The sequence below is a fragment of the Xyrauchen texanus genome, chromosome 38 (genome assembly GCF_025860055.1).
Source record: "Xyrauchen texanus isolate HMW12.3.18 chromosome 38, RBS_HiC_50CHRs, whole genome shotgun sequence".
Classification (NCBI taxonomy): Eukaryota; Metazoa; Chordata; class Actinopteri; order Cypriniformes; family Catostomidae; genus Xyrauchen; species Xyrauchen texanus.
This window is the reverse complement of record NC_068313.1, coordinates 18913152-19057330: the sequence shown is the minus strand read 5'-3', so window position 1 is coordinate 19057330 and position 144179 is coordinate 18913152. Positions and strand designations below refer to the sequence as shown.

General features: G+C 41.9%; 4 protein-coding genes across 7 annotated transcripts in view; 3 read left to right on the top strand and 1 right to left on the bottom strand.

The window, feature by feature from the left end:
* LOC127631724 (upstream stimulatory factor 1-like) overlaps positions 1 to 1873 on the bottom strand; it is a 7540-nt gene extending 5667 nt beyond the window's left edge. The window contains exons 1-2 of one of the 4 annotated variants that reach the window (XM_052109978.1): positions 1811 to 1873; positions 1325 to 1401 (exon numbers count right to left, since the gene is read on the bottom strand). In XM_052109978.1, the coding sequence (XP_051965938.1) occupies positions 1325 to 1332 (8 nt within the window). In that variant the 5' untranslated portion in view covers positions 1333 to 1401; positions 1811 to 1873. The remainder of the gene's footprint in view (positions 1 to 1324; positions 1402 to 1810) is intronic. The other 3 variants (XM_052109981.1, XM_052109980.1, XM_052109979.1) reach the window with 3 other exon arrangements.
* A 38785-nt stretch (positions 1874 to 40658) lies between these two features.
* LOC127632129 (alpha-2-macroglobulin-like) lies at positions 40659 to 68564 on the top strand. The gene is made up of 34 exons (XM_052110648.1): positions 40659 to 40816; positions 41181 to 41361; positions 41490 to 41646; positions 45210 to 45262; positions 45444 to 45464; positions 45628 to 45793; positions 45897 to 45981; positions 46184 to 46298; positions 46397 to 46517; positions 46629 to 46738; positions 46825 to 46995; positions 47091 to 47324; positions 47452 to 47664; positions 48191 to 48340; positions 48485 to 48607; positions 49131 to 49224; positions 49652 to 49772; positions 59228 to 59453; positions 59530 to 59656; positions 59784 to 59905; positions 59993 to 60044; positions 60172 to 60255; positions 60362 to 60538; positions 60672 to 60747; positions 60934 to 61090; positions 66021 to 66095; positions 66177 to 66339; positions 66450 to 66643; positions 66778 to 66990; positions 67084 to 67205; positions 67494 to 67575; positions 67965 to 68048; positions 68172 to 68277; positions 68366 to 68564. The coding sequence occupies exons 1-34, from the start codon at positions 40731 to 40733 to the stop codon at positions 68401 to 68403; spliced, it is 4299 nt and encodes a 1432-aa protein (XP_051966608.1). The 5' UTR covers positions 40659 to 40730; the 3' UTR covers positions 68404 to 68564.
* A 10142-nt stretch (positions 68565 to 78706) lies between these two features.
* LOC127632128 (alpha-2-macroglobulin-like) lies at positions 78707 to 97875 on the top strand. The gene is made up of 34 exons (XM_052110647.1): positions 78707 to 78812; positions 79305 to 79485; positions 79594 to 79750; positions 85628 to 85680; positions 85794 to 85814; positions 85969 to 86134; positions 86213 to 86297; positions 86529 to 86643; positions 86727 to 86847; positions 87128 to 87237; positions 87324 to 87497; positions 87598 to 87831; positions 87975 to 88187; positions 88286 to 88435; positions 88638 to 88763; positions 88933 to 89026; positions 89350 to 89476; positions 89710 to 89935; positions 90012 to 90138; positions 90266 to 90387; positions 90480 to 90531; positions 92631 to 92714; positions 92814 to 92990; positions 93345 to 93420; positions 93585 to 93741; positions 94053 to 94127; positions 94210 to 94372; positions 94482 to 94675; positions 94810 to 95022; positions 95331 to 95452; positions 95694 to 95775; positions 96083 to 96169; positions 96263 to 96368; positions 97751 to 97875. Exons 1-34 carry the CDS (start codon positions 78727 to 78729, stop codon positions 97789 to 97791), a joined length of 4317 nt encoding a protein of 1438 aa, XP_051966607.1. The 5' UTR covers positions 78707 to 78726; the 3' UTR covers positions 97792 to 97875.
* Positions 97876 to 103483: 5608 nt separating this feature from the next.
* Positions 103484 to 143971, top strand: LOC127632127 (alpha-2-macroglobulin-like). Its single transcript, XM_052110646.1, has 34 exons — positions 103484 to 104169; positions 104435 to 104615; positions 104724 to 104880; positions 109630 to 109682; positions 109866 to 109886; positions 110065 to 110230; positions 110338 to 110422; positions 110508 to 110622; positions 110732 to 110852; positions 111052 to 111161; positions 111241 to 111411; positions 111502 to 111735; positions 111860 to 112072; positions 112172 to 112321; positions 126380 to 126505; positions 126657 to 126750; positions 127124 to 127259; positions 135077 to 135302; positions 135380 to 135506; positions 135629 to 135750; positions 135844 to 135895; positions 136021 to 136104; positions 139830 to 140006; positions 140151 to 140226; positions 140392 to 140548; positions 140854 to 140928; positions 141011 to 141173; positions 141283 to 141476; positions 141611 to 141823; positions 142132 to 142253; positions 142495 to 142576; positions 142902 to 142988; positions 143082 to 143187; positions 143655 to 143971. The coding sequence occupies exons 1-34, from the start codon at positions 104087 to 104089 to the stop codon at positions 143693 to 143695; spliced, it is 4320 nt and encodes a 1439-aa protein (XP_051966606.1). The 5' UTR covers positions 103484 to 104086; the 3' UTR covers positions 143696 to 143971.
* The last annotated feature ends 208 nt before the right edge of the window (positions 143972 to 144179 follow it).

Genomic DNA, 144179 nt, shown 5'->3' with positions numbered 1-144179 from the left:
TTGATAAAAAATTACTATTTTCAAATAGTGATGGTCCATTTTGGATCAGTTGAATGCAACATTGGTGAAATAAAGTACCAATTTCCTTCCGAAACAACAAATGTACATTATTCCACAGAGAGAGATGTTTGATTTTCATTTATATACTGTAGACCAAGGAGAGGAAGTTGCCATGTCCAAACTCCCAAACATTTGATCTCTTTGAAAAGGCCAGGGTGTCCTCTTGAGAAACAAGATTTGCTAGTGTGGCAAGTATGGGATAAAATAAACTTCAATCTGTATAATAAGGATAAGGATAATGATCTTTAAGCCTGATGTGTCAAATATGACAAAAAAAAAAAAAAAAAAAAGGATTTTATTTTTATTTTGTTATAGGTTCAAAAATATGGGTCCATGTAAAAAAAGAAGATCATTCTGACTTTTATTTCATATGTCTGGGCAGGCTTTATAGGTTTAAACAATATTTTGCTAATTCCTTGTATGTGGCTTGATTCATGCGTCCTTCACAAAGAAAAATCTGCCTGATTCCAGCCATGCTGAAGCACCCCCAGATCATCACTGATCCTCCACCTGGTCATCTAATGGTTTGACAGAAACCTGGAGCGGCCTTCAAGTCACAGTGTTTCAAACCTGCTGTAAAATTTGGTGGAGGATCAGTGATGATCTGGGGGTGCTTCAGCAAGGCTGGAATCGAGCAGATTCGTCTTTGTGAAGGACGCATGAATCAAGTCACACGTACAAGGTCATCCTGGAAGAAAACTTGATTCCTTCTGCTCTGTCAATGTTCCCCAACTATGAGGATTGTTTTTTCCAGCAGGACAATAATCCATGGCACACAGCCAGGTCAATTCAAGGTGTGGATGGAGGACCACCGGATCAAGACCCTGTCATGGCCAGCCCAATTTCCAGACCTGAATCCCATTGAAAACCTCTGCAATGTGATCAAGAGGAAGATGGATGGCCACAAGCCATCAAACAAAGCCGAGCTGCTTGAATTTTTGCACCAGGAGTGGCATAAAGTCACCCAACAGCAATGTGAAAGACTGGTGGAGAGCATGCCAAGATGCATGAAAGCTGGGATTGAAAATCAGGGTTATTCCACCAAATATTGATTTCTGAACTCTTCCGAAGTTAAAACATTAGTATTGTGTTGTTTAAAAATGAATATAAACTTTTATTTGCATATATATATATATATATATATATATATATATATATATATATATATATATATATGAGAAAGAGAGAGAGAGAGAGATAGATATTTCACAAAGTTGACATGTTATTATATAAATACTGTATGATACATATATATCCTACCGACCCTTTCATGTCCACAGTCAGTGTGTAACAGGGTAAAATGCTCACTCCCAGTTGATTGATCAAACCTCCTTGGATCAACTAAAAGGAAAAACGGCAATATGAACATTGGCACCAAAAGAAAACATCAAACAATAGCAAAATATTCAAATCTATCAATAATTTACAGTTATTATTTAGTCACTCCTTAGTCCCCTGGCTGTGCAATGCATGGTAAAGGTTTATAAATCTAACATTGTTTTTAGAGGCACTTAGCCAACTAAAAGCCTCATATATGAAGATGTATAATCCATTTAAAAAGAGATTTTATTTGATCGTCTCAATCGAAGTAATAGCTAGCTAGCTAGCTATAGTTGCTATCTAGCAAGCATTTAAAAGCCAACTAAGCACATTTAAAACAAACCACGTATTCAGTCTGCATCTACCTATAATCTTCATAAAATTACACCAGCAAGAAGCAAAAGAAACAACGGATTAATTAATGTCTCACCGTTTACTGTTCTTGTTTACAACCCGGAGAAAACCCCAGTCCTGATGAGTTGTACGCATGCGCAAAGGATCTTCCGCGTTACATGACGACATCACCATGTTCTCCCAATTATACTTATAATAATAGCGGTAGATTGGTGGTTCGTATGAAACAGGGAGTGTGCTGCAAAGGCTGGCTGGATTTTTTGTGACATTTTATATGATATTGTTTATCAGTTTGTTTGTGCTATATTTTAACTATTTTTTCTTTGTTTTATAAAGACATTTTATTTGGTTTCCACAGTTTTGATAACTTAAAAAGTTAGTATTTTCTGATTGATCTATTTATTTTTCTTGCAAAGTTTTTTAATACATAAGTGTAAATTTAGGTCTATAAAACCCTATAAGACTTGAAATATTATTTAAATACTCTTTGTACCTCCAACAACTCCAAATCATTGAAAACCATTGCACTATTTAATGAATATAATGTCTTTGCATTATTGTAAAATATATCTGTAGTATTGTGTGCTATGTATACTGCTAGCTTGTTTCTAATAAAATAAATAAAAAATGATGTTGTTTATCATATTATTAACTGTAACATTAACTGTATATATGAACTTAAACTTTAGTAAGACCACTCATCCAGACCACTGCTGTGTTCCTTTTTTTATTATTAATTCAGCTTCAAACAAAGTCAATGTACAGTTATAACTGCAATAACACACACACACACACACATATATATATATATAGAGAGAGAGAGAGAGAGAGAGAGATTCAGGGGGTAGGCTAAACATTATGTAAATATATTAAAAGACTCACATATAGAAACATATTTTAATTGCTTTCATATTATGTGAATGAAAAATTGTTTTGATATATATTTGAATTTATTTTCCAAGAACCAAAAATAAAGGTTGGGTTTTACTGTACTTACATTTCTATGAAATTTAGCAACAAAAAAAAATTATAATCTTGTACTCTTTCCTTTTATTTGAGGGAATAGTAGTAAAACCAAATATAACGTTTTCTAAACGCATTTTGGTATTGTGCTCATGTAAGGAAATTTTGGAAAGATTTGACTAGATTTATAATTGATAACATTGACCCCACTTTTCTTTCCAAAATGTCCTTACATGAGCACAGTGCCAAAATAAATGAAACAAGGTTTCAAACAGTTCAAATCAATATCCTTTTTAAATTTAACAAGACAATTATTTACTGGGTAGTATCTGTGTATGATTTTGAAGTTATTTCCTTAACTTCATTTAAAAATATATATTTGTTTGGTAAAGTCCAGATGGCCTTTCATAAATAATTCCACCAGGCTATTCCAATAAACAATACAGTTTGGCAGGGCCGGCCCAAGCCTTTATGAGGCCCTAAGCAGAATTTGATTTGGGGGTCCCTCTATGCTGCCAATATGACTGACTATTGTCAATGCTTGATTATTCGCACACTATAAATCTAATATTGCGTTTTTGTATAATTACCATTGTCCATTGACACAATGTACCACAAAAATGTGCACTTGGGGGCCCCTTGGTGGCCACGGGGCCCTAAGCAGCTGCTTAGCTCACTTATGCCTTGGGCCAGCTCTGCAGTTTGGCATGGTGACCAGGGCTGGACTGGTAATCTGGCATACCGGACATTTTCCCGGTGGGCCGACGCACTATTGGTCTGATCAGGGGCGAAATGGCCTTCAGGAGAACCGAGCGGACTGATGGTTTGGCTGCGAAACATGCCGAATGGGCCGCGATAAGCAACAATGAGCTGCCGCATTATGCAGAATGGACCACAAAACGGCATCGCGATATGCAGAAAAGGACAGCGAACACCCGTTATTACAACATTTGCTGGCCAATTTATTGGTTATGTCTAGAAACTTCATGACAAAATGTCCGTGCTTGCGCTTTCATGTTGATGCTTCCGCCTTGTCTGTCAACTTATCAATGATGGAGAGCATTTAATATTTTAAGTCACGCTGAGTTGATGAACTCATGTGTATCAAGTTGTTCTTTTTGTTTTGTTGTTTATGCAACTGGTTATGTTAATCCTGTTCAATTGCAGTAATGTCAGATTGTTATAGCCTGTGTCTTAGTTACTGTTATGGTCTTTGTTACTCTTACTGTCTTTGTTACCTGTTTCAAACTGGGTTTTTTTTCCTGATGATGATAAAAATCTTATATGCATGTTTCTAGGGTAAAGTAATGTTTTGACAGAAGGTCATGTTAAGGCACATATGACTTGGGTGGTTCGGATGGATGGTATTTTCTCAATCGTGGGCAGAGGGGTTTGGGAACATTTCCAGTTCTTGAGCAGGAGTTTCCATTTCTTTCGTGTGTGTTCAGATAATTGGCTAACCGGTGCTATAATGTGTTATTTGGGATGTTTCGAGTGCTCATTGGCTGTTGAGTGACAGCTGTAACACAATGTACTTTCGTGCACACAGACACGTGCTTTTCTCACTACTTTCCAGTCGAATCGCAAATAAATATACATCCACAGATGTACGGATGCAGTCTTGGTTTATTAAATTATAAAGTAGTTCAAAGGCATATTTGAACCCGTCACCTTCCTCTATCATGTTAACAATATAACCGCTAGACTAACCTGTGAGCTTATAATAACCCTTGTGCGTCAACTTAAAAGAGTTACTCAGAGGTCCGTAGAGGACAAAAATGTCCACGTCAAAAAACTGCCATTTTCCACTTTTACTGACTTCAGTCCTGATAATAACTACCAAATATTAATAAATTTTCAGGATTTGAACCCTTTAAATGTCAGTTTGTTTATATAATGCTGTTTTTCACACACACACACACACACACACACACACACACACACACACACACACACACACAAAATAGGAAAAAAGCATTTAATTGCTCCATAGGCTAAACGTGAGAAAAATGGCACCATCTGGTGGAAAATATAAAAAATTCTCTGGGTTCCGGAATTAAAGCATAATATCATAGAAGTGGTTTCAATGGGGACATTTCAGTCCTGAGTGTAACTATTTTGTGTTCACAGTGTATTATAGATGTATTAAAGGAACTGAGGTTGAAATATCAAAATTGCCCCCAAAAATACACACCTCTGGCAAAATTTATGCCGTTGGCATTACAGCCAAAATGATCGAAAAAACTAAAATGAAAAAGACAAAAATGTACCGAAGTTCGCACAGTGGGGAGACAATTGATATATTTTACCACAAGCTAACAATATCCCACTGCAGATAGTAGCAGATTTAGAGATGAAGTTATCGTTTTAATTGTGTGAAATATTTATTTGAGCACTTGAATTTGTCATCAGGAATGACTATTTATCAAACAGGCAATTTAAAACAATCTTCTATAGTGCATAACCTAATTAATATGCATCACCGTGACGCGGCGAAAGCATCAAGAATGTGCATGCTCGAGAATCTTGACATACGAGGGTGACCTTTTAAATACGACCCAATTTATTGTGTTCCAGACACTAACACGAGGATGAAAACTCAAACTCTTCAAGGTAGACGTACACATTTTCTATGGAGTCGTTTTTGTAATAAGAAAATATAATAAGAGTCTTTTAATGTGGCCTTACCTTGTTAAGATGTGTACTATGCAAATCTAGTTCAGGTTTATAAATTGGAAATATACAAATTAATCGATTTCAAGTTTGTGTTAATATGTTTCTTTCTATATATATCAAATATATTCAGCTCTGATGAAAACGCTGGATTGGGCCCGGATCCCATGACAGGAGAACAAGATTATGCAATTTTGTGTAGGAAGTAACTCTTGAGCTATTCCAATAAGAAAATTGAACAGAATAAAAGCTGCATTTTAATGACATGGGAGTGTTGTATGCATATTTTAGATAATATTATTAGTGTATGATAGGTTTAATTTTGTTTTTACTAAAAAAAAAAAATCTAAAATCTAAAGTCTAATCAGTTTTACTGTGTCAATCTGACTAAACAATTATTGATAGTGTACTGTAAAAACACAGGAAGGTTCACCAGATCATGCTGAAGATGTGTTATTCTGTATGTGGGTTAATGTAATTTTTTTACATTTATTTTTATCTTCAATTTCACAGTGCTTAATATATATATATATATATATATATATATATATATATATATATATATATATATATATATATATATATATATATATATACACATAGCACTCATCATTTGGTTTTAAACAGAGAAAGATTTTGGTTTTAGAAGTAAATCTCTTGGAGGATAAGAAATAAAATTGACGACAGCAATCTTGAGACACCATGTGGGAACAATCCAGCTTTGGAGCAAGTGTTTGGTATATCTGGAATAAAACAATGCTTAATCTGTTATAGGGTGGGGATAATGCACAGTGTAAAATACACATTTTCTAACTGGCTGCATGCAAATAAGTTGTAATCAGAACAGTTAAATGATAAACAGAGTAATTAGAAACATTTAATTAACTAAATCTGCTTGGATAACCATTTTTTAGAAAATGTTTCACGTTCAAAGTGTTTGTTTAATGTAGTATTGAAATACAGTATTCAAGAGATAACAAATCTACTCGTTGTCAAGAACAAAGAAATGAAAAGTTAGCTATCATTTAATCACAAAAGAAAGAAAGTCATACTTGTTCCTGAGGGAGATGTTGGGCAGAATTACAGCCTCAGACAGCATTCAATTTATGGAAAAATTATGCACTGAATACTGGCTAACATCTCCCTTTTTGTGTTCCACTGAAGAAAGAAAGTTATAAAGATTTGATGCAAAATGAGGGCAAAGTAGATAATGATGTAAATGATGACAGATTTTTCATTTTGGGCTCAACTACCCTTTAATGAAAAAGGAAAATTCTGTCATGAATTACATCTCCCTTATGACATCCCAGATGTGTAAAACTTTCTTTACTCTGCTGAACACAAATTAAGATTTTTAGAAGAATATCTTGGCTCTGTAGATCCATTCTATACAAGTGAATGTTGATCAGATATTTGCAGCTCCAAAATCCACATAAGGGCAACATAAAAGTACTCCAGACGACAGGTGGTTAAATCCATATCTTCAGAAGTGATATAATAGGTGTGGGTGAGAAAAAGGTACATATTTAATTCATTTGTACTATAAATTCTCCTCCCTGCTCAGTCAATCTCCCCTTTCACTTTTATATTCTTCTTCTGTTTTTGGTGATTCACATGCATATCGCCCCCTACTGCGCAGGGAGGATACTTGATTTTAAAAATGACTTAAATATTGATCTGTTTCTCACCAACACCAATCATATTGTGTCTGAGCACATGGATGTAACTACTGGCGTCATATGGATTACTTTTATGCTCCCTTTATTTGAATTTTGAAGCAAAATTTTTTTTGGAACCCATTCACTTATGGACCTATGAGCTGAAATATTCTTTCCTCTTCTGTCACTCAGTATACGTTGTGTCGATGAAGTGACTCTAGGTGTCGCTCTTGGGAGCGCCATTCATCTCCGATCTTTTGAGAAAAGGCCCATTTTTGGAAATTGGCAAGTAGAATTTGCATGCCACTCCCCCGGACATACAGGAATAAAAGGAGGGATGCGGTACCACCTTATCAAGAAAAGAGCAGTTTCCGTACTTTCTGGGCCCTACACTCAGTTCGCATGGCCGTTGTTTTCACAACCACAGGGCACCGTTTCTTTTTGGCAGGTTTGTTCCCCGGGTGCAGGTCCCATGCCCCGTACGCCCAGCTGTGACACAATTCCATCCCCGATGTAGTTGCCTCCACGGGGTACAGTCACAAGTGGCACCTCAGGCTCCACCCTGTCATAAGGTCCTGCCTGCCGGTACGTCCGACACAATTGTTCCCTTGGTCCCACTCACACGGAGCTTGGGGCCGTGGCTCATGCTCCCCAACCCGTCGCGGTGGCTGATCAAGACTGTCCGACTCGGCTATGTGATTCAGTTTGCCAGGCACCCGCCCAGATTCAACGGCATTCAAGTCAAGTCAAGTCAAGTGGTTTTTATTGTCATTTCAACCATATACAGTTAGTACAGTACACAGCAAAACGAGACAACGTTCCTCCAGGACCATGGTGCTACATAAAAACAACAAAGGACCAACACAGGACCACATGAGACAACACAACGAAATAAAATACCTATATAAAATACCTATATATACCTATATAAAGTGCACGTGCAAACATGTGCAAAGTACGGGACAGTACAACAAATTACTGACAATGAACAGGACAATAGACACAGTGCAGTGCCGACCAGTACTCAGTAGTGCAAAAAGAAAATGTAAACATAACATACTATGAGATAGTGTTCTATGCACATAGCAGTTATTGAGGTAGCAGACAGTTATAATTATATATTCGCGTACGGAGAGCCTGTCCCTAAAGCCGAGATGAAGAAGGGTACCAAACATCGTACCCATAAAAGGCGGCGGGTTGTGTCCAATCTTGGACCTGTGAGTTCTGAACCGGACTTTGCACAGACTCCTGTTAAAGATGCTGACACAAAGGTTCATTTTAGCTAGTGCCGGTCTCCTGCTGGCAGGAGTTCCCCTAGGCCAGGTCTCCAGGTATGTTGTGATTTCGACAGATGCCTCCAAGCGTGGCTGGGGTGCCATGTGCAACAGGCATGCAGCCGCTGGTTCATAGTCTGACACGCACCTGCATTGGCACATCAGCTGCCACGAGTTGCTGGCAGTATTACTTACCCTGCGGAGGCTTTTTGCATTGATTTGGGGCAAGCATGTGTTGGCCAAGGCGGTTTATGCTCTCGTCGAACGCTGCAACTCGCCCGCCCAATCCGCCCACTGTCCGCTCTAGTATGCCCTGACCGAGGCTCCACCCGGCACAGATGCGTTCCCCCAGTGAGCCTACTTGCACAGACGTTGTGCAAGGTCAGGGAGGACAATGAGCAGGTCATCATATTGGTCCCTTCTTGGCCCACCAGAACTTGGTTCTCTGACCTCATGCTCCTCGTGACAGCCCCTCCCTGGCAAATTCCCCTGAGGAAGGACCTTCTTTCTCAGGGACGGATCTGCAGTGGTAGACACGATCACTCAGGCCAGGGCCCCCTCAATGAGGCACCTGTATGACCTGAAGTGGCGTCTGTTCGCTAAGTGTTGTTCTTCCCGACACGAAGATCCCCAGAGATGCACAGCCGGAACAGTGCTTTCCTTCTTGCAGGAGAGGTTGGAGGAGCGGATGTCCCCCTCCACCTTGAAGGTGTATGTGGCCGCTATATCGGCACATTACGCTGCAGTGGACAGTAATTATTTGGGGAAGCACGACTTGATCCTCAGGTTCCTGAGAGGGGCTATGAGGTTAAACCCCCCCCGGCCATGCCTCGTTCCCTTGTTGGACCTCTCTGAGGTCCTTCTAGGCCCACGGGGAGCTCAATTTGAGCCCCTAGAGTCAGCTGAGTTAAATGTGCTCTCTTTGAAGACTGCCCTCCTGACGGCACTCACCTCCATCAAGAGGGTAGGCGTTCTCTGTCAGCGAACCGTGCCTACAGTTTGGTCCAGATTACTCTCATTTCGTCTTGAGACCCCAATTGGGTCCCAAGGTTCCCACGACTCCATCCAGGGATCAGGTGGTGAACCTGCAAGCACTGCCCCAGGAGGAGGCAGACCCAGCCTTAGCGTTGCCGTTTCTGGTGTGTGCTTTTCGCATCTATTTGGATCGCAAACAGAGCTTGAGAAGCTCCGAGCAGCTCTTGGTCTGCTTTGGTAGACAGCGGAAGGGAAGCACTGTCTACCAAACAGAGGATCGCTCACTAGGTTGTTGATGCCATCGATATGGCATATCATGCCCAGCACGTGCCGCCCCCTGCTGGACTGCATGCCCATTTTACCAGGGGCGTAGCGGCTTGGGCTTTGACCAACGGTGCCTCTTTAGCAGACATCTGTTTAGCAGCGGGCTGGACAACACCTAACACCTTTGCAAGGTTTTACATCCTCACGGTTGAGCCAGTTTCATCCCATGTGTTATTAGGAGACACAAACAGGTAAGTTCGGGACAGCTGGCCCTTTGTGCATATCACCTTTCCCCTCCTTTGAGGTGAAGACGTACGCTTCTTTCCCAGTCGTGTTTGCAAAAAAGTGTGAACCCTGGAAGGTCTTCCTCCTCAGCCCAGTGGCTGGTGAGTCTTCGGAGAAGCTCACCGCCAGCCCAGTACATGCGTCAACAAGGCCCTGTACTGAGGTAGGTGCTCCATATGTGCTGGTTATCCTGTTGATAACCCCGTGTGATGTATTTTCCGCAAAAGGTTTCCCTGTTGGTAAACGGTGTCTCCCTTTTCAGAGGCTCCTCTGCTCCGGTCACTGTGTCTTGTAGTAACTCCTCCCCCCTTGGATAGGATCTACCTCGGGACCCTTGCTTCTGACCTGAGAGGTACTCGGTAAGACCTTGTGTTACATTTCCACTTTAAAGCCCCCCCTCTTTCTGGGTGGGACGTGATCTCTGCAGTGTTCTCCTCTTTGGAGGGACACCCCCTGACGTGGACCTTATATAGCCCCCATCTGAACGATTTTGTTCCTATCATGGGGAGAACAAAAGAGAGAAGGCCGTGGCTGGGTCAGCTGGTCCTTAATTTTTGAGCATCAATTTTTCCCCAAGGTGCAGAGGACCATCTTGACACCTACCAGTGCATTGGGGGTAGTTAATTGACGGCCTGGTGTGCTTCTCAAGCTCTGTTTGCGATCCAAATAGATGCAAAAAGCACACACCAGACACAGCAACGCTATGTGGCACCAGAGCATGTGAGCGAAGCGGAGCGGTGTGACGCTCAGCTCAATATTCCACTCTATGCGCGTGCGCTCCACTCAGTCGCTCGCGTCCCAAGCGAACGCTCCACTGATGAATCGCTCACGCTCACCGGTAAAACAAATCCTGCTCAGATCCCGCTCAGACATAAAATGTCTCTGTAGGCTACTTGCTTTCTGTTTGTAATTTGTAATGAATATCTGGAATACATGTATAAATTACAGTAGCTAGGATTGTCAATAGAAGTTATTTCGGGGTGATTCTGAATAAAAGTCTGTTCTTTTTATTCATTTAAATGCATTAAATTAACTTAATTAAAAATTATGTCTAGCCCTTTGGCAAACTTGCCTATTAAATGCAATAACTGAAAAGGTATATTTGATTTTCGTTATTTTGTTTCCGTAAACATAACTGCAGTTGCAAAACAGGCATATTAAAACGCGCGCGCGCACGCACGCACACGCACACACAAACAAGATGAAATGCATGTAGAACTTCAAAAAACACATCTGGACCATCATGCTCATAAAAGCACACACAGGTGAAATGCACTTAACAACATCTTATCAAAGCACACCTGGATGATTTACTGGCATTAGTAAAAGAAACGCACGTTCTAAAGTTTAAATAGACCAAAACTGCGGGTAATTGCGGTCTATTTAAAAACGTCTCAATCTTTATATCACTTTAGAATTTACTTTTAGAAACATTAGCTTGGACAAAGTATTAGGTTTCAGGCTCATGCGGTGTGCCCGGGACAGTAATTCAGTGGCGGAAAACACGCGCTCAGCACTGGAAGAACCACTGGGGATGCTGAAGATTTTGCGGGCGACCCTGGCTAGTCGAGGGATTGATCCAGCATTGGTTTTCCAAAATCCTAGGACGTCTTCATGTGGACCTTTTCTCATTGAGCCCAGGTACTCCTCCATCTCACCTCTGGCACTGTCAGCTACACTCGAGTTGCTCTCATATGAGCCGAAAATGCGGGCCTTCTTGGGAGCACTTCTAGCCTCAGTCACTGTGTCCACCGCAGTCTCCACACCACTGCATTCTGCCTCCTTTACCAATATTTCACGAATCTCTACGAGTTGATTGCTCACTGTACCATCTCTAATGATTCATTCAGTTTTAAAACGTGGATTCAATACAGCCGCCAACACAAGGTGCTTGTCAGAGTAAAATCTGTTAAAACGAGTAGAGACATTATCTGACAGTGTCTCCACAAATGCACGAATGTTGACGGAGCGGTTGTCAGGGTCAGGGACACTGGACAAAAGCTGTTTGATTTCCATTACAGCTGGAAGAATCATGCCAAGGTTTCCGAGCTCTTTTTGCATAGAAGTTGTAAGCTCTGCCAGAGGCAATAGCACCTCAGTCAGGGCTTGGAGATGAAGTACGTCATTCATGGTCAGCTTACTGTGCTCGGGAATTTTCAGCTTGTTTTGGAATTGCGGGTCTCTTTCAAACATTTTCAGTACTGATTCGATCATGCGCAGCTGACTGCTCCACCTGGTGACACATGCTGGGGTGGGACGCACACCTAGTTTATCAGCCTCCTCAGTGTTTAAGGTGCTTTTTCTAATACTCTTTACAAGTTTTGCCGTTCGTGTGATCATTTTGTCTACATCAGCATGACCGTTTATTGCATCTTTATGGCGAGTTGCAGTAAATGGATGGGGCATCACATATGCGGATTAGATTCAGTGATGTATGTGGCGCTCATGTTTTCTATGATCTGCTCAAAATCTGGCTGGAATGGTGAAAGTGGACCTTCCTCTGTGCCACTGCCATCTTCCTCAAGGACCTCTTGCTCGCCCTCCTCTTCAGTTGAACTTTCATCAAACCCTGGGAGGTCGAAAGCCTTTACCATGTTACTTGCGCTGTCAGTCACCACCCTGACAACTCGCCGTTGTAAATTCCAGTGTTGCAAGATACTTTCATATTTATGAAAAATATTCTCAGCAGTGTGGTGTCCTTTAAGATGTTCACAGGACAGCAGCACAGTGTGACTGTTAAACATTTCATCAATGAAACTTGCCACAACACCCAGAAAGCTGTGTCCTCTTCTGTTTGTCCAAATGTCTAAAGTAAGCGCAAAGCCATCTCCTAACTGCAACAGCTCTCTAAGTCTGCCTTCCATCTCGCTAAGAGCATTCGGCATCAGAGTGTCACGTACTGTACTGTAGCACGGTGTGGTATAGCCGGGCTGGGCAACGCTGACAAAATGACGCATACCCTCACGTTCACCTTTTGTGAGAGGTTCATAATCCATGTAAACCATCTTAAAAAATGCGTCATCTAATTCATTCTTCCGTGCATTAGACACAGAGAACTGGGGAGTCTGGGGACGCAGGAGAGGAAAAAAATTATTTATCTCCCTTTGATTGGTAGCAGTTTTTTCTGTAAAAACAAAGTTGCGTACATTATAATAGCGTACAGTAAATTTTCTGTTGCCTAGATCTAAATTATAGGCCTACCTAATTATTCAGGTCAGTTTTTTTTTAATTTAAATTTAACAAGTGGTTCAATAACTTCTGTCTAATTTCAACTTAAAAATAGGCTACATCAACTACAATTATGTAGGCTAATTCATATTGTGAGTTGGCTATAGGTTATTTTTAGTTGCACTGATATGATGATTGCATAACGAATTAACAATTCGTTCCAACCTGACGTCAGCATTTTATTTAAATCGTACAAAATTAACAATATAATATTTTTCGATTCATGGTTTAGTAAATCGTGACCACGTTGTAATAATTTGTTTCCTTGTTTTAATAAAACGAGAGTAGCCTACGAATTAGTTCAACATGGCCACGATTTACTAAACCAAGGAACGATTAAGAATTTGTAGAAACGAATTTAATTTGTGGCCACCCTAAATGAGAGAACGAATTCTTAATTCATGGGAAGTTGGGAACGAAATGTTAATTTGTATATTACAATATATTTTTGTCTGCATGTCATGAGAGGGGCTCAGTACAACAGCCTACTTTACCCATTTATCTATTAATTTATTTTCGAATGGTATAGGCTATAGCTCACCTTTTGCTGCACTACCATGTTTGCGTAGCACATCCTCGTGCTTTCTGGCAATGTGACGCTTTAGATTCCAATATGAATCTTTGCTAACTCTCACAGTCTCTCCACACTCCCTTGCAATTTCTCCTCCCTGCTCGTTCTTAACTGTGATTTTTACTGTGCATTTATGCATAAGGCTCGCAACTTCCTTAAAACAATATTTGAACTCCATAACCAACCCACTATTGCTTTAGCTAATTCACCGATTCTCGAACTAGCAAATCACAATAGGGCATTCCGGGTAGAGCGAGCGGCGCTGAGCGGACGGAGCGAGCGGAGCGGAATCTTCAGAAAGGCGCTCTCCGCTCAGGAGGAAGTATTACCGCTCCCCTCCCCGCTACGCTCACACTCCGCTACGCTCACATGCTCTGTGTGGCACACAGAGCTCTGCTCGTCTCGCACCGCCAATCCACGTAACACAGTTCAGAAGTTGTGGGGTTTTCCATAGGGACCCCTAGTATCACTTCATTGACACAACATCGACTGACAGAAGGGGAACGTCTTGGTTACTAATGTAACCTCCATTCCCTGATGGAGGGAACGAGACACTGTGTCCCTCCTGCCACAACTCTGAACTACCTGCTGAAATGGCTGGGACTTTGTCATCGACATAACGTCTCATTACCTCCATCAGGGAACGGAGGTTATGTTAATAACTGAGACATTAAAACATGTTAATTTGTGTTCTGTAGCGTCACGTGGAGGAGGAGGCAGGAAGCGTGTCATTGTTTACAAGAGCAACGTGATTCCTGCCTCCTCCTCCACGTGACACATGACCTTACCAACGAGCTTACGTCATCCCTCTCATGAGCGTGAGTCACAGAGATGTACGGAAGTGAGCATTTGTAGTTAAGAAGTATATAAGTATTGTTTTGTTTCCAAAAACCATTAATCGTTATATAAATCATATTTGTTGGCTGGAGTCATGTGGATTATTTTGATGCACCTTAAATATGCATTTTGGACTGTCAAATAATGGAGTACATTCATTTGCATTGTTTAAAGGAGGAGGCCTGAAATTAAATCCTAAACATCTTAAATTCTGTTTTGATGAAGAAAGAAACTCAGATGCAACTTGGATGGCCTGAGGGTGAATGTATTATCAGCAAAAGTAATTTTTTGGGTGAACTATTCCTTTAAGTTAGTTTCATTTATTTGAAATGAGTTAATTTATTTGAGATTTAAGTTGTAAATGACACTAACCTTTTCTATTTCCAGTGTAGTTCACAATGATTTTCTTTTCTTCTTGACTCTTTTTCCGTGACAGACTGCATGTGTAAATCTTGGTTGTGTTTCTATAAATCAGGGCGTGAGCATTGATATTTAGTTGGCATGCTCCAGATGAAGAATTTAAGTAGGAAACAAGGCTGTTTATCATTGCTTTTTTTGAGGTGCCAATTAGAGTTTTCAAGTCCCCATCAACGTCATACAGGTCGCAATCAAAGGGTGTGTAGCCACAAAGTGGGTAGAAACATTTAACTATTAGGCTTTGCTGTGAGACACATGCTGTTAGATGTCCAAAATCATGTTTCTTTGTAGAATTCACAGCTAAGAAAGAAAACAAGCATGTCTTCAATAATAAGTATTGACAGTTAATCACATTTCACTTTTATGCAACTACTTATAAATTTGCTTATCAATCGTGATGCAAATCTGTGATGATAATTCCAGTCAGACTATTCCCACTAAGTGAGCATATTGCAAATGATCTCTAGAAAAATTTAGGAAGAAAGTGTTGCTTTGTTACTCATGGGCAAATTATCACACTTGATGTAAAGGAGTCCATAAAGATGCTTTGTTTTATGTAAACATTTTTAAATTTGCTGTGAAATTTGTGCTCTGTGCGAATAGGCCTTTAGCATCAAATTATCTATAAAAGTTTGAATGGAGTCAGTACATTGAGTTGTTGGAGGCGAAGTAGTTGCAGAAAATGTTAGAATTATTTGCTAAATCTTCTTCCTCATTCAGTTAAAATAGCATGAAGGAATGTTGTGATGGCTTAGTAAAGACAGTAAGAGATGGAGAGGGAAGCTTGAGGGGTCAATTTTGCTTTAGGGATTCTTACCCGAGATCATGTAGAGAGCAATGATCATTTCAAACTTCCAATGGCTCTCTGTGCAAGAAAGAAAGAAAGAAAATAAATAAAAAAAAAAAACAGATTTTCTTCCACAGCTATACAGTATATGACTGAAAATATAAATTCTTTGGTCTTCAAAATCCCAAATGATACCCAACCAAGAAATAACCATAAATTGTGGTGAGTCTACGAACACAGTGAGTTTACATCAGATTCTTATACTCATTTTCTTTTATTGTAAATAAAGAATGAGGATCAATTTTTATGCATTACAGATTGTTTGAGTTACTTTAAATCGTCAACAAACTTGAAGTTCAACAGGTTAAAGACTGAAAACAATCAAATCAGCAAAAGCTCTTACCTTTGAACATTGTTACTTCAATGTAAATCCAATGTAATGTTTTGTTTAAATTTATATATCAGATATTTTTAAAAGAATGCAATGTTGTGGGCAAGCTCAAATGAGACAAATCGATAGGAAAGTGATTTTATACGGGTGGGGGGTGGGGTGGGTTGTCGGAGTTACATTAAACAGCTACTGCTCTACAGCCCTGAAAGCATTTGTATTTGCTGTCAATTAAAACATGTTACAGACAGTTTAACAAAGGCAAATATTACTCAGAAAAGGTGTGGCAGAGCACAAGACACACCAATCTTTCTAATTTCTCCCTTTATGATTATCACTTTTTTTTTCCCTTTCCCTATGTATGAAGCAACTTAAACAGAACCACTCATTATCAATGTAATGTGACTATGATATTCCATCAGCGTGCTTTTTATGTGTGCTACAACATCATGAATTAAAAATGTAATGGACCTTTAGAGATATGAATTTCCGGAGAGCCACAGAGAGCAATTTTAGGTGTTATCACTGCTTCCATAAATTATGTGAGTAAACCATATTATCTAGGGCTATCTGTCTGTCTGTTTGCCTATGTATTTAATATGGGTGATTTGGGAGAACTAGTAAATTTACTATTGACATGTGTTTGTCACAGGGAAAAAGTACAAGATGTTTTATTTACTAATTTATTTTTTGGCTGCCATATTCCTAAACTCAAATCAAATCCCTTTATTTTCACTCAGCCATATACACAAGTGCCACAGTGGGTGAAAGTCTTGAGTGCAGTTCCGAGCATCATAGTCATGACAGTGATGAGACATATAACAACTTACAATAAACATCAGATTTACACAACACAATTTACAAAACTAATATGCACATAATTACACACAACACAATATACAAATAATAATATACAATGTACAGTATACGATACACATAATATAGAACACACATACACAATAAAAATAGAATAGTATATATACAATAAAAATAGCATATATAAAATATACAGTAGGTTGTATAGTGCTGTATTGACATTCAGGCTGTCGGTGGATAGTCAGTTGCCAGTGTGTGGTTAAGAGAGAATATAATTTATGACAGTCCAGTGTAAGATTAATAAAGGGTAGAGCTGATGTATTTTGGTAGTGAGAGATCAAGTGTTTATAAGTCTGATTGCTTTGGAGAAGAAGCTGTCATGGAGTCGGCTGGTGTGGGTCCTGATGCTGCGATACCGCCTGCCTGATGGTAGCAGTGAGAGCAACCTATGGCTGGAGTGGCTGGAGTCTCTGAGGATCCTCCGAGCTTTTTTCACACAACGCATGGAATATATGTCCTGGAGGGAGGGAAGCTCACTTAATGGACAACCGATTTTTATAGTTTTACTTAATAAATTGTCACTTCCAAATAATGCTAATAATATATTTTTCAATAAACCAAGCTTGCATTATTATTAGTAGTATAAAGCAGAAAGACCATATCATGATGTCATAGTTGAAATGTAAAATTATTATACATTACGCAACATAAATTAATACACTGCCTCCAAACCTAACAAGTTCAGCTCTTTCGCTTTACAAATTAGACATATTAGGTGTTCATGTATAATGTAATTTTTAAGCAACTCTAGTTTATCAGATACTAATGAAACATGTTTAACAAGAAAAAATAACATTCTTATCAAAATGATAAAATTCCATGTTGCAAAAAATGATTACACCCCCCTGAAAGTTACCACATAAAACTTCACAAAAATGTTTTCTGGTGCTAGTTGAGGGACGTTGATCAGTAGATTATTCTTTTCAACTGTCATACTCAAATAGACATAATTTGTTAAAGTTTATAGTGTAAAGTGTTAATTAATCCAATCAGTCCCTCTCAAACTAAATGCTGACAACAAATTCGTCAAGTGAATTAAGAAAGAAAATAATTGAATTACACTTAAGGGGCAATAGTACAAGAGTCAAATCACTGTGACTGAGTCAAAACACAGTAGCAGAAGTAACACAGAAATTAAAAAATGATTGACTTGTCACAAGATTCCTAAATTTTCAGACCAATGCTTTCACCTCATGGTGAGTGATTTTTTGCTAACAATCGGCAAGCACGTCCCTCAGAGCTGGCAAAAGCTGTGAGAAGTCAAACTGGAGTGACTGTTTCATCTCACACTGTAAGACACTGTGCAAAGAAGTGAAATGCATGGTTGTCATCCACACATGAAGGGACTGCTGAAGTCAAAGCATAAATGCTGCCTTCAAGTGCTGTATGAATTGTCGTAAAAACGAGTTTCCCACTCAGAAGATAATTTTGATACCCAAGTTTTCGAGATGGGTGGATCCTAAACTTTAGACATGGTGGTTGGAGAGTACAGTTTCTGTACTGAGTGACAGGTTTTATTAATTTTTCAAAATGCAGCTAATTGGTAGCACTTGCTACCAATTACCTTTAGTCATATTCATTTATGTATATCAGCAACCATTCTATGCATGTTTTTAACACCATGAAAATAGCTTCTATTTGACCAAAATTCCATTATCGTCAGCAAGCTAACAGAGTAATATGTGTTATGGTGTCAAAATAAAAGTTCCTCAAGAAATATGTATGAATGAACCTGGCATCGTCCATGTTTCCTGTTCTTTCTGACAACAAAGCACTTGAACATACTTGTATTTACCACTTCAGAAGTGGGAAGTAGGATAATGACGATAGCACATGAAGGCTTGTTTAGCCTTAGCCAAGGCCCATACTGATTAATATGCAGACCTGTGAGAATCTATAAGCTGGTCTCATGAACCCAAAGTCTTTTTTTTGGGTGGGATCTGATGGAATACACAATGCATGGTGTCACACAGGGAGGAGAACAGTAGGAATGGTACTCACAGTGATGTACTGTGGGGGTAATGTTCTTAAATGGGGATTCATGAGAGCTGAAGGTGTGGGGGAATTGTACTTCATCAATGTCATCATGAATTCGAAGATGTTCAGCAAAATGTTCAGAAGATGTGATCCTCTCTCCCCACCCTGGGATGGTGGGCACTTTTTTCACCATGACAATGACCCTAAATATTATTCCAAAGCAACTGCTGCAATTCTATGGAGAAACAAGATAGTATGTCACACAACCTCAACCTCATTTGAGCACCTGTGGGGTGAAAGTTGAGCATCACACAAGGAATTGCGTTTAAATACACAGCTGTAATCTTCAGAGTGAATCATCTCGCCATTGGCAATGACCTGTTGAAAATACTTTAATCTGCCTTTCTACACCTCATAATGACTCAATGCTATATAGTCATCTCTCCCAAGTAATCGCACTTTAGGACGATTGAGTGCTGTGACATCACATGTGTGAGTCACATGCTTCAACTGTTGTGGTCTTGTCAGAATTTCAAAGATCTCCTTGCATTCATTAGAGGCATCTGTCATGATAGGCTGACCATAAAGAGGTCTTAGTTCAAACTGTGTGTTTATATGAAATCATTTGTGGAAGCTCACTCATTGTGATCCTTCCAACATCAGCCTGTAATGCACACCACAAAACTGCCTGGCAGATGCTGTCGATGGTACGAAGCTGACAAAAATCTAAAACAAAATGGAGGATTAATCATAAAACATAAGTGGTAGGGGGAGTCACGGGAGCAGAGGAGCAGACGTATAAGTGGTGAGCTCTGCGGACTTTGCTAATTATTTTTGTGTCAAAATCTGGTGAGATTCGATAAATCCTGCTACATACCAGTGCATCCGGAAAGTATTCACACTTTTTCCACATTTTATTATGTTACAGCCTTATTCCAAAATTGATAAAATTCATTATTTTCCTCAAAATTCTACAAACAATACCCCATAATGACGACGTGAAAGAAGTTTGTTTGAGATCTTTGAGAATAGATACTAAGAATGGCCGCAAAGTATTTACATATCCCAAGCAAACCTTGTCTTTCATAGAAGCAATGGGTAATTAAACCATTTGGTGTTTGACCAGCCGGCTCACTGAAAATAAATTTGTCTGTCTGAGGAAACTGTAAGGCTTTGTATATATATATATATAAAAATTACGCTGGTTCCATTAAGACTAGAGCTTGTTTTATGGAGGAACACACCTTCGAGACTGTGAATGAATCTACATGTTCTTAGTGTTTATTCTGCCTATTGGCTAGAGTTTGTTTTATAGATTATATTCTGTATAAACTAATGGGGAATGTGGTCTCTATAATCTTTTTTTGACACACAATCTTTTTTTTCTAAATATGTAAATATGAGTGGATTGTCTCTCTCCATGTGGAATGTGAATGGGTTGGGGCACCATAAAAACCATAAAAACCACTTCACTTCACACCATAAAAAGACGGAAGGTTATTTATTTTCTTAAGTGTATGGTTGATTTTGGCTAATATTGATGATTGGGGCTTTTTTATAGTTTTTGAAGGGATGTTGCAAGCCGTTGGCATCCCTCATGATATAATATTTGGATATTAGATTTTTATATCTAAATCCCTCATTTCATCTGTTGTGGATTGCTCAATTGGAAACATTTTAGTCTCAGATCACACCCTGGTGAGTTTAGAGGTGTTGCCACAAATGGAGGAATCATATAGTTGGTGCTTTAATGTATCCCTTTTGCAAAATCCTGAATTCCATCAAATGTTAAAGGCTGAAATCAATGTTTATATGGAGACCAACTGGTCCTCAGTATCTTCTGTGGGCGTGGTTTGTGAGGCACTTAAGGTGGTTCTTAGGGGCCGGATCATACAGTATGCCTTATTCATCAAAAAATCCAGGGCACGAGAACTCGTGGAGTTGGAAGGGAGTATTAAAAGTGCCGAGGCAGAACTGAAGTGCCGAATGTTGTCCAAAGGTCTCAGAGAATTGACCCGATTGAAATACGGAGGTGGAGTTTTGGCTATTCAGGGCAAGGCAGTCATATTTTGAGTCAGGGGACAAAGAAGGGAAGCTTTTGGCTAGATATATAAAACAGAGAGTGTCTTTTCCTACCATTCCCTCATTGAAATCTGATGGTGGTGAAATATTTAACTCAGCCATTGATATTAATAATGCTTTTAATGTCAGACTCGCGTGGGTGACGCAAGGTCAAGGGAACTGAGCTTGGAGAAAATGGGGAATGTGGACCCAGTTGCAGAAATGAGAGCTCAGTCAGGGAATGCACTCAATGTCTTTTAATTAGACCAGTTGTTTGATCTACCAACAGAAGATCCCAAATGTTCCAAAGGTCTTGCAAAAATCAAAACAAAGTTTAGAAACCTCCAAGGGTAACAAAGTGTCCTCAAAACAACAGAAGCCTAGAGGTGTTGGTCTCAACATAACAAACACTGAGCAAAGAACAGAGAAACAGAGCCACTTAAATACACTCACAAAAAATGAGGCACAGGTGAAAACAATGACACATGATACAAAGGCGGAAAACTGAAATAAAATGCAATGAGGGCCTCTAGTGGCCAAAACTAGTCCATAAACCTAACAGGACCCCCCAGGATGATCAGGGCAACGGGCATGAAATTCCCTGATCAACTCGGTGTCTAGAATGTCCCGGGAAGGGACCCAGGAGCGCTCCTCTGGACCTTAGCCTTCCCAGTCCACCAGATACTGAAGAGACCTCTGTACTCGTCGAGAATCCAGTATCCGATGGACCGTGTATGCTGGCTGGCCTCCAATAATGCGAGGCGGGGGGAGGTTTGACTGCGGGAACAAAAGGAGAAGATACAACAGGTTTTAATGAGGAAACATGGAAAGTGGGATGAATTCTTAGAGACCTGGGTAAGTATAGACGATAAGTAACAGGGTTTACTTTCCTTGCAATACGGAATGGGCCAATGTAACGCTGGGCCAGTTTGCGGGACTCTACTCGCAAAGGTAGGTGCTGGTCGGCGGTGACGATTGGCCTGGCGCTGATACTGTTGAGACACCTGGAGAAGTTTTTGCCGAGCCTTCCTCCAGGTTAGTTGGCAGCGTCAAACAAAGAATCGTGCTGAAGGCACCCCGACCTCCTGCTCTTGATCTGGGAACAGAGGGGGAATGAACCCAAACTGGCACTCAAATGGCGACATCCCAGTGGCAGATGAACACAGAGTGTTATGAGCATACTCGGCCCACATGATAAAGGATGCCCAGGTGCTGGGATTATTCACAGCCATACATCTCAGAGTAGTCTCTAGATCCTGGTTCAACCTCTCAGTTTGGCCATTGGACTGCGGATGGTAGCCAGAAGACAAACTTGCCGTCGTCTCTAGCAGTTGGCAGAAGGCACGCCAGAAACGAGAGGAGAACTGCGGACCTCTATCCGTGACAATGTCCTGTGGAATCCCAAAGACTCTGAACACATGGGTTATAACTATCTCTGCAGTCTCCTTGGCAGAGGGTAGTTTAGGCAAGGGGATAAATCTGCACGCCTTAGAGAACCTATCAACAATAACAAGGATAGTGGTGTTACCTTGGAAGGCCAGTAACAAAGTCCATAGAGAGGTGAGACCAGGGCCATCGAGGGATGGAGAGCGGATGGAGTAATCCTTGAGTTGATTGATGAGGCACCTTCCCTTGGTTACATGTTGGGCATGCAGCCACAAATGCCCGGACATCCTCCTTGATGGTAGGCCACCAAAACTTTCTACGGAGGAACTCAAGGGTCCGTGCAGAGCCAGGATGGCAGGTAAGGCGGGAGCTGTGACCCCACTGGAGGACCTGAGAACGAACAGATCTTGGGACAAACAAACAGTTAGCGCCCCGGGTCATGTTCTTGAGCTTGGGCCCTTCTTACTATGGTTTCAATCTCCCACCTGACTGGAGCCACAACCTTAGAGCTAGCGATGATGGGCCTCACGGAATCTTCACAATTAGTGGGTGCGTAGACTCGAGACAGAGTGTCAGGTTTCAGATTCTTGGAGCCTGGGCGGTAAGACAGAGTAAACTGAAACCTGTTGAAAAACAGAGACCACCAAGCTTGGCGAGGATTAAGCCGTTTAACATGTTGGATATACTCCAAGTTCTTGTGATCAGTGAGGACTAAGAATGGGTGTTGAGCTCCCTCAAGCCAATGTCTCCATTCTTCAAGTGCTAGCTTAACGGCCAGCAGTTCCCGGTCTCCTACATCATAGTTTCTCTCAGCAGGTGTTAGACGGTGTGACAGGAAAGCACAGGGGTGCAGCTTGTTGTCCTCCCCTCGCTGAGAGAGAATAGCTCCCACCCCCATATTTGAGGCATCCACCTCTATCTCAAAAGGCTTTTCTGGGTCAGGAAGAGTCAGAATGGGAGCAGAGATGAAACGATGTTTGAGGTCATGGAATGCATCCTCGGCTTCAGAAGTCCAAATGAATTTGGAACTTTTACCCTTAGTTAGAGATGTAAGAGGAGCTGCTACAGCACTAAAGTTGCGCACAAACTTGCGGTAAAAATGAGCAAATCCTAGGAACCGTTGAATGTCCTTCACTGAGGTGGGGGTGGGCCAATCAGTAACGGCCTGGACTTTCTTAGGATCCATTTGAATATTGCCCGGGCTGATGATGAATCCTAGGAACTGCACTTTGGACACATGAAACTCACACTTCTCTGGTTTTATGAACAAGTGATTATCCAAGAGGCAATTGAGCACCTTCTGAACATGCCCAATGTGTTCGTGCAAGGACCCAGAGTAGATGAGAATATCATCTAAGTAAACAAACACAAACTTGTTGAGCATGTCCTGAAGGACGTCATTGATCAATGCCTGAAACACAGCGGGGGCATTAGTGAAGCCAAAGGGCATAACTTGGTATTCATAATGCCCTGTGGGGGTGTTAAATGCCGTCTTCCATTCGTCTCCTTGCCTTATGCACACTAGGTGGTATGCGTTGCGCAAGTCGAGTTTAGTGAAGATTGCGGCTCCTTGAAGCAATTCAAAAGCAGTAGACATGAGAGGTAATAGGTAGCGGTTCCGAACAGTAATCTTATTGAGGCCCCTGTAATCGATACATGGGCGAAGACCACCATCCTTCTTGCCACAAAGAAAAAACCTGCACCTGCAGGAGCGGTAGAAGCCCGGATTAATCCTGCAGCAAGGGATTCTTTTATGTAGCTGTCCATGGCTGTCCGCTCAGGAGAAGAAAGCGAGAAGATCCGGCCTATAGGGGGTATAGTGCCTGGGAGCAGGTCAATAGCACAATCGTAGGGACGGTGGGGGGGGGTAATGTGGTGGCCCTACTTTTACTAAAGACCTCTTGGAGATTATGATAAACACAGGGAACTCGAGAGAGATCAGAGCATTCTTGGGACTTGGGAGTGGTGTCTGGGGAACTCGAAAAAAGGCAGGTGGCGTGACAGGTGAGACCCCATTCTAGGACTGTGTTGGTGGACCAGTCGATATGGGGATTATGCTGCAGAAGCCAGGGGTGCCCAAGGACTACAGGGAAGTTGGGAGACTGAATGAGATGGAAAACCATTTCCTCCTGGTGTTGAAAAATGGAAAGACGAAGAGGGGACATCTGATGTGTTATCTCTCCACGGCCCAAAGGCCATCCATCCAGAGCGGTAACAGACAGAGGAAAGGGTAAGGATTCACAGGGAATACAGAGCTTCTTAGCCAGGGAAAAGTCCATAAAATTTCCAGCAGCACCAGAATCCACCCAAGCCTGCATGGAATGGTTATGGTCATACCAGGAAAGTGTGACTGGGAGGAAGAAACCTGAATTGGTGAGAGGAGCGGTTAGGGAAGCTCCCGTCACAGACCTCCCCTGTCTGCACGGGATGGGGCTTTTCCCGAAAGCTCGGGACAGGCAGCTCGAAAGTGCCCTGGTAGGCCACAGTAAAGGCAGCACCGCTCCCTCATAAGATGGTCACGTTCAGCTAGGGAAATCCTGGTACTTCCCAGCTGCATAGGTTTGGGGGGTTCTTGGAAAACTTGGGCCAAAGGGTGTACAGGGGCTGATTGGACAAGCTGACGGCTATACACTCTCTCTCTGAGCCGGTTGTCCAAGCGGATGGCCATATCTATGAGGACCTCGAGACTGTCAGGTGGGTCTTTGGTGGCAAGCTCATCCTGGATGGCCTCTGAAAGACCATTCTGGAAGCAAACGATAAGGGCCTCCTTGCCCCAACCACTAGTTTCTGCGATGGTGCGGAACTGAATGCATACTCCGCCATGCTACGATTGCCTTGCTTGATGGACAGGAGCTCCTTCGAGGCTTCTCGGCCCTGGAGAGTATGGTTGAATACTCGTCTAAATTCCTCAACAAATGAGGCATAACTGGAACAGAATGGGCTGCGTGCCTCCCAGACGGCTGTGGCCCAGGACAGGGCTCTTCCAGAGAGGAGGGTGATAATATAAGCAATCTTGGCTCTGTCAGAGGGAAAGGATGATGGCTGCAACTCAAAAGTAAGAGCACACTGATTGAGAAAGCCATTACAAGCACTAGGGTCTCCTGAGAAGTGCTGAGGTGGAGGTAATCTGGGTTCAGCCAAAGGACTGGGGCCAAGTGACCCTGACTGATGCACAGGAACTGAGGCTGGAGTGATTCTGTCAGACTCGCATGGGTGACGCAAGGTCAAGGGAACTGAGCTCGGGGAAAATGGGGAATGTGGACCCAGTTGCAGAAATGAGAGCTCAGTCAGGGAATGCACTCAATGTCTTTTAATTAGACCAGAAAGTAATTTCACAAAAAATACAAAAAGTTAATCCAAACTGAAAACTCCAAAAATGTCCCAAAAGGTCAATAGGGGAAAAAATATAAAATAGTTACCAACAGAAGATCCCAAATGTTCCAAAGGTCTTGCAAAAATCAAAACAAAGTTTAGAAACCTCCAAGGGTAACAAAGTGTCCTCAAAACAACAGAAGCCTAGAGGTGTTGGTCTCAACATAACAAACACTGAGCAAAGAACAGAGAAACAGAGCCACTTAAAATTTACTCTCACTCACAAAAAATGAGGCACAGGTGAAAACAATGACACATGATACAAAGGCGGGAAACTGAAATAAAACGCAACGAGGGCCTCTAGTGGCCAAAACTAGTCCATAAACCTAACATTTAAAGAATTCTATCTTTAACTCTATAGTTCCACGTCTTTGTATACTGATGAAGATATTAGAAACTTTGTGGAACCATTAGATCTCCCTAAACTGACGAAAAATTCTCTTGATTCTGAGAAAACCTTGGAGGAGCTTGAAGAGTTAATTAAGGCCCTGCCTACAGGCAAGGCTCTGGGGCCCGATGGCTTTGCCACCGAGTTCTTTAGATTTTATGTTACAGAACTGGCTCCACTTTTGTAAGAAATTTTTACAGAATCATTAAAGAATAAGAAGCTTCCACCAACCATGACACAAGCCCGGATCAGTCTGATGCTTAAAAAAGACAAAGATCCAAGTGAGTGTAAGAGTAACCCTCCGATTTCCCTGATCCAACTAGACGTTAAAATAGTGTAAAACATTTTGGCTAACCGATTAAGAAAAGTTATGACATCTCTTATACATATAGATCAGGTGGGGTTTATTCGGGGCTGCTGCTCTTCTGAGTTGTGGCATGCGACTCAGACATAAGCAGCCTTGGCGGTTTTATATACGCCACCATCACTATGTTGTCCAGCCAGACCAACACGTGCTTGTCCTGGATCAATGGCAAAAGCCTCCGCAGGGCGAGTAGTTCCGCCAACAACATGAGGCTGTTGATATGCCAACACAGTTGCACATGGCACCCTAGCCTAGCTTGGAGGCATCTGTTGTAACCACGATGCGCATGGACGCTTGCTGTAAATGCTGAAGAAGTGGCGGCAGATCGGTGTGATGGCCACACGATATGTGCCGATGACGTCATATGCCCCAGGAGCCTCTGAAACCATTTCAATGGGACTGCCGTACTCTACCTGAATGACTTCAGGCGGTTCAGCACCGACTGCATGCACTCACTAATGAGACACGCTATCATGGAGACTGAGTCTAACTCCTTCCCGAGAAAAGAGATCCTCTGAACCGGGGAGAGCTTGCTCTTTTCCCAGTTGACCCGAAGCCCTAAATGGGGCAATGGGAAGCTCCAAAATGGGAGCTGCCTCTGCGAACTTTGTGAAGACAGGGATAGGCCGAAGGGGAGGACCTTGTACTGATATGCCCGGCCATCGAAAGCATACTGTAGGAAGGGTCTGTGACGAGGTAAAACCGAGTCGTAAAACTACGTATCCTTCAGGTCTACTGCCGCAAACCAATCTTGATGCCGCACTGAGGTGAAGCGGATGCCGCCAAACTGGGGCGGACGCCTGGCGAACTGAATCACATAGTCGAATTGGATGGTCCTGGCCAGCCACCACGATGGGTTGGAAGCATTAGCCATGGAAGCCCTTGCCGAGCAGACCAACACGTGGTGTACAGAATCTTGAGCCATGCTTCTTCGCCGCCAATAACTGCTAGGCAAAGTCCTCGATGGTGTCGCCGAATAGTCCGATCTGGGAGATGGGCACGTTGAGAAAGCGAACCATGTCAGCATCCCTCATGTCGACCAGATCCAGCCTTAGCTGGTGCTCCTGGACCACCAAGGTGGACATTGCCTGCCCAAGTGCTCGCGCTTTAACCTTCGTGAGGGCGAGGCCGGTCACCGAGCGCAGCTCCTGCATCCCATCGGGATCAGGACTACCTATGTGCAGCGGAGGTGGGCTCTCCAGCCGCCATCGGGGATAAAAAGAGTAGACGAACTGGGAAGTCGGGTTGGGGCAGAAAAAGCTGTGAGCAGCGCCACAAACCCAGCAACCAATCATCTAGCTGGAGGGCTCGGGGAGGGTGGAGGATTCCAGTCCAACATGACACTCGCAGTGGCCCGGGAAATCATGGCGCTCAGCTCTGCGTTGGCCTCAGACTGGGCAGCCCAGTCGAGTCCTCGGCGTGCGACATCACCAACGAGTTCTCCGATGCAGCGATTGAGGACTCATCTTGCTTGCAGGCTCCGAAAGAGACGTTAAGCAAGCTGGTCTCATCTCGGAGCTCGACGGGGGCAAACAAGCATGCTGGGGAACGGGAGGTCCACGGGGGTTTAAATGGCTCAGGGGGGTGGCAGGAGCAGCTTTCCCTTGGATGAAGAAAAAGCCGTGACTGCAACGCTGCCATTGTCATGTTCTTGCAATTACATTTTCAAGAAAAGGAGTAAAACTTCAATGAAATTATAAGACCTGTCTGGTTCTCCTAAAGTAAGTATTTTTTGCATTCGCCTCTCAGGTGTTCATGGTGTAGTTGCAGTAGTGTTAGTGCTATGTTACTTATGAATAAATTGTGTAAAGATTTTTAACTGTTACAGCTGTCTCCATCATGTTTTTCCTAAACTGAAGTTTTGAATATTCCTTTCCAAGGATGAAGCACCACACAAAGAGAATGATGCATTTATTAAAGGATTGGCATCAGGTTAGATACTTTACACGTGTACTTGTTCTTGTTAAAATGTCTCGATACCTTGCATCATACAACTGAGCTGCTGTTTTGCAAGTGGCTGAGAGAATTTATTGAGTGTGTACAGACACGCGAACCGAACATACTCTTCCAGAATGTCCTCTGTAGCACTAGGAGTTATAATTAATTGGTTAATTCTCATATTTTGTTGAAAGAGAAATTATTTGCAGGCTTCCCAGCGGCATTTAACTTAGGACACTGTAGGAGAGTGCTTATTACACATGCACATCTGTGAGTTTGCACATGCATGTCTGTCACGGTTCCCTGTTGTCTGCTCTGTGTTTCTCCCTTGCCATTTCTCCCGGACTACACTTCCCACAATTCCCTGCCCTCATCACTGCCAGCTTGATTGTTCTCACAATCATTATCCCTGTGTATTTAAGCCCTGTTTTTTGTTCAGTCTTTGTCAGTTGTTAAATGTAATGTATGTCCTTGACTGTGTTCCTGCCCATGCCCTCCGTGGATGTTTCTCGTGTTTATATTTTGGTTTTCCCCTTGTGGATGTTTTATTTGTTCGCTGTGTTGTTTTGTTATTTTGAGTTATCCTGTTCACCTTTTGTTCTTTCATTAAAAACTGCGTGTAGATCCTCACTCCTCGTCTGACCTTCGTTACAATGTCTACAAAATAAAATTAGGTGTAACCGTTTTGATCTAATTAAAATCATATTTGTAACAAGGAACAGAACAGAAGCTATAATTGCTTTAATTGCTATAAAGAGTTTTTTCGAGTAATTCCTTGCAACAAATCATGAAGTGATAAAATGAAATCTGATTCTGTGTATTGTGATGGGTCACACCCAACACTCAGTAGCAGCTCTATATGTGCTTTGCAGTGCCACTGAATGGACGTCAAATAATATGTTAGTATACTCATTTAAAATGTAAATAAGTATAATATTTTGTATAAGATGCATCACTGTTCCATTATAAGTGTTAATTGTGAGTGAAATACCCTATATTTTATTTAAATGTAGGGCATACACAAGTATATCATAGAGCACAAATTATGATTAAAACTTTCAAAATATTAAGCGTACAATATAAAGATTATGTATAGTGGCAATCTAGTAGCTTCTTGCCCCTTTTTAATTTATTACAGCGATGCAACCTGTGGCACCTTATTTTATTCTGCATTTGGCCCCCTACTGAAAAGATTGGACACCCCTGCACAAAGGTGTATCAATTTAGGGACTGGCCAAACTTGAATGCAATTAATGTCTTTCAAATCCAATTTACCTGTCAGAGCCATATAGAAGCAGTGCTCCAACATATGGCTTGTTAGCGTTAAGGATGACCTGCTAGAGGTCCTTTCCCAGTCCCATTCCCCCTCTCCTCCATCATAGCTTCACTGAACTATCCATTAAAAGCAAATGTGCCCCTAAAATATCTTTAAAATCAGGGATGCATTTTGTTGATCTCTTGCAGTGGCAGTGAAGAAGAGATTCCCAAATGTGTCTAGGGAGCTTTGGGCATTGCAATCAATTAAAAACTTGGGGAATTGAGACTGCTTGAAAGGGGAAAAAAATGAACTATGTTTAAGCTATGTCTTGGCTGTTTAAAGAACTATTCAAAACTGTTGAATGTTATATAGACAATCTGTAAAATAAAGTATTCCTTCATGTTTTATGTGTCATGTTTTTTTAGGCTTGAAAATATGGAGAGCAAAATGTATTTTTAAAATGTATTTTGGACAATCTATATTTAGACTGAAAATTTATAAAAATGGCTAAAACATACTGTATGTGAGGAGCTAAAACTATATTTTAAAATACATTAATTATATATTTTTTGTTTTGGCCAAATTATTTGAATATTTTGAAATATATTAAATATATTTATTTTTGCTGTTTGGGCCATTAAATGTCAGAGTACTCAAGGAGGTAATCCTCCAGTAGTGGAACAGGATAGACCTGACAATATGTCATGAACTTGTACACTTGATGTCAACACGAGTCAGAGCAGTATTTAAATGTTATGGAGGACTTTATTCAAGGTTTTACTCATTTTTGCAAACCTTTACAGCAAAGCTGCCTAATTTAATAATTTTACAGAAATTGACATTATATTTAAATATTCCTTATTTAAACCATGTATCATTTCAAATAACGAACTGTAAGATATAAAATATTAATGTCTAATCATTTTCTGTGTGTGTGTGTGCAACCTTTTTAGCTGAACACTCTGTTTCGTTTAGGTCAATGCTCAGTTCCCTTGTGCAGACATACTGATGTGGACTGACTTTTGTAACTGACGACTCATCTGTCTTCTATTTCTTTGTTTTAAGATCACATAATTTCTCTTATCTTTTCATTGACATAGGCACTGACTATACTGACCTACTTAGACTGTATATAAACCCTAGACTTAACAGAATAAAGAAAGAGAATGAAATGCACTTTCATTCCTCTTCCCTCAAGGCTTAGAGACGCAAGGAAACGACTCGGTTACTAACGTAACCTCGGTTCCCTGAGAGGAGGGAACGAGTATTGCGTAAGTAGCTTACGCTATGGGAAAACTCAGTTTCTCGAGAAATATTGAAATCTTTATGTAAAACGCATTGCAGCTGCACAGTAGACAGTAATGAGCGAGGCAGCTCGGTCATTGGCTGTGCTGCGGCAACTGCTCGAACCAATGACGCGCCGACTCTGAACGCGCGACCAATGGGCGCGCGCCTCGCGTTCGCGCGCTCAGAGCCCACCGAAATTAGCATAGCCAGGCTATATAATGGGCACCCCGTCATACGAGTTCCTTTAGGTTCAATCGACTGAAGCGAACTGACCAAGCACAAGCTCGGCAGCTTACGCAATACTCGTTCCCTCCTCTCAGGGAACCGAGGTTACGTTAGTAACCGAGTCGTTCCCTATCGAGAGGTCTCTCCTATTGCGTAAGTAGCTTATGCTATGGGAACACCATGTAAAACGCCGTGCGTGCTGACTTCGCTCTATAAAGCCAGAGGCAGATGCCTGAGCCTTAAAGCAAAGTGATTATTCCACGAGCCGGCCAACGGCGAGCTACATAATGGGATAGTATAGAGCGCCCTTCCAAGGTGGTACATGGTGGGACGCTCATAGTACAAACACAAGCACATATCTTATGTACTGAGTTTTCTATGTGCTGATATGCATAAAAAATCCTTTAAGTCAGTCAGAGACGGACCTTGTAAGGGAGGAGATAATGCTCAGCATATACATACTCCAGTCCATTCTACAGTCAGGCTGATAGAATGTTGGAATGCATTTTTCTATGTACTGGCATGCATAAAAAATCCTCTGAGTCGGTCAGAGATGGACCTTATAAGGGAGGAGATAATGCTCAGCATATACATACTCCAGTCCATTCTACAGTCAGGCTGATAGAATGTTGGAATGCATTTTTCAATGTACTGATATGCATAAAAAATCCTCTAAGTCGGACAGAGACGGACCTTATAAGGGAGGAGATAATGCTCAGCATATACATACTCCAGTCCATTCTACAGTCAGGCTGATAGAATGTTGGAATGCAATGAGGGGACCTGTAGGTTATAAAACCTGATAAATGTCGAAGGCGAGGCCCAGCCCGCTGCCGCACAAATATCTTAAATGGGTATCCCACTCGACCAAGCCCATGAGGAGGCCATGCTCCTCGTAGAGTGAGCTCTGACGCCTAAGGGGCATTGAAGGCCCTTGGCTTCATAAGCTAAGCTATAGCATCCACTATCCAGCCGATATTCTTTGCTTTGAGACTGCGAGACCTTTAGTGCGGCCGCCAAAGCATACGAATAATTGTTCCGTCTGTCTGAACAGGGCAGAACGTTCCAAATATACTCCGAGCGCCCTGACGGGGCAGAGTAAATTAGCGTCGCTTTCGTCTGCTGGGGACGATAGCGCTGCCAGAGATATCACCTGTGCTCTGAATGGTGTGGAGAGCACTTTAGGAATATACCCGTGCTTTGGCCTAAGGACAACTCTGCAGTCGTTAGGTCCAAATTCCAGGCAAGCAGCTTGATGACAGCGCGTGCAGGTCGCCCACTCTCTTGACTGAAGCGACGCCAGCAAGAGCGCAGTTTTGCTGTTTAAGGTGCACGGTTCGGAGAGGTTCTAACGGGGCACTCTTGAGTGCGTCCAGGACCGTGGCCAGGTCCCAGATCGGCACCGAGGGGGCGAGGAGGGTTCATCCTCCTAAGCCTCTTAGGAAACTAATGATTAGATCTTTTTTCCCTAATGAATGTCCTTTATCAGGATTGTGCGACGCCGCTATGGCAGCCACATAGACTTTGAGCGTGGAGGGTGTGCGGCCCGCCTCCAGCAGCTCTTGCAAAAAGGCGAGTACACTTGGTATCTCACACGATTTGGGGTTCAAGCTCTTGGTATCACACCAGTCACTGAACACTTTCCACTCTTGGGCATATAAGCGCCTCGTAGAGGGTGCTCGCGCCTCAGTGATGGTTCTCAAAACTCCACTGGGGAGGTTCTCGGGAACCCGTTGAGGGGCCATGCATGGAGGGCCCTCCATAGAGTGCAGGGAGCTCAACCTAAGTCCACCCTGGCGATTTCTATACAAAACTACCGTCATGTTGTCTGTTCGGTCCAGGACGTGTTCGTTTCTCAGGTACGGAAGCAGGGCTCTGAGAGCCAAGGCGACCGCCTTCATTTCCAGACAGTTTATATGTAGGCACTTTTCCGGGTTTGACCAAAAGCCGGAGACAGGCCTGCCCTCGTAAAAGGCCCCCATCCTATTTTGGAGGCATCTGTCGTGATCATTCTTCTCCACGTGTTCACGCCCAGACTCACGCCGGTTTGATACCAGTTGATGGCTTTCCAGGGCGTCAGGGCTTTTATACAGCCGTGATTCGCTCTGATCAAAAAGTGGTCCGAGCGCCACGCGTGAGTGGGGACACTGCTCTTGAGCCAGTGCTGGAGAGGATGCATGTGCAACAATCCTAGCTGGAGTACAGCTGATGCCGAGGCCATGAGACCTAGCATTCTTTGAAATTGTTTGACGGGGGCGCGCGCGCCCTTTCTGAATGATGTTGCAAGGCGTCGAATAGAGAGCGCGCGCTCTGATGAGAGGCGCGCTGTCATCTGCACTGAGTCTAGCACTATTCCCAGAAGAGATATTCTGGCTGGGGATAGCACGCTCTTTGCAAAATTGATTCTCAGACCCAGGCATTCTAGATGGCTGATAATCCAAGATCTGTGCGTCGTTAACTGACCCTCTGATTGTGCTATGATTAGCCAATCGTCGAGGTAATTCAGTATTCGCACTCCCTGCTGTCTCAGGGGAAAGTGCGGCGTCCATACATTTCGTGAATGTACGGGGGCCAATGATAGGCCGAATGGTAGTACTGTGTACTGGTATGACTGTCCCTCGAAAGCGAATCTCAGAAAAGGCCTGTGATGAGGCGTTATCGGAATGTGAAAGTAAGCGTCTTTCAAATCCACTGATAGAAACCAACCCCCGGGGCGAACTTGCGCGAGGATATGTTTGGTTGTTAACATTCTGAACGAGCGAATCATAAAAGATGTCTGAGATCTAGGATGGGGCGGAGGCCACCGTCCTTTTTCGGGACGAGAGAATAGCAGCTGTAAAAACCCGCCTCGCTCATAGAGGGAGGAACAGTTTCTATAGCGCCCTTCTCTATCAGTTCGAGCACCTCGGTGCGTAGAACATGTGACACATCTTTCCTCACTTTCGTCTCGACCACCGCTGAAAAGCGGGGTGGTCTCGTGAGCGAATTGAAGTGAGTAACCGTGTTTTATTATGTTCAAAACCCATTTTGGCATGTCGGGATTTTTTCCCAGGCTTTTGCTCGCACAGATATGGGCTGAATGTTGGCTGGGGGCGTGTCGCAGTGACGTATGGGCCCCACCGGCAAATTGCCTTGTGCTAACACTGAGTTTACAGCTCCCAGAGGCGCAAGTGCGCGCTGAGCAGCCGTGTTGAGTGCCGAGTGCAGGGGTGCGTGTGAGCTTACAGGCACGCACGCTATCTCCGTAATGCTCGCATCGTGAGCTGGAGAAATGTTTGAAACTGTATAGATAGTGTTTACAGGTGGGGGTGCATACATTGTAATAGGCACGCGCGCCACTTTCATAAAGCTTCCCGCTCTTAGCGGGGAGTTTCTTGCCTTGCGCGTCGCATCTGTGATGCTTGCTGCATGAGACAGAGAACTGTTTGAAACTGTATGTGCAGCACTTATGGGTGGGGGTGCATCTACTGTAGTAGGCACGCGTGCCACTTTCATAAAGCCTCCCGCTCGTGGCGGGGTGTTTTTGGCCATGCATACAGTGTTTGTAACTGTGGGAATGCGCACTTTATTGTGGACACGTGACCCCTTAGTAACACAGGCAGAAAATGTGCTAACACTGAGCTTACAGCTCTCAGAGCGCTGGCGCAGCTGAGCAGCTGTGTTGAGTGCCGAGTGCAGGGGTGCGTGTGAGATTACAGGCACGCGCGCTATCTCCGTAATGCTCGCAGCCGGAGAAATGTTTGAAACTGTATAGACAGTGTTTACAGGTGGGGGTGCATACATTGTAATAGGCACGCGCGCCACTTTCATAAAGCTTCCCGCTCTTAGCGGGAGTTTCTGGCTCGCAGCGTCACATCTGTGATGCTCGCGACATGAGCCAGAGAATTGTTTGAAACTGTATGGGCAGCGCTTATGGGTGGGGGTGCATATACTGTAGTAGGCACGGCGCCACTTACATAAAGCCTCCGGCTCGCGGCGGGTGTTTTTGGTCATGCATACAGTGTTTGTAACTGTGGGAGTGCACACTTTAGTGTGGACATGTGACCCCTTAGTGACACAGGCAGAAAATGTGCTAACACTGAGCTTACAGCTCTCAGAGGCGTGGCGCGCTGAGCAGCTTTGTTGAGTGCAGGGGTGCGTGTGAGATTACAGGCACGCCGCTATCTCCGTAATGCTCGCAGCAAGAGCCGGAGAAATGTTTGAAACGACAGTGTTTACGGGTGGGGGTGCATACATTGTAATAGGCACGCGCCACTTCCATAAAGCTTCCCGCTCTTAGCGGGAGTTTCTTGGCTCATGCGTCGCATCTGTGATGCTCGCGGCATGAGCCAGAGATCTGTTTGGAACTGTATGGGCAGCTTATGGGTGGGGGTGCATCTACTGTGGTAGGCACGCGCCACTTTCATAAAGCCTCCCGCTAGCGGCGGGTTTTTGGCCATGCATACAGTGTTTGTGTGTAGGGGTGCGTGCAGGACAGCAGGCACGCGGCTACATTTATAGTATTTCCGCTTTTACTGGGGAAGTGTTTATAACTGTGGGAACAGTGCTTGTGTGTAGTGGTGCATACATGACAATAGGCACACGATCTACATTTATGGGGCGTCCAGCTCGAGCTGGGAAAGTATTCGGCACTGTTTGGACAGTACTGATATGTGGGAGTGCGCACTTTAGTGTGGACACGTGACCCCTTAGTGACATAGGCAGAAAATGACTCTTGTGATTTCTGTGTGTTGCCGTTAAAACGGCGTTTGATTGCAGGTGAGCGAGTTCTGTGACTGGCCCATTGACTGCTGTACAGACATTTCCAGCCGCCTGTAAGGGGACTGGGTAATGTTTTACACGTTTTGCTCACTGCAGTGAAGCGTTCAGCGAACTTTCTTACCGTGCTGGTGCCCGTGCTCGTGTCCGCTAATGTCGACGGCCGAGCCCGGCCAGTCCTCGGATGCAGCGCCAATTGGAAAGGCTGTCATCCTTTTCACCGTCGTCCCCTGGCGCACCGAACGAGATGAGACCCACCGCTCTGTTGGAGGGGTGCTGGTCCGTCTGCGTGAATTGGACTCCTGGGAGTTCTCGGGTGGTGGTGAAGCATGCGGGGACTGGCCCGGCGTGACGTCACTGAAGTCCACGTGCTCTGGCGGCCTCTGTGAGCGGCGCTTTTTCTTGCGCGGCTCTAACAGAGGGGACGGCAGCACGGTGATAGCAGGCTCGTTCGCGGCGAAGGCGGCGAAGCGAGCGCGCGGCTCGTTGAGGCCCAGGGAGTCACATTCGGGGCATCCGCCTCGAGTGAAAGCAGCTTCTGCGTGGTCAGGTCCCAGGCAGCGAGTGCAGATAATGTGACGGTCCCTGTCAGGAAGAAGGCCTCTGCACGAGGCGCATTTGGAACAACGCCTCGAATTTGCTCTTTTACTAAATACAAAAAGTGTCGCAAAGGCGAACACTTAGCTTAGTAAAAAGGATATAGTGATGCGCGCCGGATCGCGTAGCAGAAGGCTTCAAAGGCGGCTGAAGGCGCCGGCGTCCTCTTAGCAGTCCTGCTGTAGGCTTGTCAACGCCGGGCGAAAGACTCCAACAATCCGGAGGATCCAGCGAAGAGGAGGTCTTCGCTGAAGGAGATTAAAATCTAAAGGAACTCGTATGACGGGGTGCCCATTATATAGCCTGGCTATGCTAATTTCGGCGGGCTCTGAGCGCGTGAACGCGAGGCACGCGCCCATTGGTCACGCGTTCAGAGTTGCCCCGTCATTGGTTCGAGCAGTTGCTGCAGCACAGCCAATGACCGAGCTGCCTCGCTCATTACTGTCTGCTGTGCAGCTGCAATGCGTTTTACATAAAGACTTCAATATTTCTCGAGAAACGGAGTTTTCCCATAGCGTAAGCTACTTACGCAATAGGAGAGACCTCGCGATAGGGAACTCATGCAGACTGAAGCAAACAACTAATTAGGGGACCAGAAAAAACTTAATTCAAAACAGAATCAAAGTTTTCTAACAAGAGCATATATTTATAATTTTTGATTAGTTATTATAACTATGTCAGATTGTTTACATTGTTTCAGCAGGGTTCGTACAAGGTTCATACTTGAATTTGGCTCCTGGAAAACCCTTGAAAATAGCTATTTTTACCAAAAGGTGCTTAAAAAGTGCTGAAATCATAGAAAAACGTAAAATACGTTCCTTAAATAATTTAATAAATTGTATTTTTTTTTTCGGAAAACGACAAACCACTGCTGAAGCTGGCAGCGCATAGACAGCGCTGTCACGTGGCACCTGTTACTTTTGGCAGAGCTGTTCAGAATGGGCCAATCACAATAAATTGTTAATGAAGGATTTTGAAGATATATATTTTATAGATACTTCTATTGTGGTTTTAACAATTATACATTCCTAAAACTATCAATTTTAATTAAATATTTATCTCCAGAGTGAAAAAATTAGATGAGATGTAAAACGATCTGAGATTTGAATGCAGATCAATGGAGTATTCAGTTTTGTGTGCAGTCTGGCGCCCCCTGGTGTAAAGACAGCTTTGTCTCACAAAATAGGTTATTTCTGACAGCATTTGGGTCAATATCAAAATATGTTGACAAACATGTCCCTTGACTTTATTTGTCATGTAATAGCTTTCTAATAGCGAAAAAATTTAATAAAAAGGTATCATTCTATAACCTAAACTTTAATGATAGGAAATGGCTTGACTTTGTTTTGAATATAAAAAAAACTCTTACACAACTTCTATTACATTTAAAATTATTTATGTATAAATTTTGTACTTATTTAATAGATGCATTAGTGGAAGGCCGAAAAAGTGTGTAAATAATAAAACAAAATTATTATTAATCATTTGAATAATTCAAACTTTGCACATGATTGCACGTGCACTTTATATAGGTATATATAGGTAGTTTATATAGGTATTTTATTTTGTTGTGTAGTCTCATGTGGTCCTGTGTTGGTCCTTTGTTGTTTTTATGTAGCACCATGGTCCTGGAGGACCGTTTGTAGCGTGGCCACATAAGGGGATGTTTTATATTTGGTTCAATGACTTTAAACTAATTATGTTTGTCATTAATGCCTATTTGTTATATTGCTTTCCCCTGTAATCTGTCATTCCCCTCAGCTGTTGTGTGTTGTTCCCCGATCTCTGTTCACGCCAGATCTTCGCGTGAATTCGTCTTACGTGTTTTCCTGCCACGTATTCAGTTGTCTCGTTTTGCTGTGTACTGTACTAACTGTATATGGTTGAAACGACAATAAAAACCACTTGACTTGACTTGAAACAAGAATGTTTGTCCCTTAATTTCATGGCATTGGTGGTGAATATTTTCACACACAAAAATGTGGTGTTGTACCCCACTGAACCCTCAAAATGTAACCCTCATTGGTGTTAATTTAGTTTTAACTTGCTTCATTCGTGAAACAAATTTAAATGAAAGAAAGAACAACAGCCAAGTTGTTCTTAATGATAAAAATAATGTCAACATGTTACAAAATGTTTACCCTCAGTGTTTATGGGCAAATGCTGGACTGAACGGGAAATTTCAATATTTTGTAATTTGGAAAGTCCAAATCTTTGGAGAATGACCCATTTGCAATTTGGGTCAGTTTCTCACATAAATCTGCTGTGTGACTTTAGCAAACATGGAACACAGCACATGAGTCATATGACTTACTGTTTATGGACACAGTTATTCACTTTTGTAGGAAAGCAAATTGCGTTTTAAGGGAGCACACTGCAATTGCACATCAATTTCATCATGAATGAACCAAGAATTGTTACTGAAAATGTGTAGTTATGAATGCACATTGAAGTATATTCTTGTACTTGTAATAAGTGGTGTTTTATAAAAATGTATTAATAGAATAAATAAAAGATTTGTATAATAAATAAAAGATTTGTATAATCCTCTAACAAGGTTGTCTTCAATTGAGTCCTGTTTCTAAACCTGACTGAACGAATCAGCCAGTTCGGACTCAGCAGACAGCTAGCCCTTCAAGATGGGTCTCTCTTTCTCTTATCTCTGCCCTGCCCCTGTTCAGCACAGCTCCACAGCCCTCAAGATGTCCCAGGTCATCTGGCTCCTCTCTCTTCGCCAGGGTGGTCTGTCCATAGAAGAGTATACTAATGAATTTCTCATCATGGCTGATGGACTGGGCTATGGAGAGAATGCCTTAAGGACCTCTCAAGGCCAATGAGCTTTTGGGAGCTTGTGAGGCTGGAGGCATAAAGCTTTTGGAAGTTTGTCCACCAAGCTTGTTATCTGAGGGCTTGTGACACCCTGATCAGGGGATTCTATCTGTCATCCCATGCCCAGTTCTCCCGCTGGTTTGCCTGGTTACCGAAGTCCTAAGTTCTCAGATGGTCTTGTCCTGGCAGCTGCTCCACTTGCTTTCTGTTTGGCAGTTTTTGAGTTTGGTATTTTGGCATTTTTTTCTCTCCTGTTGGGCTGGTTTCCATTTTGTCCAGTCTGTCAATGGACCAACACTGGGTGTTACTGCATTTTGTTCTTGTTTAGAGCCTGGTTTTTGTTCTGTACTTTTACCAACCCAACAAATCTTCCGATTAGAAGGCTGTCTGCATTTGAGTCCTGCTCCTAAACATAATAGTGTTGGATTCAGCCAGATGTGAGCAACCAAGTGCAACTATGTTTCCTTTGCCATTCAATACAATCCAGGATTTTCTACTGTAACTGTAACTGTAACTGTAATTGAAATATAGCTTCATGTAAAATCAACATTGTAGCCACCATAAATGGGGACTACTGGCTTAATGTATATTAAAACAGCTTTTTAAAGCCACTGATAAGAGTCTTCATCTTATAAGATTTTATTTGTCAAAAACAATTAATTTCCTTAGATGTAAAACGTGAAGCAAATAACTGACATTTTATTAACTTTTTTAGGTGATTCTAAACTAAATTGTTGAGAAACACTCATCTGATTGTTGTCAAATAGACTGCAATGTCCCTCTCACACAGATAAGTGTGTGTAAGTAAGCAACAGTGTAAACAAGGCCAACAGGTCAGTGACCTGATTTTTTCTTTGCTTATTGCATGATCATTGGCGAGGAAATAATATAATGAAAAAATACACAGGGATGTTCTGCAGTATTTGATTTATATTTGTACTATTTGTTAAATTTTTTGTGAAGTCTTGATGCTGTTAAGATATGACATGATGAACAAATAGGTATCACATTTTTATCCGAGTCATTAAACAGTCAAGGATGACAAGGGTTAGAAATTGTGTTTTCTTATTTTCCATCTTATAGGATTCTGATAATTCATACTGCGTATGGTTTCAGAGAGGAGGAGCTAAGAAATCACTTAAAAAGAACCTTTTGGCAATTTTCCCAAAGGAATGACACATTGACAAATGATTTGACTCTACCATACTAGGAACAAGCAAACTGGAGGGACCTCAAAAGATTAATCATTAATTAATTAATTTGATGATGAATGCAAATCTTATCTCAGTGCCTATTTTAGGAGGAGCATCCTTTTAAAAGTCACAGTCAAAAGTTGTGTTCTGCATGATCAGCCTTCATCATGGCTTTCAATGAGCTTTGCAATTGGAAAGGGTTGCTTTTAGTCTCCTTCCTCTTCCTTTCTGTCCATGGACAAACCTCAGGGCCGTAAGTAACATTCAGTGTTATCTCCTAGTGAATAGTCTTGTGCATAATATGCATATGACTGTACAAAACAACATGTGGAACACCTCAGAATATATTGAAACCTAAAAACATCTAAATGTAATACTTATGTAATGCTACTGTACCGTCTCCTTAAGATGAATCACTTATGTTGCATTCTTCCAATTTTTGTAAGTCCCTTTGGGTGAAAGCAACTGCCAAATTAATAAATGTAAATCTAATGTAAATGTATTAAGAGTCCTGAAGATATAAAGGGAATTTATTGAGCCACAACACTCACATTTTTGTGTCCTAATTGTGACCGACACTTGGGTAAACCTCTATATACTTTTACATCTCTTAACAGTTTTTTCATGGTAACATTTCCTGCTGTGATCCAGTCAGGATCTGAGGCCAAACTGTGTGCAAGTGTTCTCAAGCCTAACGAGAGCCTTGTAATGAACATTTATCTTGTGAATAACAACCTAACAACATTGCTGCTACAGGAGAAAGTTGTGGAAGAGTTTCACCGCTGCTTCAACTTCCAGGTCTGGCATCAAACATTAACATAATAATGGACATAATCAAATATGTTTGCATCATCAACAATACCATTTCATCTTTGTTATTGGCATGTTTGTAGAGGTTGTGAATGCAGAATATTATTTCTCATCAGGCTCCACTGACAGAGGAAAAATCAATGCAGAAAATGAAGGTAGAAATTGTGGGGGACTCTTTCAAGTTGACTAAGGAGAGGAAAGTCATGTTCAGACATTACCATCCTTTGACCTTTATCCAGACTGATAAGCCCATCTATATTCCAGGACAAACAGGTGAGGTGTTAGGGTTTTGAAGGACTAGAAGTTCATTGAATAAATAAGGTTGTTAAACTGGTTATTTATTGAATTCCAAACTGTTCATGACATTTTGTAGGACATCAATGATGAACACGTAAACATAAGGCTACCACAATTGTTCGAAACTTGTGATTTGGTTGGGTTTTGCACCAAAAACTGTTGCAATTTAGTTTTAGTAACTTAGCAGCATATTTGCAAAACTTGCATTACACTGTGACAGACTGATAAAACAATCCATGCTGCAATGTGTTGCATAATGGTTAAGATCAGAGTGAAATGATCAGGAACCTTTTTTTAAATAAACTTCAGCCACTCTTTACTAACACTGGGATCTTTCAGAAGGATATGCAGGTGTAGCAGGTGCTACACATAAAAAGGGAAAGGGCGAGGTTTGGCAAACTTTCACACATTTTACTCTTACACGGTTTGTACTTTTGGTGTGTAGGAATCAGAGTATGTGAGTGGAGTGGAGCGGCAACAATTTCTCCTCCGTGCTCAAAGCATTCTTTAATCATTCCGCTCCAGCTCCACTCCGGGTTGTCCATTTCCCGCTCCTCGCTCACTCCGAGCTCCTGGGTTAGAGAAACCCCACTTCGTGTTCGTACCATGGCAAAATTAGCGCCTAACTACCTAATTATATATATATATAATTATTACTAATTATTGCCAATTATTTTCCATTATTGCACTTCTTTTAAGTAACTTTGCCCTATAATTCTGTGAATGAAAAAAAAAAAAAACATTCTCAGAATGTTCTACACTTTTTTTTTAATCAAAACTAGATAAGACTGTCAAAACTATATGTTTAATGAAGAGTTCACTTTTAGAAATACAAGCATTTTTAAATCTTCCTCTATTTGTATTTGCTGAGCTAAATTTAAAATTAATTTAGATGGCAATCGATTAAAATCAAACCACGCAATATTAACATGTTAATTATTTCAGTTGGTGTTTTGCATCGTTAAAAGTTCAATTCTATTTAATGCGGGACATAACAACCTAAAGTTAAGATTGTGATGCATTAAATTAGAATGATTATATGATTATTTAAAATATTTAATAGGGGATGTATGTATTACTGACCTTTAGATTTTCTCTCCACATGTGAACGAATTATCATCATGTTTTTTGGGACACGTCTTTTAGGATTTCACAATCACTACAAACATTTGATCATGGCAGTCACCTCCCCACTCGTGTTCTCTTTCGCCATCCTGTCATTAATTGTCACTATATGCCAGTTGACATAAGAATAAAGAGACGAGACACAAGCATGTAGTTGTTGTCTGGTTATATCAGAAATTCCATCTTTCCTTCATGCCAATAATGTTTAACACTTCTTAACACGTGGTGAATTATTGCATTAAGGTCCGTTAACAGGCAAAATCATGCCGCTCAACTCCTCGCTCCGCTCCCACTCTGCTCACATAATCTGGTAGGAATATACTCTCTCTGGCCGTCTCCTTATTATCCAAAAATAAACAATTTCTGATCACACAATGTACAAGCATCACTTAAGTGTAAATGTGGACAATTCTCTCGAAGGGGACTTGATTAGCGGAAGAGGGTGCAGTGGCGCTTTTGGGGTGGCCGGTGGGTTCACTAGCTGACATTTGCGGCACGCCGCACACCACCTGCAGACATCACCGCCAATGCCTGGCCAATAAAAACAGGCTATTAAGCTGCGTTCACACTGCCAGCGAATTTGTCGCTGCAGGCCGCCAGTGGCTGGAGGTTAGGTCGCTAGTGGGCGTTCCCACTACTGGTTGCCTAGTAACGTTTATAAATGACATTCACGGATGCCATTCCATTGCTGTTGACAGCGAATCAGATTTCTTGCTGCTAAAAACAAACATTTGGGAGGGAAAAGACTAAATATAAATGGAATCAGAACATAAAATGCTTTATATCAAAGATGAACGAGAAACAAGGCATGCTCTTTGCCATAGCGGCTGTTTATCTGCAGCAAAAACGCAAACGTCGGTCTGTCTGAGTCCACAAAAACATTCAATCTCGGAGTAAGCACGGTGAGTACCACCGGCTGATGCAGGAGCTGCGGCTGGATGAAGTCCGGTTCCAGCAGTACTTCAGGCTTGACAGGACCCAGTTTGATGAGCTGCTGCAGAGGGTGGGTCCCCTGATCTTTCTATTACTGCAGGAGCTGAGAGAGAGAGAGAAGGATCATGTGAGCTCTACCGTCTTCTCTTGTATTGGCTGTCACTCCCGTAAGTCGTTCTTCATTTGAATAAAGTTAAACTTGTCTCAAATTTGTCGCGTCGCTGAATGTGTTTATCCACATCTGCTCACCAACGGTCGCGACAGCTCTTGCCGCTGGAAGTCGCCAGCTCTCATTGAAAATGAATGGGATGGTGTTGCTGTCTCGCGCGATGTCGCTGGCAGTGTATACACAGCATTAAAGGTGCGTACACACTGCCAGTGACTTTGTCGCTGCAGGTCGCCAGTGGCTGGCGGTGAAGTCGCTAGTGGGTGTTCCCACTACTGGTTGCCTAGTAACGTTTATAAATGACATTCACGGATGTCATTCCAATGCTGTTGACAGCGAATCTCTTTTCTTGCCACTAAAAACAAACATTTTGGAGGGAAAAGAATAAATATAAATGGAATCAGTACATAAAATGCTTTATATCAAAGATGAATGAGAAACCAGGCGTGCTGTTTGCCAGAGTGGCTGTTTATCTGCGGCGAAAATGCAAATGCCGGTCTGTCTGGGTCCATAAAATCCCCGCGATCTCAGATACACCTTTCCACGCAGTATTTTTCTTAAAAATGTCCTTGTACGTGGGAAGAGACATATCATAGAGCACTGGAACATTTCTAACAGCAAGAATTAGCCTTTCATCCATCTTTCCGTTACTGCAGGAGCTGAGAGAGAGAGAGAGAAGGATCACGTGAGCTCTCTCGTCTTCTCTCCTATTGGCTGTCGCTCCAAAGTTGAACTTTTTCTCAACTTTGTCGCGTCGCTGGACACGCCCACATCTAGCGCCAACGGTCGCAACAGCTTGTGTCGCCGGAAGTCGCTGTGCTCGCATTGAAAATGAATGGTATTGAGTCGCTGTCGCGCGCGATGTCGCTGGCAGTGTGTCTCACAAGTTCTTATCTTTCCCAGGAGTGATGCAGACAATTTTGTGCATGTCTCACAAGCAAACAGACTATTATTTATTTAATTAAATCACAGCCCTTTGCAGTTCAATAAAAGGACATATTGTGAGTTTGATTTTATTTCGATTAACCATGCATCCCTATTGTTGATGTACTCATCTGTCTGACATCAGAAAGTTGTGAAAGCTTCAATAAATGCTCTTTTTGGACTAGAGAAAGAGGTTTTGTAATCAAAGATACTGTGTTTTCATAGTACATCCAGCTCTTCTGTGCATCCTTTTCACAGTCTATTTAATATTACTCTCACGTTTACCTATGTAAATCAGTGTTACCTTAAAAATAAATCCCTCAAATGTTGCATTGTAGCTCAGAGATGAGATAACGAAATGAGTAATCACCACACTTCTCTCATTTTACAGTGAATATTAGAGTTGTCACCGTGAATACAAATTTTGTACCCTTTGATCAGAAGGTTCGTACTCAACAGACTGGTATAACTCCACTATGTGCACCCCCACCCCAAATGCATACATGCATACACACAATTTTAACAAAGTGCAATGAATATAAAATATATTTATTTTGTTCACAATGGATTTATATGAAATGTATTTTGCAAATGTTGTATTATGTTTTTCTCTCTATTGTTTTAGTACAATACAGTTGTGCTTGAGGTAAGTACATGAAAACCATTTTCTGTGCAGGCATTTATTGCTCAACAAATGTTTAATCTTGTAATTTAATCTTCAAATTTATGGTATAAAAAATTGCTTACACAATGTTCTGTAGATGACTATAATGAAATATTTGCACTGTGTCTTCTTTGGAATCAAACAGGACAGTCATCTCAACAGGATTGGTCAGTGGACAAATATTACTTCAACAAAGTGGATTTTACAGCTTTCTCATGAGTTGAACCCAGAGGCCCGTCAAGGCATGTATAAACTGAAGGCTTCTATTGGTGACAGGGTGATCACACATGATTTTGAAGTGAAAAAGTATGGTAAGTGACAATATCAAAGAATGTCACAGAACATGTTTTGTAATGTTACAGCAAGAATCTTTATTGCTACCATATTTAATTGTTGCTCTTTTTTTACTTCTAGTTTTACCTAAGTTTGAAGTAACCATAAAAGCCCCAAAATTAATGAGTTTTGGTGAGAGTGAACTGAATATAGAGGTTTGTGGAAAGTGAGTGAATGTTTTTGTTTTTCTATTTATTTAATAATAATAATAATAATAATAATAATAATAATAAAATATTTTCTGTTCCATATTTTTACATTTTTGTGCATGCAGCTTGCATTGATATTATTATTATCAGTCTAATGTAAATACTGTATGTCCTAAAGCTGTTTGACAAATGTATAACTCAAAGCATACTTTCTCACAGATACACATTTGGGCAACCTGTGGCTGGCAAAGCAAGGGTGGACGTATGTCGGGATCGTTTGGCATTTCTTACTGAACCTCAGTTCACTTCACCATGTTTTGTTGAAACCACTGAGGTGTGTGACTATTGTACAGATATATTTTTGTATGTTTAAAAACAAATGTCTGTTTTCAACTAATACTGTTAATTGATGTACTTGTGTTCTACCATTAGATAAATAAGACAGGCTGTGCCTCCTTTTCCATTGACTCATCTGTCTTTTATAACACTGCAAATGAGAGGTTTCTGAAAGAATCTCTTAAAGTAACAGCAAATGTAACGTTAGAGGGAACAGGTGAGCAACTGGCTTGATAATTCAAAAATAAAACGTGCACTCCTTGGTTAAACCAACCTTTTAACAAACTTTTGAACTGGACAATAATCAGCTAATCATATGTTTACCTAGAAAACACCATGGGGACATCTGCAGATATAATTCTGACTTATGAAAGTGGTAAAGCTACATTTACTGAGCTACCTAAAATGTTTGAACACGGGTCAGTTATAGAAGGACAGGTATATCTTGTTTCTGTTTAAATAAATTTAGCAAAAAAAAATATTTTTTTATATTTATTCTGTTTTTGCATATTTCTTTTGAACAGATCAAACTTGCAAATGTCAAAGGAGCACCTGTTCAAAACAAGGAAGTATATGTTTTGGATGGAAGTATGTGGCGCTCAAAACTGCTACTAAATCTTACTACAGACAACAACGGACTTGCCAACTTCTCACTTAATTCATCTAGTCTGCCAAAAAGTGATGTTAATCTGATGGTATGATCATCTGTGCTCATCCACCCAGTGTTTGTACAATTTATGTCTTTGTTTTATGATAAAAAAGATAATCTCTCATTCTCTGTGTTATCCAGGCAAGTGCTTATCCATATTATCATTATACATCCTTTAGCAAATTGTACATCTTTACAGATAAAAAATTAGTTAAACTTCTCCAGCCAACCATTCCACATGCCCCAACATTAAGTGAATTGACAATAGAGGATCTTGAGGAACCATTAAAGTGTGATACTGAATTTCTAGTCACCATTAAGTATTATTTTGTTGGGATGAATCTAGATAACCTCATCACTGACATCGTCTTTATGGTGAGTACAAAAATACTACATCAGCCAAAAATTTGTTATAGTAATAAATGTCCATTGTAATTAGTTTAACAGTATTAATGGTCTGCATTGGTCAGTTTGTTAGCAGTGTGTCATCTTTTTTTCTTAGGTCTTGTCCAGAGGAGTGATAATTCATCATGGATTTGAGAAGGTTGAAGTGAACGCTTCAAATGGAATATCAAGTGGCTCAGTGTCATTCAAACTCTATGTTGGTGCAGATATTGCTCCAGAAGTGCAGATTCTGGCATACTGTGCACTGCCCAGTAAGAATGTAGTTGCTGGTAGCACAAATTTCAAGACTGAAAAGTGTTTGAAAAACAAGGTATGAAGCTTTGGATAGTTTAAACATTGCTGCCTTTCAATCTATTGTTTTGAATTTTGATTGGATTACTTGTATTCAAAGCCATTATAACTCAACAGCAAATGCACACCTGTGAGGGCACTATCCTGTATTAATGTACTAAGTTGCCCAGTTGCTTAGCTACAGCAAGCAGCCAGCAGTAATGCTAATGCACTATATTACTTTATGGAATAATTGTTTAATCTGATTTTTATAAAAAAAAATGTAACTGTTTATTGAACATTGTTGTATTTCATAATGTTGTTGCCATCAATTTATAAAAAGCAATAAGTCACTGGTGTCTATAATTCCTTTGCATTACAGTCATTTTACCTCAGGTTTTAAGCGCTTTGAGTCGTGCCTAAGAACAAGGTAAAATCATTGTAATGCATGCCATTTCGTGGCTTGTTGCTTTTTATTTTAACTAAATGTCTCCATTTAACTGTCAGAATTCCATGTCAGGAATACATCATCCACTGTGTGTTCTTACAAGCTGTTGTTGTTCCAGGTGTCCCTGCAGTTTTCTCCAGCTAAAGCAGTTCCAGGGGAAGAAAATACTCTACAGCTCTCAGCTGAACCTGGTTCACTGTGTGGCCTCAGTGCTATAGATCAGAGTGTATTGATCCTGGAGTCAGGAAAACGGCTGAATACTGACAAGGTGTACATGTGTAGTTTACATAACAGCAATCATGATGTTAAATCATTTTGTAATCCATCTACAATACACTGAGACTAGTTTGGCCTATTGTTAATGAGAAGTCTTTAGAATGTAATGTTTAATCAGTGATACATGTTATTACAGGTCTTCAGCCTGCTCCCAGTGCAGTCAGCAAGGGGTTATCCTGATGGCACTGAGGATGCACAGAATTGCCTTGAAGTTAGACCACGCCGAGCTCTAACAGACCATGCTTATGAAAGCTTGAAGGTAACAAACTGCTCGTATATTTGTAGATAAAGGGTTAGTTCATCCAAAAATTATTTCATTATTTACTCACTGTCATGACATTCCAAACCTATGTGACTTTCTTTCTTCAACAATACACAAAAGAAGTTCTAAAGAACGCTTCTCTTTTTGGAACACACATTCATTTTTACATCTCTTTCACCTAGAGTCTTTTGAAAACTCTCTCCAAACTGTTGAAAACTATGGTGTTAGGAGACTGTCTGAAAATTGAGATTTCAAACTTTAGTGTGGAAAGTAGTGTTTAGGGTGGATTAGTGTGAACATTCTGTCTAATATCTCTTGTGTTCCATGGAAGAATGTCATATGGGCTTGGGACAACATGAGAGTGAGAAAATTATTCCATATTTTTATTTTTGGGCAAACGATCCATTTAAGTTTACAATAGGTAGACATAAATAATTAAAAGAAATCAGGGTTTTATAACATTTTAAAACTTGAAGGCCTTGTGTTACATTTCATGTGATTTATTATTGCTGTTTGACAGACAGTAGGACTGAAGATGGCAACAAATCTGATTTTGAGACGACCTCACTGTCTGACGTACGAAGGCGTGATTTATAACAGAGGCTTTCATTTTGGTATACCTTCTTTAACTATGTGATGCATGCATTATTTTTTACAGATAATTATAGAGTAATTACATTGTCAAGGTTACTTGGTGACCAGTCATTTAATGTGATTAGAAATTCACTTTGTACTGTTGCTGTCAATGTGTTGTCACTGTGTTAATAGCTGACAGGTAAAATTGACTTCACAACAAAGTAACAAAAATGTTTTGAACCCAAAGGGTTATTGGATGGCAAATAGACATGTAAATACATAAAGTGAATACACTTTAACATTTGAACATACTCTAGTCTAGATGTTACTAAATGTAGTTACTGCATAAAGTTTGTTTGCATTTTCAATGTGTTCTTCAATCTTTTTTTTACATTTTTATGATGTATTAAAGTTTGTTACATTAAGCAATGATCATCTCATTTTGTTGTTGTTTGTTGTTTGTAGGTAATTCAGGATTTGCAGGTATGCAACCAAATCGTGCGCTAGGCGATTCAATGCCTCCACCTGTGAAAACAGTTCGTACCCTTTTCCCAGAAACATGGATCTGGCAACTCAATGAAGTAGGGTATGCACAAGTACTGTATATTAAATGGTACAATTTATACTAAATGGACTTGCCCTGCACTGCCATGAAAGTGTTTCTGACAAATCCAATCCTAGTAACTGTTGCCGTCCGACATTTCTCTGACAAGCGGTTGCTTTTTCCAATGTGAGTCTACATGGGTAATGCCTGTTTGAGTTTTTTATAAAAATCATTCAAAACATTAAATAAAAAAGTAAGTAGATAGGTAGGTAGGTAGATAAGTAGGTAAGTAAGTAAGTAAGTAAGTAAGTAGATAGGTAGGTAGGTAAGTATGTAAGTAAGTAGGTAAGTAGGTAAGTAAGTAGTTGCTGGCCATGGGTCACTTGTAATAGTGACGCGAGGCACCCAGAAAGGATACATGCAGTGTTTTTATTTTTTGCAAACCTTTAAATAAATATTGAGAAGAGCATGATCTGTATTAAACTATGTGCGAGCCAGGCCTCACTCCAAAATAAAAATAAGTAACATCAGCAATACACCTACATTTGCTCCAAGCGATAAATATCAAACAGTCAACATATTAAACATTCATTAATACAACTGCTTGCTTACAGTATTGCAGTCATGGACAATGATGTTTTAACTTCCTGTAATCTTTAAGTAATAGTGCCTTTGCAAAGCCTGCTGTACTGTGCTGTGCACATACAGTATGTAATCCATGCTGTAATGAGCAGAACACACATATTTAATCCTGCAGTGACAATTTGTTAAACTTCAGGTGCTCTTTCCTGATGTTGGGATGCAAAAGTAGAGACGCTGGTCTTCTCAGCTGTGACATTTTGCATCTTCCATCGTCTGTTTAAACGCGAAAATTACAAGACTTGTTTTTAGAAGTTGACATTTCTTTGCTCTTAAAACGAGTTTCACATCACCGGAAACGCATCATCGGAAACGCAATTTTTACATAGACCAACAATTAAAAATAGTGTAGATGGGCTTATGAATGCATACAGGATGCATTTATACTTAAAACAGAAAGATGCCACGCAGCAAACTGAAACAGATTAGGGATCTCTATTTAAAAGTTATAACATGCATTTTAAAAGTGGTTCTCTTTAGCCGAAAAAGCACCAGCGGCGGATCCAATGGTGTGATTATATAAAAGTAGTTCCCTCTCGAGAGGTCTCTCCTATTGCGTAAGTAGCTTACGCTATGGGAAAACTCCGTTTCTCGAGAAATATTGAAGTCTTTATGTAAAACGCATTGCAGCTGCACAGCAGACAGCAATGAGCGAGGCAGCTCGGTCATTGGCTGTGCTGCGGCAACTTGCTCGAACCAATGACGGGCGACTCTGAACGCAGCGACCAATGAGCGCTTCACGCTCGCGTGCTCAGAGCCCGCCAAGATTGGCGTGGCTAAGGCTATATATTAGGCGCCCCGTCATGAGAGTTCTTTAGATTTAATCTCCTTCAGCAAAGACCTTCTCTTCGCTGGATCCTCCGGATTATTGGAGTCTTTTCGCCCGCCGTCGACAAGCCTACAGCAGGACTGCTACGAGGACGCCGGCGCCTTCAGCCGCCTTCAAAGCCTTCTGCTACGCCATCCGGCACGCATCACCTTGATATCCTTTTACTAAGCTACTTTGCAAGTGTTCGCCTCTGTGACGCTTTTTTGTCATTTAATAAAAGAGCAAATTCGAGGCGTTGTTTCAAATGCCTTCGACCTGCGCCTCGTGCAGAGGCCCTCTTCCTGACGGGGACCGTCACATTTTCTGCGCTCGCTGCCTGTGACCTGACCACGCAGAAGCTGCTCTCACTCGAGGCGGATGCCCCGAATGTGACTCCCTGGGCCTCACCGAGCTGCACGCTCGCTTTGCCGCCTTCGCCGCAAACGAGCCTGCTACCACCGTGCTGCCATCCCCTCTGTTCGAGCCGCACAAGAAAAAGCGCCGCTCACGGAGGCCGCCAGAGCATGCAGACTTCAGTGACGTCACGCCGGGCCAGTCCCCGCGTGCTTCACCACCACCCGAGGAATCCCTGCCGCCAGTTCAGTTCACGCAGGCAGACCAGCACCCCTCTGGAGTGGTGGGTCTCGTCTCGTTCGGCGTTTCAGGGGACGACGGTGAAAAGGATGACAGCATTTCCATTGACGCTGCATCCGACGACTGGCCGGGCTCGGCCTTCGACCCCGCGCCGTCGACATTAGCGGACATGAGCACGGGCACCAGCATGGACTCAGAGATCGTCCGCATCCTGTCCAAAGCCGTGGAAGACCTCGGGCTCGACTGGTCTTCTCCGGAAGAACCCGCCCGCAGCCGGCTGGATGAGTGGTTCCTGCAAGGCATTACCCAGTCCCCTTACAGGCGGCTGGAAATGTCTGTACAGCAGTCAATGGGCCAGTCACAGAACTCGCTCACCTGCAATCAAACGCCGTTTTAACGGCAACACACAGAAATCACAAAAAGAGTCATTTTCTGCCTGTGTCACTAAGGGGTCACGTGTCCACACTAAAGTGCGCATTCCCACATATCAATACTGTCCAAACAGTGCCGAATACTTCCCCAGCTCAAGCTGGACGCCCCATAAATGTGGATCGTGTGCCTATTGTCATGTATGCACCACTACACACAAGCACTGTTCCCACAGTTATAAACACTTCCCCAGTAAAAGCGGGAAATACTATAAAGGTAGCGCGCGTGCCTGCTGTCATGCATGCACCCCTACACACAAACACTGTATGCATGCCCAAAAAAACCCCGCCGCGAGCGGGAGGCTTTATGAAAATGGCGCGCGTGCCTACTACGGTATATGCACCCCCACCCATAAGCGCTGCCCATACAGTTTCAAACAGTTCTCTGGCTCATGCCGCGAGCATTACGGAGATAGCGCGCGTGCCTGTAATCTCACACGCACCCCTGCACTCGGCACTCAACAAAGCTGCTCAGTGCGCTCCGCGCCTCTGAGAGCTGTAAGCTCAGTGTTAGCACAAGGCAATTCGCCGGCAGGGCCCATACGTCACTGCGACACGCCCCCAGCCAGCATTCAGCCCATATCTGTGCGAGCAAAAGCCTGGGAAAAAATCCCTGACATGCCGAAATGGGTTTTGAACATAATAAAACATGGTTACCCGCTTCAATTCGCTCGCAGACCACCCCGCTTTTCAGCGGTGGTCGAGACGAAAGTGAGGAAAGATGTTTCACATGTTCTATGCACCGAGGTGCTCAAACTGATAGAGAAGGGCGCTATAGAAACTGTTCCTCCCTCTATGAGCGAGGCGGGTTTTTACAGCCGCTACTTTCTCGTCCCGAAAAAGGACGGTGGCCTCTTCCCCATCCTAGATCTCAGACATCTGAACACAGCTTTAATGATTCGCTCGTTCAGAATGTTAACGACCAAACATATCCTCGTGCAAGTTCGCCCTGGGGATTGGTTTCTATCAGTGGATTTGAAAGACGCTTACTTTCACATTCCGATAGCGCCTCATCACAGGCCATTTCTGAGATTTGCTTTCGAGGGACAGTCATACCAGTACACAGTACTACCATTCGGCCTATCATTGGCCCCCCGTACATTCACGAAATGTATGGACGCAGCACTTTCCCCCCTGAGACAGCGGGGAGTGCGAATACTGAATTACCTCGACGATTGTCTAATCCTAGCACAATCAGAGAGTCAGTTAACGACACACAGATCTTGGATTATCAGCCATCTAGAATGCCTGGGTCTGAGAATCAATTTTGCAAAGAGCGTGCTATCCCCCAGCCAGAATATCTCCTTTCTGGGAATAGTGCTAGACTCAGTGCAGATGACGGCGCGCCTCTCATCAGAGCGCGCGCTCGCTATTCGGCGCCTTGCAACATCATTCAGACAATTACAAAAGATGCTCGGTCTCATGGCCTCGGCATCAGCTGTACTCCAGCTAGGATTGTTGCACATGCGTCCTCTCCAACGCTGGCTCAAGAGCCGTGTCCCCACTTACGCGTGGCGCTCGGGCCACTTTTTAATCAGAGCGAATCACGGCTGTATAAAAGCCCTGACGCCCTGGAAGGCCATCGACTGGTATCAAACCGGCGTGAGTCTAGGCGTGAACACACGGAGAAAAATGATACGACAGATGCCTCCAAAATAGGATGGGGGGCCCTTTACGAGGGCAGGCCTGTCTCCGGTTTTTGGTCAAACCCGGAAAAGCGCCTACATATAAACTGTCTGGAAATGAAAGCGGTCGCCTTGGCTCTCAGAGCCCTGCTTCCGTACCTGAAAAATGAACACGTCCTGGTCCGAACGGACAACATGACGGTAGTCCATCCATCCATCCATCCATCTTCAACCGCTTATCCGAAGTCGGGTCGCGGGGGCAACATGACGGTAGTATCATATATAAATCGCCAGGGTGGACTCAGGTTGAGCTCCCTGCACTCTATGGCCAGGGAGCTCATCTTATGGTCACAGCACAACCTTCGCTCGCTGAGAGCAGCGCATGTGCCAGGCGTCCTGAACCAGGGAGCGGGCATGCTGTCCAGAGACAAAGTTCTCCCAGGAGAATGGTCTCTCCACCCCCTGACGGTTCAGTGGTTATGGCAAACCTTTGGCGAGGCAGAGGTCGACCTCTTCGCCTCCAGGGAAAATGCGCACTGCCCTCTTTTCTTCTCAAAGAGCACGGACGCGCTCGCCCAAGTCTGGCCGAGCCGCCTCTTGTATGCTTTTCCCCCGATCGCGATGCTACCTCAGGTCATCAGTCGGATCAGGGAGTTGAAATGTGCAGTGCTCCTGGTAGCCCCACTCTGGAAGAACCAGACGTGGTTTCCAGAACTAATGCAGATGATGCAATCTGCCCCATGGCCGATTCCGTTGAGGCTGGACCTCCTCAGGCAGGCCAACGGGATGATTCTTCATCCCCGCCCCGATCTGTGGGCCCTTCATGCATGGCCCCTCAACGGGTTCCAGAGAACCTCCCCAGCGGAGTGTTGAGAACCATCACTGAGCCGCGAGCACCCTCTACGAGGCGCTTATATGCCCAAAAGTGGAAAGTGTTCAGTGACTGGTGTGATACCAAGAGCTTGAACCCCAAATCGAGCGAGATACCAAGTGTACTCGCCTTTTTGCAAGAGCAGCTGGAGGCGGGCCGCACACCCTCCACGCTCAAAGTCTATGTGGCTGCCATAGCAGTGTCACACAATCCTGATAAAGAACGCTCATTAGGGAAAAACGACCTAATCATTCGTCTCTCAGTCAAGAGAGTGGGCGACCTGCACGCGTTGTCATCAAGCGCTGCTTGCTTGGAATTTGGACCTAACGACTGCAGAGTTGTCCTTAGGCCAAAGCACGGGTATATTCCTAAAGTGCTCTCCACACCCTTCAGAGTACAGGTGATATCTCTGGCAGCGCTATCGTCTCCAGCAGACGAAAGTGACGCTAATTTACTCTGCCCGGTCAGGGCGCTCAGAGTATACTTGGAACGTTCTGCCTCGTTCAGACAGACGGAACAATTATTCGTATGCTTTGGCGGCCGCACTAAAGGTCTCGCAGTTTCAAAGCAAAGAATATCGTGCTGGATAGTAGATGCTATAGCGCTGGCTTATGAAGCCAAGGGCCTTCAATGCCCCTTAGGCGTCAGAGCTCACTCTACGAGGAGCATGGCCTCCTCGTGGGCGTGGTCGAGTGGGATACCCATTGAGGATATTTGTGCGGAGGCAGGCTGGGCCTCGCCTTCGACATTTATCAGGTTTTATAACCTACAGGTCCCCTCATTGCATTCCAACATTCTATCAGCCTGACTGTAGTATGGACTGGAGTATGTATATGCTGAGCATTATCTCCTCCCTTATAAGGTCCGTCTCTGACTGACTTAGAGGGTTTTTTATGCATATCAGTAAATAGAAAAATCAGTACATAAGATATGTGCTTGTGTTTTTACAATGAGCGCCCCACCATGGGCCACCTTGGGGCAAAGGCGCTCTGTATTATCCCATTATATAGCTCGCCGTTGGCCGGCTCGTTGAATAATCACGTTGCTTTAAGGCTCAGGCATCTGCCTCTGGCTTTATAGAGCGAAGTCAGCATGCACAGCGTTTTGCATGGTGCTCCCATAGCATAAGCTACTTACGCAATAGGAGAGACCTCTCGAGAGGGAACGACTCGGTTACTAACGTAACCTCGGTTCCCTGAGAGGAGGGAACGAGTATTGCGTAAGCTGCCGTGCTTGTGCTTGGTCAGTCGCTTCAGTCGATTGAACCTAAAGAACTCTCATGACGGGGCGCCTAATATATAGCCTTAGCCACGCCAATCTTGGCGGGCTCTGAGCGCGCGGGCGTGAAGCGCGCTCATTGGTCGCGCGTTCAGAGTCGCCCCGTCATTGGTTCGAGCAAGTTGCCGCAACACAGCCAATGACCGAGCTGCCTCGCTCATTGCTGTCTGCTGTGCAGCTGCAATGCGTTTTACATAAAGACTTCAATATTTCTTGAGAAACGGAGTTTTCCCATAGCGTAAGCCACTTACGCAATGCTCGTTCCCTCCTCTCAGGGAACCGAGGTTACGTTAGTAACCGAGTCGTTATGCTGTCTTGCATATGCTAATGGATTCATCCGTGTGATGTCACACATTTTTTTGTGACTCTTTTTGTATTGAGGAAGTTTTGAGTTCTGAAACTTTTACTTTTTTTATAGTAAAATTACCTCTTATATGTCAAAAGATCAGGGAATTTACATTTATATTTAGTCATTTAGCAGAAACATTTTTCCTCAAGTCATGACCCCTTTAACGGTAATTAATCTATGGACTGATTCAGGTCACAATAAATGCGATAGTAAATAAAACATTCACATAATCATAGAAGCAGTGAGTGTGTTATGGGACGTTATGAGCAGTTCTGTTCACACTAATGCTATAAGGTGTGTGATTACTAAAAATAACTTTTTTCTCTTTTTGGGTGACTGTGATGCCTTGATTCTGATTCACATTCTCCACAGATTTAAGTCTAATCACTTTGTAATTTTATATATATATATATATATATATATATATATATATATATATATATATATATTTTTTTTTTACAAAATACATCGTATAAATGTGCCTTGCATTGATTTCAGCTATAAGGGCCACCCCATTAGTCCATTAGTATCTAGCAGAATGGTGATGTTTTCTGCACGTTTGTCTTTTTGGGTCGTGGTGGGCCGCGATAGCAGCTACATACACCTTCAAGGTGGAGGGGGACAGCCTCCCCTCCAACCTCTCCTGCAGGAATGAAAGCACTGACCTGACTGTGCACCTCTGTGGGTCTTCAGCCCAGGAAGAACACCAATTTGCGAACAAGCGCAACTTCAGGGCATAAAGTTGCCTGGTAGAAGGAACTCTGGCTTGGTTGATCATATCTATGACAGCAGGTGTTAGATCAGCTAGATCAAGCGTTGTCATGATAGCACTTCCGCTACTACATTGAGGTTGCCCGGGAGGTGACTGGCATGCAGTGACTTGAGTTGCTGCTGGCTCCAAAGGAGGAGACGACTGGCGAGTTGTAACATGTAACAGGAGCGTACGCCGCCATGGTGATTTATTTACGCTACCGTGGTGGTGGTGTCTGATCAGATCAAGACATGTTTGCCCTAAATTAGTGGGAGAAACCTCCGCAGGACAAAAAGTACAGCCAACAACTCTAGGCAGTTGATGTGCCAGCGCAGCTGGGCCCCGTCCCACGGCTGCGTGCCCGTTGCACATGGTGCCCCAACCCAATTTGGAGGCGTCTGTGGTGACCAGGACGTGTCGGGACACCTGCTGCAAGGGGACTCCTGTCCGTAGAAAGCAGAGGTCTGTCCAGGGTTTGAAAGTTTGGCGGGAGGCGGGGGTAATGAACACACGGTGCGTGCCGTGGCGCCATGCTCGTCTCGGGACTCGGTGTGATCTCTGCCCAGACACACGAGACAGCACCTGTGGTCGTCAGGAGTGGAGAGCACTCTACCGCATCCAGGAACTACACAGGGGTGGAAGGGCATCTTTATAAAGATGCGTCCTGAAAAGGACGTTCAACGCCAGCTGTGTATATGCTCTTATAGAGAAAATAACTCTTTTAGAGAAATAACTCTTTTACTGAGCTGTCGAAGCGCCCAGGGGCAAAACTGCACTGCCGTGCAGAGAAGGGAAAAAGCCGCTGATATGCACCATAGATCCAACAGCAATCGTACTCAGAGATGGGAGGAACAGTGTGTGACTCGCAGCTCGCTGCATACACAACCAGTCAGCTCTGAAGAAAATTTCTGCATGAAACAGATGCATTTCCCTCCCTTTATACCCGTATGTCCGGGGGCGGGACATGCAAATTCTGTCTGCCAATTTCTCATAGATCAGAGATGCAAAAGGCTCTCAAGAGAGACACCTAATGTCACTTCTTCGACACAACGTCGAAGTGAGCGACAGATGGGGTACTGTGTTACCAGATATTCTACTGCTGTGGGAATTAAACCATTGGACCAGTCACACAGAGATATTTTAAATGATCCCTTGCAATCACAAAGAACATTACGTTTTCATACAGTCATTCTGAGTGATTTGAGTCTAAAGGCCTTTCCACAACAAAGCAATAGAACTTTTGCAATAGAATCAATGGATTCCTTATGAGCCATTCTCATTTACGCCCAATCACATGCCAACAAAGCGTGTGTTAATTCTTTTTTCTACACCGGACGATGAAATGCCCTGACCAATGAAATATGAGCTTTTGATCATGTGTCAGGAGCTGCTGCAGTTACCAAAACCAGCGCAGCAGGTTTTTTGGATGTAGCCCTGTAAAATCTGTTTTCTTTTTTTGTTTGCTTGTCAAGCTGTTTCTTCTCATCTGTCAGAGGCAGAGAACAGACCAGCTCAAAGGTGTGTTGAGCCACCTATACCATACCAGGGTAAAATTGCTTGTTGATTAGTACCACATATTGTAAATTAATGAATGTGCTAATGGCTATAATTTGCCTCATTTTCTATGTGCAAGGGCCATTCGTTGGCAGGCAAAGTCCTTAAAGAGAATGGATTGAAGGAGATTTTAGTGGGGGAGAATAGGCAAATGTTGAGAGAGTACAGATGAGAAAGGAACTTTACACTCATTCACTGTGTGGTGTGTTATCTCAGATGGAGATGTTAATTGTGTGATACCCGCCTTACACAGCCCACGTGATAATATAATATCCATTTAGTTAATGAGAATATTTAGCTAAAAACTGTACCGTTAGCAGCAATCTCTCCATTCATTCCTATGGCAAGTTCTGCAAAGCTTGTCAGAGTTAGGAACAATAATTAAGGGGGCTGAAGTTTAGTGAAAGGTTTGAAATTTTAAAGTACCTAGACAATGTAGACCTTTTCACCTAATGACCAATGCTAACACACTTAACACATGGAGAGAAAAATATATGAAATGCCTATCCACATACCCAACAGAGTTTGCAAGAATACAATTTATGAAAAATTGATAATACCCCTTACACTACCTTTCCTCTATACTGTGTTGCACCACAGAGACTCTGGATCGACACAGGTTCCTGTCAAGGTTCCTGACACCATCACCACTTGGGAGACGGAGGCTTTCTGTCTGTCCTCCAAAGGTCTGGGTCTAGCTCCTCCTGCTCAGCTCACAGTTTTCCAGCCCTTCTTCCTGGAGCTCTCTCTACCTTACTCCATCATCCGTGGGGAGATATTTGAGCTGAAGGCCACTGTCTTCAACTATCTGCCCAAGTGTATCATGGTGAGATTTCCAAAACAGTCTTATCAAATTGTTATCATATTATATATGAAACTAATCATCTGTCTTTCCTTGACAGGTTAAAGTAACTCCAGCTCATTCTTCAGACTACACTCTTAAAGCCTCCTCTAATGATCAGTATTCATCCTGTTTATGTGCTAACGGAAGAAAAACCTTTAAATGGATTCTCACTCCTTCTGTTCTTGGTGGGTAGTGTCTTTGTAATTGTAATTTCTCAATATGGTTTATTTTCTCTAAAACAAAATCCCATGTTCTTAGTTACTGTAAGATCCAACTGGGTGTGTTGATACAAATGCTTGACGTGTTTTTTAGGAGTCTTGAATATTACGGTCAGTGCAGAGGCAGAACAGTCCCAGACTGTGTGTGACAATGAGATTGTGAGCGTGCCAGAGAGAGGACGCATTGACATAGTTACACGAAGTCTGCTTGTACAGGTCATCACACAGCTCTCTGATATAATTTATTCTTAGTCTAATATTTATTTTAGTGTGATATGATGGTTTTTCTGTTTCATTTTGTAGGCTGAAGGAACTGAAAAGACAGAGACCCACAGCTGGTTAATGTGTCCAAAGGGTTTGTTTGCATACATGTATTTAATATATTCTTTATTATTGGCTTTGCACAGGCAGGTTTCAAATAATTACTAGTGTCATATGTATACTGTGTTGATCAATTATGTTTTCATCTCTCTGGTTGATAGAGAACAGTCTCTCAGAGGAGGTGGATCTGACTCTTCCTAAAGAAGTGATAGAGGGATCAGCCAGATCATCAGTATCAGTCCTTGGTAAAATTTCAAATTGTGTATTTTACATTAACTTATATTTCTGAAATGCACTGAGTTTATTTCCAGACACTCAGTAGGCCATATGGTTTGGAATTCTTCTTTTTAGGGGACATATTGGGCCGTGCGCTACAGAATCTTCATGGATTATTACGGATGCCATATGGCTGTGGAGAGCAGAACATTGCTGTTCTTTCTCCCAATATTTACATTCTACAGTACCTAGAGAACACTGAGCAGCTTACAACAGCCATTCAAGAGAGAGCCACCGGCTTCCTTAAGAGTGGTAAGAAACATAAATTATGTATTACATTTTTTCGTTTTTTATCACATTCGAATGTCCTTCAATAAAGCTTAATAGTCAGATACATTTTGTCAACTCAAACAAACTGTTGAAGTGTTAAATCACTATAATGCAGGATACCAGAGACAACTGAACTACAAACATTATGATGGCGCATACAGCACATTTGGCCATGATCAAGCGAATACATGGTAAATATTTTTTCACCCTCATTTTTATCATTGCATCTATATTCAGTCTAGTTAAACTACAGTTATCAACCCAGAGAGATATTTTTATTTTGAAATTCAGTCTTAAAGGGGCATGCTTTAAGCTAATGTTGGAATTAACAGAAACAACTGATGACATTTTCTATATCAAAACTTCAACATCACCAGGTTGACAGCTTTTGTCCTGCGGTCTTTTGGCAAAGCACAGAAATACATATATATTGATCAAAACGTTCTTCAGAGTGCAAAGGAATGGTTGATAAGCCAGCAGGATCCAGATGGATGTTTTATGCAACAGGGAAGACTGTTCAACAATGGCATGAAGGTATGTCATTTATAATTTGTGGCAGTTATGAAAAGACAAAAGAAGTCGAGAATTTGCGTGTGGGATTTGCATGCCATTCCCCCGGACATACGGGTATAAAAGGAGTGACGCAGCAAACCACATTCAGGTTTCGCCCTGAGGAGCCGAGTCAAAGACCTAGCTATTTCAGCGGTTGGTTCAGTGTTGTGTCAAGAGGGACACAACATCTTGTTCTCTCCATCAGGGAACAGAGGTTACATCAGTAACCGAGACATTCCCTATCTGTCACTCAATCAACGTTGTGTCGATGAGTTGACACTAGGGGTCCCAGTGGAAAACGCCACAAGAGCTTAACCGGGTTACGCAGACTGGCAGTGCGAGACAGGCAGACCTCTGTGCCTCATAACCAGCACAGCTAGCCATCGTGTAACTACCCCCAACACACTGGCAGGCACGAAGTGGTCCCCTACACCCCGGGGAGCGGCTAACTGCTCAGGAGTTTAAGGACTGGCTGACCCAGCCATAGCCTTCTCTCTATTATTCTCCCCAAAAAAAAGGAACAAAAGGTCCAAGTTAGGGGGTGCCCCTCCAAAGAGGAGGACACCACGGAGACCACACCCGGCCTCGAGAGGAGGGGGGGGCAACTAAGTGGAATACGATACACTGTCTTACCGGGTCGGAGTGGAAGCACGTCGTGTGGAGCGGAACCGAGGGAGGTCCTACCCAAGGAGGGGAGGAGTTACTACAAACAAGGTGACCAAGGACAGAGGCCCAAGGAAGATGCGGTTTACCAGCGGGGAAACCATTTGCAGAATATACATCACACGGGGTTGGCTAAGGAGACCGCCAGCACGTGTGGAGCACTTACCATATTACGGGGACCTAAATGATGCATGTATTGGGGCGGCGGCAAGCCTCTCTGTAGACTCGTTGGCCGCTGGGCTAAGGAGGAAGAACGTCCAGGGTTCGCACTTTTTTGTGAGCGCAACTGCGAGGAAAGTGCACGTCTTCACTTCAAGGGAGGGGAAAGGTGCTATGCACAAGCGGTACACCCGGCCAGCTGACTCGAACTTATCTGTTTGTGTCACCTGATAACACACGGGTCAAATCTGGTTCAACCCTGAGGTTATAGAACCTTGCAAAGATATTAGGTGTTGCCCAGCCCACAGCTCTACAGACATCTGCTAGAGAGGCGCTACGGGACAACGCCCAAGAAGCTGCAACACCCCTGGTGGAGTGGGCTCGCAGGCCAGCAGGGGGCAGCACATGCTGGGCATGGTATGCCATGGTGATGGCATCAATCACCCAGATCCTCTGTTTGGAGATAGCGCTTCCTTTCCGCTGTCCACAGAATCAGACAAAGAGCTGCTTGGAGCTTCTAAAGCTCTGTGTGCGATTCAAGTAGATGCGAAGAGCACGCACTGGACACAGCAACGCAAAGGCTGGGTCTGCCTCCTCCAGGAGCAGCGCTTGCAAGTTCACCACCTGATCCCTGAAAGGGGTCGTGGGAACCTTGGGCACGTAATTCGGTCGGGGTCTCAGGATAACGTGAGAGTAGTCAGGACCGAACTCTAGGCACAGTTCGCTGACAGAGGACGCCTGCAGGTCCCCTACCCTCTTGATGGATGTGAGCGGCGTCAGGAGGGCGGTCTTCAAAGAGAGCGCCTTTAGCTCAGCTGACTCAAGGGGCTCGAAGGGAGCTCCCCAAAGGTCCCGAAGGACCACAGGGAGGTCCCATGAGGGAACGAGGTATGGCCTCTCAGGAATCTGATGATCAAATCGTGCTTCCCCAAATACTTACCGTCTACTGCGTCGTGATGTGCCGATATAGCGGCCACATACAACTTCAAGGTGGAGGGGGACAGCCATCCCTCCAACTTGACTTGCAGGAAGGAGAGCACTGATTCTACTGCACATCTCTGGGGGTCTTCACCTCGGGAAGAACACAACATAGCGAACAGATGCCACTTCAGGTCATAGAGGTGCCTCATCGAGGGGTCTCTGGCCTGAGTGATTGTGTCTACCACTGCAGGTGGTTGGCCACTAAAGTCTTCCGCATCCCATCCAGGGGCCAGACATGGAGATTCCAGAGGTCCGGTCGCGGGTGCCAGATGGTGCCCCGTCCCTGAGAAATATTTCCTTCCTCTGAGGAATTCACCAGTGGGGGCTGTCATGAGCAGCATGAGGTCCGAGAACCAAGCCCAGGAGGGCCAGTAAGGGGCCACTAAGAGGATCTGCTCCTTGTCCTCCCTGACCTTGCACAACGTCTGTGCAAGTAGGCTCACTGGGGGAAACGCATATTTGCATAGCCACAGGGGCCAGCTGTGCACCAGGGCATCTGTGTCGAGGGGAGCCTCGGCCAGAGAGTACCAAAGTGGGTAGTGGGAGGATTCTGGGGAAGCAAACAGGTCTACCTGTGCTTGGACGAATTGACTCCAGATCAGCTGGACCGCCTGAGGGAGAACGTGGTATGTGCCTTGGCGCCATGCTCATCTCTCGACTTGGGTCTGTAGCCAGTGCTGAAATGGTCTCAAATGCATCAACCCAAGCGGCATTACCGTCACTGAGGATACCATATGCCCCAGGAGCCTCTGAAAGGATTTCAGTGGGACCAGTGTTTTCTGTCTGAATGCATGCAGACAGTGCTGCACCGAGTGTGTGTGCTCGTTGGTGAGGCATGCTGTCATCGAGACCAAGTCTAACTCCATACCGAGAAAAGAGATGCTCTTAACCGGGTAGAGCTTGCTCTTTTCCCATTTAACCCAAAGCCCCAAACGGCTGAGGTGCATGAGCACCAGTCCCCTGTGTGCTCACAACAAGTCCCGCGAGTGAGCTAGGATTAGCCAGTCGTCGAGATAGATGAGGATGCGGATGCCCACTTCCCTTAGCGGGGCAAGGGCTGCCTCTGTGATTTTCATGAAGGCACAAGGGGAAAAGGACAGGCCGAAGGGGAGGACTTTGTACTGGTATGCCTGACTCTCGAAGGCAAACCAGAGAAATTGTCTGTGTCGAGGAAGAATCAAGACATGAAAGTACACGAACAGAATCCCGTAGCCGAGTCGGAAGGTCCTGATCAACCAGCGCGACGGGTTGGGGAGCGTGAGCCATGCCCCCAAGCTCCGTGCGAGAGGAACTAAAGGGACTACCGCATCGGACGTATCAGCGGATGAGGCCTTGCAACGGGGCAGAGCCCGAGGTACTGAGTCTAGAGACATCAAAGCACTTACCTGGCTCCTTGTGACCGCTCCAGGACGGGGGAGGAAGATCTTCCTCCTCGAAACCCATGGAGACAATGGGTTAAATTGTCAACCACGGCTTGGCGCACAGAAGCGGGGGGCCCAGCTCCAGGGCGCCGCACCTGTCAAAGAGAGCCGGTGGCCGGCGGTTGTGGAGACTGGAAATAGAGCCCAGGGAATGAGGAAACTGCCCTTTTATGGAAAATGTGGGTACCGCAGCCCATCGGGTATGCGGCAAAACAAAAGTTTAATGAAATGAAATGAAAACCAGGATTCCGACCCTCGGGCAGGGGACGGAGTGGTCTGCTTACCAGCTCCCGTAGAGCAGTTTCCTGAGTCCCAGGGCTGTCCGTCTCAGGGGCGCTTCGAAGCCTTCTTGGGGTTCTTGGCGGCCAGTTGTGAGGCGGGTGGCGTCTGGAGCCTGCGGGTAGCTCCACACCGAGGCTGGCCCCAGGGGACGGTCTGTGGTGGAGCTGGTATTGCCACCACAGGGGGAAGCCTAGGGTGACGAGTAGATGGAGTGCAGGGTCTGTGGCTCCGCCGAGGCAGGATATGCTGTATGGCCTCCATCTGCTTTCTTACCATTGAGAACTGCCGGGAAAAGTCTCCAACGGTGTCGCCAAAAAGTCCAACCTGGGAGATGAGGGCGTCAAGGAAGCGAACCTTGTCAGCCTCTCCGACTCGACCAGATTGAGCCAAAGATGGCATTCCTGGACCACCAGGGTGGATCGCCTGCCCGAGAGCTCGCGCCATGACTTTCACTTGGAGGGCGAAGTCAGTCGCCGAGCTCAGCTCCTGCATTAGTCCTGGGCCAGGACTAACCTCATGTAGTTCTCTTAGTGCCTTGTCTTGGTGCACCTGCAGGAGTACCATGGCATGTAAGGTGGAAGCGGCATGCCCAGCTGTGCAGTAGGCTTTAGCCATCAGTGATGACGTCAGCCTGCAGGCTCTGGACGGGAGCCTGGGGCGACTCCGCCAAGTGGTGGCGGTTTGCGGTCACAGGTGCACCGCAACCAATTGGTCCACTTGGGGAATCGCCGTGTAGCCCCTTGCCACCCCACCATCGAGGGTAGTGAGGGTGGATGAGCTCACGGACCGTGTGCAGGCAGACAAAGGTGCCTGCCACGAATGCGTGAGCTCTTCATGCACCTCCGGGAAGCAAGGAACGGGGGCGGAGCAGCCGGGAGTGGTGCTCAGGCCCCAAAAACCAATTATCAAGCTGCAAGGGTTCGGGGGAGGTGGAGGGTTCCACTCCTGCCGGACACTCTTGTCTGCCTGGGCAAGCAGGAACGCCAGCTCCACGTCAGCCTGCGACTGAGCTACCGCACCCGAGGGTGGGAATCAACGTACCCGTAGGTAGAAGGAGCGAGTCGGGAGCCACTGGGGTGCGAGCTGCGCCCTCAACGTAGCCATAGTCATGTCCTTGCAATGAGGGTACAAACCATCCACAAATGCTGACTCCGCGTGGGTAGCACCCAGGCATGTAAGGCAGCGATCATTGCCGCCAGAAGCTGAGAGAAATCGACCGCAACCAGGAATTACACACAAACAAAAGGGCATCTTGAAAAAGACACTTTCGTTTGTGCCACTCTTTTAGAGAAATATAAACTATTTTATTGATATATATATATATATATATATATATATATATATATATATATATATATACACCATTTCTGTATGTTTCTCTTTTACATGTTTTTCTTCCTTTACAGGGTGGAGTAAATGATAATGTGACCATGACTGCTTACAGTACTGCATCATTTCTTGAACTGCAAACTCCAATCACTGTAAGTATACCTACAGGAAAGATGGGAAACTAAAACATAATATTTTATATTAGTCTAACATACAGTATGTTTTTGTTGCAGGATCCTGTAGTTTCCAAAGGTTTGTCATGCTTGAGGTCCGTCATTGGGAATCTCAAAAACACTTACACCACTGCTCTGCTTGCCTACACTTTCAGCTTGGCTAGAGAGACGGACACTCGACAGCAGCTATTAAAGGAGCTGGACAAAGTTGCTATTTCAGATGGTAAGGAAAATTATGAGGTATTACTAACATGAATATTCTAGTGATTTTGCATCTGTTGAGTAATATGTATGTCAGTTTTCTCATGTCTCTCTTATCCATATGTCCTAAAGGAGGTCATCTGCACTGGTCTCAAGTAGCATCTGATGATGCATCTGATTCTCTGGCAGTGGAGATCAGTTCATATGTGCTGCTAGCGGTTCTCACTACAGATTCAGTCAATACAGCTGATTTGGGTTATGCCAACAGGATTGTCAGCTGGCTTGTGAAGCAGCAGAATGCCTATGGAGGATTCTCCTCCACCCAGGTTACTCAAAACCGCTACAAGTGAAAATACTAATGATGAATGTACTGGTTAGATTGGGTAAATGGAAAATTAGTTAAAATTATTGTTTATTTATTTACATTAACGTTTTAATGGTGATGTTGTGACGTTATCAGGACACAGTTGTGGCCCTTCAGGCTCTGTCTTTGTACGCCACTAAAGTGTTCAGCTCAGATGGCTCCAGCACAGTGACTGTACAGTCTGCAGGAGACACTCACCACTTTGATGTGAATCAGGACAACAAGTTATTGTACCAGGAGAGGCCACTGCAGAACGTTCCAGGCAAATACAGTATTGAAGTGAAGGGCTCCACCTGTGTGTCTGTGCAGGTCTGTATGTCCGGGTCTAGTTACTACAATTCACTTTCTCTTGGTCTATCTTATTTGTCTTACATTGACTAATATTTCATTCTAATCTCACAGATGGCTCTGTTCTACAACATTCTCATCCCAGCTGAGTCTAAATCTTTGAGTGTTGAAGCTAAGATTGAGGGAGATTGCAAAAAATATTTTGGACAAATCCTATTTGTGACTTTCTCTGTCAAGTAAGAACATATCAGAATTTATGCCTTTAGATTGTCTAACAAGTAACTCTAGCTAAAGTCTCTCTAAATGCAGGAATACAAAATTAGCTCAAAAGATAGTTCTCAGCAGTTACTGTTAACAAATTGCTTTTGGAGAAAAATGTTATCTGATGTCATAGTCAAACTGGCAGCAACATTATGAGTAAGATAAACCTTTTTTTCCATTTTAATTTTATTTACTTTTGCACCCACTTACTTGCATTGTTGGTATCAATAGATAAATAAATTAAAGTAAATTATCTTTTCCAGATATGATGGTCCACAGGCAAGAACTAACATGGTCATTGTGGACATTAAATTGTTATCAGGATTCATAGCTGATACATCATTGGTGTGTATTAAGTGTGAAAAATAATTAAGCACAAACTTCAAAAGGTTCTACTTGCACACATACACATCACATGCATCTTTTGGGGGACCAGAACATTCAGTTTTCTTTCATTTCATTGCCTTTTGTGTGTAAATAAAGTTGTAAATATTGGTTAAATACAACAAATGGATAGTGTAGCCCAGTGGTTTTAGACACTGGCTGTTATTCGCATGGCTGTAAGTTAAAAAATGACCAGCGATGATCAATTAACTATACCCATTGAGCAATAGGGAACTGTCCAGTGTCACCTTGAATCCAGTATGTTGTAGCAATGACCAGATATTATCTATATATCAAAATGCTGTCATGTTGGACATGTGCTGAATAATGAAGTCACATTTTTCCCACAGCTTCAATCTCCACTACATTCAAATGCATCATTTGTGGAGCGTGTTGATTCTAAAGATGATCATGTCATAGTTTATTTGAAAGAGGTGAGAGAACAGCATTCATGAGCATGATATGAGCGAATATTTAGTAAGATTCATTCAAATTTTATTATACTCTGTCATCCTACATCTCATTAACTAATTAGTGTCCACTCTTGTTTACTGCAGGTTCTAAAAAATATTCCTTTGCATTACCAAATACAACTGAAGCAGGTTCTTCCAGTAAAGAATCTCAAGCCAGCTGTGATCAAAGTATACGATTACTACCAACCACGTAAGATTTTATATATATTTTTTCTATTATGGTAAGTGATAATCATGTAATATTTTGCTAATTTCTGGGTGTTAACATTTTCCTTCAGGTGATGAGTCAGAGACTGTGTACTCCTCCCACTGTTAATGAGATTGAATTGTGCTTCAGTTCTGCAGATATGTAGTGCACCTTGGATAAAGATGTTTGAACATTTACTAAATCTTAAAGTTATCTTTTGCTCAGTTTTGTTTTTTCTTTATTTGTAAAGTCATTTTAATGTCTAATAATAAAACCTATCAGCTTTAAAACTTGAACTCACTCTTTGGCAATGCAACAGTTCAGTTAAGCAAATCTCAAAGTATAACAATGATTATTAAAACTGATTAAAGCAAGTTACGGTGAACGCATTGGGCCTCATTCAAGAAACATGAGCAGAACTAATTTTTGGGTAAATTGTACGTAAAACTGGTCTAACATAAATTTTCATATTTTTAAAGCAGTTGTCAAAACAACAAACAAAATTTACACCTGCTCCTGACCATGTGTAAATCATGCCTACATCCAAACATGTTGTGTTCTTTCAGAAAAATTGCCATGACTGCATTTTAATAGAAGTAAAATTAAATAAGTAATGGAAAAAATTATTAATAATAATTGAATTAGTGAAAATAACCTAACAAAATAACATAAATAACATAAACATTTCTTTGCTGCTTGCATTTACTTTTTCAAAGTATATTTTTTCCCCCCAACTCTGTTCATTTCCAGTAGAAGTTTTTGACATAGGTTTGCATTTGATTTTGAAATAATAATAATAATAATAATAATAATAATAATAATAATAATGTCCTCTAACGTGACTGGCTGGAATTTTTACAGCCTATATATATATATATATATATATACACAGGGTTGGGGAGTAACGGAATACATGTAATGGGATTAGGTATTTAATACACAAATTTTAAGAATTCTTATATTATTATACGTATTCTTAATAATATTTTTTGTATTGTTTTCCTGTAAAAATATCTAACAATCTTTAAAACAAGATCATTTTGTTTTATCTTGTATTAGAAACAACACTGTATAAGATATTTATGTTTTTCAGAGAATGCATTTTAACATGTGTTTTTTGTCTCACTGTACTGACATAGTTTTTATAGTCAAAACAAGTGATAAAATCTACCAGTGCTGAAGAAGTAATCCAAAGTATTTAAAATACATTACTGACCTTGAGTAATCTTACGAAATACGTTACAAATGACATTTTACAGCATGTATTCTGTAGTGGATTACATTTCAAAATAACCCTCACAACCCTGTCATTAACTGTTGTTAACCTTCCCTGGTTAAACAGAGGAGATATATATATATATATACATACATACATACATACATACATACACACACACACTGTATATACATACACTACTGTTGAAATGTTTGGGGTCACTTGACTGAAATGTTTCTCATGATCTTAAAAATCTTTTGATCTGAAGGCGTATGCTTAAATGTTTGAAATTAGTTTTGTAGACAAAAATAAAATTAAATATATTACCACCATATTAATGTATTTCATTATAAAACTAAAATGTAATTATAAATAAAGTTTTTGAAATTGATGACTTGGACCAAATAATAAAGAAAAGCAGCCAATAATTGCTCAATTCTATTATTCCAGATGTTATGACTTTACTATTATTATAAAATGTGAAAATAATAATAATAATAGTAATAATAATCATTATTATTATTATAATAATAAATGAGTAAGTGTTTCAAAACTTTTGACCGGTAGTGTATATAAGTTGTATTATTTATATTTCATAATTTCGTATAGGCATCGGTAAATCGTGTTCAGTTGATGAATGGTCAGAGGTAAAACCATAAATGAACACATCGGTGCGTAAACAATAAAACGGCACACTGTGGTATTGCTTTTAAATCTGCAATATCTTACAGCGGTCAAAGACCTTCTTCTGGAATTCTATCAATTAATTTGAAGATTGTGCTTGTTGCGAGTATCACTGTACTGCATTTACTCATGAAGTCTCTCCAATGATGCGGTCGATTGTCTCAACTGAAGGAGAAGGTAGTGGACACTGAACAGCTGCCGCTGACTTTCTACGGCAGATGCCGCTCCTTGTAGCAGATGCCATTGATCTTCTAAGTTAAAAAGATCAGTAGGCCTACATTTTTTTTTTTTTTTACAGATTTTGTTAGAATCAGTTAAAATGTATTTAAACAGTTTAAATGTATCATTCCCTTTACTATTCTTCACATTTAACCTGAAAACAACCATTACAAAAACGGTGTTATTATTATTTTATTCCTTTAAATTGTGTTATTGTTTTTGTTTAACTCTATTGTGCATTAATGAAGGCTTCAAGCAAAAATCCACCTTTGGGGCAACTGGTGACAGCTGTTGAATATTTCTGGTAGTGGCCTCTTGGAAAACACCATTCAAACATCATGCGGGTTTCACATGATCACTAATCTTCAGAGCTTCTCTTTCTGCATTTGCTGAGATTCATGATCCAACCAATCACAGATTGCTTTTGCCAAGAATGTTCCAGAAATTTCTAAGTGTCACTGCATTCATTAGTTGGTCTCTGATCCAGTCCCATTGCATGTGGATAAGGAACATTACATTTAAAATTAAAACGATTCATTGATTGTTCTCTCTGGACAATTAAATAACTCAACAAACAGGGAAGGGATGGGAGACTAAAGGTGGGTTGAAACCAATGTACAGTATTCTTTATTAATAATGTCAAATGTTCAGATTAGGGTCAGAAGAGCAATCCAAAACAAAATTATAAAATAAATAAATAAATAAAAGTTAAATTAATCCAAATACACAGAATCACAGTTGTTATAAACAGAGCGAGGTTCAAGATAAAACCAAAATGGGAATGATTGCAAATACACTGCAAGACCTTGCAATGACGTAAATGATCATGGAGGCCGCCAGACTAATTTTCATGAGACGGTTAATACTGAGAATATTGTGGAAATGTAGGTAGTGACTTTACAAAAAGTGCTATATTAATTATTATAATAATTATCATAATATAAAATCAGGTAGGTAAGTTAAGTGTCTTTTAATTGTACAAATTGAGGTGAACTTTCAGAAGCCATGTTCTATGGTATTGAGTGGACAGAGGGTTTACAAACACAAACACTAGCTTACAGTAACTCTCCCACTCAGTTTGAGTGGGTGTATGTACTTGATGTTAATTATCAGTGGTAAAAGTATTTGTTTAAACAGGGTTAAATGTCAGTAGTAGTGTTTATTTTTGTAGATGATGCATAGTCGTTTGTTTAGAAGATGATTACACTTTGCTTTTGGACATGTTATTGACTGCTGAGATAAAAGAATAATGACCAAACTTCTCCTTTAACTGTTGATAAAATGACTGAAAATTATATTTAAGGATGGTTGATAACATGTCCTTTGATTTAAAAAATAAATAATGATTTTATATAATACATTTTTTATTTAAATGTATGTCCTATATCTTAATCCCCATAATCTCTTCATAAGTTTTTCACCAGTTGTATTCGCTATTTCACTTTCACTCATTTTAAATAGACCTGTGGTGTGTAAAATTCATTTTTAAAAGTACATGAGGTCATAAAAGCTGCATATATAACTATAATAGTTAAAAAATAATTAGCAAATGTTGTTTAAGTAAGAGATAATCCACACCTACACTACTGTTCAAAGGTTTAGGGTCACTTGACTGAAATGTTTCTCGTGATCTTAAAGCTCTTTTGATCTGAAGGCATATGCTTAAATGTTTGAAATCAGTTTTGTAGACAAAAATATAATTGTGCCACCAAATTAATTTATTTAATTACAAAACTATTTTTATTTAAAAATAAAAAAAGTTTTTGAAATTGATGACTTGGACCAAATAACAATGAAATGCAGCCAATAATTGCTCAACATAGATGGGAACTCCTTCAATACTGTTTAAAAAGCATCACAGGGTGATACATCAAGAAGTTGGTTGAGAAAATGTCAAGAGTACATGTCTGTAAATTCTAGGCAAAGGGTGACTATACTAAAATATAACACAGTTTTGATTTATTTAGGATTTTTTTAGTCACAACTTAATTCCCATATTTCCATTTCTATTATTCCAGATTTTATGACTTTACTATTATTCTAAAATGTGGAGAAAAAATATAATAAAGAATGAATAATGGGGCTTTTCCACCGCAGGGCACAGCTCAACTCAGCTTGCTTTTTTGGGGTCCACTGTGGATAGTGCCTGGTACCTAATACTTTTTTTAGTACCACCTCGGTCGAGGTTCCAAGCGAGCAGAGCAGATACTAAATGTGACGTCAAAATCCAGCAGATCACTGATTGGTCAGGGAGAATCGCCACTACCAGCGTCACTGGATTTCCGACACACAACATCAACCCGCTAGTTTTAAAGTTTACAACAGCGATAACAGTATAATTTGTTTACACGCCTTTCAAATTGTGAAAAAAGGTCAATAAGCACACTGTCCTCTCGTTAGCAAAAAAAGAAACTTTTAAATGGTACGAAAGTCAAGTCAAGTCAATTTTATTTGTATAGCGCCTTTCACAACACACATCGTTTCAAAGCAGCTTTACAGAATATCAGCATTAACAGACTATAAAACTGTAATGTTTATAAAGTCGATTAATCATCATTGTGTAATTTAGATAAAATACGATTTTTAATAGTGTTTCAAAATAATTAAATGATAATTGTATTAATAACCCCAGTGAGCAAGCTGTAGGCGACTGTGGCAAGGAACACAAAGCTCCATAAGATGTAGATTAATGGAGAAAAATAACCTTGTGAGAAACCAGACTCACTGTGGGGGCCAGTTCCCCTCAGGCTAACATTATGAATGTAATGTAAATATTAATTATGTATAGGTAAAATCATGGTTTAAAATTATTAAACTAAGTGTTAAGGGTCAGTGAATAAACATCGATTGTGTTTGAACTGTAAGATTAATGACCAAAGTCTTTGAAGTCCATCTTGATTAATTGCAGAATTTCACATAGATGCAAATTGTCCTTGTTAATTGGCTGATGAAGGCTTTTGTTGGCAATAGTTAGTTAGAACCTTGGTTGCCTCTGCGTTTAACACACACACCTAGCCATGGATTATCCCTCTTATCCCATGGTCACTTGCCAGAATTAATTAGATAAAGCTGTAATATATTTTTTACAGCAACATTTCGACTGGATGAATAAAAAATAATGGATAATTTGATCTAATGACCATTACATCTATAACTCCACCTGTTCTATATCAGACACAGTGAAAAAGTGTTGTTGTTGGTGGTGATTATTTCCATATTAGCATCAAAGGCTATATCATGGCAAGTACAAGTTATAATCAGATAATCAATAAATACAGCAAAAATATAAAATACATTAAAACATAAAAGAAAAAATATAAATAAATAATTCTATATAAGATTTTTTAACTGTATTTATGAGAAAAAGTAGTGCGACCACACACTTGGTCAAAACGTCTAGGTTACGGATATAACATCCGTTCCCTGATGGAACGAGACGTTGTGTCGAAGAAGCGACACTAGGGGTCCAATTTAAATCATGCCATTCTCTAAGCCATGTATGTGTACTGCTGACACAGGAGCGGGAAGGTATTTTACGTGCCAAAGCTACCAGCTGTGCCAGGCTGCACAAACCCTTTCCCAATGCCCCATAAAATCGTCAAAGCCTTCTGGTTCTTTACACCCGACAGGGGGAAACAAGGCGACGTGCCAAGCATGGGAGCAGGCCGCACCAGCCACGCCTTTTCTCTCTATGTTTCTCGCATAGAGTTAAAGCGGCTGGGGCCATCTTAACGCTATCATACGGGAAGGCGATCTTTCCAAGTTATCCTATTCTTTCAGGGGGGAAAGACCCTGCAGAGACCACACCTGCCCAGACTGGGGGAGGTAAAGAGTGGTGAAATACATCACATGGGCATTTAGGTCACATGTGGAAAATGCAGTGGTAGATTCCACCTCATTGGGAGGGGGTCCGTGAGGACTGCCCAAGGGAGACGTGGGTCCGCTCGCAAGGGGACCATACCACGGAAAAAACACACAGGGGGAAAAGTCCACGTGGGAGCCCGTCCTGTGGAGCACCTATTCCAGACAGGGTAAATTCAGTACCATTGGTCTTGGTCGGCAAATTCGCAGACCAGAGGGCTAGGGAGGAGTCATCCAGGGAGTCGAGTTCGTGGGATCTCCTGCGGAAAAGGCTCACTGTATTACCTCAGCGGAGGGAAAGGGCACTATGTGCAAGAGGTCCACCCGGTCAGTTTGTCAGCGTGTACTGAATTCTACTGGCTCGGACTTAAGAAAACACAGGACGAAACAGACTCAACCCTGAGATTGTAAAATCTTGCAAAGGTATTGGCTGCTGCCCAACCCGCTGCTCTGCATATGTCTGCTAGGCCAGTGCCCATGTGGACGCAACACTTCTTGGGCACGGCTTGGGTGCGATAGGCCAACGTAATGGCGTCCACTACCCAGGGGGAAACCTCTGTTTGGAGACAGCGTTCCCTATTCGCTGTCCACCAAAGCAGACAAAGAGCTGCTCAGAACGTCTAAAGCTCTGTGTGTGGTCCAAGTAGATACACATAGCACATACCGGACACTGCAACGAAGAGGCTGGGCCTGCCTCCTTCCCGGGGCAGTGCTTGCAGGTTCACTACCTGGTCCCTGAAGGGAGTGGTAGGAACCTTGGGCACGTAGCCCGGTCACGGTCTTAGGATCACGTGAGTGTCTGCCGGACCGAACTCCAGGCAGGTGTCGCTGACAGAGAACGTGGAGAGGAGAGGGTCCGACTGAGTCCGACTGATTCTAGCGGCTCGAAGGGGGGGTCTCTGAAGGCCCGAGAGGACCACTGAGAGATTGAGCTTGCTCTTTTCCCAGTTGACCTGAAGCCCTAAATGGCTGAGGTGCCTGAGCACCTGGTCCCTGTGGGTGCATAGTAACTCTCGGGAGTGGGCCAGAATGAGACAGTTGTCGAGGTAGTTGAGAATGCGGATTCCTGCTTCCCGAAGCGGGGCAAGGGCTGCCTCTGCGACCTTTGTGAAGACACGAGGGGACAGGGACATGCCGAAGGGGAGGACCTTGTACTGATACTCCTGGCCGTCAAACGCAAACCGTAGAACGGGTTGATGTCGAGGCAATATTGAGACGTGGAAGTACGCGTCCTTCAGGTCTATCACTGCGAACCAATCTAGATGCCAGACGCAAGTTAGAATGTGTCTTTGCGTGAGCATTTTGAACGGGAGTTTATGTAAAGCCCGGTTCTCACAAGTCTAAGATCGGTCGTAAGCCACTGCCTTTCTTGGGTTCGATGAAGTAAGGGCTGTAGAAACCCTTCTTCATCTCAGTTGGAGGGACAGGCTCTATCGCGTTCTTGAGTAAGAGAGTAGCGATTTCCGCGAGCAGGGATTTGGCATCTTCGCCGTGTACTGCGGTAAAGCGGACGCCACCGAAGAGGGGGGCTTGCAAACTGAATTGTATAATCGAGTCGAAATGTCCTGGCCAGTCAGTGTGATGGATTAGGAAGCGAGAGTCATTTGTTGAAGCTCCTTTCTAGGGGCACTAAGGGGACAACTATTTTTGATGTACTCTGCGAGGCTTCGAACGGGCAGAGTAGGTAATGTGGCGTTGAGAGGGAAAAAATGCGTCCCGAGGCTCTGGTGCCGAGAGAACGCTCGAAGCACTTACCTTTCTCAGCACACCCAGCGGGGGGCGGGTTAGTGACTGAGGATTAGGTCCTACGGAGGCGTCCTCTAGACTCGTCAGAACCGGCCGGTCATAGGACAACAGTCGTGGGGCTGGAGGCGAGAGGTCTGTGTCCAATGTGCCGGGACTGTTAAGTTGTGACAGCAGAGTACAGTGAGAATGGCATTTGCGGGCCAGGTGACCCAGAGACAAAGGGTTTTCAAAATTGCTCTTTTATTGAGAATGTGGGTTCCGCAGCCCCATGGGGGTGTAGCAAAGTAAGTAAACTTAACTGAAAATTCTCCTCCCGGCCCTCCACCGAGGGATGGAGTGGTCTGCTTACCAGCTCCGGAGCAAACATCTTGGTCCCTGGGTCATCCGTTTCAGGGATCCTTCCGGGTCCTCAAAGGGGTTTGTGAGACGGGGGGGTGTGCGCCTCCTGCAGGATGCTCGACGCTGGGGCTGAGAGCTGGGCTCGGGTTGAGGCGGAGCTGTGTGTTTTATAGGCGCCGCAGTTGGACGCCCTTGGCGGGCAGACGGGGCACGGCCCGCGCTGGAGATGCGGCGGGGCATGATGTGAGATATGGTCTCCGTCTCCTTTTTCACCGCTGAGAACTTCCGAGCGAAGTCCTCTACAGTGTCACTGAAAAGGCCGAACTGGGAGACAGGTGTGTCTAGGATGCGTGTTTTGTCTACTTTGCGCATCTCGACCATATTCAGCCACAGATGACGTTCCTGAACCACGAGAGTGGCCATCGCCTGCCAGAGTGACCGCGTTGTAACCTTCGTGGCCCTGAGGGCGAGGTCGTTCGCTGAGCGCAGTTCCTGCAGCACATCGGGATCAGGACTACCCAAGTGCAGATCTTTAAGAGCCTTGGCCTGGTGGACTTGCAGGAGGGCCATGGCATGCAGGGCGTGAAGCGGCCTGTCCGGTGACGCTGTAGGCTTTGAAGGTCAATGAAGACGTCAACCTACAGGCCTTGGAGGGGAGTACAGGGTGACCCCGTCAGGTGGCGGCATTCTCGGGGCACAAGTGGATTGCAATCGCTCTGTCCATCTGGGGGACCGGCGTGTACCCGTGGGCCGCTCCGCCGTCGAGGGTAGTGAGAGCGGATGAGCGAGAGGCACGGTGACGGGTGGAGAAGGGTGTTATCCACAAACTTGTCAGCTCATCATGCACTTCCGTGAAGAAAGGAACTGCCTGGTGGGGGTGCGCGGCTGTGAGGAACCAATCATCCAGCCACGAAGGCTGTGGGGAGGACGGAGGATTCCAGTCCAGCCCCACGCTAACAGCGGCCCGGGCAAGCATGTCGGACGTCTGGGCGTCAGCCTCAACCATCCACAAATGCTGCCTCGGTGTGATCGCTGCCCAGACACACGAGACAGCACCTGTGGCCGTCAGGAGCGGAGAGCACTCTACCACATCCAGGAACAACACAGGGGCGGAAGGGCATCTTTATAAAGATGTGTCCTGAAAAGGACGTTCAACGCCAGCTGTGTATATTCTCTTTTAGAGAAATAACTCTTTTAACTGTGCTGTCGAAGCGCCCAGGGGCAAAGCTGCACTGCCGTGCAGAGAAGGAGAAAGCTGCTCATATGCACTGTAGATCCAACAGCAATTTCTCAGAGATGGGAGGAACAGTGTGTGACTTGCAGCTCGCTGCATACACAACCGGTCAGCTCCAAAGAACATTTCTGAATGAAATACCCGTATGTCTGGGTCGAGACATGGAAATTCTGTCTGCCAGTTTCTCATTGGCCTTTTCTCATAGATCAGAGATGCAAAAGGCTCTCAAGAGAGACCCTTACTGTCGCTTCTTCGACACAACATCGAAGTGAGCGACAGACGGGGAACTGTGAATTTAAATGCACAATCCAGAAATAATAATATCCACAGAATGTAGAAGGGTTGGTACTCCAGAGAATTATTTCATTATTTCATTTTTGTTCATTGTCATTTTCAAAGTAATGTGGAAAAACCAACGTTACAAATGTGGAAGTGACAGTAAAAGTAGCACTTACTGTATAATAAGGGAAACCATTCAAAACACTCTGGCACCTGCAGATTGCTGATAAATAGGTATGCTTTCCTTCAAGGTTGCATGATTGACTAAATTAATGAAATCGCAATTTGTCTCTTCACGTTAGCGCTTGACTATTGGTTAACCGACGTTTTGCAAACAACAGTGCTTCTCCTTCAGCGTTTAAATCAGAGATGTGGGAGCCTCAAGTGGCTATAGGTGGCACTTCAGCACAGCAACACAACACACCACAGTTTAAATATTCTTGCATCACCTTGCTGGAGAGTGAAATACACATTTAATAGGTCCTGATTTCAATCTCACCCTCTGTGCAAAACAAGCTGAATTCCATTATATTAGCTCTGCTTATGAAAGTGGTTAAGAAATATTTTCAATAGCTATAGTTCACTCTGTTGCTGATGTGGTCAGGAACCTTAATAAAATAATGTAATATTTATTTGTATTGTGTGTGAGTGAAGCTGTAGGTTTCTTTTGCAAAGACAGAAACAAATTATATTAGTTTGTGGTCAATTGAACAGTTTTCTTTATGTTTGAGTTTTAAACCTTTATTAATTATATGTAGAAGAATCATTAATCAAATGATCAATACAAATGTTTTTGAAGGACCTCCTTTCGCTTGAATCCCTTTAAAAGACACAGTCCAAATTCATTACATTACCTGGATGGCCGGTCATCATCATGGCTCTTAAAGTTAGATGTATTTGGAAAGAGCTCCTTCTAGTCTCCTTCCTCCTCATCTCTGTCAATGGACAAACATCAGGGCCGTAAGTAATTTTTTATAGTTCATACTGAAAAACACATTTATTTCAAAAATATTATTTTCTGTCACTATTTTCCAGTGCATGGGGAACAATATATAGTATACACTTCCTAAAGTGAATTGATAATACATCATTAGTTCTTGCATATTATTTATGTCTTGATGATATTATCCCATGTATTGTTCCAGATGGGCATAGCACAGTAAAGGATTTGCTCTTTGAAAGAGAACATGAAGCACGTATAATGCAAGCATTGTTTAGTTTAATATCTGTATATTTTTGAGAGTAATGTTACACTAGGTAAAACCACATATTTGCTGTTAGTAAAAGAAAATGGGTGAATTAAATCTTCAGTACATTGTTTGCTATGAATTAATAGCACCATGAACTGCGTTGGTTCCTAGTTTTAGCAGTTTTGTTTTATATTTTTTATTACATCTAAACAGTAAAAAAAAAAAAAAAGGTAGAATACTGTACTTTTTACTACTTCCACAGATTTTTTATGGTGACATTTCCTGCAGTGATCCAGTCAGGGTCTGAGGCCAAACTGTGTGCAAGTCTTCTTAAGCCTAATGAGAGCCTTGTAATGAACATTTATCTGGTTAATGGTAACCAGAGCACATTACTGCTAAAGGAGAGACCTAATAAAGAGTTTTACCGCTGTTTTAACTTCCAGGTCTGGCATAATAACGAAATAATATATTTCTTTCATCATAATGACATTTGTTTTTTGTAGTTGGCATGTTTACAGAGGTTGTGAAAACAGAATATTATTTCTCATCAGGCTCCACTGACAGAAGTGGATTCAGTGCAAAAAATGAAAGTAGAAATTCAAGGAGAGACTTTTGAGATGATTGAAGAACGAAAAGTCATGTTCAGATATTACCATCCTTTGACCTTTATCCAGACTGATAAACCCATCTATATGCCAGGACAAACAGGTGAGCTTTCGTTGTTTAAAGGTGAAACTTCAGCAAATAATGCTTGTGTCATTGACATAGCAGCTGTATGGCTTGCCTGTATTGCGAGAGCAGTGCAGTATTGGGTCATGGTCAGTCAAACCTGTGTATTTTGTCTTTTGCAAGTAGGCTTGTGATCATAGTGCAGTAAAATATGTTTTTTGTTTTTATCAATATTATTTATTTACTCATTGCTAAACTTTTGCACAGACATTTAGAAAATGTTGTCTCGGATCTTCCATTATAGCAGTTTTATAAAGATATTGTAATTCTTCCATGGCCAGTTTTATGGCGAACAGTTCTCTATTCCCCATGTCGTAATTCTGCTCCGCCTGATAGCTTCCAGGAGAAGAAGGCGCAAGGATGTAGCTTAGATTGGTTCCCCTGCCAATGAGAAAGCTCAGCTTCTACTCCTGTGGTGGAAGCATCGACCTCAACTATGAAGGGTAGCATAGGATCTGGTGGCTAAGTACTGGAGCAGTGGTGAAGGTTTTCTTCAACTTGGCAAAGGCGAGGGAGGCTTCTGGGGTCCAAGACAGGTTCTTGGGTCCTTTCTTGAGCAGGGAGGTCAGAGGAACGATTATGGAGCTAAAATCCCAGATGAACCTTCGGTAAAAATTGGCAGACTACAGGAAACATTGAAGGTCCTTGAAGGTTTTCGGGATCGGCCATGCCCTGACTGAATCCACCTTCCCCTCGTCCATCTGAATCCCTTGTGGGCTGATATTATAACAGAGTAACTGAATGTGACTCTGATGGAATGAGCATTTCTCTGCTTTGAGGAACATCTGGAATTCCCACAGACACTTTAAAATATTCATGATAGCTTTTGGCAACTTTATAACTTGGTGAGTGAGGGCGATTGATGGTGAGGGAGAGCCCAGTGTGCTCGTAGCAGATATCTATGGTGTTGATGTCAGTGTAATTATTGGATTTACAGGTTATAATGTTGCCAAAAGCTATCATGAATATTTTAAAGTGTTTAGGGGATGTCATAAGAATTGGAAGCAGAGCGGGAGATTTTAAAACAAGAGTACTTCATTCACAAATACAAAAGATCCTACCTTCACGCTGTGGATGTACTGATGTGCCTCTGTGCCCTTTAAACTCCAAGAGACAAAACAAAGTCATTAAAAATATCTATACAACAATTTTGATCACATTTAAGCCTCTAAAAAATATATGGTGACAAATTAATAAAACAAAAAATACAATTGTAATTTTCTTTAATGTAGAACTTGCCTGTGAAAAAACACTTTTAGGATAAATGAGCTACGGGCCACATTAAAATATGTGGAGGGCCGGATCCGGCTCGCAGGCGTACTTTTCAATTAGTAAAGGGGTGCTGTAGACTCACACCATCAACTCTTGGGGAAAAATACTTTCTGTGCTCCCACACGTAATCCATTTAGATCAACTTTTCTTAGTAGCTTTAAAACAAACAGGAAGTTAGATGACAAAATTCAGAAGAGAAGAGTGGCGGGGCTGAATAAGGCGCATACTGTAAATTAATCAGGGCTAACTGCATATAACGCAATTCAACGATGGCATTGTTAATTCTTGTGTGATGCTGAATCTACACCACTAGGTAAGCACAACGTAAAACAAAACAATTACTGAGTGCACCTTCATTTATTTAAAGGCATCAGAAAGATAGTAATGGCACAGCCAGGTTCCAGAATTAACACTTTTGCAACCAAACAACCAAATGTCCAAAGCTATTCATCAGTGACATTCAAACCTGTTTTTATTACTTAACTGTATCAGAATTATATTGCAGTTTCCCAAATGACACACTAAACACTATGCATGTGGCATTCCCGACTAGAGGGAAACTTAAATCAAAATTAAATTAAACCTGACTACGCCACCCTGGGGGAGAGCCAGGGAAATACTCCCAATAAAGGGCACACAGGTAAGTTGTACCAATTGAAGGCAAAGAAATAAGCAAAAGGGAGACGTGAGTATCAATACAAAAATATAGGTTTTATTGACACTTCCGTATTATAAAAACAACAACAAAAAAATTATAGGTTCTCTCTCTCTCTCCCTTGAAGCACAATAAATATTTAAATCAACTAACACTTCTCCAGCGCCAGGCTTAGCAGGAGCAAGGCAGGCCAGCCGACTCGGGAGATAAGCCAAACCCACCTCAAATTCACGCCAAATCATCAAAACATCACACGCACCATAAAGTCGTGTCGGCACACTTAGCACACTTGTGAAGCACACCACTGAATCACGACAGCTAGCCTCCCCTGCTCCCCACAAAGACCTCACTGGTTCCTGGAGAAAGAGAAACTCAAATTAGACCAAGAGTTCACAGAAATAACAATATACAATAACACAACATACACCACACCACATCAGGCATAATGTGACAGTGTGGGAAATACGAACCTTTAACAATCCGCCTCCCACACTATATGTGGTCACATTACACATTTACTCAACTTAAATCAAACAATATCCACAAGATAACGTCACACTATAACAACAGTTAACGCAGACAAAAAAAATAAATAAAAAATGACAAAACACAGCACAAAGGGGGGAAACAATCTACATGAATAGGAGCTGATATGCAGCACAGCAAACGCGAGGCGCTTAACCGGAAAGCCCAAGCGAGCCACAAAGCATAACAGCAACATGATTGCCGGTGAGCAAACAGCAGAATAAAATGCCCGTAAGCAACACCAAAAAAAGGCTAAATTACAGAAGCAAAATAAAAGACAAGAATGCCCATAAGCAAAACAGCAGTAGAGTCACATAAATAGTTTTCGGCTAGCGATTTGTTTTAGGGTTAGAGGTTCAACTCCCCATGCTTACAATTTTTTTGAGTAACCACCAGACGCAAAGTTGTATGATTGTTCAGAACAAAACCTGAGGCTCAGTGTACAGACCATCATTCACCCACCTGCTAAGGCTGCTGTTACTGAAAGCAACCTCCGCAGCAAACTCGCACGCCACCAGCGCCGCTCTGAATGGAAACAACACGGAAATGCCAGGAAGTGAGGAAGCCAGACTCACCAGGACATGTATACACCCGTCAAAATAAGGGTCCTTAAATGGTATGGTAGCTCCCACCTCATTGGGCTGCCAAAACCATACTCCAACCAGGCCAATAGGATGGTAAAATCACTTATCCTGCCACACACGTATAGCATACTATACAGTATACACTCATGTAGTGTTTGAATTTTCATCCCAAGTGTAGTATATTGTCCCAAATGGAACACTAACATTTTTTAAGCACTCACTGTATTTCAGCCGACAGAAGTGACGTTTCAAACACACACAATATGCTGCTGCTAGCTTTAGCATATGAGCCAAACCATAGTCTTTCTATCAAGTCAGTCTACTGTCAGCTATCTTTAGAATACTCTTGCGAGGCTATATCCAGTCATGACAGTGAAGCTCCTTTCTGCTTGAATGGGAAAAAACAAAAATATCAAAAACAGTTGGTCAAGATTATAATCCAAGGACATATTTCAAATTAACAATAAAATTTGACTATACTGCAATCATAAATTGTGCGTCTTTACCTCAGATCACACACAAAAAATGCAACTTTCCCTGCTTGTTTGGCTAATGCGCATGCACATTCTCGGGTTGATCAACAAGAGATGTCTTTATCTAAAAGGTGATTGACTCTTTTACCTGTAAGGCTGGACTTCCTTACTTTATCCGTTGGGTGCTTAGAGTTTCTTGGTTGGGTGTTCCAATTTCTCCCATTCATTTTAATAGAAGTGGCCTGTCTCTGCAAAATAGTCTCTGGCCAAACTCAATTCAACACTTATATTTCAAATAATGTTCATATTCACACAGTGTGAAGTGATTGTAAAGCATTCAAATCACATTTGTAAGGTGCTTTCTGTAACACACTCGAATAATGACAAGGACTTCCAAGTGTGATGAAGATCAAGGTTCTTTACTAAGACTCAAATTGAAATTACAAAAACATAAGCAGCATATCAGATACTTTGTTCACGCAGACATATGGTTTCATACTGAGAGAAACACGCATGTGCCTCTTACCCCAAAATGCTGAGTATAAATATTAGAATTACACTGTTTTTAGAATTATACGGGTTGTGTGTCTTACACCATGAATTTTAATGGAATGAACGTAACATTTTATACAGCATATAACCAGATGAACAAATTGAAATAATTAAATGCAATATAATTTTACTGTCTTAATTTCCTTAACCAGATTGTCCAGGTTGGGGGTACTTTGGAGCCTGCAGCGACTCAAGCTGCATGCCAGTCACATCACGGGCAACCTCAACGTGGTAGTGGATGCGCTATCATGACAACGCTTGCCCAGTGGAGAGTGGAGGCTTCACCCCCAGTCGGTCCAGCTGATTTGGGAACGGTTCGGCAAGGCCCAGGTAGATCTGTTTGCCTCCTGAGAAACCTCCCACTTCCCGCTCTGGTACGCCCGAATGGAGGCTCCACTCAGGGCAGACAGGTGCTGTGCAAGGTCAGGGAGGATGGGGAACATGTCATTCTAGTGGCTCCCTATTGGCCCACTCGGACTTGGTTCTCGGATCTTGTACTCCTCACGACAGCACCTCCATGGCAAATCCCCCTGAGGAAGGACCTTCTTTCTCAGGGACGGGGCACGCTCTGGAACCTCCACGTCTGGCCCCTGGACGGGATGCGGATGATCTAGCTGATCTACCACCTGCTGTCGTAGACACGATCAACCAAGCCAGAGCCCCTTCTACAAGGCAACTTTACGCCACGAAATGGCACTTGTTCGCAAATTGGTGTTCTTCCCAGGCTGAAGACCCACAGAGGTGCGCAGTTAGGTCAGTGATTTCATTTCTGCAGGAGAGGTTGGAGGGGAGGCTGTCATCCTCCACATTGAAGGTGTATGTAGCTGCTATTGCAGCTCACCACGACACAGTAGATGGCAAGTCTTTGGGTATGCACGACTTAGTTATCAGGTTCCTTAGAGGCACCTGGAGGTTAAAACCCTCCCGGCCAAGCCTGTTTCCCTCTTGGGATCTCTCAGTGGTCCTCTCGGGCCTTCAGAGACCCCCTTTCGAGCTGCTAGAATCATTCGGACTCAGGGACTTCTCCTTGAAGACGGCCCTCCTTATCACGCTCGCTTCCATCAAAAGGGTCGGGGACCTGCAAGCGTTTTCTGTCAGCGACACCTCACTGGAATTCGCCAGTGAGGTGTCGCTGGCGAATTTTGCACACATTTTGAGACTTACACCTGTAAATGACTACACTAGTAGTGACTAGTTGATCTTTTTTAAGCAGGTCTAGCTGGTCTCCCAGTCAGCTTCACTGTATAGGGGGCTAATTGGTCTCTTCAGCCTAACCAGCTGAGAAGTGCTTAAAACCCCTCTAAAATCAGTCTGCAAACCAGCCTGACCAGACTAGAAGACCATCTAAGACCAGCAAACCAACCTTTTTTTCACTTGCCTAATAACTGAGGTCAATTTTGGAACCTTATCACAGCTGATGTCATGTGCTCAGGATAAAAATGTCATGTGCTCTAAAATAAAATAAAATATTTAAAGCAGATGCTGAAGTAGTATAAACAGTTCAAATAGAAGAGTGGAAATGAAAGAGATACATTGAAAAGTAGATAAGGATGATTAGTCTGTTGTTTGGACCAGTGACCCAAGATAAGTACCTAGTATCCATTTGTAAGCAGTGCTGTCACATTTAAACAAATATTCTACTTAAATAAATGTATTATTAATTGAAGAAATTAATGAGTAAATAAAGTAACTTCACATGAACTCAAATAACACATTAGCAGTGATAACAATCAGCCTGTTTACATTAAAAGCAGAGGTTATATAATTCTGTTAATACACATGTCTGTGTTCACAGTGAATTTCAGAGTTGTTACCATGGATACCAACTTTGTTCCCCTTGATCAGCAGGTCTGGCAAGCTTTCTCTTGAATTTTAAAACAGTTTTAATACACAAAAATTGTTTGTGCAATTGTTTTTATTAATTTGATCATTTTCATAACACAACTATTTTTTATTTACAGTATAGTACAGTGATGCTTGAGGTAAGAACACAAAACCGTCTGTGCATAACTTCGTAACATTACTTTATGTCTGAAATATTAGCATTTTTGCCTTCAGGATGTGTAGATTCCTTCATGAATGCTTAGTTTGTATTTGGCTAAATATGTCTGAACTGTCTTCTTTGGTATTAAATAGGACAGTCATCAGAACAGGATTGGTCAATGGACAAATATTTCCTCAACAAAGTGGATATTGCAGCGTTCTCATGAACTAAATCCAGAGGCCCGTCAAGGCATGTACACACTGAAGGCTTCTGTTGGTGACAGAATGATCACACATAATTTTGAGGTCAAAAAGTATGGTAAGTCATAAAAACAAACAATTTCATGAATATATTTCAGAATTGGACTGTAAATAATTGTTGCCCTTTGACTTTTAGTTTTGCCTAAGTTTGAAGTTACAGTAAAAGCACCATATAAAGTTAGTGTGGTTGAAGAGGACCTGACAATCGAGGTTTGCGGAAAGTGAGTGGTTTATTTTATTTTCTGAATTTAGAGAGCCATAAGATGAAAAAGAAGACTATATATTTCCATTCATAGCACACTTTGGTTTGATCGGTGGTTTTCTTTTTCTTAATTGTAACCCTGGGGTCAGTTTCGTAACCTTTTGTATTTATCAACCTGGTCTCTTTTTATAGATTAGTTGCTTAACACAAACCTGGACTGTAGATAATTTGGGAGTACCTTTTTTTACAGATACACTTACGGTCAGCCTGTACCTGGTAAATCATGGGTGAAAGTGTGCCGTGATTATTTCCATTACGTTTCTGCCCATGATGCCATTCCACTGTGTTTGAATGAAACCACTGAGGTTTGTATGTTGTAATGTTTTCCTCCATTTATCCAATTAAAACACTATTTAATTAATGTTTTGTATTAATCTCTCGCCATTAGATAAAAGAGAATGGATGTGCCTCTCACACCTTCAATACACTGGTCTTTTTGAACTCTACATTAAAGGATCAGCTGGAAAATGTTATTAATGTTGAGGCGAAAGTAACAGAAGAAGGAACTGGTGAGCCATTAATGGGCAGATCTGAACAGAATGCATACATTAGCATTAAAATCAGAGCAATATAATATTTGTATTCTCTTGAAATGTCTGAAATAGTGGGTTTAAAATTTAATAAAAAAATCGCTAAAAAGTGTTTTTCCAACATTTCTTAACTTATTTTGTTTTTATACATTTTATTTTTACTATTTGTTTATATATACCTGTATATTGGCACTTCAAATATTTTACTAATATTGCAGATTTTACTAATATAATACAAATATGCTGTCTTATTTCACAGATATCACCATGACAAAATCCCAAACTATTAAAATCTCTTATGAAATTGGCAAAGTCACAATGAACGACTTACCCAAAACATATGAACATGGATCAGTTATAGAAGGAAATGTAAGTATTAAATCTGTTTATCTCCGTTCAACACCATAAAAATGTACAAAGCTATTCATTTGTTCTATCTTTTTTTTTTTAAACAGATACAAATTTCAAATTTCAAAGGAGCACCAATTCATAACAAAGAAGTATATATTTTGGAGGGTGAAAGGTGGTCCCGATCCAAACTGCTGCTAAATCTTACCACAGACAACAACGGACTCGCCAGCTTCTCACTTAATACATCTAGTCTGCCTAGTAATGATATTAAACTGATGGTATGATAACCACTGTTCACCCAATGTTCTATGTTTTTTTTTTTTTGTCTGTTTTTTTATTTTCATAATGCATGAAGGTAACTCATTCATTGTTATTCAGGCAAGTGTACATCCAGACTTTCGTTATCATGGCTCCAAAACACCACACTTCTCTATGGATAAAAAAACGGTTAAACTTTTCCAGCCTGCAACTCCATATACCCCAATATTAAGTGAACTGACTATAGAAATAACTGATCAACCTTTAAAATGTGCTACTGAGGTTGCAGTTATCATTAAGTATTATTTTGTTGGAGAGGCTGTTGATGACTTCAACACTGACATTGTCTACATGGTGAGTACAAATACTACATGTTCTTTACTTATGCATATTATGCAGTATTTCATTAAAAGTTTGTGCCTTCCTTTTGGTTCATTTACACTATGACTTGGCTACTCTGTTTTATTTGTGTGCAATATGTCATCTTTCTTTCTTAGGTCTTGTCCAGAGGAGTGATAATTCATCATGGATTTGAGAAGGTTGAAGTGAACGCTTCAAATGGAATATCAAGTGGCTCAGTGTCATTCAAACTGTCTGTTGATGGTGATCTGGCTCCAGTAGTGCAGATTCTGGCATACTGTGTTCTACCCAGTGAGAATGTAGTTGCTGGTAGCGGAACGTTTGACATTGAAAAGTGTTTCCAAAACAAGGTACAGTGTGTATAAAAATCACACTGGGTTCTTTTGTGGTTATTTATTACTATTTTGGGGCATTTCATAAAAGTGATACATCCTACTTGTTGCTGCAGGTGTCCCTGAAGTTTTCTCCAGCTAAAGCAGTTCCAGGTGAAGAAAATACTCTACAGCTCTCAGCTGAACCTGGTTCACTGTGTGGCCTCAGTGCTATAGATCAGAGTGTATTGATCCTGGAGTCAGGAAAACGGCTGAATACTGAAAAGGTGGAGATGCTTTAAAGTCAGTTTGGGACATGAATCATATGAGAAAAGATTGTAACTTAAGATATTTCTAAAGCTTAACATTAACTGGTGTTACTGTTATTTTTTTCTCACCAAATTGTCATGAAAGTCTTAAGTTGGAAGATACGTAAATTATTAAATGTTGCTATCAGACTGGTAATGTGTAAACCTGGTCACATCACAGATCTTCAGCATGCTTCCAGTGAAATCAGTAACAGATTATCCTTATGCTGTTGAAGAGGAGCAGCAGTGTTTGCATGTCAGACCCCGTCGAGCTGTGCCAACAGACCACGCCTATGAATCCTTAAAGGTAACAAGTGATTGATGATGAAGACAATGGTTATAAAGAAAAGCTGTCTAAAAGTTGTCTAAAATAATATAAAATCTTGATTATTCTGACAATTAAAATTAATCCAGAGTTTTGTTTAAAATATATATTGGCATTACATTTAATGTGGTTTATTTTTGCTGTCTGACAGAAAGTCGGATTGAAAATGGCAACAAATTTGGCTATACGAGTCCCTCAATGTCTAACATATAGGGGCTTGACTTATCACAGAGGAAATGGTATAGGTACATATGCTATTATTACTCACTTTGCTGTGATATACAGCATGTGTATGTAGTTTTTGTTTTTGTTTTGTTTTTTGTTATTGTTGTTGTTTAATTTCTACAAATAAGATTGCTTCAAATTTTGGATACAAGATTAGTGGTTATATGCAAACAGTGAAAGGTTTCCTGTAACAATCAGGTACAAGATGGCTAATATCTAAGAGCTTGTGTTAGTATTTTTACCATTTAGTTTTATAATTTGTCATGGGCCTTTCAGACACAGAAAAGTATGATTCTATAAAAATTATTTTCACATACAAACTATCTATTTTTCTTCTCCATAGTGATGTATCGCCAACATTTTCCAATGTCTCGAAAGTATACACTAGCAGATGACAGAGTAGATACTCCGTTAGTGACCGTTCGGACCATCTTTCCAGAAACATGGATCTGGCAACTTTCTGAAGTAGGGTAAGTGATTCAGCCACAGTCATGTCAAATTTACCACTACATTGGACAACATATTGGAACAAATCCCTCATACCAAGTATTGATATGATAATGAAATCCGAAGAGGACTGAAAATACCTTGCTTCCATTTCAGATGCCTTTTCTAAATTCAGTGTTTTATTATCCCTTTGTTGAGTATTATAACTGGTATTAGGGCAAAGTCAGAATCACATTTTGTTTTAATTCCACCACAGAGACTCTGGATCGACACAGGTTCCTGTCAAGGTTCCTGACACCATCACCACTTGGGAGACGGAGGCTTTCTGTCTGTCCTCCAAAGGTCTGGGTCTAGCTCCTCCTGCTCAGCTGACCGTTTTCCAGCCCTTCTTCCTGGAGCTCTCTCTGCCTTACTCCATCATCCGTGGGGAGATATTTGAGCTGAAGGCCACTGTCTTCAACTATCTGCCCAAGTGTATCATGGTGAGATTGCCAAAACAGTCTTATCAAATTTCTATAATTTCAAATATGAAACTAATCATCTGTCTTTCCTTGACAGGTTAAAGTAACTCCAGCTCATTCTTCAGACTACACTCTTAAAGCCTCCTCTGATGATCAGTATTCATCCTGTTTATGTGCTAACGGAAGAAAAACCTTTAAATGGATTCTCACTCCTTCTGTTCTGGGTGTGTTTCAGAATTGCTCATCTAGTTCAATGTCTTTAGAATCTGAATCGATGTCCTGTTTCTGTTGTTTCTCAATATTTGTATATATTTTAGGGTGATGAATTCTTGTACATTTCTTGTATTGTAGGAGTCTTGAATATTACGGTCAGTGCAGAGGCAGAACAGTCCCAGACTGTGTGTGACAATGAGATTGTGAGCGTACCTAAGAGAGGACGCATTGATATAGTTAAACGAAGTCTGCTTGTACAGGTCAGCACACTTCAAACAGCTCTCAGACTTAATTAACATATGTTCCTAGTGCTGCATATATCATTTTTATGTGTTTTTGTTTCATAATGTAGGCTGAAGGAACTGAAAAGACAGAGACCCACAGCTGGTTAATGTGTCCAAAAGGTTTGTCTACAAATATTTATTTAATACATTTAGTTTCCAGTCACCATGTTTTTGTTCTGATATTTAGTGATTCTAAGCATTAAAGCTTTTTCAACTCATCCTAAGCTAAATTTGGTGCATATAATCTAAGATCCCTCCTGACAAAAAGTTGTTAAATTAGAATTATTAGAAGTTGTTAAAATCATATTATTTCAATTGTTTGCCAAATATAACTAATTGACTCACAGAATACAATATTTTCTGAGTGCAAATGTTCACCGGATGCACCAAATTTGATCAAGTTTGCCAAGAGAGGGCACTATTACTAGAACTCTTACAATAACAAAGTATTCAGTTGTGCAAAATTTGGAAAATGTGGTGTGCTCCAGTGTTGTGTGCTCCACATTACTAATGTTTAACTGTGTGTATATATACAGTGAGGAAAATAAGTATTTGAACACCCTGCTATTTTGCAAGTTCTCCCACTTAGAAATCATGGAGGGGTCTGAAATTGTCATCGTAGGTGCATGTCCACTGTGAGAGACATAATCTAAAAAAAAAATCCAGAAATCACAATGTATGATTTTTTAACTATTTATTTGTATGATACAGCTGCAAATAAGTATTTGAACACCTGAGAAAATCAATGTTAATATTTGGTACAGTAGCCTTTGTTTGCAATTACAGAGGTCAAACGTTTCCTGTAGTTTTTCACCAGGTTTGCACACACCACAGGAGGGATTTTGGCCCACTCCTCCACACAGATCTTCTCTAGATCAGTCAGGTTTCTGGGCTGTTGCTGAGAAACACGGAGTTTGAGCTCCCTCCAAAGATTCTCTATTGGGTTTAGGTCTGGAGACTGGCTAGGCCACGCCAGAACCTTGATATGCTTCTTACAGAGCCACTCCTTGGTTATCCTGGCTGTGTGCTTCGGGTCATTGTCATGTTGGAAGACCCAGCCTCGACCCATCTTCAATGCTCTAACTGAGGGAAGGAGGTTGTTCCCCAAAATCTCGCAATACATGGCCCCGGTCATCCTTTCCTTAATACAGTGCAGTCGCCCTGTCCCATGTGCAGAAAAACACCCCCAAAGCATGATGCTACCACCCCCATGCTTCACAGTAGGGATGGTGTTCTTGGGATGGTACTCATCATTCTTCTTCCTCCAAACACGGTTAGTGGAATTATGACCAAAAAGTTCTATTTTGGTCTCATCTGACCACATGACTTTCTCCCATGACTCCTCTGGATCATCCAAATGGTCATTGGCAAACTTAAGACGGGCCTTGACATGTGCTGGTTTAAGCAGGGGAAACTTCCGTGCCATGCATGATTTCAAACCATGACGTCTTAATGTATTACCAACAGTAACCTTGGAAACGGTGGTCCCAGCTCTTTTCAGGTCATTGACCAGCTCCTCCCGTGTAGTTCTGGGCTGATTTCTCACCTTTCTTAGGATCACTGAGACCCCACGAGGTGAGATCTTGCATGGAGCCCCAGTCCGAGGGAGATTGACCGTCATGTTTAGCTTCTTCCATTTTCTAATGATTGCTCCAACAGTGGACCTTTTTTCACCAAGCTGCTTGGCAATTTCCCGTAGCCCTTTCCAGCCTTGTGGAGGTGTACAATTTTGTCTCTAGTGTCTTTGGACAGCTCTTTGGTCTTGGCCATGTTAGTAGTTGGATTCTTACTGATTGTATGGGGTGGACAGGTGTCTTTATGCAGCTAACGAACTCAAACGGGTGCATCTAATTTAGGATAATAAATGGAGTGGAGGTGGACATTTTAAAGGCAGACTAACAGGTCTTTGAGGGTCAGAATTCTAGCTGATAGACAGGTGTTCAAATACTTATTTGCAGCTGTATCATACAAATAAATAGTTAAAAAATCATATATTGTGATTTCTGGATTTTTTTTAGATTATGTCTCTCACAGTGGACATGCACCTACGATGACAATTTCAGACCCCTCCATGATTTCTAAGTGGGAGAACTTGCAAAATAGCAGGGTGTTCAAATACTTATTTTCCTCACTATATATATATATATATAAAAACATTAGTAATGTGCTATTAATTTGCTGATCAATGATAGATTTTTTATTTACTCTCTGGTTGATAGAGAACAGTCTCTCAGAGGAGGTAGATCTGACTCTTCCTAAAGAAGTGATAGAGGGATCAGCCAGATCATCAGTATCAGTCCTTGGTAAAATTTGGAGTTCAATTTGTGTATTTTAAAATAACTTTGATTTCTGAAATGCACTGAGTTAATTTCAGTGAAATGCACTGAAATTATTCTTTGTAGGAGACATATTGGGCCGTGCGCTGCAGAATCTTCATGGATTATTACGGATGCCATATGGCTGTGGAGAGCAGAACATTGCTGTTCTTTCTCCCAATATTTACATTCTACAGTACCTGGAGAACACTGAGCAGCTTACAACAGCCATTCAAGAGAGAGCCACCGGCTTCCTTAAGAGTGGTAAGAAACATAAATGATGTGCTGTACTTAAAGACCACTTCAAATAATGGGACCGTTGGGGGCAGTGGTGGCTCAGTGGTTGAGGCTCAGGGTTACTGACCAGAAGGTCGGGGTTTCAAGCCTCAGCACCACCAAGATGCCACTGTTGGGCCCTTGAGCAAGGCGCTTAACTCCAGGTTGCTCCGGGGGGATTGTCTCTGTAATAAGTGCACTGTAAGTCGCTTTGGATAAAAGCGTCTGCCAAATGCATAAATGTAAATTACTGTTTGATCCTAATTTATTCAGTTTTGAATGGCCATCTGAGAATGATCATGTTATCAAACAAAAAGTGCTAATTCATATCAAACTAAACAGGATACCAGCGACAACTGAACTACAAACATTATGATGGTGCATACAGCACTTTTGGCCGTGGTGAGGGGAATACATGGTAAATATTTTATTTTCTCTCTTAGTTTTTTCATTGTCAGAGCAGAAATTTAAGGGAATCTAGAATAATATTCTAGAATATTACATCCAGGTGGATGGTGCAAAAAGTTTGTGGTCACCTTTGAATTATTTGACATTTTCTGAATTAAAATTCCACCCCTCCAGGTTGACTGCGTTTGTCCTGAGGTCTTTTGGGAAAGCACAGAAATACGTATTTATTGATCGACATAATATTCAGAGTGCAAAGCAATGGTTGATAAATAGACAGAGTCAAGATGGCTGTTTTATGCAACAAGGAAGACTGTTCAACAACAGAATGAAGGTATGTCAGCAGTAAATTCACAAGAAACTTCAACAGCATTCACAAAGTTTGTTTATTAAATCATTTGATCATGCTTTCAGCTACCAGTAAGAATGTTTTCTCAGCTCAGTTTGACTCCTTTTACCATGTTTAATGCACAATTCTGCAGATTTTCCAGAAAGCGTTAAACATTTCTGCAGGTTCTGTCAGAGCCTCATTGGTCTCTAAACATTTTCTCAGTTACAAAAAGGCTGAGATTATCTCTATCTAAAACAAAGGATTTGTGAAAATTAGGAGGAGTTGCATTATTTGCCTCTTCTCTTCTGTTGCAGGGTGGAGTAAATGATAATGTGACCATGACCACCTATATTACTGCATCATTGCTTGAACTGGAAACTCCAGTAACAGTAAGTTGACCTACAAGGAATATTGTGTCAGCTATTAGAAAAATAACACTCACAAGTGCTGTTTATTTTGTTTTTGTTGCAGGATCCTGTAGTTTCCAAAGGTTTGTCATGCTTGAGGTCCGTCATTGGGAATCTCAAAAACACTTACACCACTGCTCTGCTTGCCTACACTTTCAGTTTGGCTAGAGAGACGGACACTCGACAGCAGCTATTAAAGGAGCTGGACAATGTTGCTATTTCAGATGGTAAGGAAAATGATGAGGTATTACAAACATGATTATTCTAGTGATTTGCATCTGTTGAGTAATATGTATGTCAGTTTTCTCATGTCTCTCTTATCCATATGTCCTAAAGGAGGTCATCTGCACTGGTCTCAAGTTGCATCTGATGATGCGTCTGATTCTCTGGCAGTGGAGATCAGTTCATATGTGCTGCTAGCTGTTCTCACTACAGATTCAGTCAATACAGCTGATCTGGGTTATGCCAACAGGATTGTCAGCTGGCTTGTGAAGCAGCAGAATGCCTATGGAGGATTCTCCTCCACCCAGGTTACTCAAAACCACTACAATTGAAAATAATATTGATGAATGTACTGGTTAGAATGGGTAAAAGAAAAATTAGTTAAAATGATTGTTTATTTATTTACTTTAATGTTGTAATGGTGATGCTGTGATGTTATCAGGACACAGTTGTGGCTCTTCAGGCTCTGTCTTTGTACGCCACTAAAGTGTTCAGCTCAGATGGCTCCAGCACAGTGACTGTACAGTCTGCAGGAGACACTCACCACTTTGATGTGAATCAGGACAACAAGTTATTGTACCAGGAGAGGCCACTGCAGAACGTTCCAGGCAAATACAGTATTGAAGTGAAGGGCTCCACCTGTGTGTCTGTGCAGGTCTGTATCTCAATGTTAGTCCAATTCACTTTCTCTCTGTTCTTTTCTCCCACTTATGTTTTTTTCTGATATTATAACGTCTTAATGTTTGTTGGGAAAACACCAATTAGGCATATCAAAAAGTATTCTCTATAGGGATTTAATTAATTCAAGACAGAATACTGTTCTTGTTACTTTTATGGTTAAATACATTTTAAATCAGTTCATCAATTGTTGCCATTGTTTTGTGCATGTTACACCTCTACCTGCTATGGGATGGTTTGTGAATTTGTTTCTTTTTGTGTTGACTGTTTATTCCACTCTCACAGATGGCTCTGTTCTACAACATTCCCACTCCAAGCATAGATAAAACATTGAGTATTGAAGCCAAGACTGAGGGAGATTGTGAACAATCATCTGGACAAAATTTCATGTTGAAATTTACTGTCAAGTATGAACAGATTTGAATTTATAACAAAACACTTTTTTATGATTGTGGCTCACTATTGACCAACAAATTCCCTTTTTACCGAATACCTAACCGCATTAAGACAAATTAACAAAATGACATTAGGTGTTATATGTACAGTAAATCACATAACTGTACCCCAAGATAACATTTTGATGACGAGACACATTATATAAACTGTGTTTCTGCATTTTCTCCACTTACTTGTATTTTATTTTTACAGCTATGATGGTTCACAGACAAAAACTAACATGGTCATCGTGGACATTAAACTGTTATCAGGATTTACAGCGGATACGTCTTTGGTGTGTTTGAGCGATTAACCACAACTTTCTACAAATTTCTATAGGGTTGATATTTTGATGTCTTTAAACGCAGTATTTGCATTTTTCCAATAGTAAAGGCACCTTTTTCTTCTTCTTTGCTTTTGTAAGAGACGTATTCACACTTTTTAACATTGTTTATTATATTTTACTGTATTGTTTATTGTAATAGTTATACTGCAATGTTCCTTGGACCTGCACACAAGACTTTCACCCACTGTTACTCTTGTGTATATGGATGAGTGACAATAAAGGGATTTGATTTGAAGTTATCACATTTTCCCCACAGCTCGGAAGTCCTGCCATAAATCTGTATGCAACATTTGTGGAGCGGGTTGATTCTAAAGACGATCATGTCCTTGTGTATTTGAAGGAGGTGAGAGAACTGCACAGTCATATGATGAGATTATATGTGCTTTAGGAAGATTCATAAGCATTTTATCCCTAATGTCCATTTATCCTCCTGCAGGTTGAAAAAGGTTTTCCAATGAACTACCAAATACAATTGAAACAGGTTGTTCCAGTGCAGAATCTCAAGCCAGCTGTGATCAAAATCTACGATTACTACCAAACAAGTAAGATTTAATATCCCAAATTTGTATAAGGTTTCCCTTGTTTTATGAGGATCATTTCAATCTGAAATCTGCTCTTAAAGGAAATTCTCATAAAGATGAGTTAAGTATTACCTTCAGTGAAGAAAACATTTGCATGTGTAAAGTTAATATAAAAGATTGCCATTCATAAAACATGTCATTCAAATATACTTGTCTGTAATTTAGCAATATTAAATGTTACACAGCACAGCTCATGTGTATGGTGTATGATGATCAAAACAATTGTGTGATGTTCCCACTGAAATACTAAAAATTTGTCAGTAGAGCATAGCGCTTGCCTATTTTGTTGTGTTAAAAAAAACATCAACAGTTTCATTAAAGGGATAGTTCACCCAAAAATGAAAATGTTCTCATCATTTATTCACCCTCATGATATCCCAAGGGTGTATGACTTTCTTTCTTCACCAAAACACAGTAGGTCCTTAAAATGCAAGTGAATGGAGATTTCTCTTTAGAAGCTCCAAATATCACAGACAGTCAACATAAACGTCATCCATACTCCAGCGGTTAAATGAATGTCTTCTAAAGTGAAGATCACTTTTGGTGTGAAGAAAGATAAATATTTAAGTACTTTTAACTATAATTAAACACTTCCAGTAAGCATCAGGAGAGGGTGGATTCCAAGCGGTCTCTCGTGTGATGTATTCGTGTTGCCATGATACTGATGTAATCTCACCTTTTCCACTCAGTTGAGATATCCAGGATGAGCAAACAAATGCACCATTGTGGGTAAAGAAACATATAAATACAGATGTAATCCAAACTCTCAACTCTTCCGGCTGTGACATTTCTCACGTGTTTCAAATGCCAATGCGATTATGTCACACGCGTGAACCGCTTCTGACCGGAAGCATGATTTAGAGTAAAATAAAAAGTATTTAAACATTTATCTTTTTTCACACCAAAAGCGATTGTGTCACTTTTGAAGACATTCATTTTACTGCTGGTGTTGTATGGATAACGTTAATGCTGACTGTCTATGATTTTTTGAGCTTCAAAGAGAAATCTCCATTCACTTGCATTTTAAGGACCGACTCAGCTAAGACATTTTTCTATTTTTCTTCAAATTTGTTCTGGTGAAGAAACAAAGTCATACAAACCTGGAATATCATGAGGGTGAATAAATAATGAGAATTTTCATTTTTGGGTGAACTATCCCTTTTAAGATGTTTCATGTAAAAAAGCTAGTTCTATGCTGCTGATTATGCAAATTTAGGGTATAATTCAGATTTCCTTGTTAAACGAGGCTTTCCTAATCAGCAAACATCTGTATCAATTAAATGAAATTAAATGTATCATTGTTAACTTATACGTAAGTGTTAACATTTAAATTTATTCTTCAGGTGATCAGTCAGAGATCGAATACTCCATCCACTGTAAATGAGGTGTCATGCTTCAATTCTGCAGCTCCATAGTACACCTTTAAATAAAGATGTTTGAACACTCAAATGTTTCACTTCATATTGCTTGTTTAGACCTGTTTCTTCTTTATCCTGTGCAAAATCATTTTCTACTTCATGAAACAGACCTTTTAATTATAATTATTTATTTATTTTTTTAAATATTTTTTTGGCTTTCCTTCTCTAACACAACCCATAAGCCAAAATAAAATAAACCCCCATACCCCTTAATTAAGTTTTTAGCAATGTCTCAACAATACAATTTAAGAAGTAGTTCACCCAAAAATGTTAATTCTGTCATAATTTACTCTCCCTCATGTTGTTCCAAACCTGTATGACTTTGTCTTATACAGAAAAAAAAAAGGGAATTTTTTGGTGAACATTCCAGTCTGTTTTTTTTTTCTCAATACAATGGCAGTGGATAGTGATAGTGACTTATTTTAAAGCTTTAAAAGGACCCAGATGTATCAAAAGTAGTCCATGTGACTTGTGCATCAGATTCCAAGTCTCCTGGAAAATGTAGGTTTTGGTGAGATACAATCCAAAATTCTAATAATTTTCAGAGAAAACCTTGACGTTAATTGCACCTTCACGAAAGCACGAAAAATTCTCGTTCAAAAAAGTTCACGCAAGAACTTGCATTGTTTAGCACTAAAAATGGCGGCTGTGGCTCAGGTGGTAGAGCGGGCTGTCCACTAATCACAGGGTTGGTGTTTCAATTCCTGGCCCACATGCTGAAGTGTCCTTGGGCAAGACACTGAACCCCAATTTGCTCCCAATGGCAGGCTAGTGCCTTGCACTGCAGCTCTGTCATCATTGGTATGTGAATGGGTGAATGAGATGCAGTGTAAAGCGCTTTGAAAACCGCTAAGGTTAAAAAGGCGCTATATAAGTGGAGACCATTTACGTACTTATGGAACATGCATGCCACTGTGAACAAATTTCTCTCATTGAGCTCATGTTTGCATCAAAGATTTAAATGTAAAAATCTTACGTTTTAATCAATGTATGTAATAAAATAAATATTGTTATTTGTTTTATTATTGTAAAATATGAAACTTGCAGTCAGTAAAGGATCACTGGAAAAAGGTGCATCACATTTTGCTTGACAGTCTGATGAGCCCTAAACACTAAACCTACTCTTGCGATTAAAGTGTTTCTTGCAAAAACGATTATTTCATCAGAATACACGACTAATTTACAGTGGCTGAAATATGATTTGCCCCTATAATGGTTTGGTTTTCTCATCTAAAAAGATGGGCTAACCAGACAAACTTTAATGTCTTGGTTGATAACAGGTTAGGGTTGAAGCTAGTAGAAAAAAAGGCATTGAAAAGGAGTAAAAAATATTATCAAGGCATAATTATCTGTATACCAATAAACGGTGGCTCCAAAAAAATACAAATAATATACAAAAATTATAATAATAATAATAGTTTTTTAGGTAGGTGCTCAGAAGTGTCAAAGAATTTTTCAAATTTAAAAACGAAAAACGGCAACATTATACCTCAAAAAGATATAAGATAGGCAGAAATGTGAAGCTCATCGTTTTATAAAAGCACTTTAATAAATATTTCTGTTAAAACTTATTATTTGAGCTGTAAAGTCATTTTTACAGTCATTATAGGGTTTGTTGACATTACGTCGTCATGACAATGAAGTTGTAAAATTGGCTAGAAAATGTACACAGAAAAGGTTAGTAAGTGATTTTATCACACTAAATTCATGTTAACACGCATATTGTTCATGTCTTGTGGCTATAATTTTGAAACAGTGAGTATTTTAACATTCACAGTTTGGCCCCCATTCACTTCCATTGTAAGTACCTAATGTAACCCACATTTTTGCTTTTTATAAAGAGGAGGGGCAAATCCAAATAACATTTGTGGTAATCAATACAATGCCCCAAATGCTGTTGATTGAGCTAAACTTGTATGGAACTCTGAATATTCCTTTAAAGGTGTACTACATTTTTTCCTCATTTACATTTTTTTTTACTTCGAAGGACATTAATTGTAGTTTTGAAACATGTGTATAAAATATTGCCCACGCACATGAGATGAAGAGTCCAGTCATATTAGTAACCTTATAAAAGCTGTTTTATTCTTTGTTGAGAGGGTCCCATCATGGAGGCTGTTAGTATCAAATGTCCAACTGAATACTACTTAATCTCAGTAAGCTTCCTGTTATTAGACACTTTTACTCATGGATTAAATTAATCATTACTGGCTGTGAATAGAGAATTTCTACAAAGACATTGTTAACTGAAGACTATTACGTATGAATGATGCTCTATCCACACCGCTAGGTGACAGAATAAATTCAAGATAATTCAACATATCAACAAATTCAACTATAATGAACACAATTGACACAGCAATGGACACATACATTTCTGGGATGGAAAAACCCTCAAACATTTTTGCAATTTACTGTAAATCTCCCACTCAAATTGTGTAGGCGGTTCCCCTTCTGTCACTCACTCGACGTTGTGTCGAATGAAGTGACACAATTGGTCTTCCTTGGGAGCCTCGCATACCTCTGAACTTGAGAAAAGGCCAATGAGAAATTGGCAGACAGAATTTGCATGTCCCGCCCCGGACATATGGGCATAAATGGAAGCGGGCGTGCGTCTGTCAGTCATATTTTTTCTTTGGAGCCCAGCGGTTGTGCAACAGCAAGCTGAAGTTCACCACTGTTCCACTCATCTCTACTGGCAAGAAGCTCTGCTGTTGGATCCTATGGCGCATTTCCAGCTGATGTTCTCTCTCTCTCTGCACGCTGTGCAGTCCACACCCCTGGGTGCTTCGAGTTTGAGTTTCACTCATAAAAGAGCAATACACAGACAGGCCTTGAACGTCTGTAAAGGGATCAATAGAAAGGAGGAGGCGAGAACCGGCTTGACAATATAAATAATAGTTTTAATGATAAATTTAAAAGACAAACACACACATGACGGACATGTCCGTAAACTATCTCTCTCTCCTCGCACCACCGTCTGTCATCGGCCTTTATCCCTCTCTGAGGCTTAATTAGCCTGATAAGGGACCAGGTGTGTATAATCACAATCCGGCACCGCCCTCCGCCCTGCCACATTCCTCCCTTGTTCTCTTAGGCTGGGGCGCCCCCGGCCTGACGTACACCCCCCCCCCTCCTCTTTCCCTGGGGGAGGGCGTGCTTTCAGCCTAGTCTGCTGGCAGGTCATCCCCATCTACCTGGACGAGGGAGGGGACAAGGGGAGGGAAACAGAAATATTTAAGAAGGGGGGGTACTTCCTGTAACAGTGTAGTACCCCCCCAAAAAACACTAAAATTTAAACGAGAGGGAAAAGGCCAACACAGAGCGGCAGTGATAGAGAGAGAGAGAGAGAGGAGAGAGAGAAGAAAAAAACCTACTCGCCGGTTCTCCGATACACCGTCGCATGGTCCTCGATCACTCCTCCACCCTCTCAGGTGGACGACAGCCGCTTCTCCCCGAGCAGACCGGAGACAGACTCACGACCCCCGGTGGTCAGAGCGCCCCTCTGCGTTCTCCAGGGAGGATGAGGAACAGGTCACCTTGGTGGCTCCTTATTGGCTCACCTGGACCTGGTTCTCAGATCTCATGCTCCTCGCAAATCCCCCTGAAGAAGGACCATCTTTCTCAGGGACAGGGCACCCTCTGTCACTCGTGCCTAGACCTGTGGAACCTCCACGTCTGGCCCCTGGATGGGACGCGGAAGATCTGAGTGATCTACCAGCTGCAGTCGTAGACACGATCAACCAAGCCAGAGCTCCCTCCACCAGGCAACTTTATGCCCTGAAGTGGCGCTTGTTCGCGAATTGGTGTTCTTCCCGATCGGAGGACTCGCAGATATGCGCAGTTCAGTCAGGCTGTCCCCCTCCACCTTGAAGGTGTTTGTAGTTGGTGTATGTAGCCGCTATAGCGGCCCACCACGACGCAGTGGACGGAAAGTCCTTGGGTAAGCAAGACTTGATTATCAGGTTCCTTAGAGGCTCCCTCGTGGGATCTCTCAGTGGTCCTCCAAGGCCTTCAGAGACCCTACTTCGAGCTGCCTTGTGTTCAAGGCCCTCTCCCTGAAGATGGCCCTCCTGATAGCGCTAGCCTCCATCAAGAGGGTTGGGGACATGCAAGCATTCTCTGTCAGCGACAACTGCCTGGAGTTCGGTCCGGCACATACTCAAGTTATCCTGAGGCCACGACCAGACTACGTGCCAAAGGTTCCTACGACCACCTTCAGGGACCAGGTCGTGAACCTGCAAGCACTGTCCCGGGAGGAGGCAGACCCAGCCCTTTCGTCGCTGTGTCCAGTAGGTGCTTTGCATATCTATTTGGACCGCACGCAGAGCTTTAGATGTTCTGAGTAGCTCTTTGTCTGCTTTGGTGGACGGCAGAAAGGGAACTCTGTCTCCAAACAGAGGTTAGCTCATTGGGTCGTTTACACCATCTCGCTGGCTTACCAGACCCAGGCCGTGCCCACCCTTTGCGGGTTCGAGCACACTCGACGAGAAGTGTGGCATCCTCGTGGGCACTGGCCAACTGCACCTCCCTAGCAGACATCTGCAGAGCAGCGGGCTGGGCAACACCCTATACCTTTGTGAGATTTTGCAATTTCAGGGTTGAGTTGGTTTCGTCCCATGTGTTGTCAGGTCCGAGCCAGTAGAACTTGGTAATGTAGAACAACCGACTGGTGTTCCGCTTGCACATAGCGCCCTTCACCAAGTTGATCCAGTGCACCTTCTCTCCCAGGTTAGCCACTAAGCATCATTTCCTGGATGTTCTTCCTCCCTGGCCTCCAGACCCACTATGAACCACAGGTGTTCTGTACTTGGGTAGTGCTCCACAGGCTTAATTTCCTCTTCCACTCTCACGTGCGGCTTCACAACCTATGTGGTGTATTTGCCACATGTCATCTCCCCCTAGTCTGGGCAGGATGTGGCCTGCACAGGATCTTTTCCCCCTGAAAGAATAGGATCGGGAAAGACCGCCTTCCCCGATGCATTTCATAGCGCTAAGATAGCTCCAGCCGCTTCACACTCTATGTGAGAGACATAGAGAGAGAAAAGGCTGTGGCTGCCGGGCTTGCTACCATGCTAGTCCTGTTGCACCTGTTCCCCCCTCAGGGGTGCTGGGAAACTAAGGTCTGTATATGACATCTTTTTGGGGGGTGTTGGGGAGGGTTTCGTACAGCCGATACAGTTGCTTCTAGCACGCAGCAGCCTGCTCGCATCTGTGTCAGCAGTTCACGTAACACGGTCTAGTGCATGGTGCTTTTGAATGGGACCCCTTGTGTCACTTCATTTGACACAACGTCGAGTGAGTGACAGAAGGGGAAAGTCACGGTTACTGTTGTAGCCTCCGTTTTCTGAGGGAGGGAACGAGACGTTATGTCCCTTCTGCCATGACACTAGACCTACCACTCTAAACGGCCATACCTATATACTTTTTATATAAAAACCTGAATGACAGACACACGCCCGCTTCCATTTATACCTGTATGTCCGGGGACAGAACATACAAAGTCTGTCTGCCAAATTCTCATTGGTCTTTTCTCAAGTTCAGAGGTACGCGAGGCTCCCAAGGAAGACCCCTTGTGTCACTTAATTTGATACAACCTCCCTCAGGGAACGGAGGTTAAAACAGTAACCATGACATCCTTAACCTTTAATTGCAGTGGTATTGTTTGTTTAAACAGGACATAGAGGTCAGGTTACTTACATTTCTTCCTGTAAAAATGAGCATATTTGTACAGATGATATGATCTGTACATTTTAGTATTTTATTTGAAGTTCTTCTTTGTGTTGACCATGTGAATGCCTGTTGATAACAGGAATCAACACAGAAACAAACAGAAAACCTTTTTTGACTTTAAATATGTGATGAATGAACAGAATATTCAGATCTTTACCTATTTTATAATTGCACCATTAGCGCTTGAGTTGTTGAACTGTGAATGGTTAAGGTAGGAGCCTTATTCACTCTTTTTGTTGCATAAAAAGATGTATGTTATTTATCATTATAGTTAGTATTATTGTTTAATTTAATAAAATAATGTAATATATTTTCAGATAATTTCAAGTATTTTTTTTATTTATTTTGTGTTTAAATGAATACAATTTTTTTTGGGCAAGTTGTCAAACTGAACTGCCTTCATAGTTGAATCATTAATCAGAGGATCAATACTAATGTTTTTCAAGGACCTCCTTTAGCTTGAGATTCCCCTTTAAAGAGACCAGATTGAAAAGTCCATATTCATTGTCTGGATGACCGGTCATCATCATGGCTCTAGTTAGTTGTATTTGGAAAGGGCTCCTTCTAGTCTCCTTCCTCCACATCTCTGTCAATGGACAAACGTCAGGGCCGTAAGTAAATTTCTTTCTTTAAAAGAGGTTTCTAATAAAGAACAATGTTGATCAATGTAGTAATGTTTGTTTTCATTTTAAAGTTATTCTTGTTGGTCACTCTTTTCCAGTACACAAAAATAAATAAATACACGAATTAACTGTGATGGTTTGCACTAAAATACACTTCAGCATTACTTGAAAAGTGCCAAAGTTGTTTTGTCAACCTAATTGTACCTAACCACTCAGAAAAATGATTACTGACTACTGTATTATTTCTCAACAGATTTTTTATGGTGACATTTCCTGCATTGATTCAGTCAGGATCTGAGGCCAAACTGTGTGCAAGTCTTCTTAAGCCCAATGAGAGCCTTGTAATGAACATTTATCTGGTTAATGGTAACCAGAGCACATTACTGCTGAAGGAGAGAACTAATAAAGAGTTTCACCGCTGTTTTAACTTCCAGGTCTGGCATAATAACAAAATAATTTCTTTCTTTCATCATAATGACATTTGTTTTTTGTAGTTGGCATGTTTACAGAGGTTGTGAAAACAGAATATTATTTCTCATCAGGCTCCACTGACAGAAGCAGATTCAGTGAGGAAAATGAAAGTAGAAATTCAAGGAGAGACTTTTGAGATGATTGAAGAACGAAAAGTCATGTTCAGACATTACCATCCTTTGACCTTTATCCAGACTGATAAACCCATCTATATGCCAGGACAAACAGGTGAATCAGGAATGTTTCAGTTCATTCAATAATTTCAAACAATTAATGATGGGCCTCCCCTAAAGGCTTCCTGCCTCCTTTGAAATCTATTTGGTCAAAAATTCAGCTCCACACAACTGTGCACCAGACATCACATTTTGTAGATTGACAGTAATTGTGACATAGCACAGCAAGATTTGCATTCGGCATGGACATAAGCTGTAACTTATAGAAGTATCAGCTAATATAGAGCATGCCTCAACTCGTTCATGGGTCAAAAATGAAAACTGTTGCAAAACCTGAAAACAGAGGAGAAAAGGAACAGTGCGGGGGCAAGAACAGATAAGAGATAAGTAGGAAACAAAATATGTGTGCATGGTCTTTGGACCATTGCCAACACTTCTGAAAACAATTTTAGTCACTAGTCTGTTAGGGATACTCTCAGACTCTTAGTTCTCTCAAATTCAACATATATTTAAATCTCAAATAATTAAAAATAAGTTAAAGAAATACTGTAAGTGATGTGAGATTGTACTGGCGATATCTATCTCCATCTTGGGCTTGATCCTTGGGACCAAATAATAATTAGTTTATAAGACATTGTATAAATCATAAATTAATTAAATGTAAACGTCCTTCTGATACAATTGTAAAAAGTATTCTCTCATCAAAATTGATGCACACAAAATAATTTTTGTACAGTCAGTTTTGCATTCCAGCAGGGGCACCATTAGTATTTTTGGACCCACTGACAACTTTGCACTCTGGAACCCCTATCTTATTGCAACCAACACATTTTATTTTTTCATTAAAAATTATTATTATTAATAAGCGTGAACACAAGCATGATTGCGCTTTCAATAAGAGAGAGAGTAAAAAATTACCTATTGCATTAAATAGCAATAACTACATAATAAATTAATATATACTGTACATATTCAAATATTTGATCATGCCATTGAGTTGAGATTGTTTTTCTAAAAGAAATATTAGATTTTTATGTATTAAATGTTGATTTAAATCATCTCTTGGAATATCTGATTGCAGTTCTGTGGTACAAATTACCACAGATTTGACCATGGATGGCTTACTGTATCATTGAGTAGGTCAATGAAATGATGGTTTCTTTAAAACAAACTATAGCATGGAACAAACTTTTGTCATGGAACAAACAGTAGCCTTAACATTTAAAATATATAATTATAACTGCCTTTGTTATAATAAAACTAGGTATATTTATCCTTCTACTTTTTAAGTTTTTATATTGTGGAGAGCGGGGCGGGTCCAGGTTGGACACCTGCAGAGGATTATTTTGCCCACCTGTGGCTAATTACAGTGTTAACGGGTGAGAAATGCGGTCGGGGAGAGACACAGGGAGAGAGAGAGACTCAGCTGTTTATGTGTAGTGTTGAGCTGAAAAGCCAAAAGAGTTTAAGTGTAGTGTTGAGCTAAAAAACCAATAGAGTTTATGTGTAGTGTTGAGCTGAAAAACCAATAGAGTTTATGTGTAGTGTTGAGCTGAAAAACCAATAGAGTTTGTGTAGCGTTGAGCTGAAAAACCAATAGAGTTTATGTGTAGTGTTGAGCTGAAAAGCCAATAGAGTTTATTTGTAGTGTTGAGCTGAAAAACCAATAGAGTTTATGTGCAGTGTTGAGCTGAAAAGCCAATAGAGTTTATGTGTAGTGTTGAGCTGAAAAACCAATAGAGTTTGTGTGTAGTGTTGAGCTGAAAAGCCAATAGAGTTTATGTGTAGTGTTTAGCTGAAAAACCAATAGAGTTTGTGTGTAGTGTTGAGCTGAAAAGCCAATAGAGTTTATGTGTAGTGTTGAGCTGAAAAACCAATAGAGTTTATGTGCAGTGTTGAGCTGAAAAGCCAATAGAGTTTATGTGTAGTGTTGAGCTGAAAAACCAATAGAGTTTGTGTGTAGTGTTGAGCTGAAAAGCCAATAGAGTTTATGTGTAGTGTTTAGCTGAAAAACCAATAGAGTTTGTGTAGTGTTGAGCTGAAAAACCAATAGAGTTTATGTGTAGTGTTGAGCTGAAAAGCCAATATATTTTATGTGTAGTGTTGAGCTGAAAAATCCAATAGAGTTTATGTGTAGTGTTGAGCTGAAAAACCCATAGAGTTTGTGTAGTGTTGAGCTGAAAAGCCAATAGAGTTTATGTGTAGTGTTGAGCTGAAAAGCCAAAAGAGTTTGTGTAGTGTTGAGCTGAAAAACCAATAGAGTTTATGTGTAGTGTTGAGCTGAAAAACCAATAGAGTTTGTGTGTAGTGTTGAGCTGAAAACCCAATAGACTTTATGTGTAGTGTTGAGCTGAAAAACCAATAGAGTTTATGTGTAGTGTTGAGCTGAAAAGCCAATAGAGTTTGTGTAGTGTTGAGCTGAAAAGCCAATAGAGTTTGTGTAGTGTTGAGCTGAAAAGCCAATAGAGTTTATGTGTAGTGTTGAGCTGAAAAGCCAATAGAGTTTATGTGTAGTGTTGAGCTGAAAAACCAATAGTGTATGTGTAGTGTTGAGCTGAAAAACCAATAGAGTTTGTGTAGTGTTGAGCTGAAAAACCAATAGAGTTTATTTGTAGTGTTGAGCTGAAAAGCCAATAGAGTTTATGTGTAGTGTTGAGCTGAAAACCCAATAGAGTTTATGTGTAGTGTTGAGCTGAAAAACCAATAGAGTTTGTGTAGTGTTGAGCTGAAAAACCAATAGAGTTTATGTGTAGTGTTGAGCTGAAAAGCCAATAGAGTTTATGTGTAGTGTTGAGCTGAAAAACCAATAGAGTTTATGTGTAGTGTTGAGCTGAAAAACCAATAGAGTTTGTGTAGTGTTGAGCTGAAAAACCAATAGAGTTTATGTGTAGTGTTGAGATGAAAAGCCAATAGAGTTTATGTGTAGTGTTGAGCTGAAAAACCAATAGAGTTTATGTGTAGTGTTGAGCTGAAAAGCCAATAGAGTTTGTGTAGTGTTGAGCTGAAAAGCCAATAGAGTTTATGTGTAGTGTTGAGCTGAAAAGCCAATAGAGTTTATGTGTAGTGTTGAGCTGAAAAGCCAATAGAGTTTATGTGTAGTGTTGAGCTGAAAAGCCAATAGAGTTTATGTGTAGTGTTGAGATGAAAAGCCAATAGAGTTTATGTGTAGTGTTGAGCTGAAAAACCAATAGAGTTTATGTGTAGTGTTGAGCTGAAAAGCCAATAGAGTTTGTGTAGTGTTGAGCTGAAAAACCAAGAGTTTATGTGTAGTGTTGAGCTGAAAAGCCAATAGAGTTTATGTGTAGTGTTGAGCTGAAAAACCAATAGAGTTTATGTGTAGTGTTGAGCTGAAAAACCAATAGAGTTTGTGTAGTGTTGAGCTGAAAAACCAATAGAGTTTATGTGTAGTGTTGAGCTGAAAAGCCAATAGAGTTTGTGTAGTGTTGAGCTGAAAAGCCAATAGAGTTTGTGTAGTGTTGAGATGAAAAGCCAATAGAGTTTATGTGTAGTGTTGAGCTGAAAAGCCAATAGAGTTTATCTGTAGTGTTGAGCTGAAAAACCAATACAGTTTATGTGTAGTGTTGAGCTGAAAAACCAATAGAGTTTATGTGTAGTGTTGAGCTGAAAAGCCAATAGTTTATGTGTAGTGTTGAGCTGAAAACCCAATAGAGTTTATGTGTAGTGTTGAGCTGAAAAACCAATAGAGTTTATGTGTAGTGTTGAGCTGAAAAGCCAATAGAGTTTGTGTAGTGTTGAGCTGAAAAGCCAATAGAGTTTATCTGTAGTGTTGAGCTGAAAAACCAATACAGTTTATGTGTAGTGTTGAGCTGAAAAACCAATAGAGTTTATGTGTAGTGTTGAGCTGAAAAGCCAATAGAGTTTATGTGTAGTGTTGAGCTGAAAAGCCAATAGACTTTATGTGTAGTGTTGAGCTGAAAAACCAATAGAGTTTATGTGTAGTGTTGAGCTGAAAAGCCAATAGAGTTTGTGTAGTGTTGAGCTGAAAAGCCAATAGAGTTTGTGTAGTGTTGAGCTGAAAAGCCAATAGAGTTTATGTGTAGTGTTGAGCTGAAAAGCCAATAGAGTTTATCTGTAGTGTTGAGCTGAAAAACCAATACAGTTTATGTGTAGTGTTGAGCTGAAAAACCAATAGAGTTTATGTGTAGTGTTGAGCTGAAAAGCCAATAGTTTATGTGTAGTGTTGAGCTGAAAACCAATAGAGTTTATGTGTAGTGTTGAGCTGAAAAGCCAGTAGAGTTTATGTGTATTGTTTTAACCTTTTGTGTACTGCTGAAAAGTGGCCTTATTGTGTGTGATTTAAAAGTGCAACAATAAATGTCTACATGTTACAGCTTCCTCCTTTAACGCTATAATGCTTTTGGCATTAAACCACTGAACGTATTACGGGGTATTCCAAACACAAAATCATATTTTATTATCAAGTATGCAGTCTTCATTTCAGTTAACCAGTGTGAAGTGGCCATTTATCACAAAAGATGATAAGATCTCCTGGGCCCCCCGTCTGTCCAGGGTCCTTAAAATCATCCTAATCACCCCCCCTTAATGCTACCCCTGCCTTCCAGGATCAACATTAAAATACTGTGAACAAAATGGTTCAGAAAAGACAATATGACCAATGAAGGGCAAGTAAACTTATATTTGTAACTTAAAAGGGCCACAATTACATCAGTGCATAGTTTGTAACAGTTCTACAGATACACAATAATTGCCAAAATACTGATTATCAGATATAATAAGTGCCTTGGTACTAATTAGATTTTATAACTCATTTCTGTTTTCACAGTGCAATTCAGAGTTGTTACCATGGATACAAATTTTGTACCCCTTGATCAGCAGGTCTGGTGTATTTTCTTTTTAACATAAAATACATATTTTTAAAGCAGCATTTTATTATTCTTTCTGAATGAATTGCAAGATGTGTGTTTATGTACTGTGAGACCTCTGCCTCGTCCCAATATGTTTTTTTAATTAATTTTTATGCAACAAATGTTTAATTACTATTTGCTCTTTCATTTACAGTATAGTACAGTGGTGCTTCAGGTGAGAATGCAAAACCTCTTCCTGTACAGTCATTCATGACAAGCACACATTTGAAGTCTTATTAACACTTTGAATATATGTTAAAATATAAGTATTTTTTACTACTTGGATTATTTCAATTATGGTCAAGGTTTATGTTGCTAAATGTCTGCACTGTGTCTTTTTTGGTATTAAATAGGACAGTCATCAGAACAGGATTGGTCAATGGACAAATATTTCCTCAACAAAGTGGATATTGCAGCGTTCTTATGAATTAAACCCAGAGGCTCGTCAAGGCATGTACACACTGAAGGCTTTTATTGGTGAAAGACTAATCACACATGATTTTGAGGTGAAAAAGTATGGTAAGTTACAACAACAAACACATGTGAATTGTTTGCATTGGACTAATTATATCTATAGTCTTCATAAATTGACTGTCAATAACTTATTGCTGCTCTCTGACTACTAGTTTTGCCAAAGTTTGAAGTTAAGGTATCAACACCAAATACAGTGTGTGTGGATGATGAGGATATGACAATTGAGGTTTGCGGAAAGTGAGTGAGGTCTTTTATTTCAGCATTTCTAAAAAAAAAATATAGTGTTTTCTTCCATCCTTCAGTTGCTTGTACCTTTTCACAGGTACACTTATGGTCAGCCTGTACCTGGTAAATCATGGATGAAAGTGTGTCGTAATCCATCACATTACCATTCTGGCAGCGACATCATTCCACTGTGTTTCATTGAAACCTTTGAGGTTTGTGCACTCTTATGCAGTACAAGAAATGGCATGTGACATTTATTTCCTCCATTTATCTTATTAAGTCACTTTTTAACTATTGTGTGTGTTCTTTCATAATCGTTAGATGAAAAAAACAGGATGTGCCTCTCACACCTTCAATGCATCTGCCTTTATGAACTCTACACTAAATGATCAACTGCAAAATTATCTTGAAGTGGAAGTGAAAGTAACAGAAGAAGGAACAGGTAAGCTATCATTGGACATATAACAGGATGATTCTTCAAATTGGGGCACTTTTGACTAAAAAATCAATAAATACAATTATTCATGTGCAATGTCAAAGCATTCATGCAAATTAAAGATCAACCTTCAAGTAGATTTGATGGTGTGGTTGTTTGATATTTTGTGATATTTAAATATAAAATTTGTTTTTGTTTTTCCCAGAGACCATCATGACAAAATCCGAAACTGTATCTCTCACTTATGAAATCGGCAATGTTGTATTAACCGACCTACCCAAAACATTTGTACATGGATCAGTTATAGAAGGAAAAGTAAGTATAAATTCAATTAATCTCAATTCAACAACATTAATATGTACACAGTTATTAATTCCTACGTTTTTTTTAATAGGTCAAACTTACAAATTTCAAAGGAGCACCAATTCATAACAAAGTAGTATATGTTTCTGAGGGTGAAAATTGGTCCCCGCACCTGTTGCTAAATCTTACTACAGACAACAACGGACTCGCCAGCTTTTCACTTAATACATCTAGTCTTCATAACTATGACATTAATCTGATGGTATGATAACCATTGTTTACCCCGTTTTCATTTATATTCTTTGAAGTCTTCATATTCCATGAAAGTAATTTCTCATTCATTGTTATCCAGGCAAGTGTATACCCAGAGTTTTATATTCCTGGCTACAACAAGCCTCACTTCTCTACGGATAATAAAATAGTTCAGATTTTCCAGCCAGCCACTCCTCACACCCCAACATTAAGTGAATTGACTATAGAGAATCTTAATCAACCATTAAAATGTGATGCTGAATTTCCAGTTATCATTAAGTATTATTTTGTTGGAGAGACTGTTGATGACTTCAAAACTGACATTGTCTACATGGTGAGTACAAACACTGTATGTACACTATGTTCAGTACTATAATGACGGCTTCCTTTATTATTTGTTTAATAGTATTAATGGTCTGCATTGGTCAGTTTGTTAGCAGCAATTCATCTGTCTTTAGGTCTTGTCCAGAGGAGTGATAATTCATCATGGATTTGAGAAGGTTGAAGTGAACGCTTCAAATGGAATATCAAGTGGCTCAGTGTCATTCAAACTGTCTGTTGATGGTGATCTGGCTCCAGTAGTGCAGATTCTGGCATACTGTGTTCTACCCAGTGAGAATGTAGTTGCTGAGAGTATAAATTTCAACATTGAACAGTGTTTCCGAAACAAGGTGTGAAAAATGTATCTTTGCTTTGAATGTATCAAGTTTTCCATAAAAAACATTGAATGACAAAAAAAACAATGTGCAATCATACTGTTGTTGTTCCAGGTGTCCCTGCAGTTTTCTCCAGCTAAAGCAGTTCCAGGTGAAGAAAATACTCTACAGCTCTCAGCTGAACCTGGTTCACTGTGTGGCCTCAGTGCTATAGATCAGAGTGTATTGATCCTGGAGTCAGGAAAACGGCTGAACACAAAAAAGGTGGAGATGCTTTAAAGTCAATGTTCAAGTTCCAGTATTGATTTGCCTTGCTGGAAAATCCATCTTAAGGTGGTAGCTTTGTTTTGTAACGTGGTACTGTGGCTGGATTCTAGCTGGTTCAAGCTGGTCATGAGCAGCCACCATGTTATAAAAAATTGCTTGACTATTTAAGATTAAGCTTTTTGCTGGTTCAAGATGGTTTACTACAACATGATGATGTTGGTCTTTCTCAACAATAAATGAGTTATTTTAAAAGAAACTCAGACATTAAGTATTCTAAGTTTAAATGTTAGAAATCAGGAGGGCTTTTATCTTTCTACTGGGAGTTCACCAAAGAGTTCCCAGTTAAGAGATGTTGCTTAAAACCTTTTCATAAAATTACAAAGAGCAAGTTTTATTAAAAAAATCTCAATGTAAGAGTAAGGCGGAGTTGACCTTGTTGCTTTGGATGTTGTCACGTTTTATGAGAGTGCTCTCTTAAATCGCCCAAAGTGATCGGTAGACAGTGAAGAGAAATTTGTCAGTAAATGCCTTGTTGTCAGACAGTGAGATATGTACAGTAAATATATTTACACAACAGTTAGTTTCGGCCCCTAAATCTGATTAGACAAGAGACGTTCCATGAGTACTGATGTTTCACACCATCAGCACTTAGACGCTTCACTGTTTGTATCACTCCACTTGTGTTTGTTGCACTCTAAACTTTATTGTAAGATGTGTAAAAGAGCTAGATGTGTGTCTTTTAATTTTTCCCTGTGACATTAAAGTTTTTAGCCAACAGGTGGTGACAAAAGACACATTTTATGTGTTATGAGTAGGGACATCCTGATAATCTCGTGCGATAGAGTGCTCATGCACTTGTACTCGTAAAAATGCTCAGATACCCAAAACCAATACCATCTGACATAAGAATGTGATTACGTAAACATTCAGCACACAAATTATGTCCTAGTGATATTATTTAACAGCAAAAGCTGCAATTTAATGATATAAATCGTCTTGGTTACTGTCGTAACCTCTGTTCCCTGAAGGAGGGAACGAGACATTGTGTCGATGTAGTGACACTAGGGGTCGATCTCGAGAGCCGGAGACATTTTCAGATCTTTGAGAAAAGGCCAATGAGAAATGGAGAGTAGAATTTACATGCCACTCCCCCCGACGTACTGTACAGGTTTAAAAGGGAGGCAGACACGTTCTGAAGCGGTGAATGGTTTGTGATAGTATTTGAGCTTGCCAAAACACAACCGCTCGTCTACGAAGAAAAAAACTGAATAATAATAATAATAATAATACATTCAATTTGTAATGCGCCTTTCTCAGACTCAAAGCGCCACAGCATGTACAGAACAAAATAATCAAACACGTGAATACAAATATATATAGAAGTATCAAAAAAGAAAAAATACATAACAAATAATACGATTATAGATCGAAAACTTCACTAAAAATATGTGTTTTAAGAAGTTTCTTAAAACAATCCACAGAAGCAGCATCCCTAATAGATGAGTGTAGTGTGTTCCATAACTTAGGTGTGTTATAGGAAAAGGCCCTTCCCCCCATGGTTTTTAATTTACAACGAGGCTGACACAGAGAGAGAGAGAGCCAGCAGAGCGGAGAGAGCGTGCGGGAATGGATGGAGTAACCAAATCACAGATGTAATCTGGAGCCAACCCATGTACTGCTTTATAGGTTAAAATAAAAATGTTGTAATCAATACGTGGCTGAACTGGAAGCCAATGCAGTTGCTGGAGCACGGGTGTAATGTGATGGCGTGAGGATGTATGAGTCAAAACACGTGTGGCAGAGTTCTGTATATATTGCAACGTCCTAATCGAATTTGCTGGTAAACCCTCAAAAAGAGAGTTACAATAATCAAGCCTTGATGTAATGAAGGCATGGATTAGCTTCTCTGCATCAGGCCTAGAGAGAAATGGTATAATACGTGCAATGTTCCTCAGATGGAAAAAAGCAACCTTTGTTATGTTTTTAAAATGTGAATTAAAAGTTAGCTGGGCATCAAAAATCATGCCCAAATTACGCACCTGGCCAGAAGGGGACAATTGGGTATTGTCTACTGAAATTTTTAAATCCTTACATTTACTGACATTAATTGGAGTACCAATTAATAAGATTTCAGTTTTGGAGCAGTTTAGTTTTAGAAAGTTGAGTTTCATCCACGCTTTCATTTCCAGTCAGAAAGTTTTGAAGAGGAAGAATTAAGATCAGGCTGAGAACTGATATAAATCTGGGTGTCATCTGCGTAACAGTGAAAGCTCAGGCCATACTTCCGAATGATCTGCCCAAGAGGCAGCATATAAATACTAAATAAAACAGGACCCAAAACTGACCCCTGAGGGTACTCGTATGTTGGGGGAGTGGCATAGAAATTCTACTCGCCAATTCTCATCCTTTTCTCAAAGATCTGAAGGTGTCTCGGGCTCTCGAGATCGTCCCCTATTGTCACTACATCGACACAATGTCGAGTGAGTGAAAGAAGGGGATATATATTTTTCATTTGGAGCACATGTGAGTGCTTGTAAATGTGTGGAGCCGGTGTTGTGCAGGCATAAAGACACAAAGAGCTCATACCTTTTAGATGTATGAGAACACCATCATGAGATCCGACTCATCCGACCGATTAATCACACATACTCAGGGCGCTTGCCTGATTATGGAGTTCCACGTTGTGATGAGATGTAATCAACATGGCGGAGAAGATAACGGTGAATGACTCTTAAGCACCTGCTACTGAAAAATACGCAGGGGGACCCCCGAGTACACAAGAAAAAACTAAATTCAAAAATTCCTATTATCTTCAGCAAGCTGACTAACACTACACTACTGCTTGGGAGTCGCGACAGACACAGATAATTGCACAAGCTCAGTCAGAGCTCTCTCTCTCAAACACACATATCCTTGTTTCTCCAATAACTTCTTAGAAATATCCCAAGCCCTCATTACTAGTTCTGAAGTGACATTTTTGAATTAGTAACAGAGGCTTGTGCACATCTTGTGAACTACAAGGTATGATGCAACAAGCTATGCACACCTGGATTTGTGGATTTTCTGCCATTCTTCTCTGCAGATCCTCTCAAGCTCATTCAGGTTGGATGGGGACCATCAGAATACAGCCATTTTCAAGTCTCTCCAGAGATGTTTGATGGGGTTCAAGTCTGGGCTCTGGCTTTGCCACTCAATGACATTCACAGAGCTGTCCCTAAGCTACTCTTGCGTTGTCTTGGCTGTGTGCTTAGGGTCATTGTCCTGTTGGAAGGTGAACCTTCGGCCCAGTCTGAGGTTATTAGCACTCTGGGTTTTCATTAAGGATATCTCTGTATTTTTCTGTGTTCAGCTTTCTTTAAACCTTGGCCTGTCCCCCAGTCCCTGCCACTGAAAATACCCCCCTAAAATGCTTCACCGTTGGGAAGGTATTGTGCAGGTGATGAGCGGTGCCTGGTTTCCTCCAGACATGACGCTTGGAATTGAGGACAAACAGTTCAATATTCGTTTCATCAGACCAGCTTGTTTCTCACCGTCTGAGAGTCCTTTAGGTGCTTTTTTGCTAATTCCAAGCGGGCTTTCATGAGTCTTGTGTTTGAGGAGAGGCTTCCGTCTGGCCACCCTGCCACAAAGCCCAGATCGGTGGAGTGTTGCAGTGACAGTTGTCCATCTGCAAGTTTCTCCCATCTCCACACATGATCTCTAAGAGCTCAACCAGAGTGACCATCAGGTTCTTGGTCTCCTCTCTTACCGTATTATTTATTTTTACTCTAAATCATGCCTCCGGTCAGAAGCGGTTCATGCGTGTGACATAATCGCATTAGCATTTGAAACACGTGAGAAATGGTACACAGGCTTGACTGTTTACAAGTGTTGCACAGAGTTGTGCTGTTTACAAGTGAGAAGAAGGAACGCTGTACAGTAGCTTGGTTAGTTTTGGTTTAGATCTTTATTTATCTGTTTTTTTTACTCACAATGGTGCGTTTGTGTGCTTATCCCAGATGTCTCAACCAGATGGAGAATGTGAGATTACCTCTGTATCATGACAATGCAAATACGTCACACTAGGGTTGCCACAGTGTACAGCGTTACCAGTTGTGACAACACCAGTGTGAATTTTTATACCTGGTAAAACATTATGAATGAAATATCAATACATTAGCTGAACGAATAGAATAGCCTTAAATAAAGAATAGTTGCCTAATGAAGAGTTTGTGACCAATGATAAATGAACCTAAACAATGCATTGAAAGCCAGATGCGCTTTACCAACGTATCAAATTCAGCCGTGGGCCATGCATTTTAAGTCTAGGCCTTTAGTGCGATTCATGCCATTAAGAAAACACAGTTTCACAATGAATAAGATGCTATGCATACATTATGTGGCAGTCAACTAATAATACCAACTGACATTTTAAAAACACATCCACGCACGAAAGCCAGAACTTGAAACAACACTTAATGCTCAAGCTCAAGCCTACAAGAAGTAATTCTGACGTCAAGATGCATTCTATTGCACTTTTCCTATAGGAAGTATAAAACTTGATCTGACACTGAATTCTCAAGCAGCCTCATTTACACTTAGAAAACTCTTGATGTTGCTATAAGAATGAAAAAAGCACTTACCAATTTACTTGAAGTGAAAATCAGTCCTCCTTTCCTGTTTAATAAACTAAGCAATCACACAGTCATGCAGAACATCTCGTGTTTTTAAATCCTTAAGGGTCTCTTTCTCAATGGCGATAGCGGCAGTGATGATGATCTTGCACTCTTCCCTCTTGAATTACGTACATCACTTAAAGCGTGATTTAAGCTAGAAGGCCTCAACCGGGACATATCCTAAAGATCACACCCACCAAGAACAAATAATATCTGATTGGCTGATGAATCTCACAATCTGACTTTAGTTGCTCATTCATTTGCACTGTTGAGAGATTCTGTAGAAATTCTGAAGGCCTGATGGGGTGGAGCTCAAACTCACGTGCTGCTTCGGGCATGCGATTTGTGAAAAAGCTGTCACACTTTGCTTGTAAGCATCAAGGAATAAATTCTGACTGGATAAACCTTTCGATTTTCTCTATTAGTTTGTAGATTAATAATCTAATAAATACATAGGGATAAAGGGGATTGAGAATGAAAGGATGAAACATATTTATTTATTTGGCATGTTAGGTCAGCAGAGAAGGCTTTGCTGGCCCTGAGAATTCGCCACTGATCAAATTACATAGGCAACAAAGTACGTGCACTGACTCATGGAACACGCGTATGTAAAGGGTTCTCACACTTCGTTTGTTTCAGTCTTCTTAAAAAAATTTGCAAGAATAGTATCGTCTTTGAGAATGCTGTAAATGACCTCAGACATCTCAGCTCAGGAGGTGCTTTGAGTTCAGTTCGCTTTATTTCCACAGAGCAGTTCGTTGTGAGCGCAACTCTGCAGGGTCACTTTATATATAGCCTACATCTGTGATTAAATCATAAAATAATACAAAAACACATTCACATCGAACCATGATTTAGTTCAGTGATTATTATCATCATTATCATTATTATGTGAACATTTATAAATTGTTCCTAATATGTACTAGTAATTTTTTGCCTGTCATCATAGACGGATACTTGCCTAACAGTAAATGGAAAGGTGGTTATACTATACAGTGGTAATACCGGTGTTAGTCGGTTTGAACGTGAACACTGCACCAGTGTGAAAATTATGATATCGTGGCAAGTCTGTCACACAAGAGAGCGATAAAACACAACCCTCTTGGAAGTGTTGGATTATAGTTAAAAAGTACTGAAATATTGATGGGGGTTGGAGCTTCAAAATAGAAATCGCCCTTCACTTGCATTTTTTAGACAGTGATATTTTGAAATTCCACTATTTTCAAGAACATTCCAGAGAGAGCAGCCATCTTTAGAAGAGAGCAGCAAGTCAGAGTGCGAGGAAGACATTTTGGATCCAGATGACAATTTCAGAGGTGGAGCTGAGGAGAGAAACACATTCTCCACAATGTGACCAGTCTTTTCGAGGCAATCGGAATCACCTGTAACCAGAATGAGTGGCACCTCTTGATTGCAGCTCATCCAGAAGCCTCAAAGCCATTCTGTTCCCTGTCTGTCACTCACTTCGAGTGACAGTGCGTCTAAAAGAGGATATTTTCTTAAAAGAGTTTACTTTCTCTAAAAGGGCAATACACAGCTGGCATTGAACGTCTTTGTAAAGATGCACTTCCGCCCCTGTATAGTTCCTGGATGTGGTCAATTTCTCTCTGCTCCTGACGGTCACAGACGCTGCCTTGTGTGTCTGGGCCGCAATAACACTGAGGCAGCATTTGTGGATGGTTCATGTTCTCATTGCGGAAACTTGACCATGCAACGTTGCGGTCGCGGCTTTCCTTCTTAAAGAGGAACGCAACTCCAGCCGCCCCCCATGTCGCTCCTACTTCCCATGTGATTGAGGACGACCCGGCCGGCGATGGATGACGATTTGGGGATGGCAGCGGGCTCTGTTTTGCCGGGTAGATCCCCAAGAACCACCAACCCCCTGGCACACTCGTTGACTTCCGTCCGGGCTCAAGGTGAGAGCGGCATGCCTCACGGCCAGTCTGTTTACTCCCTCGAGCCCCCCAAGCTGGATGATGAATTCACAGCTGAATCGGAGAGCGTTCTGATGCAGATGTTGCCACCTTCGGTTGGCATGCCCAGTCTGAGGCTGACGCCCAGATGGCCGATATGCTTGCCTGGGCCGCCGTCAGTGTGGGGTTGTACTGGAACCCTCCGTCCTCCCCACAGCCCTCACGGCTAGATGATTGGTTCCTCGTTTCCAGGCACTGCTCACAGCCACACCCCCCCTCAGTCCCTTTCTTCCCGGAGGTGCATGATGAGCAGACGAGGCCTTGGAGGACACCTTTCACTACCTGCAACCAACCTCCTCACTCATTCGCTCTCAATACCCTTGACGGCAGAGCAGCCCATGGGTACTCGGAGGTCCCCCAGGTGGACAGAGCAGTTGCGATCCACCTGTGCCCCGAAAACGCCGCTACCTGGCGGGATCGCCCGGTGCTCCCCTCCAAGGCCTGTAGGATGATGTCATCACTGACAGCCAAAGCCTAGAGCACCACCGGACAGGCCACCTCCGCCCTGCTTGCCATGGCCCTCCTGCAGGTTCACCAGGCCAAGGCACTCAAAGACCTGCACTTGGGTAGTCCTGACCCAGACGTTTTGCAGTAACTGCGCTCAGCGACCCGACCTCCAGGTCATGAAGGTAACAGCGCGGACACTCGAGCAGGTGATGGCCACCCTCATGGTCCAGGAACGCCACTTATGTCTGAACCTAGTTGAAATGCGGAAAGTAGACAAAGCTCATTCTCTCAACGCCCCTGTCTCCCAGCTTGACCTATTCGGCGACACCATTGACGACTTTGCCCAACAATTCTCGGCAGTTAAGAAACACACCGAGGTCTTTTCCCACATCATACCCTGCCACAGTTCCAGCGCGGGCCATGCTCCATCTGCTCGCCGAGGGCGTCTCCCTGCGGCTCCCAAAAACCAGGCAGCTCCGACTCTACCTGGGCCCAGCTCTCAGCCGCAGTGTCTAGCGCTGCGCAGGAAGCGCATGCCCCCCATCTCGCAAACATCCTCGAGGACCCGGAATTCTCCCAAGCATTCCTGAGAAGGATGACCCAGGGAACAAGATGTTTGGACACGGACCCACTGCTGCTGCCCCCTGGCCGGCCGGGTCTGACGATTCTAGAGGATGGGGCATAACTCTAGAAGTTATGCCCCTTGCCGGGTGCGCAGAGCAAGGTAAGTGCTTTGAGTCTTCTCTCAGCACCAAAGCCTCAGGACTGCTTTTGCTTCCCAATGCGACACTACCTACTCTACCCAGCCAACCCAAAAGCGATCTTTCCCTTAGTGCCCCTTGCACAGTGCTTGGACGCGTGGCTTCCAATTCCCAACCCCTCACACTGGCTTGCCAGGACCATCCAACTCGGCTACACGATTCAGTTCACCAGGCCCCCACCCCCTTTCGGCAGCGTCCGCTTTACCTAGGTACACAACGAAGACGCCAACACCCTACGTCCAGAGAACGTGACTCTCATACACAAAGACACGATAGAGCCTGTCCCTCGAGCTGAGATGAAGAAGGGTTTCTACAGCACAGTTTTCAACAGGGCCTCCCATTCAAAATGCTCGCGCAAAAACACATTCTAACTTGCATCCGGCATCAAGATTGGTTCGCAGCAGTAGACCTGCAGGACGAATACTTCCACGTCTCTATCTTGCTTCAACCCTTCCTACGGTTCGCGTTCGACAGCCAGGCGTACCATTACAAGGTCCTCCCCTTCGGCATGTCCCTGTCCCCTCGCGTCTTCATGAAGGTTGCAGAGGCAGCCCTTGCCGCGCAAAGGGAAGTGGGCATCTGAGCTCCTGGACATTGGATGACGACATCACCGCTGCATCGGAGAGCGTCACAGCGGCATCGGATGTGGATAACTCACCTGGGCCGCCACCTACGGGTCTGCTTGCCCAGTCTGAGCCTGACGCACGGAGATCCGCTATGCTTCCCCGGGCTTGATGATTCACGGGCTAGTGCGCCGCCCACAGCCGCGCCCCCCCCCCGTTCCTTCCCGGACGTGCACGACGAGCTGAGCGAGCCAAGCTTCCTTGCTCTTCCGCTCTCACCACCCTCGGCGGTAGAACGGTCCGCTCCCCCCCTGCATGCCATGGCCCCACCCTGCAAGTCCACCGGGCCAAGGCACTTCAAGATTTGCACTTGGGTAGTCCTGTTCTTGACGTGCTGCAGGAACTGCACTCGGACAGGCGATGTCCACCCTCGTGGTCCAGAAACATAACAAATGGACTGGATCTGGTCGTAGTACAGGAGGTAGACAAAGCACGCTTTCTCAACACTCTCCAGTCTCCCAGCTCCATTCGGCAACACCACCTGACGACTCCACCCAGCAGTCCTCAGTGGTGAAGAAACAGACGGAGGCCAGGTCACACGTCCTGCCCTGCCGCAAACCTGCCGCCAGGGGCCATGCCCTGTCTGCTCGCCGAGGGCGTCCTCCTGCGGCTTTCAAGGAAGAAAGGAAGTGGTGCTCCGCCTCAACGAGCGAGGCGGGCCTAGCTCTCAGACCCGCGTTGAGCTCCCCGCAGAAAGGGGCGCCCCTCGTCTCACGGACCCCCTCGAGGACCCGGAAGGCTCCCAGACGCTCCTGAGACGACCGACCCAGAGACCGAGACGTTAGCTCCGGAGGTGGTAAGACCTCTCCGTTCCACGGTGGAGGGCCGGGAGGAGAATCCTTTGTTTTTACATTTTCCACATTCTCAATAATAGAGCTATTTCCTTTGCCTCTGGGTCACCTGGCCTGCAAATGCCGTTCTCACGGCAATCTGCTTTCAGATTACGACAGTCCCGGTACACCGGACGCGGCGATCCCGACTTCTGCCTGTCCACGACTGTCCCCCGGCCGGCCGGTTCAGACGAGTCCAGATGACGCCAGCATCAGACCTCCTCCTCAGTCACGAACCCGCTGCGCGCCACTCACATCCCCGGCAAGCTCAACGTCGTAGCGGACGCGCTATCACGACAACGCCTGCCCGGCGGAGAGTGGAGGCTTCACCCCCAGTCGGTCCAGCTGATTTGGGAACGGTTCGGCAAGGCCCAGGTAGACCTGTTTGCCTCCCAGGAAACCTCCCACTGCCTGCTCTGGTACGCCCTAACAGAGGCTCCCCTCAGGACAGACGCGCTGGCACACAGCTGGCCCTCGGGGCTGCGCAAGTACGCATTTCCCCCAGTGAGCCTTCTTGCACTGGTGCTGTGCAAGGTCAGGGAGGACGAGGAGCAAGTCACGTTAGTGGCCCCCTACTGGCCCACTCGGACTTGGTTCTCGGAACTCAGGCTTCTCGCGACAGCTCCTCCCTGGCGAATTCCCCTGAGAAAGGACCTCCTCTCTCAGGGACGGGGCATGCTCTGGCACCCGCGCCCAGACCTCTGGAGCCTCCACGTCTGGTCCCTGGACAGGACGCGGAAGAGCTAGCCGGCTTACCGGCGACCGTTGTGAATACAATCAACCAAGCCAGAGCCCCTTCTACAGGCACCTTCATGCCCTAAAGTGGCGCTTGTTCGCAGATTGGTGTTCTTCCTGAACTGAAGACCCGCAGAGATGCGCTATCAAGTCAGTGCTCCTGTTCCTACAGGAGAGGCTGGACAGGAGGCTGTCCCCGTCCACCCTCAAGGTTTATGTTGCCGCCATTGCCGCCCACCACGATCCTGTAGACGGCAAGTCTTTGGGAAAGCACGACCTGATCCTCAGGTTCCTGAGAGGCGCCCGGAGGTTGAATCCCTCCCGGCCAGGCCTAGTTCCCTCCTGGGATCTCTCGGTAGTCTTGGGGACTCCAGAGACCTCCCTTTGAGCCGCTTGAATCAATTGGACTCAGGGCCCTCTCTCTTAAGACGGCCCTGCTGATCGCTCTCGCCTCCATCAAGAGGGTCTGGGACCTGCAAGCGTTCTCTGTCAGCGACACTTGCCTGGAGTTCGGTCCAGCAGATACGTTTGTGATCCTAAGACCGCGACCGGGCTATGTGCCCAAGGTTCCTACCAAACCATTCCGAGATCAGGTAGTGAACCTGCAAGCGCTGCCCCGGGAGGAGGCAGACCCAGCCCTTTCGTTGCTGTGTCCAGTGCGCGCCCTGCGCATTTACCTGGACCGCACACAGAGTACCAGACGCCCTGAGCAGCTCTTTGTCTGCTTTGGGGGACGGCAGAAAGGGAATGCCGTCTCCAAACAGAGGCTCGCCCACTGGGTTGTCGATGCCATCACACTGGCTTATCACACCCAGGCCGTGCCCCTACCCTTATGGGTCCGAACTCACTCAACAAGGGGTGTTGCGTCCTCGTGGGCACTGGCCAAGGGCACCTCCCTAGCAGACATCTGTAGAGCCGCGGGTTGGGCAACATCCAACACCTTCGCGAGGTTTTACAACCTCCGCGTTGAGTCGGTTGCGTCTCGTGTTTTCTCAGGTCCGAGCCCGTAGAACTCAGTAACACGTAGACCGACCAGCCGGTTGGATCGCTTGCGCCCAGCGCCCTTTTCCTGACATCAAGGTAAAGTAGTGCGCCTTCTTCCCAGGGCGCCCCACTCCGAGTCGGGACCCTGGTCGATTCCTCCCCAGCCCTCTGGGTCCGCGGTTCAGCGGAGGAACTCGCGGACCCAAGCCACTGCGGGTACCCTGGTGGCCACCCTGTACTGGTATAGGGGTTTCCACAGGTAAAATAAGAAGGCCTCCTGTTCGGACTCCCCCTGTGTGTAATTCCACGGTTCTGTGCCCTTACAAGCGGACCCCCGTGTCTACAGCAGTTACAGCTGCCCCGGTCGCCGTGCTGTAGCAACTCCCCCCTTTCAAGGCTGGATCTACCACCGCGCCATACTTTCCACACGAGCCGTAAGACGGCTGTGTGACGTGTCTACCACTTTTCCTCCCCAAGAAAAAGGGCAGGTGTGGACTCCGCAGGGTCTGGGTAAGACCCCCTTCCCTATATGCGTGTAAGGGCCCGGCCGTGATTGCTCTATCGCGAGAAACATAGAGAGAAAGAGGCCCAGCCAGGCTGGCCCGTTCCCATGTTGGCAAACATCGCCTTGTTCCCTCCCAGGGTAACTAGAAGGATCCCGATGTTCTTATGGGGCATTGGGGAAGAGTGCGTGCAGCCAGGTACAGGCGATACAGCGGCACTGGATGAAATCCCTGCCCGCCTCTGTATCGGCGGTTCACGTACTACGGTTCAGCGCATGGCAAGATTGGAATGGATCCCCTAGTGTCGCTTCTCCGACACAACGTGGAGAGAGCGACAGAAGGGGAACATTTGGTTACATATGTAACCTCCGTTCCCGAGGGAGGAGCGACACGTTGTGTCTTTCCTCCGCCATGTCGCTGAACCGAGCCACTGTTGTGGCCGGACCATTTCGGCTCCTCAGAAAAATCCTGAATGAACTCCCGTATTTGCCCGGCTTAAATACCCGTATGTCCGGGGCGGGTATGCAAATACTGACTGCCAACTCCCATTGGCCCTTTTCAATAGATCAGAGGTGAATATCGGCGCTCAAGAGAGACCCTTAGTGTCGCTTCTCCGACACAACGTGTCGTTCCCTCCCTCGGGGAACGGAGGTTACATACGTAACCAAACGTTCATATGTTGTTTTTTTCTGACTTTATGTGAATGAAAAGACGTTTCCTCATTGGAAATAGGTACATTTCTAAATATCACTGTCCTGGTCAAGTTTTTGGGGAATAATAGCCATTTTCTATACATTTGAGGCATAAGCAATTAGGAAATAACACTTACTAAGTAGGAACAAAAATGTTATTACATACTTTAATCAAAACAAAAATACAAATATTTGACAAATTACATTACGCATACTTCAATAAAAACACTGCCAATAATAAGATAAAAATAACAAATATGTAATACGGGGGCACATTACACACAATACTGAGGTGAAATTAAACAAAATGAAAGGCAGCACCATTTAGCCTCCTGCAGATATTAACAGATTAAACATTAGCAAGAAACTAATCAATACAAAATTAACACGTGAAAATATGGGACAAATATAAACCAAACATGTATAAAATAAACAGAGCAAAGTATTAGTAATATTTGCTTTTGGTTTTCTGTGTTTATATCACCTGCACGGATTAAAGACCAATTAATTAACTGGCCAGAATCAACAAGTTTTGTTCAACACATACACATAGGCACACATCACTGTACTCGACAATAAACTATCAAATCCCATCCATATATACATAAAACACTTTCTAAACTAATCCTAGCACTTTTAACAGAAATATTATTGCATGATATGCACTTAATCAAACTTGTGTAAACTTTTATACACATTATGTAAAGGAGTACTGCTGAGGACATAGAAAGGTCATCACATGCAATTTCAGATAAAATGTAACAATGTCCTCAAAACACCTTCAAAATAGTTCAAAACAGAAATAAAAGACATGTATACATACAAGAATATACAATAGATTAACAAAAATGGAGGGAAATGAGTTTCATTCATCCATCCATCCATCTTCAACCGCTTATCCGAAGTTGGGTCGCGGGGGCAGCTGCTCCAGCAGGGGTCCCCAAACTTCCCTATCCCGAGCCACATTAACCAGCTCTGACTGGGGGACCCCAAGGCGTTCCCAGGCCAGTGTGGAGATGTAATCTCTCCACCTAATCCTGGGTCTTCCCCGAGGCCTCCTCCCAGCTGGACGTGCCTGAAACACCTCCCTAGGGAGGTGGCCAGGGGGCATCCTTACCAGATGCCCTAACCACGTCAACTGACTCCTTTTGACGTAAAGAAGCAGCGGCTCTACTCCGAGCTCTTCGCGGATGACTGAGCTCCTCACCCTATCTCTAAGGGAGAAGCCTTCTGAGGAAGCCCATTTCGGCCGCTTGTACTCGCGACCTAGTTCTTTCGGTCATGACCCAGCCTTCATGACCATAGGTGAGGGTAGGAACAAAAATTGACCGGTAGATTGAGAGCTTTGCCGTCCGGCTCAGCTCTATTTTCGTGACAACGGTAAGATAGAGCGAGTGCAATACCGCCCCCACTGCACCGATTCTCCGGCCAACCTCCCGCTCCATTGTCCCCTCACTCATGAACAAGACCCCGAGTTACTTGAACTCCTTCACTTGGAGCAATACCTCCTTCCCTACCTCATTCCTAGGAAATGATTTTCAGTGGAATTAATTAATTCACTGCATGAATATTTATTTCATGAATATTAACATCTGCCACACTAGCTTGGCCATGTTAGCTACCACTTTCATCTGAAATTATATTAATTGAATCCCTCCCAAGTGTAAAACTCTTTAAGACTGACACAATAGTATAGTTTTGGGGGGACTTAAAGAAATAGTTCACCCAAAAATAAAAATTCTCTAATAATTTAGAGATGTGTTTGGCCTTCTCTTTGGAGAACACCTAGTAGAAACAAACCTTTGTGAATACGGGCCCAGACTGATAATTTGTGAATATATTCCTATTACAGATCTTCAGCATGCTTCCAGTGCAGTCAGTCTCAAATTATCCTTATGGAGCTGAAGATGAGCAACAGTGTTTGCATGTCAGACCCCGGCGAGCTGTGCCAACAGACCACGCCTATGAATCCTTAAAGGTAACAAGCAGCTCATATGATTGATGATGAATTTGATTGGCTTTCATACTTAATAATCAATAATTATAATACATGCATACATACCTAAAATGTTATTGTATATGAATGTACACAATTTACAAGACTTTCCTTTGATTTGGCTGTTTGATAGAAAGTGGGATTGAAGATGGCAACAAATTTGGCTGTGCGAGAACCTCAGTGTGTGACATATAGGGGCTTGACTTATCACAGATACCACGTTGGAGGTACATCTATTATCATTTGCACATACTTTACATACCTGAGAAATTCTAAAAAATGTTTAAGAAATGCCTCATCTACTATGGAATTCACCATTAATAAGCATTTTTATAATGATGACTTTTGTGATTTATTTTTTTTTAGATCTATTTAAAATAAGTTGAATATGAAAATAAATACAATTATATATATGAATAATTCAAAATATATACAGGTAATGCAACATTTAATTGATAGAAAAATTGGCTTATATCTGAGTGTTACTAAATTAGCATTAGAGGTACACAATAAAGCATGTGTATAAATTAGCTCTGTATATTAATGGGTATTAATTGCTTTATGGAATGCAACAAATATTGCATCTGTATTTTGTTTCAGTGATGCATGATTATCGTCTCCATCCAGTTGAAATTCTTGGGATGAGGGGGAGTTCAGGTAGACTTGATGCATCAGCTGAAGTAACAGTTCGGACCATATTTCCAGAAACATGGATATGGCAACTTGCTGAAGTTGGGTTAGTAAACTAACCATTCAATGTCCATTATCTTTAAACATAGCTTTTGAATTTAATATTGTAATGGCAGACTGGAAAAGGCAGGATACAATTGCAGTTTTTAATAAAAACTCTAGAGATAATGTAAAACTAAAACAACTAGAACAACTTGAACAACTAGAACACAAATGCACATTACAGACTGAACAAACAGAACAAGAACCACAATAAACAGAGGAAAACAGGGATTAATTACACAGAGATTAATGAGCAAACAACGTGGAGGTTTGGCGACCTTGGTGTGCGCAGATGTTAAGTTTGTACAGAGATGATTTCACCTCTAAATAACTAAATTGTAAAAAAAAAACAACAACAAAAAACAGCAATTGCGAGTTGCCACCCCCTAGCTCCGCCATTGGCAAAACAAGGAACACCTGGGACAAATGAACAAAGACAAGGAAAAGAACTACAAAACCCATAATTAAACAAAAGACACAAAGTGAACAATAAACAAACATAGCGACCCTGGAGGTCACTAGGGAAATCCTTACAAATATCATATTAGAACCACAATAACTTCCCTGCTGAATCTATCCTCATGCCAGCAGTGATAATTTTATGAACAACACAGAGAAAATGTCCTTGATTTCTGTTTCAGGTGTTTTATATCCTTGTATTGAATGTTGTAATGCAGGGCTCTTCGACTACTTTGCTGGGATCAGATAATCCAGATGGAAAGCACCAATGTTGGTGGGGGCCAAAATGTTTTCCATATTTATCTTAGCTAACACTTTCATCGCTAGTAGCATGTTACTTAAAAACAAACATTAATTCAGTGCATTTATTTATATCAACATTCACAGGGTATACTGTTTATTTAATTATAATTTTCAAACATGACTTATACTCTTAATAACAACACTTTTTATCAACAAAACAAAATAATCATCTTAACATTTTAGAAGCCTTTTTTGACACACATTATACATTTTGCACGTATACTGTGAAATAATTTTTCTCACAGAAGAGCATATGGTCAGCAATGATACAGCAGATATGGTCAAAGCCCAACAGTGGCTTGAACCCCTGACCTTCTGGATAGAAACCCAGAGGCTTAACCACTGAGCCACCACTGCTTTCACAATATCAACCAATAGAGTGTTCCTACCACTCAGTTCACTTGTCATCCAAATGCAGGCCATGTCCGCGTCTCAGCTTTTACATCATGACAAACAAACCAAATGATGCTAAACAATATGTGATTTAACTGGGATGAGTACATGTGTAGTTGATAGTAAGTTTATAATGATGTGCCCCACAAAGTAATGTCATACTGCATTAGCAAGTCATCTGTTGATTATAGTTCATAGGTAGTTAATAATGAGTTAATAATGATGTGCCCCTCCAAGTTGTCATGGCTCCTGTGAGTTTGTCGGTTTATTGTGTGTTTTGTTATTTTGTCTCCCTCATGACTTGCTGTTGAAGCCAGCATACATGATCAGGGTTTTTCTATGGGAAGATTGATTGTTCCCAGGGGAAAACTGATTATGCCACTAATTAGCATGCTAGCAACACCTGATTCTCTATTTCACACCCTACTTAAACCCTTTGTGTTCTCAGTATCCTTGCTAGTTTGTTGTTTGATATGAAGTAACTTACCCTACTCTCTCTGCCTAGTTGGTCCTATCTTTAGTTTCTGTTTGAATGCCCATCTCTTCCCACTTGTAGGGAGTGTGGTTATCTTCCAGCTTGCTGTACATTTGTTCTCTGAACACACAAATCTTCAACAGAGGATTCCTCGTCTCTTCCCACGTGTCGAGAGGGTGGTTACCTTCCAGCTTGCTGTAAGATTGTGCTCTGCGCTCACAAATCTTCTACGGAGGAAATCCTCACTCTTCCCATGTGTTGAGAAAGTGATTGTCTTCCAATCTGCTGGTTGTTGTTCTCTCCACCTCAATATGCTTCAATGGAGGATTCTTATGAATCTAGTCCTGACTTCCACAACGCACACACTCGTCTCTGAACACACTCTTCATGGATCTGCCCATCGTGCAGCTATGGTGCACACTCTTCCCTAAAACTCCTTCCCGCAACTGCTCCCAGTGACGAGATATCCAGTCTTCGCCAGCACAATTAAAGTTATAATTTATTGTTAATAAATCCTTTGAACTATTCCTCTACTCTGGGGTCTCTTTTTCTCACTCTCGCCCTCTGACAGAACAATCTAGCCAAGTATAGACCCAGTGGAGGAACCTACTCTTTGCTCCGCCCTCTCTCAGCAGGAAGCCTTACTGGGACATCAGCAGGATCAAATCTCTGCATCTAACCAGGCTCTGGAGATGACAGCATCTCAGCTCGCTAAACTCATCTCTGTTGATCAACAACTCCGCCTACCTCCTGATGCATTGTCGGTCCCATTCCTGGGGTTCATGTTTTCATCCAAGAGAGTGTGCATGGACCCTGCTAAGGTCAGAGCTGTCTCTGACTGGCCAATTCCAGATTCTCGCAAGGCATTGCAGGGGTTTCTGGGGTTCTCTTACTTTTATCGGAAATGTATTAGAAATTTCAGCCAGCTCGCCACACCTCTGACGGATCTCACCTCCACCCGCACTGACTTTTGTTGGTCCCCGTGGGCTGAGGTCGCGTTTTCTAAATTAGAGGAGTGATTTTCTACCGCACCCATTTTTTTTTTGACTGTAGTAGACCGGTTCTCAAAGGTGGCTCATTTCATTTCCCTTCCCAAATTAACAACAGCGAGGGAGACGGTGGTAGCAGTTTATAAACCTCCGATTGAGGCCCCTAATTTGTGTCAGCTTGGGGCTACGGTGAGTTTGTCCTCTGGGTTTCACACCCAGACAAAAAAACAGCTCCAGTGAGCCGCTGTGTTTTTCTTTTTTTTAATTATAAAAACATGTTCAGCACAAAATATTTCCAGTACTATAAACTTCAGCTTCTCTAACTTTAAAAAATAATAACATATATTAATTCTGAAGCCCAAAGTGTCTTCTTTCAAGGATACTACAGCTGTGTTCATACTCCAAAGGGTCCAGTAAATACAACCATTTAAGGTCAGGTATGTCATTTTCATGTTTTGAGCTCAAAAAGGTGGGTGCGTATCAACAGGATATGTTAATTTTAGACCGTGTGTAAATGCAATTTAGCAAGTTAAAACTCCCCAAGACAACATGTACAATATACATGTATAATTTATTTTGTTTGGAGGCTTTATTTTTATTTATGTATTTATTTTTTGCAGAGGCTATTTGCACTCCTAATGAAATAATAACATACAGTATGGTATCACTTCTGCATTTTAATTGTTTTTATTTAGAGTCTCACAGACACCCTACATCAACCCGTACCCCTACCCCTACCCCTAAACCTAACCCTGACCTTCCCTTACAAAGACACAACCATGGATTTTACTACACTAACCATAATATCACCATACATTTTTGTAGTAAAATCATATCAACCACAAAATTAAACATGGTACTTTATGAATACCATATTACTATACACCATATTACAGTGACACCATGGTTAATTGCATTAAAAGGCTGGCTTCTGCCGAAAACATGGTTACTACCATATTACTATTAAGGATGTCATTAATCGAAAATCGATTCATTTTCATTAATAATTTGATTGAATAAGCTTGTCAATCATAGATTAATTAATTTCAGGAAAAATGCTTTCAGTAATCATAACAGAAGTTGATAAGTCTGTCTATATAGTCACCTGCCGCTAGAGGGCACATGTGCGGTGCATGTCATGTCCCAGTTTACAGAAGAGCCAATGCACAGTGGGCACCATTTAAACAATGTTGGAGCATTTTTCTAAATGAACATTAAAGTTTTCTGCACACCCAGTGATAGTTTGTTAAGTACAACATGACAACAATCACTGTTGATCTCCATGTTTCTCCCCAACCTACAATTAGGATACTTCAGAGATCACTGTGTGTAAGCACGAATGTACATTTAGCTGATGTCAAACTATGACCAGAGAAGCGGTAGCTTATGTACTGTGTTTACGCAGTGTGTTAATATTTGACTTAATTTCTAATAAAAACAAATCCAAAGATCCAAAATATCCCACGATCCACAACGTGAAGTTTTAATGAACTCATTTATGTAGGCCTATACAAATTATTTATCTTAATTATCTTAAGTTAGAAGTTACTACTGACAGTATTTCACTAACAGTAATTAAAACATTTCCAAATTCGAACTAACGTAGCCTAAATGTGTTTAAATACACTGAACTAAGAATATTTTAAGTGAACTAAGAATATTTTAAGTGGAAAATGCCAAAACATGCATTTCTTAATTGTAATCATTTAAATTATATTTAAACAGTAGGCTACATGCACATATTATTTAGGGTCCTCCATGTGCGTTTTGCGATATTAATGTTAACAATGAATTGATCGTTAATTTCCAAGACGATCGATTATGACAGTGCCTGAAAATTGAAATTCATAATTAATGTAGTAAAATCATGTGTAATTTTACCTGTATCAAGCCTTTCTCTAAACCACCTGACCTTCACAGTGACCAAATCATGGCAGGCAATCACCCAATATACATTTTTATTTATTATTTAGTAGTAAGTAAATACAGTGTAGCCTATACACACACATATATATATATATATATATATATATATATATATATATATATATATATATATATATATATATATATATATATTCATGAGAGTGCTAATACTTGTCGAAATTTCGGTGCCAGCGCAAAGTGCAAGTGGCCCTGGGTGAGAGTGTTTGCGTGCAAACTGTGGGTGTATTGTATGCAAATGAAGTGGCACAAAGTGCGTTTTACTATTTTCCTAAGAAATATGTCAAAGCCACGTCTTAACTCAGTTGTTTAAACTCAGTTACTGCAGTTGCAGTTCGGAGATTGCACCAGCAGGTGGAAATAAAGTTCATCTCCAAACTATGAAAATGTAGTGGAACATCAAATAATGTCTCAATCAGAGTTGTAGCCATCTTATAGGAAACAAAAATATATGAGAGTTGTTTTAAACTCTCTATTGGTCATGTTATTATTATTATGTTTAAATTTACAGTTGTATTTATGGTCTAATTTTAGGCCTAAAGGTTTTTTTTCACCTCTTGTTGTAGGATTCCTCACACAGGGCACCAATTAATGTAGTGCGCTACATTCAGGAGCGGGTTTGGTTAATAGCAATAATTAATTATTATCAAAGATAATTATCAATTATTAAAATCAATGGAACATTGATTAGGATTATCACTAGCTTATTGATCCTAAAAGAGAAAGCAGACGTTAGTTTATCGCTCTGAGACTCGGTGAACGGCTCGTAAACCGTCCCGCGGTCTTTGGTTCTTTAATAGATAAACTCAGTGTGCCAGTCTTGTCCGCGATGGCGGAAATACACAACTGTCCATTGTGGTTGGATTACAACGCAGCAAATCTCGTTCATGATAACAGTACATTACATTAATACCTTGAGTATTATTAGCAGCAATGAGCGGACTCGGCGGTCTGTTAACTGTACAAGCAATAACCTTGAAACACAAGAATAACACACTATAATATTCTATCTTTGCCCAGACATTAACCTCTTGTATCACGTGAGGACGAAGATAGAATGTGTGTTCATCCATTGTTTGACTCCAACTCAGTTCTTCGAGGCTCGGGTGATGACGGGAGGCCATTCCCTCGCTCTGTCGGTGGGTGGTACAGCTGCTGATTCTCGGCAAATCAGCGATGTTGACTTGGTTGAAGAGGGAAGAGAAATATTTCTTCACTTCTGCAGGCAAACGGATGAAGATGCGGATCCGTTAGAGTGTTCGGTGGAACACAGAGTAATCTCAACTCCTCCAGCGAGATTGTATGGCCACAGTTTAAAATCTTGCCTTACTTCCTTGTGGAACAAGGCTACACCTGAGAGCAGCGATGAGCTGCGTCTATGCACGGCACACAAAGTCACTGGAAGCAATGTCCAGAAGGATCTCAGAGGTATTTCTACTCCCGATGACATCATGGTTGAGGGGCGTTCTGTCGTGCGCCTCATCCAATAGGAGTTGAGAGTTCGATCCTTTGGAATTTCACAAATAGGTGTAAAGTGAGTGAGCAAGACTTCATGGGATGTGCAGTCTGTTTTGGACTCCCTTTGTTTGATTTTGCTGCGTTTTTATCAGTAAGATTTACGACTGTGTTAGGCCTGCCTTTGTCTTATATCTGGATACATGAGGGCCCACATTGTCGTATAGTGATTTTTAAGTCACTGCAATACGGGCCTGTGGAAGAAGTTGGATGGAGTAAAATGTTTGGAATTGGTAGGCTATAATTTTTTTACCACTTCGTTATTTTGATTATATTGTATTTTCACTTCGTTTGAAGTCTAATTTCAATTTAGAAATATTTTTGGTAAAAAATGTTCTTGTTTCAATAAATTAATTACATTTATCAAAATTTTCTGGTGTGTGCTGATAAAATCACAATTAAAACTAGCCATGGTTTGTGTGTCAGTAGATGAAAATGATAAATGACAGAGTATTATTAAACTACATCCAAATTCTGACGAGAATCACATTTTCCATGCATATAAAAACACCATGTCACTGTCATAGAAATATGTCAGACAATCATCAAGGGTACAATTAATGCACAAAAGAATGTAATTTCTTATTCTAATATATAAAAGGATACAGACGGTGGTATAATAACCTCATAATTAAATTGCACTTAATGCAGCCCATTTGCGCATTGCTCGAGCAATTTTGCCAAACCTACTTGCGCCTAGACTTAGCACATGCTTGCACGAAAATAACTTCATGGCCATGCCCACTGACTTTGCGCTTATGACTTATGGCATAGCGCTGCACTTATTGCGAGCGCTCTTTAAATAGGACCCATGGTGTTCAAGAATAGCTTTAGATTTGGTTCTAGAGCAGTTTCTAAATTTGTTTCTTGATTTTGCTCTTGACTTTCTAGATTCAGCTCTAGATTTGTTCTGCAGTACTTTTACATTTTTAAAAATAATTGTTTTGGGATAATTTCTAGATGTTGTTCTACAGTAGTTTCTAGAATTTGTCGAGAATCAGTTCTTAATTTGTTAGAGTAGATTCTAGATTTAGTTCTTGGGTAGGTTCTAGCTTCTAGAATCTGTTCTAGAGGAGGTTCTAGGTCCTGTTCGACATTTATTTGTAAAATAGGTTCTAGATTAAGTTCTAGAATATGTTCTAGATTCTACAGTATTTCTTTTTATAGATTTGCTCTAGATTTGTTCTACAGGATTTTCTAGATTTGCTTCTAGTTTGGTTCTAGAATCAGCTCTTGATTTGTTGCAGAGTATAGTAGCCATTATAGAGTTTTTAGAAATTCGAGACATTTTAGAGTTCTAGGTTCTGTTTGGGCTATTGAAATAATTACGTATTTCAAATGGATTGTTTGTAACAACAATGGGCCTTATTAATGAAACATGGACAAAACAAATTTGTTTGTAAATTGTTAATGAATCCATTCTTAGGTAGTTGTCAAATTTAATTAAATGGGCAAATTTACATAAGAATGGTTTTACTAACAATTTATGAGCATATTTGTTCTGCTCATGTTTCATGAATAAGGCCCAATGTTTCTTACTTTTAGGCAACTCGACTACAAAATTTCGGTTTATATGTAATTAAAATAAGTCGTTGCACACATCCCTAACCTAGAGTTGTTTCTAGGTTTGAATCTAGAATAGGTTCCTGCTTGAATCTCTAATTCTAAGTGATTTAGAACTCATAGTACATTTGCCTCCTTTTATGGCTAATAATAATGCTATCATTTGATTTTTCTTTACAGAGACTCTGGATCGACACAGGTTCCTGTCAAGGTTCCTGACACCATCACCACTTGGGAGACGGAGGCTTTTTGTCTGTCCTCCAAAGGTCTGGGTCTAGCTCCTCCTGCTCAGCTGACCGTTTTCCAGCCCTTCTTCCTGGAGCTCTCACTGCCTTACTCCATCATCCGTGGGGAGATATTTGAGCTGAAGGCCACTGTCTTCAACTATCTGCCCAAGTGTATCATGGTGAGATTGCCAAAACAGTCTTATCAAAAATTTTAGTATATCATATATGAAACTAATCATCTGTCTTTCCTTGACAGGTTAAAGTAACTCCAGCTCATTCTTCAGACTACACTCTTAAAGCCTCCTCTGATGATCAGTATTCATCCTGTTTATGTGCTAACGGAAGAAAAACCTTTAAATGGATTCTCACTCCTTCCGCTCTCGGTGGGTAATGTCTTTGTAGTTTCTCAAAATGGTTTATTTTCTCTAAAACAAAAGCCCATGTTCTTAGTTACTGTAAGATCCAACTGGGTGTGTTGATACAAATGCTTGACGTGTTTTTTTAGGAGTCTTGAATATTACGGTCAGTGCAGAGGCAGAACAGTCCCAGACTGTGTGTGACAATGAGATTGTGAGCGTGCCAGAGAGAGGACGCATTGACATAGTTACACGAAGTCTGCTTGTACAGGTCAGCACACTTCAACAGCTCTCTGATATAATTTATTCTGAGTCTAATATTTATATGAGTGTGATATGATGGTGTTTCTGTTTCAATTTGTAGGCTGAAGGGACTGAAAAGACAGAGACCCACAGCTGGTTAATGTGTTCAAAGGGTTTGTTTTCATACATGTATTAATGTATGCCTCATTATGGGCTTTGTATAGGCAGTTTTCAAATAAGACTTAGTTTCATAAGAGTTTTGTGTTGACAATTATGTTTTTATCTATTTGAATGTTAGGAAACAGTCTCTCAGAGGAGGTGAATCTGACTCTTCCCGAAGATGTAATAGAGGGATCAGCAAGATCGGCTGTTTCAGTCCTTGGTAAACATTTAATGTACATCCTCAATTCCTAAAAACAGTCATAAAACATTTATTTTTATACGGACAGTATAAAAAATGCTAATTAAAAAAAAGGAGTGACTTTAAAATATTTTTAGCCATTACTATATTGAAAGCACTACAATTAAACATAATATGATGTTTTACCTTGTGAATTTCATTGTTTTTAATGTACAGTAATTTAAAATCAGATGATTGCATCATGCTTTAAAAACATTGAGATGGGGCAATTTAAAACTAATAACAATTTGACAAGTTAAAATAACAAGGCGATGTAAAACAGATGTTAAACAGGTGAGGCAATCGTGTCATTGTATATATTGAGCCTCCAAAAACACCATAGACCTTCAAGAGCAAGGATAATTTGAGACTTGTCAATTTGCCAGCAGATGCTTCTGCAAATAATCCAGCACAAGAATGTTCCCAATGAGAAATCAGAAGGATTTTGGGCATTTCACCCTTTACACTGCACAATATAGTTTAAAGATTCAAGAAATATGGTACAATTTTGGTGCCTCGTGTGTCTGGGTAGCGATCACACCGAGGCAGTGTTTGTGGATGGTTTATGTACTCATTGCGAGAACTTGACCATGGCATCGTTGCGGTCGCGGCTTTCCTTCCTTAAAGGGAACATCACTCCAGCCGCCCCCACGTTGCTCCTTCTTCCCACGGGATTGAAGATGACCCGGCTGGCGATGGAGGCGATTTTTGGAGTTCAGCGGGCGTGTTTTCGCCGAGTGAATCCCCACAAACCCCCCAGCAAGCTCGATTGCTTCCGTCTGGGCTCGACGTGAGACTGGCTCGCTTCATGGCCAGTATGATGTCTCCGCCGGCACCATGGAGCAAGATGATAGCATTGCCACTGTATTGAGAGCGTTGCAGCGTCTGACGCGGAGGACTCACCTGGGCTGCCACCTTCGGGTCTACCCGCCCAGTTCGAGGCTGATGCAGAGATGTCCGATATGCTTCCCTGGGCCGCCGTGAGCGTGGAGCTGGACTGGAACCTCAACCCTCATGGCTAGATGATTGGTTCCTCGGATCAAAGCCAAACAGGCTGGTTCACCCTGCACTCCCCTCCAAGGTCTGTAGGACGACATCGTCGCTGACACCGAAAGCCTACAAGGCCTTTGGATAGGCCGCCTCTGCCCTACATGCCATGGCCCTCCTGCAAGTCCACCAGGTACGTCAAAGAGTCCCCTCAGAGCTTGGCCATGTGGGCAGTCTTGATCCTGATGTGCTGCAGGAACTGTGCTCAGTTACTGACCTCGCCCTCCGGGCTACGAAGGTCACAGCGCCGGCCACCCTTGTGGTCCAGGAACGGCATCTGTGGCTGAACTTGGTCAAGATGCGGGAGACTGACAAAGCTCGCTTTCTCAACGCCCCCATCTCCCAGCTCGGCCTATTCGGCGACACTGTGGAAGACTTTGCCCTGCAATTTTCAGTGGTGAAAAAGCAGATGGAGGCCATTCAACACATCATGCCTCTGCGCTGTACTACCAACCGAGCCCCGTCTGCTCACAGATGGCATCCCCCTTCGGCAACAAGGAACCAACAGGTAGCTCTGCCTCAACCAGGGCCCAGCTCTGTGCTTTGAGTCTTTTCTCAGCAGACGCAACTTTGCCTCCTGACGCAACAGTACCTGCTCCCTGCTGCTGAGAAGCCCCACCATGTACGTCAAAGAGTTCCCTCAGAGCTTGGCCACATGGCTTACACTTTCCAACACGTCGCGTTGGCTGACCAGGACCATCCGACTCGGCTACGCGATTCAGTTTGCCAGACGCCCACCCCGTTTCAGCAGCATCTGCCCCACTTCGGTGCATGGCAAAAAAGCCAGCACCCTGCACGTGGAAATCACTACCGTTTTACAAAAGGATGCGATAGAGCCTGTCCCTCCAGCCAAGATGGAGAAGGGTTTCTACAGCCCTTACTTCATCGTACCCAAAAAAGGTCTCTGCACAAACTCCCGTTCAAGATCCTCACACAAAAAAATATTCAAAAACATACATTCGGCATCAAGATTGGTTCGCAGCGATAGACCTGAAGGACGCGTACATTCACGTCTTGACACCGACCCCTTCTACAGTTCGCGTTTGAGGGCCGGGCATACCAGTACAAGGTCCTCCCCTTCAGCCTGTCCCTGTCCCCTCGCATCTTCACGAAGATCACAGATGTCGCCTTTGCCCTTTTAAGGGAAGTGGGCATCCGCATACTCAACTACCTCAAAGACTGGCTGATCTTAGCTCACTCTCGAAAGGCACTATGTGCTCACAGGGATCAGGGGCTCAGGCACCTCAGCTGTTTAGGGCTTCAGGTCAACTGGGAAAAGAGCAAGCTCTCCCCGGTTCAGAGCATCTCTTTTCTCGGCATGGAGCTAGACTCAGTCTCAATGATAGCGCGCCTCACACACGAGTGCGCGCAGTCAGTGCTGAATTGCCTTTTGTCATTAAAAATAAGCAACGCAGTCCCTCTAAAACAGTTCCAGAGGCTCCTGGGGCATATGGCAACTTCAGCTGCGGTTGCGCCACTAGAGTTAATACATATGAGATGAGAGATGGGCATTGCGCCTTGGCACATATCATGTGGTCTTCACCCCCCTCTGCCACCATTATTCAACCCATGGACAGATCTCTGTTTTCTGTGGACAGGAATCCCCCTACAGCAGGTGTAAAGATGCATCGTGGTCACCACAGATGCCTCCAAACAGGGTTGGGGTGCCCTGTGCAATGGGCACACAGCTGCCGGCTCCTGTTCAGGCCCATGGTTACTTTGGCACATCAACTGCCTAGAGTTGCTGGCTGTATTTCTTGCCCTGCGGAGGTTTCTCCTGCTAATCCGAGGCAAGCACGTCTTGATCCGTAGCTTTCGCTACAAGATTCGCTCAGCGGAGAGTGGAGGCTCCACCCCCAGGTGGTTCAGCTGATTTGGGACCGTTATTGCAAAGCACAGGTAGAACTGTTTGCTTCCCAAGAGAACTCCCATTGCCCACTCTGGTACTGCCTTAAATTGGGACTGAACCAAATCAATATTTTGTGTTGACCAATCTGAACTCAAATAAATGCATTGATCCAACTCCCTGCTATTCATAAGGAGTGGTGGTGGCATAGTGGCTAAAGCACAGGGCTGTTATTCAGAAGGTAGCTGGTTCGAACCCCATGGCTACCACCATTGTGCCCTTGAGCAAGGCAATTAACTCCAGGTTGTTCCGGGGGGATTGTCCCTGTAATAATTGTACTGTAAGTTGCTTTGGATAAAAGTGTCTGCCAAATGCATAAATGTAAATGTAATTCCTGAAAGTTGCCAAGCAAAAAAAACCCACAATAATCTAGTAAATCTTTCAATGTTTTTCAGTATTGTGTACTTCGTATAAAAAACTTTTTATAGTGTAATGGTTCAGGTCATACCCCATTTGTTATGCATATGATAATATGAGAACATGTTTCATGTTATACTGAAAAATCTCATTTATTATTTAAAAAATTTACTTAAAAACGGTCAAATGAATTTCTTTGAATTTCATTACATTTTAATTCTACTTCCTAAAATTCAAATTTGAATTGCAATTTTACATCCTTTTTGCCACCACAATTCAAATTCTATCCAAATTCTGGAATTGAATTGGCATTCTTCATTCAATGCTGAATGGTGCACAGCCCTGGTAATGAGTTTACCTCCAGACACTCTATATGGTTTAAAATTGTTCTTTGTAGGAGACATATTGGGCCGCGCACTGCAGAATCTTCATGGATTATTACGGATGCCATATGGCTGTGGAGAGCAGAACATTGCTGTTCTTTCTCCCAATATTTACATTCTACAGTACCTGGAGAACACTGAGCAGCTGACCTCAGCCGTTCGAGAGAGAGCCACCAGCTTCCTTAAGAGTGGTAAGAAACATAAATGATGTGCTGTACTTAAAGACCACCTCAAATAATGGGACTGTTTGATCCTAATTTATTCAGTTTTGAATGGCCATCTGAGAATGATCATGTTATCAAACAAAAAGTGCTAATTCATATCAAACTAAACAGGATACCAGCGACAACTGAACTACAAACATTATGATGGTGCATACAGCACTTTTGGCCGTGGTGAGGGGAATACATGGTAAATATTTTCTTTTCACTCTTAGTTTTGTCATTGTCAGATCAGAAATTTGAGGGAATCTAGAATAATATTCTAGAATATTACACCCAGGTGGATGGTGCAAAAAGTTTGTGGTCACCTTTGAATTATTTGACATTTTCTGAATTAAAACTTCCACCCCTCCAGGTTGACTGCGTTTGTCCTGAGGTCTTTTGGGAAAGCACAGAAATACGTATTTATTGATCCACATAATATTCAGAGTGCAAAGCAATGGTTGATAAGCAGACAGAGTCAAGATGGCTGTTTTATGCAACAAGGAAGACTGTTCAACAACAGAATGAAGGTATGTCAGCAGTAAATTCACAAGAAACATCAACAGCATTCACAAAGTTTGTTTATTAAATCATTTGATCATGCTTTCAGCTACCAGTAAGAATGTTTTCTCAGCTCAGTTTGACTCCTTTTACCATGTTTAATGCACAATTCTGCATATTTTCCAGAAAGTGCTAAACATTTCTGCAGGTTATGTCAGAGCCTCATTGGTCTCTAAACATTTTCTCAGTTACAAAAAGGCTGAGATTATCTCTATCTAAAACAAAGGATTTGTGAAAATGAGTTGCATTATTTGCCTCTTCTCTTCTGTTGCAGGGTGGAGTAAATGATAATGTGACCATGACCACCTATATTACTGCATCATTGCTTGAACTGGAAACTCCAGTAACAGTAAGTTCACCTACAAGGAATATTGTGTCAGCTATTAGAAAAATAACACTCACAAGTGCTGTTTATTCTGTTTTTGTTGCAGGATCCTGTAGTTTCCAAAGGTTTGTCATGCTTGAGGTCCGTCATTGGGAATCTCAAAAACACTTACACCACTGCTCTGCTTGCCTACACTTTCAGTTTGGCTAGAGAGACGGACACTCGACAGCAGCTATTAAAGGAGCTGGACAATGTTGCTATTTCAGATGGTAAGGAAAATGATGAGGTATTACTAACATGAATATTCTAGTGATTTGCATCTGTTGAGTAATATGTATGTCAGTTTTCTCATGTCTCTCTTATCCATATGTCCTAAAGGAGGTCATCTGCACTGGTCTCAAGTTGCATCTGATGATGCGTCTGATTCTCTGGCAGTGGAGATCAGTTCATATGTGCTGCTAGCTGTTCTCACTACAGATTCAGTCAATACAGCTGATCTGGGTTATGCCAACAGGATTGTCAGCTGGCTTGTGAAGCAGCAGAATGCCTATGGAGGATTCTCCTCCACCCAGGTTACTCAAAACCACTACAATTGAAAATACTATTGATGAATGTACTGGTTAGAATGGGTAAAAGGAAAATTTGTTAAAATGATTGTTTATTTATTTACATTAATGTTGTAATGGTGATGCTGTGATGTTATCAGGACACAGTTGTGGCTCTTCAGGCTCTGTCTTTGTACGCCACTAAAGTGTTCAGCTCAGATGGCTCCAGCACAGTGACTGTACAGTCTGCAGGAGACACTCACCACTTTGATGTGAATCAGGACAACAAGTTATTGTACCAGGAGAGGCCACTGCAGAACGTTCCAGGCAAATACAGTATTGAAGTGAAGGGCTCCACCTGTGTGTCTGTGCAGGTCTGTATCTCAATGTTAGTCCAATTCACTTTCTCTCTGTTCTTTTCTCCCACTTATGTTTTTTTCTGATATTATAACGTCTTAATGTTTGTTGGGAAAACACCAATTAGGCATATCAAAAAGTATTCTCTATAGGGATTTAATTAATTCAAGACAGAATACTGTTCTTGTTACTTTTATGGTTAAATACATTTTAAATCAGTTCATCAATTGTTGCCATTGTTTTGTGCATGTTACACCTCTACCTGCTATGGGATGGTTTGTGAATTTGTTTCTTTTTGTGTTGACTGTTTATTCCACTCTCACAGATGGCTCTGTTCTACAACATGCCCACTCCAAGCATAGATAAAACATTGAGTATTGAAGCCAAGACTGAGGGAGATTGTGAACAATCATCTGGACAAAATTTCATGTTGAAATTTACTGTCAAGTATGAACAGATTTGAATTTATAACAAAACACTTTTTTATGATTGTGGCTCACTATTGACCAACAAATTCCCTTTTTACCGAATACCTAACCGCATTAAGACAAATTAACAAAATGACATTAGGTGTTATATGTACAGTAAATCACATAACTGTACCCCAAGATAACATTTTGATGACGAGACACATTATATAAACTGTGTTTCTGCATTTTCTCCACTTACTTGTATTTTATTTTTACAGCTATGATGGTTCACAGACAAAAACTAACATGGTCATCGTGGACATTAAACTGTTATCAGGATTTACAGCGGATACGTCTTTGGTGCGTTTGAGTGATTAACCACAACTTTCTACAAATTTCTATAGGGTTGATATTTTGATGTCTTTAAACGCAGTATTTGCATTTTTCTAATAGTAAAGGCACCTTTTTCTTTTTTTTTGCTTTTGTAAGAGACGTATTCACACAAAAAGATCATAAGAGACTTTTTAACATTGTTTATTATATTTTTCTGTATTGTTTATTGTAATAGTTATACTGCTATGTTCCTTGTACTTGCACACAACACTTTCACCCACTGTTACTCTTGTGTATATGGATGAGTGACAATAAAGGGATTTGATTTGAAGTTAACACATTTTCCCCACAGCTCGGAAGTCCTGCCATAAATCTGTATGCACCATTTGTGGAGCGGGTTGATTCTAAAGACGATCATGTCCTTGTGTATTTGAAGGAGGTGAGAGAACTGCACAGTCATATGATGAGATTATATGTGCTTTAGGAAGATTCATAAGCATTTTATCCCTAATGTCCATTTATCCTCCTGCAGGTTGAAAAAGGTTTTCCAATGAACTACCAAATACAATTGAAACAGGTTGTTCCAGTGCAGAATCTCAAGCCAGCTGTGATCAAAATCTACGATTACTACCAAACAAGTAAGATTTAATATCCCAAATTTGTATAAGGTTTCCCTTGTTTTATGAGGATCATTTCAATCTGAAATCTGCTCTTAAAAGTGTCATGACATACTCTTTTTTTTTTTTTTTTTTTTTTATATATATATATATAATTTTGTTATCTTTCCTGGGGTTTATTATCTTTTATTATCTTCCCTGATAATGTTAGTAAAGTTTATTTGCACCAAAACAGTCATAATTCAGTTATATATGACCAGCACTTGACTCTTTTGTTGTTAAAAAAGCAACAGTTTTATTAAGATGTTTCTTAAAAATAGAACTCTGTACAGTGAGTTCTATGCTGCTGATTATTGTAGGGTAGAAGTCAGATTTCCTTGTTGAATGAGGCTTTCCTGTACAGTGAACATCTGTATCAATTAAATGCCATTAAGCTCATTGTTAAATATAAGTAATATAGTAAGTGTTAACATTTTCTTTTCCTTCAGGTGATCAGTCAGAGATCGAGTACTCCATCCACTGTAACTAAGGTGTCGTGCTTCAGCTCTGCAGCCCCATAGTACACCACGAATAAAGATATTTGAACACACAAATGTTTAACGTTCATTTGTTTGTTCAGTCTTGTTTGTTTTTTATCATGTCAAAACTATTTTCTACTTCATGAAACACACTTTTAAGCCTTTAAAAGGTTCAATTTGGCCTATCATGAGTGCCATGAGAGAGGTTTGTTCACAGGGGTTTGCGTGAGAACAAAGCAAGTTCAGGTGTGCCACTGAATGAGACACTCTTGAAGCTCACATGAACATGTAACAGACATCACAATTTTCACATTTGAATAATTGTTAATCAATAAATATAATGAAAATAATGATTGTAATCTGTGGTATTATAGTACAATAAGAGACCAGCAGTCCACCCTAATGTAACATAAAGGATGAAGGACTTTTGCCTGTCAGACTGATTAACCCCTAACCCAAAACCTTCTCTAAAATGTACATGTTGCTGGCAAAAAA

Coding starts and splice junctions, on each gene's coding strand:
- LOC127632127 (XM_052110646.1), top strand. CDS start 104,087: ATGGCTCTAGTTAGTTGTATTTGGAAAGGGCTCCTTCTAGTCTCCTTC. Junction 141,477..141,610: donor GAGGATTCTCCTCCACCCAG/GTTACTCAAAAC, acceptor TGATGTTATCAG/GACACAGTTGTGGCTCTTCA. Junction 142,989..143,081: donor TCCTTGTGTATTTGAAGGAG/GTGAGAGAACTG, acceptor ATCCTCCTGCAG/GTTGAAAAAGGTTTTCCAAT.
- LOC127632128 (XM_052110647.1), top strand. CDS start 78,727: ATGGCTCTTAAAGTTAGATGTATTTGGAAAGAGCTCCTTCTAGTCTCC. Junction 89,936..90,011: donor ATCTGCCCAAGTGTATCATG/GTGAGATTGCCA, acceptor TTTCCTTGACAG/GTTAAAGTAACTCCAGCTCA. Junction 92,991..93,344: donor CACCGGCTTCCTTAAGAGTG/GTAAGAAACATA, acceptor CAAACTAAACAG/GATACCAGCGACAACTGAAC.
- LOC127632129 (XM_052110648.1), top strand. CDS start 40,731: ATGGCTTTCAATGAGCTTTGCAATTGGAAAGGGTTGCTTTTAGTCTCC. Junction 59,454..59,529: donor ATCTGCCCAAGTGTATCATG/GTGAGATTTCCA, acceptor TTTCCTTGACAG/GTTAAAGTAACTCCAGCTCA. Junction 66,096..66,176: donor AACTGCAAACTCCAATCACT/GTAAGTATACCT, acceptor TTTTTGTTGCAG/GATCCTGTAGTTTCCAAAGG.